The 144,179-nt window shown below is 40.3% G+C and overlaps 7 protein-coding genes across 15 annotated transcripts; 5 read left to right on the top strand and 2 right to left on the bottom strand.

Moving 5' to 3' along the window:
* Nucleotides 1–3,904: 3,904 nt before the first annotated feature.
* Nucleotides 3,905–33,063, top strand: LOC137024674 (ubiquitin carboxyl-terminal hydrolase 15-like). 7 transcript variants are annotated; one of them, XM_067392480.1, is made up of 22 exons: nt 10,571–10,738; nt 10,863–10,990; nt 11,400–11,530; nt 23,327–23,453; nt 24,332–24,477; nt 24,563–24,624; nt 24,751–24,840; nt 25,574–25,721; nt 26,847–27,020; nt 27,519–27,677; nt 28,299–28,523; nt 28,595–28,678; nt 28,750–28,844; nt 28,914–29,102; nt 29,186–29,274; nt 29,396–29,674; nt 29,755–29,825; nt 29,906–30,021; nt 31,218–31,367; nt 31,441–31,544; nt 31,794–31,882; nt 31,964–33,063. In XM_067392480.1, exons 1-22 carry the CDS (start codon nt 10,650–10,652, stop codon nt 32,171–32,173), a joined length of 2,955 nt encoding a protein of 984 aa, XP_067248581.1. In that variant the 5' UTR covers nt 10,571–10,649; the 3' UTR covers nt 32,174–33,063. The 7 variants fall into 7 exon arrangements, with proteins under 7 accessions (XP_067248586.1, XP_067248581.1, XP_067248580.1 ...); XM_067392479.1 differs by having other exon boundaries at nt 10,573–10,738; nt 29,186–29,298; nt 31,964–33,062; XM_067392481.1 differs by lacking the exon at nt 24,751–24,840 and having other exon boundaries at nt 10,575–10,738; nt 29,186–29,298; nt 31,964–33,061.
* Nucleotides 33,064–33,124: 61 nt separating this feature from the next.
* Nucleotides 33,125–69,084, top strand: LOC137025118 (uncharacterized). Its single transcript, XM_067393149.1, has 4 exons — nt 33,125–33,223; nt 43,295–43,390; nt 54,117–54,692; nt 67,274–69,084. Exons 2-4 carry the CDS (start codon nt 43,345–43,347, stop codon nt 69,082–69,084), a joined length of 2,433 nt encoding a protein of 810 aa, XP_067249250.1. The 5' UTR covers nt 33,125–33,223; nt 43,295–43,344.
* LOC137024682 (E3 SUMO-protein ligase ZBED1-like) lies at nt 39,336–41,466 on the bottom strand. Its single transcript, XM_067392497.1, has 2 exons — nt 40,349–41,466; nt 39,336–40,013 (listed from the first exon to the last, which is right to left on the bottom strand). The coding sequence occupies exons 1-2, from the start codon at nt 41,416–41,418 to the stop codon at nt 39,341–39,343; spliced, it is 1,743 nt and encodes a 580-aa protein (XP_067248598.1). The 5' UTR covers nt 41,419–41,466; the 3' UTR covers nt 39,336–39,340.
* LOC137024257 (uncharacterized) lies at nt 44,134–45,027 on the bottom strand. The gene has a single exon (XM_067391581.1). It carries the CDS (start codon nt 45,025–45,027, stop codon nt 44,134–44,136), a length of 894 nt encoding a protein of 297 aa, XP_067247682.1.
* A 2,200-nt stretch (nt 69,085–71,284) lies between the features above and the next one.
* On the top strand, nt 71,285–85,119 carry LOC137025119 (ubiquitin carboxyl-terminal hydrolase 15-like). Its single transcript, XM_067393150.1, has 13 exons — nt 71,285–71,429; nt 74,652–75,203; nt 77,055–77,300; nt 77,449–77,615; nt 80,245–80,420; nt 80,515–80,627; nt 80,725–81,003; nt 81,082–81,152; nt 81,233–81,348; nt 83,574–83,723; nt 83,797–83,900; nt 84,142–84,230; nt 84,312–85,119. Exons 1-13 carry the CDS (start codon nt 71,285–71,287, stop codon nt 84,522–84,524), a joined length of 2,421 nt encoding a protein of 806 aa, XP_067249251.1. The 3' UTR covers nt 84,525–85,119.
* A 1,661-nt stretch (nt 85,120–86,780) lies between these two features.
* On the top strand, nt 86,781–121,363 carry LOC137024672 (neoverrucotoxin subunit beta-like). 3 transcript variants are annotated; one of them, XM_067392477.1, is made up of 5 exons: nt 86,781–86,848; nt 87,622–87,753; nt 98,009–98,101; nt 98,298–100,001; nt 118,291–121,363. In XM_067392477.1, the coding sequence occupies exons 3-5, from the start codon at nt 98,011–98,013 to the stop codon at nt 119,742–119,744; spliced, it is 3,249 nt and encodes a 1,082-aa protein (XP_067248578.1). In that variant the 5' UTR covers nt 86,781–86,848; nt 87,622–87,753; nt 98,009–98,010; the 3' UTR covers nt 119,745–121,363. The 3 variants fall into 3 exon arrangements, with proteins under 3 accessions (XP_067248578.1, XP_067248577.1, XP_067248579.1); XM_067392476.1 differs by lacking the exon at nt 87,622–87,753; XM_067392478.1 differs by lacking the exons at nt 87,622–87,753; nt 118,291–121,363 and adding an exon at nt 116,885–117,147.
* Nucleotides 121,364–130,428: 9,065 nt separating this feature from the next.
* LOC137024680 (E3 SUMO-protein ligase ZBED1-like) lies at nt 130,429–132,118 on the top strand. Its single transcript, XM_067392495.1, has 3 exons — nt 130,429–131,334; nt 131,432–131,623; nt 131,749–132,118. Exons 1-2 carry the CDS (start codon nt 130,734–130,736, stop codon nt 131,587–131,589), a joined length of 759 nt encoding a protein of 252 aa, XP_067248596.1. The 5' UTR covers nt 130,429–130,733; the 3' UTR covers nt 131,590–131,623; nt 131,749–132,118.
* The last annotated feature ends 12,061 nt before the right edge of the window (nt 132,119–144,179 follow it).

Genomic DNA, 144,179 nt, shown 5'->3' on the forward strand with positions numbered 1-144,179 from the left:
GATCAGTGTGTGTGTTTTCTCAAGTTTATGGTGATGAAATGAGTTTTTATTATCAATCATTTATCATGTGTGTAGAACTGAGATTAGCTGAACATCTGAACATCTGTCCTCATATGGATCAGTGTGAGTGTTTTCTCAAGTTTATGGTGATGAAATGAGTTTTTATTATAGTGTCACTCAATCATTTATCATGTGTGTAGAACTGAGATTAGCTGAACATCTGAACATCTGTCCTCATATGGATCAGTGTGAGTGTTTTCTCAAGTTTATGGTGATGAAATGAGTTTTTATTATAGTGTCACTCAATCATTTATCATGTGTGTAGAACTGAGATTAGCTGAACATCTGAACATCTGTCCTCATATGGATCAGTGTGAGTGTTTTCTCAAGTTTATGGTGATGAAATGAGTTTTTATTATCAATCATTTATCATGTGTGTAGAACTGAGATTAGCTGAACATCTGAACATCTGTCCTCATATGGATCAGTGTGTGTGTTTTCTCAAGTTTATGGTGATGAAATGAGTTTTTATTATCAATCATTTATCATGTGTGTAGAACTGAGATTAGCTGAACATCTGAACATCTGTCCTCATATGGATCAGTGTGTGTGTTTTCTCAAGTTTATGGTGATGAAATGAGTTTTTATTATCAATCATTTATCATGTGTGTAGAACTGAGATTAGCTGAACATCTGAACATCTGTCCTCATATGGATCAGTGTGTGAGTGTTTTCTCAAGTTTATGCTGATGGAAATGAGTTTTTATTATAGTGTCACTCAATCATTTATCATGTGTGTAGAACTGAGATTAGCTGAACATCTGAACATCTGTCCTCATATGGATCAGTGTGTGTGTTTTCTCAAGTTTATGGTGATGAAATGAGTTTTTATTATAGTGTCACTCAATCATTTATCATGTGTGTAGAACTGAGATTAGCTGAACATCTGAACATCTGTCCTCATATGGATCAGTGTGAGTGTTTTCTCAAGTTTATGGTGATGAAATGAGTTTTATTATCAATCATTTATCATGTGTGTAGAACTGAGATTATCTGAACATCTGAACATCTGTCCTCATATGGATCAGTGTGAGTGTTTTCTCAAGTTTATGGTGATGAAATGAGTTTTATTATCAATCATTTATCATGTGTGTAGAACTGAGATTATCTGAACATCTGAACATCTGTCCTCATATGGATCAGTGTGAGTGTTTTCTCAAGTTTATGGTGATGAAATGAGTTTTATTATCAATCATTTATCATGTGTGTAGAACTGAGATTAGCTGAACATCTGAACATCTGTCCTCATATGGATCAGTGTGTGTGTTTTCTCAAGTTTATGGTGATGAAATGAGTTTTTATTATCAATCATTTATCATGTGTGTAGAACTGAGATTAGCTGAACATCTGAACATCTGTCCTCATATGGATCAGTGTGTGTGTTTTCTCAAGTTTATGCTGATGAAATGAGTTTTTATTATAGTGTCACTCAATCATTTATCATGTGTGTAGAACTGAGATTAGCTGAACATCTGAACATCTGTCCTCATATGGATCAGTGTGTGTGTTTTCTCAAGTTTATGGTGATGAAATGAGTTTTTATTATAGTGTCACTCAATCATTTATCATGTGTGTAGAACTGAGATTAGCTGAACATCTGAACATCTGTCCTCATATGGATCAGTGTGAGTGTTTTCTCAAGTTTATGGTGATGAAATGAGTTTTTATTATAGTGTCACTCAATCATTTATCATGTGTGTAGAACTGAGATTATCTGAACATCTGAACATCTGTCCTCATATGGATCAGTGTGAGTGTTTTCTCAAGTTTATGGTGATGAAATGAGTTTTTATTATCAATCATTTATCATGTGTGTAGAACTGAGATTAGCTGAACATCTGAACATCTGTCCTCATATGGATCAGTGTGTGTGTTTTCTCAAGTTTATGGTGATGAAATGAGTTTTTATTATAGTGTCACTCAATCATTAATCATGTGTGTAGAACTGAGATTAGCTGAACATCTGAACATCTGTCCTCATATGGATCAGTGTGAGTGTTTTCTCAAGTTTATGGTGATGAAATGAGTTTTTATTATAGTGTCACATCAATCATTTATCATGTGTGTAGAACTGAGATTAGCTGAACATCTGAACATCTGTCCTCATATGGATCAGTGTGTGTGTTTTCTCAAGTTTATGGTGATGAAATGAGTTTTTATTATAGTGTCACATCAATCATTTATCATGTGTGTAGAACTGAGATTAGCTGAACATCTGAACATCTGTCCTCATATGGATCAGTGTGTGTGTTTTCTCAAGTTTATGGTGATGAAATGAGTTTTTATTATAGTGTCACATCAGTCATTTATCATGTGTGTAGAACTGAGATTAGTTGAACATCTGAACATCTGTCCTCATATGGATCAGTGTGTGTGTTTTCTCAAGTTTATGGTGATGAAATGAGTTTTTATTATCAATCATTTATCATGTGTGTAGAACTGAGATTAGCTGAACATCTGAACATCTGTCCTCATATGGATCAGTGTGAGTGTTTTCTCAAGTTTATGGTGATGAAATGAGTTTTTATTATCAATCATTTATCATGTGTGTAGAACTGAGATTAGCTGAACATCTGAACATCTGTCCTCATATGGATCAGTGTGAGTGTTTTCTCAAGTTTATGGTGATGAAATGAGTTTTTATTATCAATCATTTATCATGTGTGTAGAACTGAGATTAGCTGAACATCTGAACATCTGTCCTCATATGGATCAGTGTGTGTGTTTTCTCAAGTTTATGGTGATGAAATGAGTTTTTATTATAGTGTCACTCAATCATTTATCATGTGTGTAGAACTGAGATTAGCTGAACATCTGAACATCTGTCCTCATATGGATCAGTGTGAGTGTTTTCTCAAGTTTATGGTGATGAAATGAGTTTTTATTATCAATCATTTATCATGTGTGTAGAACTGAGATTAGCTGAACATCTGAACATCTGTCCTCATATGGATCAGTGTGTGTGTTTTCTCAAGTTTATGGTGATGAAATGAGTTTTTATTATCAATCATTTATCATGTGTGTAGAACTGAGATTAGCTGAACATCTGAACATCTGTCCTCATATGGATCAGTGTGAGTGTTTTCTCAAGTTTATGGTGATGAAATGAGTTTTTATTATCAATCATTTATCATGTGTGTAGAACTGAGATTAGCTGAACATCTGAACATCTGTCCTCATATGGATCAGTGTGTGTGTTTTCTCAAGTTTATGCTGATGGAAATGAGTTTTTATTATAGTGTCACATCAATCATTTATCATGTGTGTAGAACTGAGATTAGCTGAACATCTGAACATCTGTCCTCATATGGATCAGTGTGTGTGTTTTCTCAAGTTTATGCTGATGGAAATGAGTTTTTATTATAGTGTCTCTCAATCATTTATCATGTGTGTAGAACTGAGATTAGCTGAACATCTGAACATCTGTCCTCATATGGATCAGTGTGTGAGTGTTTTCTCAAGTTTATGCTGATGGAAATGAGTTTTTATTATAGTGTCACTCAATCATTTATCATGTGTGTAGAACTGAGATTAGCTGAACATCTGAACATCTGTCCTCATATGGATCAGTGTGTGTGTTTTCTCAAGTTTATGGTGATGAAATGAGTTTTTATTATAGTGTCACATCAATCATTTATCATGTGTGTAGAACTGAGATTAGCTGAACATCTGAACATCTGTCCTCATATGGATCAGTGTGAGTGTTTTCTCAAGTTTATGGTGATGAAATGAGTTTTTATTATAGTGTCACTCAGTCATTTATCATGTGTGTAGAACTGAGATTAGCTGAACATCTGAACATCTGTCCTCATATGGATCAGTGTGAGTGTTTTCTCAAGTTTATGGTGATGAAATGAGTTTTATTATCAATCATTTATCATGTGTGTAGAACTGAGATTAGCTGAACATCTGAACATCTGTCCTCATATGGATCAGTGTGTGTGTTTTCTCAAGTTTATGCTGATGAAATGAGTTTTTATTATCAATCATTTATCATGTGTGTAGAACTGAGATTAGCTGAACATCTGAACATCTGTCCTCATATGGATCAGTGTGTGTGTGTTTTCTCAAGTTTATGGTGATGAAATGAGTTTTTATTATAGTGTCACTCAATCATTTATCATGTGTGTAGAACTGAGATTAGCTGAACATCTGAACATCTGTCCTCATATGGATCAGTGTGTGTGTGTTTTCTCAAGTTTATGGTGATGAAATGAGTTTTTATTATAGTGTCACTCAATCATTTATCATGTGTGTAGAACTGAGATTAGCTGAACATCTGAACATCTGTCCTCATATGGATCAGTGTGAGTGTTTTCTCAAGTTTATGGTGATGAAATGAGTTTTTATTATCAATCATTTATCATGTGTGTAGAACTGAGATTAGCTGAACATCTGAACATCTGTCCTCATATGGATCAGTGTGTGTGTTTTCTCAAGTTTATGGTGATGAAATGAGTTTTTATTATAGTGTCACTCAGTCATTTATCATGTGTGTAGAACTGAGATTAGTTGAACATCTGAACATCTGTCCTCATATGGATCAGTGTGTGTGTTTTCTCAAGTTTATGGTGATGAAATGAGTTTTTATTATAGTGTCACATCAGTCATTTATCATGTGTGTAGAACTGAGATTAGTTGAACATCTGAACATCTGTCCTCATATGGATCAGTGTGTGTGTTTTCTCAAGTTTATGGTGATGAAATGAGTTTTTATTATAGTGTCACTCAATCATTTATCATGTGTGTAGAACTGAGATTAGCTGAACATCTGAACATCTGTCCTCATATGGATCAGTGTGTGTGTTTTCTCAAGTTTATGGTGATGAAATGAGTTTTTATTATAGTGTCACTCAATCATTTATCATGTGTGTAGAACTGAGATTAGTTGAACATCTGAACATCTGTCCTCATATGGATCAGTGTGTGTGTTTTCTCAAGTTTATGCTGATGAAATGAGTTTTTATTATAGTGTCACTCAATCATTCAGTCATCGACTGAAACATACATTATCTGAACTCTGTCTGTTTTCCACGTTGCTATTTTAAACAAACCATATTAACCAATAGATGCGTCGTCGTTCGAGATGCGGTCCGTAACTGGAGAACCGTTTTTACCGAGAACCGTTGCACCCCTAATACATATATATCCGAGTCTTGATCGGGAGGTAATGTCCGATTCCGATCGAGTCTGAAACCACATGATCGGGCCCGATTTCCGATCACGTGATCGGATCTGGACATCCCTAGTTTAGATCCACTCTGATGGACAACAACAACAACAACAACAAACTCCCTGAGACTTCCTAGCTCTTCCATCCAGATAGCAAAATTCTCTGTTTTTACTGTTATTTCGGTAACACTTTACATTAAGGTTCCCTTTGTAAAGGGTTTATAAAGGTGTTTGTTAATGAGTAATAAGTCATTTACAAATGCATTATAAATCATTAATAATGCAGTTATAACTGCATGAATAAAAAGGCGACTTTAATGCAATACCTGCCAAATAGTGAGCCGTTTTTAACTCACATGTTATAAATGCTTAATAAATATATTTATTAACATATTTAACTCAAAACCAGATTTCTGGTTTATTTTATGATGCAGCAAAAATTGACTATCATAATTAGACTGAAGGTTGTTGTATTTGTGCTTTCTTATTAATATCTCATGACTGCCACTTGTCTTACTATGTTGCTTACCAGAAGTTTTTGTCTTACCCATGATACTCTCCAAAAAGGTCATGATGCCTCTCCACAGCAGTGTATAAAAACAAAATTATTGTTTTTTAAAGACAAAATTCCAACTTTATTTTGGAAATAAAACAAAAGATAATAACCATAACTTGATTAGATATTAAAGTCTGCGTGAACCGGAAGTTGCAAACGACTCTTCTCCAGTGTTGTGACGTATTTCCAAGTGAAACAGAATATTGAATAGAGAGCAGAGTTTTACTTTAGTGCTCCTCAATCAGGGTATCTTCCGTTCATTCATGTTTTGATTTGATATTGAAATCAGAAAAATGAGAAAACCACACTTTTTTTCGTTTTTCATTTTCAAAATGAAAACGAAAAAACAAAAAATTGGCTTGATTTTTCTTTTTTCGTTCTGGGGTTGGAAACAAATAGGCAGTTTGAATATTCGATCTCTACATGTGGGCGGGAATGAAACTTCTTTCCGCTGATTGGTCAACCAGACGTCAAACCATGTCGTCATCAGTTGTTCATCGGTTCAGCTCAACAGAATAAAAGTCCCTCGTTCTACAGCTGTACTGATTCTTAACGCGTTTATTCTACATTTTATCTCTTTCTCATCAAATAGCCAGACTAGTGAATGTTGACACAAATCGTTCTGATGCAGAGTCAGGGCTTTATTCTGTGTAGACATTAATTCATCACGTGAAATATTAGTTTATCTCATAAATATTAATTTACTTTGCAGCTGCACACAACTACCCCCAGCCTACAACTTTGATACATTGAGTGTAGAAATGTCTTTTGTTTTAGACAACATGGGATGGAACTGAAATGATAGATAGGCTATGAATATATATATATATATATATATATATATATATATATATATATATATATATATATATATATATATATATATATATATTTGTGTGTATTTTACAGTCACAGCACATCTATTATGCCTATTCTATTTTGAGTTTTTTTCATAGAGAAGTGTAGGACATGTCAAATGTCAAATATTAAGTTATCATTCTGTTTCATAATATATGTGCAACATGCTATTTTTTTCCTTTTCTTAAAGCTATAACTTTTGTTTAAGGCAATATTCTGAGTTTATTTCATTAATATTGAGTATTAATGAATGTCACACAAACCGGTGTTTTAATTTCTCTGCCGACTAAACTTCCAATGCAGATCAGAGCCGTTGTGTGACTGACTCGTAGCGCACAGAGCAGTGTTTCATTCCTGAATGAATGAGAGTCTTTGAACAAATCAGTTGACTGGCCCGAACGATTATAGAGATCCAATTGATTTATTCTTGAATGAATCAGCGTTTTGAATGAATCGCTTAAATAAATGAATCATTAACACAAAGACTTGCTGACACCTACTGGCGACATTAATTTCATAATCCAATTATCATTTCATTTTGTCATTTAAAATTTTCTGTATTCAAAATGATGTGTAAAACATTAATATCATTACATTATGCAGTTGTAATTCGTACACATATACTGCCCTCTCTGAGCAATCTAACTCATAAATCTAAAAGCAACTTCAGGTGCTGCTTCTTTGACACCTCTGCAAGCCTTTGTTTGATACTGATTTAACTGGTAAAACCTATAGCATCATATTATTGTAATTTAAATGACAACATTTAAGAACTTAACATTAAAGAAAGCATACATATCTAATAAGATTAGGAAAAAGTCCCCAAATCCCCTGGAAATCAATTAAATCAATTACAGTTAATTTCTGACACATACAGATGACAATAAATAGGCTATAAAAATACTCTTTATCTCATTATTGTTAGTGTTATTTCAGGGTTTTGATATATAGCCTAATATTGATAAAGTATAATTGATATCTTCTTAAGAGAGCACTATAATGGTTATATTTTAACACTGTTTTAACATTTTTCCCTTTATTTATTTATTTTACTTTTTTTTTTAAATGTGTGAAAGCCTATTTCAAATGGGCATAAACGAGTTCACCTCCATCATCAAATCATCCAATTCGCATTTTAAGTCCATCTCTCTATAGCACCGCTTTGATGAACTAATAACATGTAATATATTTTCATATCTGTCATATTTCAAATTCATCCCAGATCCCAAAACTCAGGGTGTTGTCTACAACAAAAGTTATGACTGCTGCATATTTACATCGGCTACTGATTTGCACTCTTTAATTCAATGTGTGCCTATACATTCGCTGCCCAGTGCGTTGAGCAGCTTCGCTAGATTTTTATAGTTGGTCACTTCAATAAAACAGGCACTGTGCCAACATTGTAGAATGGAGGTAATTGTGTGCAGCTGCAAAGTAAATAAATATTTCATGAGAAAGAGATAAAATGTAGAATAAACGCGTTAAGAATTCGTACAGCTGTAGAGCGAGGGACTTTTATTCTGTTGAGCTGAACCGATGACGACACGGTTTGACGTCTGGTTGACCAATCAGCGGAAAGAGGCGTTTCATTCCCGCCCACATGTAGAGATCGAATTTTCAAACTGCTTATTTGTTTCCAACCCCAGAACGAAAAAAGAAAAATCGAGACAGTTTTTTGTTTTTTCGTTTTCATTTTGAAAATGAAAAACGAAAAAAAGTGTGGTTTTCTCATTTTTCTGATTTCAATATCAAATCAAAACATGAATGAACGGAAGATACCCTGATTCTCCTCCTTTCCATCTCTCGCACTCCTCCTCTCCATATCTCACTCATAGCAGACGAACGGTTGCAGAAGAGTGGTTTACACGTTTTCAACCCAAGCCGTCAAACTGACGTTATCAGAGAAGGAACGCCATTCCAGACCAGAAGTAACTTTTCAGATTTTGATTAAAGATTACTGCAGCAAACAAGTTTTTTCTGTGTTTTAACTTGCACGGATTCATTGTTCACCACAAGACCAGTAATAATAATAATGTAAAGTGAAAATGTCACGGTGCACACAAGAACAAGATGGTAAGATCCAAGTGCAGCGATGTTTATTACAGGAAACTCCAAGCATGTAATCCAGAGCACAGGCAAAGGTTAAACTCCACAAAAACAGTCCAATACAGAAAACCAGAGAAAACAAAAGTGCACGTAACAAAATACAATAAACCACAACCAAGGACAGAAACAACTCAGTATAAATAGACAGACACTAATAACATAATACAAAACAGGTGTGTGTAATGAAGTGATCATGAGATAATGAGTCCGGCAGTGCGTTATGGGTAATGTAGTGAATGCAATGGGTGGAAATGAGAGTCCGGGATGGAGTGCCCTCTAGTGGCTGATAGGGCACTCTCACTGGTGATCGTGACAGAAAACCTGTGAACCATTTATTAATGAGTTATGAACATTAACAACCTATGAAAAGGAATCTTAATGTAAAGTGAAAACCTGTGAACCATTTATTAATGAGTTATGAACATAGGGAACATAGTAACACACATTACAAAGGGAACCTTAATTTAAAGTGTTACCGTTATTTCTATTCCTTATGTTCTATTTTTATTATTCTTTTTTATGTAAAGCACTTTGAATTACCATTGTGTATGAAATGTGCTATACAAATAAAATTGCCTTGCCTTGCCTTTATTATAGTGTCACATCAGTCATTTATCATGTGTGTAGAACTGAGATTAGCTGAACATCTGAACATCTGTCCTCATATGGATCAGTGTGTGTGTTTTCTCAAGTTTATAGTGATGGAAATCAGTTTTTATTATAGTGTCACTCAATCATTTATCATGTGTGTAGAACTGAGATTAGCTGAACATCTGAACATCTGTCCTCATATGGATCAGTGTGTGTGTTTTCTCAAGTTTATAGTGATGGAAATCAGTTTTTATTATAGTGTCACTCAATCATTTATCATGTGTGTAGAACTGAGATTAGCTGAACATCTGAACATCTGTCCTCATATGGATCAGTGTGTGTGTTTTCTCAAGTTTATGGTGATGAAATGAGTTTTTATTATAGTGTCACTCAATCATTTATCATGTGTGTAGAACTGAGATTAGCTGAACATCTGAACATCTGTCCTCATATGGATCAGTGTGTGTGTTTTCTCAAGTTTATGCTGATGAAATGAGTTTTTATTATCAGTCATTTATCATGTGTGTAGAACTGAGATTAGCTGAACATATTTTAATCAAGTGTATTTCAGGGGTTCAAGCTGCAGCATCATTACTGTGTTTGTGCTGTTTATCAATGATTGTTTTTCTGCTCTAAACATGTCTGTACGTCATTGAGGAAATAATAAAAACTTCTTCTGGACTGTTGGTGTTGTTCACTCAAAACTCATGAAAACCCTGATACATTAAAGCTCTGTGAAGATATGAAATGATCAGACATCACACATTCATCTGCTGATCAAACCCAATGAATCCTGATACACACTGATGATATCATGAGGAAACAGACCAATATACTCAGATCCAGCCATAGGGGGCGCTACAGCTGAAAAACACTCAGATCTGCACATTCATATTCATCAAATGATAACACATATTCAACAAACATGACCGTCAGCAGCTAATAAGATTCAGACACATGGTGGCGCTATAATAAGCAACATATTGTAATGTTACTGTTCTCCATCACAGGATAAGAAATCAATCGATCCCTTTTCCTCCTCATTTCTTCAGTTATTTCATTAGTTTGTTTACGTCACTTTAAGATGACGTGTTTCCTCACATAAACACTGTTTAATCCTGTAAGTTTTAATAACACTAACTTATATGCTCTTCTTTATGTTCACAATTATTAAACTTAATATTACAATTCCTTCATTAAAAATCACGACGCTCCTCCAGTTCAGAGGTTTCGTGACGTCACACAGACGCGGCTGCGTGCGTGGTGACGCCAGCGGCTCTTCCCAGCATGCAGTGCTCGAGTGAAGATGGCGGAAGGCGGCGCGGCGGATGTGGAGACGCAGAGAGGAGAGATCGCGACGCTCCTGAAGACGCCGCTACGCAGAGCAGACACCTGGTGAGACGCGCGCGATGATGAGTCGCGTCAGACACGCGCTCTGTGAGGAACACGAGCTGTCATTAGAGATCACGCGAATCAGACGATCGGTCAGTCAGTGTTGATATGATGTCACTTCCTGCAGGTATCTGGTGGACAGTCACTGGTTCAAGCAGTGGAAGAAGTATGTGGGCTTCGACAGCTGGGACAAGTACCAGATGGGTGAGCAGAGCGTGTACCCGGGACCGGTGGACAACCGCGGGCTGCTCAGAGGTGCGTGTCCCTCCCTCCCTAACGTCACTAACATCCCTCCTGACACAGATCTGCTCTGTCCTGACAGGGGTCACACACATGCTTCAGCTCTGTCCCGTCTCCATCACACAAACACATATCCCATAATAAACAAACATAAGCACTGCTGATCAGTCATGTGTTGGTGTTCCTGTGGGATAACTGCTGCTGAAGACGTTGGTCCTGGAACACATGAATGACCAAATACACACAAATATGGATTTTGGTCTCAGTCATGAGTGTGCTGAATGACCGTGTGATTAGGGGACATGCTGTGACACTAACCCCCAATGCCCCCTCCAGCCTGCTCTGTCCTGACACGGGTCACACTCACGCTTCAGCTCTGTCCTGACACGGTCTCTAAAGCAGTTCTGCTCTATCCCGTCTGCAGATGGGGACGCCATGGGCATCAGAGAGCACCTGATCGACGAGCTGGACTACATCCTGCTGCCAGCCGACGGCTGGAGCCGCCTGGTGAGCTGGTACGGCCTGACGGAGGGACAGGAGCCCATCGCCCGCAAGGTGCACACACACACACACACACACACACACACACACATTTGAGAACAGAAAGAGCATTTAAATATGTAAAACTAAGAAAATACTGATAAATAAGTAAAATTAAATAAATAGTAATAATAATGTGTTATACATCTGGAACAGCGTACACATATATAAAATATATATATATATGTGTACGCAATGTAAACGAAAATGAATTTCACGAGCGCGCCGGCACTTTCCTCGTTTGCGTTGCTTGGAGCGCTTCTATACGATCGCAGCTCCTCCAACTGGAATGTCCAGTCAAACGTCTGAATGTTCAAAAGTTATTAGGTGTGTAATTTCTGATATCTGGGAGTTTGTCCGTAGTAAAGCTGATCAGAAAAAAGTTACTCAAAACACGACAAACAAAAATAACTTAAGTACCAAGACGTTACAAACTGAGGTGGCCATCTTGCTTATACAAGATATAACGAGTCTGTAAAAGCGACTAATCTTACGTGTTCATCGTGATGTTTAATGACTGCGTTTAATTATGACGTTTAATGACTGTGTTTAATGATGGTGTTTAATAATGTTTAATGATGTTTAATGACGCCGTTTAATGATGACGTTTAATAACGACTTTTTTTTAATGATGGTGTTTAATAATGTTTAATGACTGTGTTTAATGAAGGTGTTTAATGATGACGTTTAATGATGATGTTTAATGATGGTGTTTAATGACAACGTTTAATGATGGTGTTTAATTATGGTGTTTAATGATGATGATTAATGGTGACGTTTAATAACAACGTTTACTGATGGTGTTTACTGATGGTGTTTAATGACGACGTTTAATGATGGTGTTTAATTATGGTGTTTAATGACGATGATTAATGATGATGATTAATGGTGACGTTTAATGACAACGTTTACTGATGGTGTTTAATAATGTTTAATGATGTTTAATGACGCCGTTTAATGATGACATTTAATAACGACTTTTTTTAATGATGGTGTTTAATAATGTTTAATGACTGTGTTTAATGATGACGTTTAATGATGGTGTTTAATGACGATGATTAATGGTGGTGTTTAATGATGGTGTTTAATGACGATGATTAATGGTGGTGTTTAATGATGACGTTTAATGATGACGTTTACTGATGGTGTTTAATGATGGCATTTACTGATGGTGTTTAATGATGACGTTTAATGATGGTGTTTAATGATGACGTTTAATGATGGTGTTTAATGATGACGTTTAATGACGGTGTTTAATGATGGTGTTTAATGATGACGTTTAATGATGGTGTTTACTGATGGTGTTTACTGATGGTGTTTAATGATGGTGTTTAATGGCGACGTTTAATGGCGACGTTTAATGGTGTTTACTGATGGTGTTTAATGACGACGTTTAATGATGACGTTTAATGACGCCTTTTAATGACGGCGTTTAATGATGGTGTATAATGATGATGATTAATGGTGACGTTTAATAACAACGTTTACTGATGGTGTTTACTGATGGTGTTTAATGATGACGTTTAATGATGGTGTTTAATTATGGTGTTTAATGACGATGATTAATGATGATGATTAATGGTGACGTTTAATGACAACGTTTACTGATGGTGTTTAATAATGTTTAATGATGTTTAATGACGCCGTTTAATGATGACGTTTAATAACGACTTTTTTTTAATGATGGTGTTTAATAATGTTTAATGATGGTGTTTAATGACGATGATTAATGGTGGTGTTTAATGATGGTGTTTAATGACGATGATTAATGGTGGTGTTTAATGATGACGTTTAATGATGACGTTTACTGATGGTGTTTAATGATGGCATTTACTGATGGTGTTTAATGATGACGTTTAATGATGGTGTTTAATGATGACGTTTAATGACGGTGTTTAATGATGGTGTTTAATGATGACGTTTAATGATGACGTTTAATGATGGTGTTTACTGATGGTGTTTACTGATGGTGTTTAATGATGGTGTTTAATGACGACGTTTAATGGCGACGTTTAATGGTGTTTACTGATGGTGTTTAATGACGACGTTTAATGATGACGTTTAATGACGCCTTTTAATGACGGCGTTTAATGATGGTGTATAATGATGGTGTTTAATGACGATGATTAATGATGATGATTAATGGTGACGTTTAATAACAACGTTTACTGATGGTGTTTAATAATGGTGTTTAATGATGGTGTTTAATGATGGTGTTTAATGACGACGTTTAATGATGACGTTTAATGATGGTGTTTACTGATGGTGTTTAATGACGACGTTTAATGACGGCATTTAATGAAGGTGTTTAATGATGACGTTTAATGATGGTGTTTACTGACGGCGTTTAATGATGGTGTTTAATGATGGTGTTTAATGATGGTGTTTAATGACGATGATTAATGGTGATGTTTAATGATGGTGTTTACTGATGGTGTTTAATGATGGTGTTTAATGATGGTGTTTAATGATGGCATTTACTGATGGTGTTTAATGATGGTGTTTAATGATGACGTTTAATGATGGTGTTTAATGATGACGTTTAATGATGGTGTTTAATGATGACGTTTAATGATGACGTTTAATGATGGTGTTTAATGATGACGTTTAATGACGACGTTTAATGATGGTGTTTAATGATGACGTTTAATGATGACGTTTAATGATGGTGTTTAATGATGACGTTTAATGACGACGTTTAATGATGGTGTTTAATGATGACGTTTAATGATGACGTTTAATGATGGTGTTTACTGATGGTGTTTAATGATGGTGTTTAATGACGACGTTTAATGACGACGTTTAATGATGGTGTTTAATGATGGTGTTTAATGACGACGTTTAATGATGACGTTTAATGACGCCTTTTAATGACGGCGTTTAATGATGGTGTGTAATGATGGTGTTTAATGACGATGATTAATGATGATGATTAATGGTGACGTTTAATAACAACGTTTACTGATGGTGTTTAATAATGGTGTTTAATGATGGTGTTTAATGACGACGTTTAATGATGACGTTTAATGATTGTGTTTACTGATGGTGTTTAATGACGACGTTTAATGACGGCATTTAATGAAGGTGTTTAATGATGACGTTTAATGATGGTGTTTAATGACGGCGTTTAATGATGGTGTGTAATGATGGTGTTTAATGACGATGATTAATGATGATGATTAATGGTGACGTTTAATAACAACGTTTACTGATGGTGTTTAATAATGGTGTTTAATGATGGTGTTTAATGACGACGTTTAATGATGACGTTTAATGATTGTGTTTACTGATGGTGTTTAATGACGACGTTTAATGACGGCATTTAATGAAGGTGTTTAATGATGACGTTTAATGATGGTGTTTAATGACGGCGTTTAATGATGGTGTGTAATGATGGTGTTTAATGACGATGATTAATGATGATGATTAATGGTGACGTTTAATAACAACATTTACTGATGGTGTTTAATAATGGTGTTTAATGATGGTGTTTAATGACGACGTTTAATGATGACGTTTAATGATGGTGTTTACTGATGGTGTTTAATGACGACGTTTAATGACGGCATTTAATGAAGGTGTTTAATGACGGCGTTTAATGATGGTGTTTAATGATGACGTTTACTGATGGTGTTTACTGATGGTGTTTAATGACGACGTTTAATGATGGTGTTTAATTATGGTGTTTAATGACGATGATTAATGATGATGATTAATGGTGACGTTTAATGACAACATTTACTGATGGTGTTTAATAATGGTGTGTAATGATGGTGTTTAATTATGGTGTTTAACGACGGCGTTTAATGATGACGTTTAATGATGACGTTTAATGATGATGATTATGGCGTTTAATGAAGGTGTTTAATGACGATGATTAATGATGATGATTAATGGTGACGTTTAATGACGACGTTTAATGATGACGTTTAATGATGGTATGTAATGATGGTGTTTAATTATGGTGTTTAATGATGACGTTTAATGATGGCGTTTAATGGTGGTGTTTAATAATGGTGTTTAATGATGGTGTTTAATGACGATGATTAATGATGATGATTAATGGTGACGTTTAATGACGACGTTTAATGATGACGTTTAATGATAGTGTTTAATTATGGTGTTTAATGACGATGATTAATGATGATGATTAATGGTGACGTTTAATGACAACGTTTACTGATGGTGTTTAATAATGGTATGTAATGATGGTGTTTAATTATGGTGTTTAATGATGACGTTTAATGATGGCGTTTAATAATGGTGTTTAATGATGGTGTTTAATGACGATGATTAATGATGATGATTAATGGTGACGTTTAATAACAACGTTTACTGATGGTGTTTAATAATGTTGTGTAATGATGGTGTTTAATGACGATGATTAATGATGATGATTAATGGTGACGTTTAATAACAACGTTTACTGATGGTGTTTAATAATGGTGTTTAATGATGGTGTTTAATGACGACGTTTAATGATGACGTTTAATGACGGCATTTAATGAAGGTGTTTAATGATGACGTTTAATGATGGTGTTTAATGACGGCGTTTAATGATGGTGTTTAATGAAGGTGTTTAATGATGACGTTTAATGATGGTGTTTAACGACGGCGTTTAATGATGACGTTTAATGATGACGTTTAATGATGATGATTATGGCGTTTAATGAAGGTGTTTAATGACGATGATTAATGATGATGATTAATGGTGACGTTTAATGACGACGTTTAATGATGACGTTTAATGATGGTGTTTAATGACGATGATTAATGATGATGATTAATGGTGACGTTTAATGACAACGTTTACTGATGGTGTTTAATAATGGTATGTAATGATGGTGTTTAATTATGGTGTTTAATGATGGCGTTTAATGATGGTGTTTAATTATGGTGTTTAATGATGGCGTTTAATGGTGGTGTTTAATAATGGTGTTTAATGATGGTGTTTAATGACGATGATTAATGACGATGATTAATGATGATGATTAATGGTGACGTTTAATGACGACGTTTAATGATGACGTTTAATGATGGTGTTTAATTATGGTGTTTAATGACGATGATTAATGGTGATGATTAATGGTGATGTTTAATGACAACGTTTACTGATGGTGTTTAATGATGACGTTTAATGATGGTGTTTAATGACGATGATTAATGATGATGATTAATGGTGACGTTTAATGACAACGTTTACTGATGGTGTTTAATAATGGTATGTAATGATGGTGTTTAATGATGGTGTTTAATGATGACGTTTAATGGTGGTGTTTAATGATGGTGTTTAATGATGGTGTTTAATGACGACGTTTAATGACGACGTTTAATGATGGTGTTTACTGATGGTGTTTAATGACGACATTTAATGACGACGTTTAATGACGGCGTTTAATGACGGCGTTTAATTATGATGGCGTTTAATGATGACGTTTAATGATGGTGTTTAATGATTGTGTTTAATGACAACGTTTAATGATGGTGTTTACTGATGGTGTTTAATGACGGCGTTTAATGACGGTGTTTACTGATGGTGTTTAATAATGACATTTAATGATGACGTTTAATGATGGTGTTTAATGATGGTGATTAATGGTGACGTTTAATGACAACGTTTACTGATGGTGTTTAATAATGGTGTGTAATGATGGTGTTTAATGACGATGATTAATGATGATGATTAATGGTGACGTTTAATAACAACGTTTACTGATGGTGTTTAATAATGTTGTGTAATGATGGTGTTTAATGACGATGATTAATGATGATGATTAATGGTGACGTTTAATAACAACGTTTACTGATGGTGTTTAATAATGGTGTTTAATGATGACGTTTAATAACGGCATTTAATGAAGGTGTTTAATGATGACGTTTAATGATGGTGTTTAATGACGGCGTTTAATGATGGTGTTTAATGAAGGTGTTTAATGATGACGTTTAATGATGGTGTTTAACGACGGCGTTTAATGATGACGTTTAATGATGACGTTTAATGATGACGTTTAATGATGATGATTATGGCGTTTAATGAAGGTGTTTAATGACGATGATTAATGATGATGATTAATGGTGACGTTTAATGACGACGTTTAATGACGACGTTTAATGATGACGTTTAATGATGGTGTTTAATTATGGTGTTTAATGACGATGATTAATGATGATGATTAATGGTGACGTTTAATGACAACGTTTACTGATGGTGTTTAATAATGGTATGTAATGATGGTGTTTAATTATGGTGTTTAATGATGGCGTTTAATGGTGGTGTTTAATAATGGTGTTTAATGATGGTGTTTAATGACGATGATTAATGACGATGATTAATGATGATGATTAATGGTGACGTTTAATGACGACGTTTAATGATGACGTTTAATGATGGTGTTTAATTATGGTGTTTAATGACGATGATTAATGGTGATGATTAATGGTGATGTTTAATGACAACGTTTACTGATGGTCTTTAATGATGGTGTTTAATGATGACGTTTAATGATGGCGTTTAATGGTGGTGTTTAATGATGGTGTTTAATGATGGTGTTTAATGATGGTGTTTAATGACGACGTTTAATGACGACGTTTAATGACGACGTTTAATGATGGTGTTTACTGATGGTGTTTAATGACGACGTTTAATGACGACGTTTAATGATGACGTTTAATGATGGTGTTTACTGATGGTGTTTAATGACGACGTTTAATGACGACGTTTAATGACGGCGTTTAATGACGGCGTTTAATTATGATGGCGTTTAATGATGACGTTTAATAATGGTATGTAATGATGGTGTTTAATTATGGTGTTTAATGATGGCGTTTAATGGTGGTGTTTAATAATGGTGTTTAATGATGGTGTTTAATGACGATGATTAATGACGATGATTAATGATGATGATTAATGGTGACGTTTAATGACGACGTTTAATGATGACGTTTAATGATGGTGTTTAATTATGGTATGTAATGATGGTGTTTAATTATGGTGTTTAATGATGGCGTTTAATGGTGGTGTTTAATAATGGTGTTTAATGATGGTGTTTAATGACGATGATTAATGACGATGATTAATGATGATGATTAATGGTGACGTTTAATGACGACGTTTAATGATGACGTTTAATGATGGTGTTTAATTATGGTGTTTAATGACGATGATTAATGGTGATGATTAATGGTGATGTTTAATGACAACGTTTACTGATGGTCTTTAATGATGGTGTTTAATGATGACGTTTAATGATGGCGTTTAATGGTGGTGTTTAATGATGGTGTTTAATGATGGTGTTTAATGACGACGTTTAATGACGACGTTTAATGACGACGTTTAATGATGGTGTTTACTGATGGTGTTTAATGACGACGTTTAATGACGACGTTTAATGATGACGTTTAATGATGGTGTTTACTGATGGTGTTTAATGACGACGTTTAATGACGACGTTTAATGACGGCGTTTAATGACGGCGTTTAATTATGATGGCGTTTAATGATGACGTTTAATGATGGTGTTTAATGATGGTGTTTAATGACAACGTTTAATGATGGTGTTTACTGATGGTGTTTAATGACGGCGTTTAATGACGGTGTTTACTGATGGTGTTTAATAATGACATTTAATGATGGTGTTTAATGGTGTTTACTGATGGTGTTTACTGATGGTGTTTAATGATGACGTTTAATGATGGTGTTTAATGATGACGTTTAATGATGGTGTTTAATGACGATGATTAATGATGATGATTAATGGTGACGTTTAATGACGACGTTTAATGATGACGTTTAATGATGACGTTTAATGATGACGTTTAATGATGACGTTTAATGATGGTGTTTAATGACGACGTTTAATGACGACGTTTAATGACGACGTTTAATGACTGCGTTTAATGATGGTGTTTAATGATGGTGTTTAATGATGACGTTTAATGATGACGTTTAATGACGACGTTTAATGACGACGTTTAATGACGACGTTTAATGACGACGTTTAATGACGACGTTTAATGACGGCGTTTAATGATGTTTAATGACGACGTTTAATGACAACGTTTAATGACGACGTTTAATGATGACGTTTAATGATGGTGTTTAATGACGACGTTTAATGATGACGTTTAATGATGGTGTTTACTGATGGTGTTTAATGACGACGTTTAATGACGACGTTTAATGACGGCGTTTAATGACGGCGTTTAATGATGGTGTTTAATGATGGTGTTTAATGATGACGTTTAATGATGACGTTTAATGATGGTGTTTAATGATGACGTTTAATGGTGACGTTTAATGATGACGTTTAACGACAGCGTTTAATGATGACGTTTAATGATGACGTTTAATGATGACGTTTAATGACGACGTTTAATGATGGTGTTTAATGATGACGTTTAATGATGGTGTTTAATGATGGTGTTTAATGATGATGTTTAATGATGGTGTTTAATGATGACGTTTAATGATGACGTTTAATGATGACGATTATGGCGTTTAATGATGGTGTTTAATGACGATGATTAATGATGATGATTAATGGTGACGTTTAATGACGACGTTTAATGATGACGTTTAATGATGACGTTTAATGACGACGTTTAATGACGACGTTTAATGATGACGTTTAATGATGCCGTTTAATTATGGTGTTTAATAATATAAACCATATGTAATGATGATGGACCACCATGTATTTGGTATCAATGAATTCAGAAGACCCTAAGCTACAATAAGCATGCATGCAATATGTTTATAAAGGCAGTATGAGTGAAAAATTGTACAATAAACTAGAGAATTTCAAAAACGAAAATGAGATTTTTCTCATTTATTACTGAAAATCCTACCTCACACAACAATAGTGAAAAGTTTTTGACCCAAAAATATATTTTTCTAACCCTTTTCTTGACAGAAATGGGTTAATGTTCAATCAAATGTGTAAAGAACAGTTAAATAAATAACTTTATTTACAAACAGTCCTAGGCGTTTTTTTATTTTTGGGACTAAGCCCTTTTTGGTCTGTTTTCTCTATTTTTATATTTGGGCTTATAAATCATATGTAAAGGAGATGGAACACCCTGTGTTTGGTATCTATGGATTCAGAAGACCCTAAGCTACCATAAGCATGCATGTAATGTGTTTAGAAAGGAAGTATGAGTGAAAGAAAATGTACAGTAAACTAGAGAATTTCAAAAACGAAAATTAGATTTTTGTCATTTATTACTGAAAATCACACATCACAGAATATAGAACAAAAAATTTATTTTTTTTCAAACTCTTTGCTTGACAGAAATGTGTTATTGTTTAATCAAATGTGTAAAGAACAATTAAATTATTAACTTTTTTTTACAAACAGCCTAGGCATGCAAGTGAGCAAAGCGAGGCCTCTCCATCGGTGTAAAAGCTGTCTGCTCCAGATTTCTCCTCGTCACTTTCCAGTAATTGTTCCAGAGCTTGTTCTGCCGTAAATCTTTTACTGCTTGCCATTTTAATAAAACAAATCTGTAATAATGCTATATCTCTCTCGAATTTATCTCTTTGTGCTCGCTAATACTCAGATCACTCTCTGTAACACTCCGATCGCTTTCTGCTTTCTCCACCTGATGCTGATTCTCCGATCGCTTATTGATTACACCCGGCTGCCGGTCTTTTACTATAGGCCAGCGAGCTTTTACAAGGCTACAGCAGATTTACAGAGTCCTCTGAATGGCTAGAATACATCATGGTAACCTTCCTCTGATTGGGTTAGAAAAATATTCCTCCCAGCGGCAATTTTTACATTGGTTGTTGCGTGTTGAATCTGCCTAACATACTCGTTTTCATTGGCCTGTTTACGCAGTGGTATTGCGCAATAACGGAAGCGCGTTTAATATACAATATTAATACCGCTGTTTTCAGTGGAATCTGAGGAAGACGGCAAAAAAGACCGCATCTCTCTAGCATTAATAGTTTTTGAGATAACTACACATTTGTAAAAGTATGCCATTTTGGGCGGTACCGCCCAATCCGTCCCTCAAGGGTTAATGACGACGTTTAATGATGGTGTTTAATGATGACGTTTAATAACGCCGTTTAATTACGACTTTTAATGACGGTGTTTAATAATGATGTTTAATAACGGTGTTTAATGATGACGTTTAATGGCGACGTTTAATGATGACGTTTAATGAAGGTGTTTAATGATGACGTTTAATGATGACGTTTAATGATGGTGTTTAATGAAGGTGTTTAATGATGACGTTTAATGACGGTGTTTAATGACGGTGTTTAATGATGGTGTTTAATGGCGGGGTTTAATGACGTGTTTAATGATGGTGTTTAATGAAGGTGTTTAATGATGGCGTTTAATGACGGTGTTTGATGATCCTCTAGAACTGAAGCATTATCATCTCAAAACTACCACACTTAAAGATTTTACAGAATGTGGTTTATTCACAGCTAATGTCATCCTAGATAATTAAGAGTCTCACTTTTAAGAGTTGTTAATGACCTTCGTATCATCAGAGGTAACGCTGCAGCTCTGCTTCTACTGGACTTGAACGCAGCATTTGACACAATAGACCATGTGATTCTTATAAAGCGATTCTCCCATTTGATTGGATTTTGTGGGACGGTTTTAAAGTGGTTCAAGTCTGTCGAATAGATCATTCTCTGTACAGTATGGTAAGTGTGTTTCAACAACAGCACCTGTCTCTTGTGAGGTTCCTCAGGGCTCTGTTGTTGGCCCTCTTTAATTGTCCTTGTATTTGTTGTCCCTGGGCTCAGTTTTTAACAAATTTGGCATGTCTTACCATTTGTGTGCTGGTGATACACAGATCTATCTTCCTTTGAGATTGGGAGTACACAAATCCTTTAATTGGGAGTCACTCAGCAGTTAGATTGGGAGTACACAAATCCTCCACCGCCCCCCTCTCTGTGTGTGTGTGTGTGTGTGTGTGTGTGCTGAGGGTGTCGGGTGGCTCTGAGCTATTCCTGTGCTGACCGGAGCAGCACATGACCGACCGCCGGACACATGGACTCCAGCATGCAGCAGGTTCGGACACTGCTTCCTCTCTCTTCTGGGCTTTGGGACGAGGTTCGCGCGGATCCAGGGAAGGTCGCGCCGGCCGAGGGCGGAGAGGGAGGACTCTGGGTGAAGGAAGCAGCGGGCGTCCTGATAGAGAGAAGAGCGTGGGGTTTTCCTGCCGCGTTTCAGGCCGCGAGAAATAAATAGTCTGGAATCCTTCAGCTGTCGAGCTTCAGCTGCTGCTAAAATAGACGTTCCTCAGGCTCGCCTGTACCAACACGCTGACGTCTGGCAAAAACCTTTGATTTATCGCTCTTTTCTGATGTTCTTCATCATGAGTTCCAGTACAAACATCTGAACTTGAGCTCAATGCATCAAAACGAATGAGTCTGAACAAATATCTGTGGAGCCAGAAAAATCTTCTTGTTTTCTCTTTGAATTAAGTTTGTTTTTCTGATGGGCAGATATTTGTTCTTGTTTTAAGCACAAGCTCACTTCATTTTGAAGGTTTTGATGTGTCCAGATTTAAAGAATGTTTAGATATTTGAGCTGGAAAAACCCTGAGGAAGAACATCATGTTTAACAGTGTGACACGCAGAGACGTCACATGATCTGAGGACTTGAGTCCGCTTTATTTCTACAGGCTTAGATTCAGAGCAGCTTCACAGTGATGAACAGGAACATATGATGAAAACAGAAGATGATAGAGTCATTGTTCAGATCAATCTGATCACATCAGCAGTGCAGTCGAACCTGTCATGTGATGCTGATTGTCTCTCGTGTGTGTGTGTGTGTGTGTTCCTCAGGTGGTGGAGCAGGGCATGTTCGTCAAACACTGTAAGGTGGAAGTCTACCTCACCGAGCTCAAGCTGTGTGAAGATGGAAACATGGACAACATGGTCAGCAGACGCTTCAGCAAAGCAGACACTATAGGTACTGAACACGGACTGAGATCCTGTCCATCATCTGATCCACTGACACTATCACAGGTTCTGCTGGGTGATCATCCTCTCAGAAACACTTTATCTTCAAGTCATTTATCATCTAGTTAGTTTAATCTGAAGCTACTGTAGTTCATTCATTGAATATGGAAACATGTTTCAGTTCAGATGTGTGTGTCAGACACTGATCTGGTTTCATTCAGCTGATTGATGACGAATGTGAAGCAGGTCAACAACTCTCTGTGTGATGAAGCCTGTACAATACAGTTAGAATTACTCTAAAATTCAAGATTTCAGGGCAAAAATTGTGTCGTATTTATATCATGATATAACACACAAGTGATGTTTCTGTCCCGAATAACACGAGTGCAAATGTGTTTTCATACACCAGTTCAATAAATAACAAGTTAACATTGTGTTATATTTTAGAGACAATACTGTGTTTTTTAAGGTATAGTTTCAGAAATGTAGATTTCTGTCACCCTCATGTTGTTCCACACCTGTAAGACTTTCGCTCATCTTCAGAACACAAATTAAGATATTTTTGATGATATCTGAGAGATTTCTGTCCTCCACTGACACTAATAAAACGCTTCATGAAGAGATCCATGAGAATCGAGTGGTTTAGTCCAGCTCTTCTGAAGAGACACGCTCACTTTATATGATGAATTTAGGCTTTTATTCACATATAAACTCTGATGGATGAATATGCATAAACAGAAGCTCAGTGTGTTTGTTTGATGAATGTTAGATCTCCTTATGGACGTGTTGAAGAGACACAGTGGTAGTTGTGTGACAGAAATCTCTTGGTCTGAGTTAAAGTGGTGAGGGTGAGTAAATGAATGAACTAACGCTCCTCTGTCCCGGCAGACACCATCGAGCGAGAGATGCGGAAGCTGTTCAGTATTCCCGACGAGAAGGAGACGCGACTGTGGAACAAGTACATGAGCAACACGTTCGAGCCGCTCAACAAGCCGGACAGCACCATTCAGGACGCCGGGCTCTATCAGGGACAGGTGAGGCGCTGTCACCTGCTCATAGTCCAGTCACGACAGAGTTCAGGGGTGAAATGTGTGCTTTGAGCGTGTCTTCTGTCCGCAGGTGCTAGTGATCGAACAGAAGAACGAAGACGGCTCGTGGCCTCGCGGCTCTTCGGCGCTCAAGTGAGTCGCTGGGACGTACGGATCGTCACACGGATCATCAGATGCTTTGACACTGGCTTGTTTGCTTGATCTCTTCCTGAGGGTTGCGTCATTTCCTGTAACTCATGCTCTTCTTGTCTTTTGAAGGTCATCTGGTGCTTCCTCTCTCTCTGCTTTACCAAAGATCTGCCCTTCATCTCTCACAAACAATCATAACAGCAGCTTCAGCGGCCGCAAGTAAGCCTGTGGGTGGGGCTTATGAGTGGGTGGGACTCAGAAGAGGGGCTTGCGAGTTTGTGGGTGGGGCTCGGGAGGGGTTAATGGTGGGCGTGGCTTGGGGAGGGGTTATGAATGGCTAGGCAACGTCGCTCCTGCAGAGTTCAGCTCCAACCCTAATCAAACACACCTGAAGATACTCCAGCTCTTCAGGATCACTAAAGCTACAGGCAGGTGAGGTTTTCTCAGGGTTGGAGATGAACTCTGCAGGACAGCGGCTCTTTCTCCGTTTCTCTCTTCTGCACTGAATTTCTTGCATCTTTTGGGTCATTATCATGTGGGAACATCCACTTCCAGCTCTGCTCCAGTTCTCGCACAGAGTCTTTGGTGTAACGTTGTGTTGAGTGTGGGCTCGTTTGGATCCAGACATGCTCGTGTTTTACATCATCAGATTGTGATCATACTGATCCTACTCTCCGGCCACTTTTTTGATCTCTTGGAGGGTCCATGACGCTAAATCAGAGTAGTTTATATAAGGCGTGGCCTTTCTCTTCAGTTGGTGTGCTTGTTTATAATGTCAGACCCATGATGTCATTCATCTGTCGTAATATCCGTCAGGGAGCGGACAGCAAGGCGTCTCTCTTCTGCTTTCCCTGCATGTTTTGAGCTGCATGATCCTGATCATCTGCTGTCACCTGCTGCTTTAGCTGCGTCGGGTCTCTGTCCGTGTTATACCGTCTGCGTGTGTCCACAGCATGAAGAACTCCAGCTACGGCCTGCCGTCCTACCCTCCGTACAGCAGCAGCTACGAGTACTCGGATCAGGGCCGGCGCTCCGAGAAGGCTGGCCTCTGCGGCCTCTCCAACCTGGGAAACACCTGCTTCATGAACTCGGCCACACAGGTGACCCTGCCTGACCTCCTCATTTCCTTCCGGTTATAATCCGTGTCAGATGACTGATTTAAAGACAGCCCGAGCAAATGAGTTCATCAGCGATTGCAGGGATGGTGGCATGTATTTCGACAGAATCTAGCTGTGCTTCAGTGTCCATAAGGGCTGGGTAAATAATGTCAATTTCTCGATTTTAATCGATTCTCATTTTTACGAACCGATATCGATTCTTAAATCCCAAGAATCGATTAGTCTCATGTGTTTTCAGTTGATGAATGAGCAGAATATGTAGCTCCTCCCATCCAATAAATTGCAATAATCTTTGTTACTTTTGATATGAAGCAAAGTCTCAGATTTCAAATGACGTCCATCTTATTATGAGATTCAGAAAATAAATACCGTTTTGGCGCTGTTTAATGTGGCGTGACGGATCGCTTTAGCGCCTCAGTTAAAGAGAAGCATGTGATCATCCTCTCCTCCGCTTTAATACCAGTTACAGCGAAATAAACATGAACATCTGAAGGTATGTTAAAATATACAGTACAATTTACTGAAATCCGTATCATGTCTCGTGTAATCGCTCAATCAGTGCTTCAACTTCAATAAAACAGCTTCAATGTCATGTGACGTCACATTTACCTCAGAAAAACATATTCAGTGACCATAAACTCATCAGTCAGCTAGAAAAGTGAACTCTAGAAAGATAAATATAGCTATGCACCGTTACATATTCATTATAATGTTCTTCAATATTTAATGCATGTTTGAATAAATCAGTTATGACAGCCGTGATTTAAATGTTTATATTTCACAAAAAGCGAATTGGAGTAGAAATATGATTATGTAATTCTAAACTTTATAATAAAAACATCACTGAGTGTAATTTAAGTGTTTGTATATAAATAAGTTAATTTAACCTTCAGTATTATTATAGCTAATATCAGCTGACTCTCATGTGTAGTTTACAGCATTAGTGGAGATATTTTTTTTGTCATGTACTGGAACTGAAATACTACATCCAAAATAATCGATATCGAATCGAAAGCATGTGAATAGTAATCAAATTGAATCGTGAAAATTGTGTCAATACCCAGCCCTAGTGTCCATTGTTGATTTGAGCGCATGTTTGTGTCGCAGTGCCTGAGTAACGTCCCTCCTCTGACCGAGTTCTTCCTGAAGGACAAGTACCAGGAGGAGCTGAACGAGGACAATCCTCTGGGAATGAAGGGAGAGATCGCCAAGGCCTACGCCGAGCTCATCAAGCAGCTGTGGTCGGGGAAATACAGCTATGTCACGCCAAGACCCTTCAAGGTAAAGATGAGATGTTCTGACATGCACAGACACAGATGGCAGGGGTTAACCAGCTGATCCATAATCCGTACGGACCAGGCCCCACGCTTCGACACGCGTGACATTCACGGGTTGATTGCGTAGAGTGAAACATTTGCACGTTTTGTCTTGTCAGTTTACATATTCAACTCTAATGGAAGAAGAGGTGAAAGAGAACTGAATTCAGTACTCACACGCTGTAATCTGTGCGATAACTTCATCTAATATGAGACAAATTCTGCTGTGAAGAAGACAGTTCAGTTCAGTTATATATTGAATCTTATGTAATTATCCAGAGAATAATGATTCATCTTATATTTGCAGATACGGACACCTGTATTTAATGCAACACTATCACTGACCCAAAACTTACATTTTTCAGCAATTTCCATTTTCCTCTTTCCCACCTCCATTGTTGGGCTGCTGGATGTTTGTTAAACGTTTGGTTGGATCTCTCTGTGTCTGTGTTTGTGTTTCTAGACTCAGGTGGGCCGGTTCGCGCCTCAGTTCTCGGGCTACCAGCAGCAGGACTCTCACGAGCTGCTGGCCTTCCTGCTCGACGGGCTCCACGAGGACCTGAACCGCATCCGGAAGAAGCCCTACATCCAGCTGAAGGACGCAGACGGCCGACCCGACAAGGTCCAGCATCACACACGACACGAGCCAGACGCTAACTAACGCCTGAGCTCACACACGGATACGGCAAGAACACGCTTTCACTGTCCCTTCATGAAGCAGATATTAGAGCACTGATGAACAGAAGCACATCTGAAGTGCAGTTATCAACTCATTCTGAACATTTATCAAGCAGAAATATGAACATATTGTGAGAAATACGGGACATATCCTTCTCTAATATGCCACCAGTGTTAAAAGACACATAAATGTCTTGTTAAATTAATAATGATTTAGTAAAAATCTGATTACAAAAGTCTAAATTAATCATTGTGGTCGATTGTCTTAAATTAAGTTTTCTCTCATAAACACACCGTCTTGAGTTTATGTAGGCCAACTGTAGGCCGATATGAAGGCCAAATGCTAAACATTAGCTTTGAAGGCCACTCATCTTAAATTATCCTGTGGATTAGAAACATTTTTTCCAGTGAAAGTAGAAGATAAAATCATTTGTCACTGCAGAAGAAAGTGAAAATTAAAGAGGAAACGACGCAGTCATTATTCACTAAATGGATTTCAAACACAGTAAATGTAAAGTTGAGTGATGAGGTGCACTGGTGACATGTGAACTGTGATCTCCTGCAGGTGGTTGCAGAAGAAGCCTGGGAGAACCACATCAAGAGGAACGACTCCATCATCGTGGACATCTTCCACGGCCTCTTCAAGTCCACGCTGGTCTGTCCCGTGTGCGCCAAGATCTCGGTGACCTTCGACCCCTTCTGCTACCTGACGCTTCCTCTGCCCATGAAGAAGGAGCGGACGCTGGAGGTGTATCTGGTGTGGCTGGACCCTCTGGCCAAACCCACGCAGGTACGTCCGTCAGGATCTTCTGCAGCGCTGCGTGAGCCGTGTTACACATGTGACTGATGTTTGTGTTCCAGTACAAACTGACGGTGCCTAAGGTGGGCTGCATCTCGGACCTGTGCGCGTCGCTCTCGGCTCTGTCGGGCGTCCCGGCTCAGAAGGTAACTGCCGTCGGCATGAAGAAGGTATTTTATCTCTTCACCTCACTCACTGTGTTTCCTCTCCCGTCCAGATGATCGTCACGGACATATACAACCACCGCTTTCACCGGATCTTCGCCGCCAACGAGAACCTGAGCAGCATCATGGAGCGGGACGACATCTATGTGTGAGTGTCATCACTGAGATCAATGAGAGGTCAGTGCGTGTTTCTGATATCCGTGTCCCTGTGGAGCAGGTTCGAGCTGGCCGCCGGCCGGCAGGAGGACACGGATCACGTGGTGATTCCTGTTCATCTGCGGGAGAAATACAAGCAGTCGGGCTTCAACCACACCAGCACGCCGCTGTTCGGCCAGCCCTTCTTGCTCAGCGTGCCGCGCGCCATCAGCGAGGACAAGCTCTACAACCTGCTCCTGCTGCGCCTCTGGTGCGTACGGCCGCCCACAATCACACAAGCCTTGATCTGTTGAGGTTTGTTTGTCATCAGGCTGAGAGTTTGTCTCGTTTCAGTCGTTTCGTCCGGCCGGCCGCTGAGGACGAGGAGTCGGAGGAGACGCTCTCGCCCAAACATCACTCCATCAACGGCAGCGCCACCAATGGTATAATGGAGGAGGGGTCGCCTAGTAAGCATGCTGTTTGACACGTTCTCACTAACGAACCCGCGCCGCCCGCCCTGTGTCGACATGTTTAAGAGGTACTGAAGCCTGGCTCGTCCCACAGGTGAGATGGAGACGGACGAGCCGGACGACGAGTCCAGCCAGGACCAGGAGCTGCCCTCGGAGAACGACAACAGCCAGTCGGAGGACTCGGTGGGCGGCGGGGACAACGAGCTGGAGAACGGCGTCCTGCCGGAGAACTGCAGCAAAGACCCGACGCTCAACGGCCAGAAGAAGCGCCTCTTCACATTCCAGTTCAACAACATGGGGAAGACCGACGCCAACTTCATCAAGGGAGAGGCGCGGCAGATCCGCTTCGACGAGGACCACACCAGACTCAGCGGTGGGAGCGTGTTGTTGTTGTTGTTGTAGAGAGCGTGTGATTTGACCGTGAGCTGACATGTCTGCCTTGTTCTCCTGCAGATAGATGCTATCTCTCCTTGGACTGGGAGCCAGAAATCAAGAGGAAGTACTTCAATGAATCGGCGGCGGAGGTACGTCATCTCTCATGTTTCCTGTCAGAAGTCATTGTTGTCATGAGACGCTCGTGAATCCTTGACCGTTTCCTCCGCAGGACTTCGAGAAGCACGAGAGTATGGAGTATAAGCCCCAGAAGAAGAGCTTCTACAAGCTGAAGGACTGCATTGAGCTCTTCACCACCAAAGAGAAGCTGGGAGCAGATGACCCGTGGTGAGGCACATCTTAACATCGCTTGAGACACTAATACACAGAGCTGAGTGAAACCAAAGAATAAACACTGACAAGAAGTGACACTCAATAGATCGTTTCATTGCAACACCGGCTCCAGCAGCAGCCCTGCGCTTCTGCCATTCTGGGGTGAAAGTGAGTGTCAGTCACTAGTTTCTGTGGCAATATCAGCTGCTTTGATAAAACAAACGTACATTAAAGCTGAAATCCAACCTGAATGATGACAACACAGAATAAAATACTATCACTAGTGATCATTAGTTTAAGTCTTCCACTTTTTCACAAAACCTTTGAAACCCAGTCAGTTTGGGTTAAATTCTTTAAAAGGCTTATAAACACTGAATTATTACCAACATATGAAATTAAATTAAGGACATGCATCAGAAATTGGGAATGTTGGACAATAAATATGAATATAACAGCTTGATTTTGCAGTGTTGTCTAATGTCCGTTAAAGCAAAAGTGTCCAAAAGTGGGAATCATGGGATAACGGACACAGCAATGCATCATGTGTTATAAGATCATTGTTTGTAGCGTGATCCATTAAAACGTACAATATATATTTAAATTCAGACCTAGATATTGTTACTATTACTCCACTAGGTCTGATCTATATTGTTTGCTGCAAACATGATGATCTTAAATGTATTATTAATTTACTATTAATAAATGTGTGAAGTTTCATAAAATGAAAATACTCAATAAAGTAGGCTAACTACGTTACCTCAGATGGATGAATGGTTGATTACACAACTGGTAAAATAAAACATAAGACAATACATTTACTGTAGGATCATTTGTGGTTAAAAAGTATATAATTATTTTTTTTTTGAAAATGATTGATGGTTTCTCTAGATAAGACTATTATTTTACTATTACACCACTTTAATGGCCGTCTTTATGGGCAATTCTCAAAACGGCCACAAGATGGAGCCATTTATGAGTGAATCTGATATTACAAAACTGATACCCGATTATAGGAAAATGCTGAAACATCAGGAAAAATATTGGTAAAACTGACGATCTCTAATAAAAGCCTGTGCCACACACGTGTGTCTTCATATGATGACAGATCATGATGTCTTATGATGTTTCTAACACATGTGACATCTAAAGACCTGATCTGAGCCTACATGATGCCTCTCTCGTCACGTCCTCTACCTGTGTGTGTGTTTCAGGTACTGTCCCAACTGCAAGCAGCACCAGCAGGCCACGAAGAAGCTGGACCTGTGGTGTCTGCCGCCGGTGCTGGTGGTCCATCTCAAGCGCTTCTCCTACAGCCGCTACATGAGGGACAAGCTGGACTCGCTGGTGGACTTCCCGCTGCGGTACGTCACGAGCTCGAGCGAGACAGAAGCGTGTGTGTCCGTGTGTAAACACTCTTGCTCTGTTGACCCTCAGGGATCTGGACATGTCGGAGTTCCTCATCAACCCGAACGCGGGGCCCTGCCGCTACGACCTCATCGCTGTGTCCAACCACTACGGAGGCATGGGAGGAGGACACTGTGAGTATCACGAGCCCATCTCCCTCACCTTCAGGGTGTGACGAGACCGTTAGCTCACGAGAATGATGACGAGACAGTAATACTCGAGCACTGTCAAAGGTTCAGACACTAACGGGCTGATTTCAGTCTCTTCAGACCTTACTGTAGATGATTTATGAGCTCCTACAGCTTCTGACCTCCTAACTGAACCACAAACTGACAGTTTTCTCTCAGTATTCAGAGCAGAAACTGAACTGTTGGTGATTTCAGATACCGCCTACGCCCAGAACAAGGAGGATCACAAGTGGTACAACTTCGACGACAGCAGCGTGTCTCCAACCGGCGAGGAGCAGATCGTGGTGAGAGCCTGTCGGTGTCTCCAGCGCCCTTCAGTTAGTGTCCATATCTCTCTGAATGATGTTCTCTGTGTGTCTGTTCAGTCCAAAGCGGCGTACGTGCTCTTCTACCAGCGGCAGGACACGGTCAAAGGCACGGGCTACTTCGCTCTGGACCGCGAGGCTCCGGACGAGACGGACGCTCCGCGGGACGACGGCGCCGCGGCTCAGAGCGAGGAGGAGGAGGATCTCAACGACAACGAGCAGGAGGAGGAGCTCGGGCCCCACCGCGACGTGTCCATGAACACCAACTGAGGAGGAGACGCCCATCCAAAGCCATATCTGCACCTGACGGCGGCACGAATGTACAGACGGGAAGAGCGTGGGATCGCAGTGCCCGTACTTTAGTTTGGCATGAAGAGTGAGAGTATCTAGAGGACGCTTGTTTGATCCTGTAAATAACACTAAACAGACGTGTCGACTCGTGTCCGTGTGTCGGGAGAGCGAGTCTGACACGTTTTCTTTCACCTCAGCCTTATCATCCTCTCAGACCGATGCACACGTCTCCTGTCCGTAACTCATCCGAGCTCGTCACAGACGCGTGTGTCCTGACGGAGCAGCGTTTCCCGCTCTGCCTTTGGTTTAATGAATGTTCTCGCCTTCGACGGCAGGCTTGGGCTCTATGAATACTGTACATAAGAGTTCACTCTGTGAGTGCACATTTGATAAAGCTATTTATTTATATGGAGATGACCTGAACGTGGCTTTGGTCGAGGACTGGATCATCGGACGTGCTGCATGATACGGGGATGTGGTGTAGCTGCACTCGAGTTCACTGGTTTACATTTGAAATGTGCATGTGTATTTATATACAGACTCCAATAAACTGCTAAAGTCTTGAGTCGTCTTGCTCTTTCTTGATCAGAGGCACTTCCTGTGAACATGTTGTATTATCTCTTTATCAAATTACAAACAACTAGCTAATGCTGCTGTGAGGGTATTTCTAATACAGCCACTATGGGGATGATGGTAAAAATGACATCTTTTTTTTTCTTCTGACTGCCGTTATTAATTGCTCTTTATTTTTTCCCTCTTTTGAAAGTTGTGAAAACTGTTGTTCATTTGTTTTTTTTAAAAAATGGAAAAACTATATATAAATGGAGCTATATGTATGTTCGTAGGCTATATATGTATTCTTTTTATTTACCCAACTATGACGACTTCCGGTTCTGAGAAACCCAGAAATGTGGAAGGGGCCTGTAAATGAGAGAAAGAAGAAATCGAAACTGAAAGTGTGCCTTCATCTTCAGATAAGACGCGATTTTCAGACTACCGAAAACCAGACCATTTCCATCCTAACTATTGGTAAGTTCAGTGATCTCCTTCTCATAATAACTTCCATGATGTTGTGATGTGTGTCTGTCTGCATTAGATGAGATCATATCTCCGTTTTTTCCTAATGAGCATGACTGCGTGTTAGATTATGTGAGGCATTTCTGGTTTGGGCAAGTTCCACTCAAAAAAGACTGAAACAAATCATAAGAATCATTGCCATTTCCACTTTGCATTTTTCAAAATTTTCATTCAGAACAAACTTTAAAAAAAACCAAACAAACAAACAAACAAAAAAGCTACAACTTGAAAGATATGTTAATCCTTAAAAAAAAACATTTTCCCTCCTTTCCCGCCATTCTTGTACCACCCCGTCACGGACAATATGTATGCCATTGGAGGAGTAAAACATGAAATAGATTTTTAAAATCCTAATAGGATAAATGCCCCTTTTGGGAACCATCAATACAAAAAATCTTTATTTTTAGATTTTTAATTTTGAAATATGAATTTGACCTTTCAATGGCCTCATTCTTTGTACTGAAAAAATGAATTCACTTAGAAAATACTAATAAATTTACATTTATCTGATCAGTCCACACAACAAGAACATCATTCAACATTAATTTATGTAATATTTAATTTTCTTTCCATAAACCTTTAACAAAATGCCCTGTGACGGGGTGGTAAATGTGACGGGGTGGTATGGACAAAGTGTTTCTCTATATGATCTGCTGGTGTTAAACTTTAAACTTTGGTTTTAAACTTTGTGTGAGTGATCTAGTGAGTGAGTAAGTTAATGAACGAAACTGTGTTGCCAAGTCTGCGGTTTTCCTGCAGAATTGAGCTACTTTTACACTGTTGCCGCGGGTTGTTTTTCATGTCCACGGGTTGAAGCGAGCCCAAATAACATGATATTTAGCCCTTGGAATGCACATTTTACCAAGGAAACCCTGCCAAACAAAAAGTTTTACCCCCAAGAATATGATTTTTATCAAGGGACATTTTGGGATGAAATTTACATCCCAAATTGTCCATAAATCTCCCATGTGGTCAAGTTGCTTACCTAGCATACATGCATTCAATCTGAAATATAATTGTCTTTGTATTAATAATGTAAAAAAATGAATAAAAAAAAACGTTTTCCCTATCCATTTTGCGTGACAGGGTGGTTAGTTTAAGCTTGAAGGGCCCTGCCTAGCATGAAAAAGCAATAAACAAACAGTGTGACGGGGTGGAGTCAAACTGAGGGACACGCACAAATCATAAAATATTATTAAAAAAATAAGGTTTATTGTGAATAAATATATCTTGTGTAAACAGGGACACAAATACAATCCTGAAAACAGTATATGTTTGAAAAAAAATATATAACTTAATTGGTGTTTTTCTTTTGTATCCCGCTGCATTTGTGGTTGTTCTCCCAATTTAATTTACGATATATTCGATTAACAATTCACTGAATGCACTGAGAATCTCTCGTTTATATCTCCTCAAATCCTCACATCTCTTTCCAGGTTTGTTTTTACACAGATGCTTTAAATGTAATTGTCTTTCACCTCTAAACATATTAGCAATGTTTACTGGAATGTTTCTAGAGCAGGTAGATATGATAATGCAGGAGACAATGCAACAGGGTGCGGTGCGGGACTAGATTTGATGGGCGGGTGCGGGCGGTAAGGTACTGTGTGTGGGGGTTGCGGGAAAAAAATACGATAGAAATATCTCAAAATGTTTATATGTTAATATGTAAAATGTTTATAATAAAATGTCTAAAAACAAAATAACAAATAAATGTTGGTTCATCTATTGCACAAAAGCAACAAAAAACTAAAAAAATAAAATCAATGTACAGGTGCAAGCAGAGTTTCTTTTTATAACATGTTTTTGCAGTGTTGTGCAATGTCAAGTCACCTTTATTTATATAGTGCTTTTTACAATGCAGATTGTGTCAAAGCAGCTTTACAGTGATTATTAAACTGAAATTCTAATAACAGATCTAATCAAAATACATTAACAAATTTCAATAATTTTCCTTGTTGTACATACAAGATCACATTTAACGGTTTAATAAAAACCTTCTGTATTCAAATTAACAGCTGAATAGTTCTGTCTGTCACTGAAAAAAAAATGTTAAATTTAACATGAACTTAGAATTAAGAATCCTAGGGGACCATTCACATATCATGTCTAAAAATGTGTGGAAGGCGCCACCGCACCACTTCTCCTTCCTTCCAAAGCTTTACGGCTGAGACATAAGACAGAACTTCCTAAAGCAAAGCATCACAAGCATCTTTTGCTTTTCTGTGAGCACAGCTGTTGCTGTGGTACTGCAGTGAAAAAAGCCACGACTTCACATCAGTCTCCAAGCAAGAGACTGATGCGAGAAACGTTTAAACCTGCTTGCAAGGTTCGATGTGCAAGATTTGATGTGTGCACGAAACACTTACTGAACTAGAGAGCTGATTGAGACACACCCTTAATATGCGGCTTCTCTCACTGCCACCTCCATGTTTCAGAGTAGGTCATGTCGGCAGCTCAAACAATAAGATTAGACTGTCGTCATATCGTAAAAGTATCGACATCACTCTATGATATATATTGTAACATTTTTGCATCGCGAAATATTGTACTGTGTATCGTTACACCCCTAGAATGTGATTGATATGACATCTCATCGTTTACTACTACAAACTGATAACGGTCAGATAAGTAGGATTTGAACCATGCCAATGCAATTCCACTAATGCCAACATAGTTTTCGAGTCTATTTAGAAGAATATTGTGATCAATAGTGTCAAATGCAGCACTAAGATCCAGTAACACTAATAGAGAGATACAACCACGATCTGATGATAAGAGCAAATCATTTGTAACTCTAATGAGAGCAGTCTCAGTACTATGGTACGGTCTAAATCCTGACTGGAAATCCTCACAGATACTATTTCTTTCTAAAAAGGAACATAGTTGCGATGAAACTGCCTTTTCTAGTATTTTTGACAGAAAAGTGAGATTTGAGATCGGCCTGTAATTGACTAATTCTCTAGGATCAAGTTGTGGTTTTTGTAGTTTTTAGTAGTTTGTGGTTTTTTAATAAGAGGTTTAATAATAGCCAGATTAAAAGTTTTTGGTACGTATCCTAGTGATAAAGATGAATTGATGATATTAAGAAGAGGATCTATGACATCTGGAAGTATTTCTTTCAATAGTTTAGTTGGTATAGGGTCTAACATACATGTTGTTGATTTTGATGATTTAACAAGTTTAGACAATTCTTCCTCTCCTAAAGCAGTAAATGAATTGAATTTTTCCTCAGGGACACTACAATACACTGTCTGACACGATACTGTAGTAGACGGTTGCATGGTTATAATTTTCTCTCTAATATTATCAATCTTGCAAGTAAAGAAGTTAATAAAGTCATTACTGCTGTGCTCTTTAGAAACATCAGAAGTTGAAGCTTTATTTCTTGTTAATTTAGCCACTGTATCAAATAAATACCTAGGGTTGTGTTTATTTTCTTCTAAAAGTTTTGAAAAATAGGCAGATCTAGCAGATTTTAAGACCTTTCTGTACTCAATCATTTTCTCTCTCCATAAAATGCGAAATACTTCTAGCTTTGTTTTCTTCCAGCTGCGCTCCATTTTTCTAACTGCTGTTTTTAGGGCCCGAGTGTGCTCATTGTACCATGGTGTTGGATTAATTTCCTTAATCTTTTTTAAATGCAAAGGAGCAACTGAGTCTAATGTGCTGGAAAAGACAGAGCCAATAGTTTCTGTTGCAATATCGAGGTCTTCTAAGCTGTCTGGTATGCTAAGGCGATGAAACTGATCAGGAAGATTATTTATAAAGCGATCTTTAGTGGTAGAAGTGATGGTTCTACCATATTTATGGCAGGGAGGCAGTTTAGCCTCTTTAATTAAATGTAGTATACACAAGACTAGATAATGATCAGGGAAAATAAGTATTTGACAAATCAGCATTTTTATCAGTAAGGAGATTTCTTAGTGGGCTATTGACACACAATTTCCACCAGATGTAGCCATCAAGCCAAATATTGAATTCATACAAAGAAATCAGAACATTTAAGTATACAAGTTGAGTCATAATAAATAAAGTGAAATGACACAGGGAATAAGTATTGAACACACTTTATTTAATACGTCGTAGAAAAGCCTTTGAAGCCTTTGTTGGTGATTACAGCTTCTAGCTCTTGTATGGAGAGACCAATCGCCTGCATTGCTCAGGAGTGATTCTGGCCCATTCTTCCACACAAATGGTCTTTAAATCTTGAAGGTTCCTTGGGCCTCTTTTATGAACTTTGATCTTCAGTTCTCTCCAAAGATTTTCTATGGGATTTAGGTCAGGTGATTGACTGGGCCATTCAAGCAACTTGATTTCCTTTCTTTGAAACCACTTCATTGTTTCCTTGGCCTTGTGTTTGGGATCACTGTCTTGCTGAAATGTCCACCCCCTTTTCATTTTCAGCTTTCTGGTAGATGGCAGCAGATTTTTATCCAGAATGTACATTTCTCCATTCATCCTGCCTTCAATAATATGAAGTCTGTCAGTACCCCTTGCTGAAAAGCAGCCCCAAACCATGATGTTTCCACCCCCAAACATAACTGTTGGTATGGTGTTCTTGGGGTGGTGGGCAGTGCCATTTCTTCTCCAAACATGGTGTGTAGAATGACTGCCAAAAAGTTCAATTTTGCTTTCATCTGACCATACTATAGTCTCCCAATAATCCACAGGCTTCTCCAAATGCTCTTTCGCAAACTTTAACCGAGTCTCATCATGCTTTTTGTTCAGCAATGGAGTCTTGCGTGGGGAATGTGCATGGATGCCATGGCGGTGCATTGCATCTGTGCATTGCTTATAGTTTTCTTTGAAACAACAGTACCTGCTGATGCAAGGTCTTCCTGAAGTTCTGCCCAGGTGGTTCTTGGCTCTTGGAGAACTCTCCTGATTATTCCTTGGACTCCTCGGACAGGGATCTTACGTGGAGCACCTGATTGTGGGCGGTTTATAGTGAACTGATGCTCTTTCCATTTCCGGATAATGGCCCCCACAGTGCTCACAGGAACATTCAGCATTCTGGAAATGCGCCTATAACCATTCCCATCAAAATGCTTTTCAACAATAAGATTACGAAGATCTTGAGAGAGTTCTTTGCTTTTACCCATCATGAAGTCTTTCCTGTGTGCCTCCTGGGTAATGAGAAGCCTTTATAGGCCATCAATTAGGACTAAAGCAGCTGATATCAATTAGTACTGATAGGGGGCAGGGTTTCTCTCTCAATACTGACAGATTTCAGGTGATCTCCTGGCTTTCTATGCCATTTTGCACCTTATCTTCATATGCTCAATACTTATTCCCTGTGTCATTTCACTTTATTTATTATGCCTCAACTTGTATACTTAAATGTTCTGATTTCTTTGCATGAATTCAATATTTGGCTTGATGGCAACATCTGGTGGAAATTTTGTGTCAATAGCCCACTAAGAAATCCCCTTACTGATAAAAATGCTGATGTGTCAAATACTTATTTTCCCTGCTGTGTATATATATATATATGTATATATATATATATATATATATATATATGTATATATATTAGTGCTGTCAATCGATTAAAAAAAATTAACTAATTAATCGCACAATTTTTTTAAATTAATCGCGATTAATCGCAATTAAAAGACTGAAACTTTTTGGATATGTAAATGTAAAATGTAAATAATTAATGTAAACTCAAGACAAAGAAACTATTTAAATTCAAAATATGATTGTTTATTGGAATTTTTGTTTAACTTGTAACACAGATTTTCTCATGTAAACAACATACCTGCAATAAACCATCAATATCCTCCAAATTAACTGTTGGCTTGAAGGCCATATTTATTACAGAAATAAAAACACAGGCATGTAAGTGCCATTTGAATTTCAAAACAATCAATGCCAATAAAAAACAAAAATGATTTCCATGTTGAATTCTAAGTGGACTGCAAAAAAATTCCAAAGTATAGTCATTGCAAATATGGAAATTGGAAAATAATAATAATAAAGGAATGAATACAAACAATTGTACTCATTGTAACGTTGTATTGCTGAGAGTTGAGAACATTAATTATAAAGTACAAACTATTTTGCTTAGTCCTCCTTTACATTCAGCCAGTTGCTGAGACAGACCAGTCTGTTGACATTATCAGGGGACAATGTGGCCCTTTTCTTTTGAATGATGTGACCTGAGAGTGAGAACAGTCTCTCACAAGGCACCGTTGTAGCAGGGGTTGACAGATACTTGCATGCTATTGGTGCCAGCCTTGCATGTGTTGCTTCTCTCTTTTTCCACCACTGTAGTGGACAACCCTCCATGTGCAATTTGGGCTCTGCTTTGTAGCGGTTAAGACACTGTTCTATGGACTCTTCCTCTTCATCTGACTCTGAATCAGAAGAAACCAGCAAGACGGAGATCCTTCTCTTCTTTGGTGGCTGTTGGTCTGTTGTCTCTTTAGACTCTTGTTTTCCAGGACTCTGTGCCATTAACAGCTTGCTTAGTGAAGCCCACACCTCATTCCTTTCATCTTTGGGAAGACACTTTAGGTCTTTAAACCTTGGGTCAATTGCAGTAGCGATCTTCAGCCATGTGAGATTAGTGCTGTCCTTCCTTTTAGATAGGTCTGAAGTAAAATCATTTTTGAATTTAACTACATAGGCTGGATCATCCTCTGTGGACTCCATAATTTTGAACAAGTGGCACAAGGCTGGCAATACCACTGAGCAGGAGATGTACTGCTCTCCTCCCAGCAGTTCAGTTACATATCTGCAATGGAAAGCACAAGATGTTGCTATTAAATGCAAAGAAACAAATTTTGTGCCAGTATGTAACATGTACACTTACACTCTCACACTCACTCATTCTCTCTCTCTCTCTCTCTCTCTCTCTCTCTCACACACACAAACACACACACACACACACACACACACACAAACACACACACACACACACACACACACACACACAATTGTATTTTATTTACATTACATTGTTCAACACCATATTTATTTCTTCTTCACCTTTTTAATAATGTAATAATGTCACACAGATTGGGGGATAGTGAAAACAGACAAGAGACGGAGAAAATAATATTAATCTACCTGCAAGGTTCAAGTAGTTCCTCCAGCTTTTGCAGTTTGGCGAGCTCCTGTGTAGTCAACATGGCAACATTGCTCTTTTGCTGAGCCAGGGTAGTGGTCAGTGGAGATTTGTTTCGCTGAATTCGCTTGACCATCTCTAGGGTAGAATTCCATCTAGTCGTAACGTCCTGAACGAGAGATTCTTGTTTCTGTCCACATGCAACTTGCTGTTCCATTAGTTCGTGAGCGTTGGATGGACTATGCTTAAAGTGCCCAACAATCTTGCGACATTTAGCTAGGACACTTTCAAATCCACTGCCGTGAATGGAAACTGTGACAGTTCGTTGCAAAATGTGGGCCGTGCAGGGCAGGTGTTCAAATGGAAGTAGTCTCGCGGCAGCAACCATATTACGAGCACTGTCAGTGCCAAGTGTGCTTAACTTGTCCTCGATTTCCCATTCTCTTGCCACATCGAGAAAATGATCCGCACATGCCTCAGCGTACTGTCGTTCCTCAGTTTTAGACACGGTTAGTGCGAATGAATGCAATTTCCATTCTTTATCAACGAAGTGCGCTGTGATGCCTAAGTAGTTGTCATTGCTCACAGAAGTCCAGTGGTCCCCTGTCAGTGCGATGTGTGTCGCTTGCTGTAACGTGTTCATCCTCCGTGCCTTCTCATCGTCATACAAAGTGTGTATTTTTGACATGATGGTTCCTCTTGAGGGCATATTGTATGAGGCGTCTCCGGATGCAGTTCTAATGATGTCCCGCAGTCCATCGTCATCTACTATGTTAATGGGTCGGCAGTTTTTAGCTATCCAAATAACCAAAGCATTCATTACCTTATCACTTACAGATCTTGTCATTTTACCACGAACGCACTCCTGCAATTTACATTGGCGAGGCCCCGTAGAGATGGTTTCGGTGGGGTGTTTTGCTTTTAAGTGATATGCCAAAGACGAATTACTTCTGTGGTAATTAAATTCGGCTTTGCAAAATGCACAGATTACTTTTGTTTTATCCACAGAACCATCCGGCAGAGTTTTATACTGAAACTTTCCGTCTAAAAGTCCTTCCTTGGTCTTATCCATATTTCTTTGCACGTTGAACACACATGGGCCACAACCGGAAATAAAAAAAACTGCAACCACGTTAATTGCGTTAATTTTTTTTAACGCGTTAAATATTTCAAATTAATCGCATGCGTTAACGCGCTAATTTTGACAGCACTAATATATATATATATATATATATATATATATATATATATATATATATTCAAACCTTGTCTTTGATTTTAAATAAAAGAAATTGTCTGCGTATCTGAGTTCGTATCTGAGAAATGATGATCAATTCCATGAAAGAAAAATAAGTTATTGATTCTGAAAAAAAAAAAAAAAAAAACATTGAGGAAATGAGGCAAAAAAAAAAAAAAAAAAACGCAAGCATTTCTCCCACATTCTACAATAAGAAAGAAGACAATATACAAATATACTGACATGTTGAGCTTAAATCCAAAGGATTCCCAACTAGGACTCTATATACAAACAGTTCAAGGCAGCCATTAAAAAAACATGGCCCTGTCCCAAATGGCACCCTAAACACTCACAGCCTTCCTACGAGTCTGCGCTTTTGTGACGTAACGTCCCTTTGACTGTCTTTTTAGAAGAAGTCTGCTGCAGAGCTTGCACCAGTGCGGGCTCAGCAAAAGTGCACATCGAGAGCGCATATCAGCGCATATTCTCAGTAGACCCTCACTGCAGAACACAACATCCAGGGGGTGGAGACGGGTATGTTAAGGGATATGTAAAGTGGCTCTCGTGTTCTGCAGTAAGAGACATTTTTTCTCCCTGATGAACAACAACTTTTGGAAAATGAAAATTGCTCCTTGTGGTTTCTTGGTTTGATCAATTAGAGCAACAATTAATGACATAGGCATTTCATAGTGCTTCCCTTTGTAGAAAATCACTTCCTGCCCTGCAACTGCATTTTGCGCCACCCTGTGATGTTGCGTGTAAACAAACTGTTGCAACTGTAACTGGCCTTGTGGTAATATTCGTGTAATGTATTCCAGCCTTAAAGGGTTAGTTCACCCAAAAATTAAAATTCCGTCATTAATTACTCACCCTTATGTTGTTCCACACCTGTAAGACCTTCGTTCATCTTTAGAACACAAGTTAAGATATTTTTGATGAAATCCGATAGCTCAGTGAGGCATTGCCAGTAAGATAATAATCACTTTCAGTGCCCAGAAAGCTACTAAAACATATTTAAAACAGTTCATGTGACTACGGTGGTCACGTGATTTCAGTAAACAAGGCTTCAATATGTCTTAAATGTTTTCGAAATTTCAATAGATCATGTGACTTTGGCAATTTGATACATGCTTTGAGCCATCGATTCGAAACAAAAGATTTGTAAAGCTTCGAAGCTTCATGAAGCAGTGTTTTGAAATTGGCCATCACTAGATATTGTGGAATAAAGTTTGTTTGGTGCACAAAAAGTATTCTTGTCACTTCATAACATTAGGGTTGAACCACTGTAGTCACATAAACTGTTTTAAATATGTTTTAGTCCCTTGCTCGGCATTGAAAGTGATTAACTAGCTGTCAATGCAGGCCTCACTGATTTCATCAAAAATATCTTTATTTGTGTTCTGAAGATGAATGAAGGTCTTAAGGGTGTGAAACGACATGAGGGTGAGTAATAAATGACAGAAATTTCATTTTTGGCTGAACTAACCCTTTTTTCTCTTTTTTCTGTTCTTGTTGTTCCTTTTTCCTTTAGTGATTCTTAACACTTAATTATCAACATTATTGCATTTTACTCTCTGTAGTGTGATTTTATAAACACAAAGGATTTTGGCGTCAAAATACTGCCAGTGTATTTATGCATTTTAAAATGACATTTTCTCATCATGTGAAAAAAGAAAGCTTTATTTAAAGAAATCAATTTAATCTCCCAAAGGAAAAGGAACAGATCTCAGGAGTCAGAGCAGCTGAAGATTAAAGAAAGAGATGGATGAGAAACGGAATATCATGATGTCCAGCAGAGAGAGCAGAGGTGAGATATACACACAGCCAGACTTCTGTCCAACAAAACAACTATTTTTATTTATCTGTAGTTATTTTACAGCTAACTGCATACATACATTTTTAGATTTGCAAGGTCTGGGCAATCACTTATTTCAGCTAATCCTTCTGACTGTCGTGTCTTTTCTTCTTAGTAAGCAATAATGACCACTGTCGACTTAAAATGAAATCAACTAACTGTTTACTTAAGTTTTTTGAACTGGATAACACAGATGCAGCACACACACATTGAATCAGTCATATGTTCTTTTTCTGCGCGCTCTCACTGCTCATTATGCATTATGGGTAGACTTTTCTTAAAGCTGAACAACCCAATATATGACAATTTAAAAAAACTTTATCTGTTATTATCAATGAAAATTAATAAAACATTCTGTAATTGCTATTATTACTCTAAATTAATTCACAACATCCTCCCCCCATGAACAACTGTTCATCAACTTAAATCTCTAATGCATAAAGCAGTTGAATGGGTCTCTTTAACACAGTCCTTGTGGATGTGTGAACAGCACAGGATCTAACTTTTCCATCTCTGCCTTAAAACAGCTCTTCAATTCTTCCTAACTTCCAGCTTTGTCTTGGCATGTTGGCATCTCCGATGAGAACTATGTCACCTATCTTTAACTCAGTAGGTTTTTGTGTGTTGCAGGAATGCGCAGATTTCAGGTCCAGTAGATAGTACTTTCTCCAACAATTCCAGAGATTAGTCATGAGTCAGTTCCTGTATCTCCACCGTTTTGTCATGTCTTCTTTACTGACAGTGGGATGATCATGGTCTGCCGGAAATGGTTTTGGGCGCAGTGAAGTAAGTCGCTCACCCACCAAGAAGTGTGCAGGCGTTAGCGGTTGTGGCTCATCGAGCTCGTTGTGGACAAAGGTAAGGGGTCTAGAATTCAGTGTGGCCTCTACTTCTGAGATGAGTGTAGACATTTCTTCAAAGGTGAGTGATGCTCTTCCCAGCACCTTCCTCAGGCATGTTTTCACAGACCTTACAATCCTCTCCCAAAATCCACCCCACCAGGCTGTTCGTTCCACAATGAAATGCCAGGTGATGCCCTTCCCTGAGAAGTATTCCAGCAGTTGTGGATCTTTGATGGCTTCCCACAGCTCGCTAAGGTTTTGATTTGCTCTTTTAAAGGTTTTGGCATTGTCTGAATAAATGACTCTGCACAGTCCTCTTCTGGAAACAAATCGCTTGAGTGCTAACAAGAAACTTTCAGTTGACTGACTTGAAACCAGCTCCAAATGCACTGCTCTAGTGACGGCACATGTGGACAGAGCAACATAAGCCTTGCATTGCACACGATCACTCTTCACATACAGTGGACCTGCAAAATCTACACCAGTTACTTCAAATGGAGGGCTTTCTGTTAATCTATCTCGTGGTAATGGAGCAGTGTCCTGCTGTGCGGGCTTTGCCTTGAATCTTTTGCACACAGAACATTTGGACAGAATACTCTTCACAATTTGTCTGCCTCGCAAAATCCAGTGTCTACTTCTGATTTGTACGAGTGTGTCTCTCAGACCGGAATGCATGATAAATTCATGGTTGTGCTGAACCAGCAGCTCACAATATCGGTCTTTGCTGGGAAGAATCCATGGATCCATGCAGTCTGCCTCCAACACAGAGCAATTAATCTTCATCAACGAATGGTTTTAGGTCTCTGATTTTTGAGTTCAGGGTTTTACCAGCTTTCAGCAAATTGATTTCATGGCTAAAGCTGCCATCTTGAGTCACTTTTATCCAGTACTTCTCAGCCTCAAACATTTCATTGACAGTCAACTCCCCACATCTCTTGGAGCTTGAACTTGCATTGTGCACAAACCGTTTGATCCAAGCAGTGACTCGCAATACTGTCTTCAGTTTGCTGTACTTCATTAAATCAAGCACAGGTTCCATTCCCTCTTGGTCACTGCTGCTACTGAGTTGCACGATGATTTGCTGATCTTGCTTTTGCTCATTAGTGACATCTTCATTACTTTGTTCTTCATCACTCTCTTCCAACAATTTCGGTGCAGTCAGAAATGAAGGTCCCTTCCACCAGAGTTCACTTTCCTTCAGTTTATCTGCAGTCTGACCTCTGGTGGGGAGGTCAGCTGGATTGAACTTGCCTTTACAGTGAGACCACATTGCAGGGTTGGTTAGAGACTGGATTTCAGATACTCTGTTTGACACAAACTGTTTCCATTTATGAGCTGGACTGCGAATACACTGCAGCACGTTAATCGAATCTGTCCACATGTGAACTTGATGTAGCTCCACATTCAAAGGCTTTAAAAGGCTGGTTCCTAGTCTTGCTCCAATCACTGCTCCCATGAGCTCAAGACGAGGCAGTGATATCTTCTTCAGGGGGGCTACCCTGGACTTTGAAGCAACAAGGCATGTGGTCTTTGTTCCATCATCAGCTACTCGCAGCAGGTAGGCAACAGTACTGTAAGCTTTCTCGCTTGCATCACAGAACACGTGGAGTTGTTGTGCATCGTGTCTGTGCTCAGATTTTATTCCATACCAGCGAGGAATAATGATGTGGTGGATCTGTGGAAGTTCTGAACACCATCCTTGCCAGTCTTGTGCAAGATCATTGACAAGATCTGTGGGCAGCTCCTCATCCCAGCCAAGGCCTCCTATCCACATCTCTTGGAAAAGGCATTTCACTCGCACAGTGAATGGGGTAAGAAAGCCTATTGAGACGAATATGCGAGCAGAGAGCTTTAGAACACTTCTCTTGGTATTTTCTCTTGTAGCTACAGCATCCAGCAATGCAGTCAGATCAAAGACAAAATCATCTGTTTTAGTTCCTTCAAGTACCTTCAAAACAGATCCATGCGTTTCTGTCTCCTCTGCGAGTTCACTCACTGTTGTCTTCCATTTCTCCTTCAATGCAGCACAGTTGGTCGTCCACTTGCAAAGGTCCATGCCAGCTGCAGACATAATCTTTCTTGCACCAGTAGTTATGGAGAAGGCATTTTTAACATCACTTGCACTTGAGATGAAGTCATCAACATAAAGTGATTCTTTTATTATCTTTACTACCTCGGGTAGTTGGGCTTCATATCCCTTCAGATGCTTTCTCACTGTAGCTGCCAGGAGGAATGGGCTGGGGGACACTCCAAACACCACTCTCGTCATCCGAAGCACACGCAGCTTCTCACCTGCCTCTTCATGGGGTGGTGCAGTAAGCCAGAGGAACCTTACTGCATCTTTGTCCTTCTCAGCAAGAGAAATCTGCAAGAAAGCCTTCTTGATGTCTGCGGTAAATGCAATCGGTCCCACTTTATATTAAGTGGCCTTAACTACTATGTACTTACATTTAAATTAATCATTTGATACAATGCACTTATTGTGTACATGTTTTTACATTGTACTTATATTTTAAAAACACCTGCATGTAATTACATCTGTAATTAATTTCTGTAATTACATTTATAATTACACTGTTGACCCATCCCTTAACCCTTACCCCTACCCTTAAACCTACCCAAACCACCAAAGCTTTCCCTAACCTTACCTGTATCCCACCTCAATAGCAGCAAAAGTGTTTTGCAATTCAATATGAACCCAATAAGTACATTGTACTTATTTTCTGATGTAAGTACATAGTAGTTAAGGCCACTTAATATAAAGTGGGACCATGCAATCTCATTCAGTCTGAATTTTATCAGTATGCTGAGCAGATCTGGATTCAGGTTAGGACCAGTAAGTAAACAGTCATTTAGTGATGGAGAGCCAATGTCATGTGATGAGGCATCTAACACTACTCTGAGCTTTGTGGTTACCTTGTCTTCCCGCAGAACAGCATGATGAGGCATGTAGTACTTCACAGCATTTGGAGACAACCTGCCCTCCACCACGTCTTTGTCTTCGTTTGTCAGGTCGCCATGGTAGCTCCACTTCGTATCGACCATCTTTGTACTGAGTTGTCTTTTCAAACAGGTGAAGAGCCTCCTCCTCTTCAGGACTGTCTGTCTGCTTCATGTTGATGCCAAGGGACTCGATTTCCCAGAAGGCCTTCAGACGTTCTGAGACCAGTGTGTCTTCATTAATTTGTACATGCAAGCATGCTGCATCAGAAACACTGGACATTGTGACTGGGCCCTGCACTGACCATGCAAAAATGCTTTCAATGGCCACAAGTACATCTGTGATTCTTTCTACTTGGCCTGATACTATACTCCAATAATAGTCTGCACCAATCAGCATTGACAACTCTGTATCACAAGTGCTGGGGTCTGGGTAGTCTGCCAACTGCAAGCCTTTCGTTTCGTTGGATGTGCTCACCTGGAATTTTCATCAAAGCGGTGCATACTTGGGGGGTCTCGAGCGCTTCTACTTCAACCTTCTGCTCTTTGTCCCAGATGCTCTGCAGAATTACTTTCACTGTGTTGCGCCTTGATGTTATTTGTGCTGCTGAGCCAAAAGTATGCAGAGTGAACTTTTTTTGTTTAATCACAGGTCATTTCAAAGCTCTTAGTGTGTTTTCACTGATGAAGCTTCTCTGACTGCCACTATCCGGTAAGCAACGAATGCTTTTACGTCCACCAGGTCCATCTGCCCATGCTCTTACAGTCTGAAGCAGCACGATGTTGTTCTGTTTAGTGGGCTGTATCTTAACAGAATGTGAAGCAGAAGAAGAAACTACATCGTCTTTGTCGTCAGCATCTGAAGTGTGCGTTTCTCTTTTCTCACATACAGCACTATGATGTCTGCCTCCACACGCATTACAGCACACTTTGGCCTTACAGAATCTTGCAATGTGCTTTGGCCCAAGACAAACAAAGCATCATCCCATTTTCATTAATTTTTCTTTCCGTGCAGCAATGTCAGTTTCTGGGCACAGTTCTGTTTTGTGTGCTGCACTGTCACAGAAAAGGCAGTTTGTTATTCTTTGACTGGTGGTTTGCAGTACTGCAGCTGACGGCATGTGATGCTTCTTCTGCTTCATTTCAATTGATGTGTCTGGCCTTTTAAATGGTTTGTGATAGCTTTGACTGTCTTTGGAATTACCTGGCTTAATCAGTTGAATGGCTCTTTCTCTGCTCAGAATCTCTTTCTGCAGAAATTCCATAACTTCTGAGACCTTCCATTCATCACTGGTTCCTCTTTGACGACTGTACTGGAGAGCAATGTCATCTGGAATCATCTGTAGCAGAACAGGGCATAACAGGCTGCCATATGCCTCTGAAACGACACCCAGCGATTCTAAGCTATGGATCTGCACTTCACATTCATAGTAAAGTTGTCTCAGAGCAGCGACATCATGTGATTTCTTTACTTGGCAGAGATTCAGCAACTTAGTCATATGCGCATTAATGAGCAGATCCTTTCTTCCGAACCGGTTCTGAAGCAGATCGATCGCGTGATCATAATTGCCGTCTGTCATCATCAGTCCCACTATTGCCTTTGAAGCAGCACCAGTTAGATACGTCTTTAAGTAATTAAACTTCTCTGTTTTGCTCAGTGCATCATTTTTGTGAATAGTGGTTTCAAACTGATTCCAAAAGTCTTGCCACAAGCTAATTTCACCGCTGAACTTGCTGATTATTAACTTGTCCACGCTGCGAGGGCTCTGCGTCACTCAGCCTGCTTTTGGGCTGATGATTCGCTCTCCATATTCCTCAACATCCGCGACTTCATTCTCCAGATTATCAGTGTCTATCCTTTCCTCTATTTCATGGTCTAACTCCAGCAGCGTACCCTCCTTTGCAGATAACAGGGCTAACAGTTCACTTAATCTGTCAATGATCGGATCTTCCTTGCTAACCCCTGTTTTGATGTCTTGCAAAAGTCTCGTGGTGGAACCGCGCACAGCTCTCCGTTTTCTGAGTAGTCTTTCAAGTCGCTTCGCCATTTGGACATTGCTTGCTAGTTATCCCGGGTTTTGGCACCAACGATTGTCGTGTCTTTTCTTCTTAGTGAGCAATAATGACCACTGATGACTTGAAATGAAATTAACGAACTGTTTACTGAAGTTTTTTGAACTGGATAACACAGATGCAGCACACACACATTGAATCAGTCACATGTTCTTTTTCTGCGCGCTCTCACTTGCTCACTATGCATTATGGGTAGACTTTTCTTAAAGCTGAACAACCCAATATATGACAATTTAAACTTTATCTGTTATTATCAATGACAATTAATAAAACATTCTGTAATTACTATTATTACTCTAAATTAATTCACAACACTGACATTTGACGCTGGCTCTGGAGTGGTTAAACATGAAATGTAATTCGATTTGTTATTTCTAAAATCAATTAAAGAGCCATTGGCTCCTATAAGATTAAATAGATGCCAAATTATTATTATTTTTTTAAATTTCCAGATAAGAATGAACATGCTTTAATTAAAAAACAAACACTTAATTTCAGTCATCCTGTCATGGGTTTACACCAGCCCTCCTTATATAGCATTAGCATCTTGTGGCTGTCCTAGGAACTTGGATTCACTTGAAGTGGGAACTGAACATCTTTTCCAACTTGAAAACTACATATAGTCACAAAAAGTTGTCATAATCTGAGACAATCTAGCATTCTTTGGAGACTGCTATCCATGCTCTCATTACCTTGTGGACTATTGCAATTCTCTTTATTTTGGCATATCTCCCAAACAGCACGCTCACGCTGCATTCACACAGGGCGTCGGTGTTAATGCCTGACGGAGGGCGTGTCTGAAGCTTGTGTTGACGCAACCGTTATAGTGATAACAGCCAATCACATTACTTTCCAATGTTGCTCAAACTCAATTGGCTAGCGACTGCTCTAGGGTAGTGGTTCCCAACCTTTTTCATGCCAAGGCCCACCTCCTCTCTGAATCAACATGGCACAGCCCACAGCCTACATTAATCTTGACAGCTACGTATATATATTCAACTGTGTTCATGCAGAAATGCGATGTTTTAGCGATCAGTGAGTCGAGAGCGCACATGCACAGTTTGTTTGCGCATAATAATGGACTCGCGCATGCCTAATGTATGACTGCTATATGTCACTGTAATCGTCTTTACCTTCATTACTATCGTCATCCATCAAAACCTTTTTAGCGACACTGGTTTTCTTTTTTCCAACTGAGAGAGTTTGCGTTTTGAGCCACCATTCAGTCTGTATTTCACAGCAGCACGATGAGAAACAGACTGGGCTGAACCGAAACAATAACGGAATACGTACAAGAGGTGGTGCCTTGTTTTAAATGTTTTAATTGTTTTAATTAATTTAATTTATTAAATGTAACGTACTAATAATTAAATTAAGGAATTGTATTAATATATTTAAATTAATTTTAATTTATCTCGCGGCCCACAGGTTGGGAACCACTTCTCTAGGGTGTTTTAATAAAGAGAACTGATTGGCTGACGCCTGCGTTGGCACTTGAAAAGTTAAGAAATCTTCAACTTCTGCCACTTGCAACGTGACGGAACCCACAATTCAGTTAGGCAATGCATGACTTCACCCATTCAAAGTAAATGAGAAGGGTTAACGCCGGCCCGTGTGAATGCAGCGTTACAGTTTGTTCAAAATGCTGCGGCGAGATTCCTGAAGGGAAAGAGGAAATTTGATCATGCTACCCCCTTCTGAGATCCCTTCATTGGCTCCCGATAAATTCCAGAATTGAGTTTAAAATTGTATTACTGGTGTATAAATCATAAATGATTTAGCTCCTTCTTTTTTGTCTGATCTACTTGATTTATATTGTCCCACTAGAAGTCTTAGATTTGAAACAAAACTCCTCCTTCAGATACCCAGAACCCTGCTAAAATCAAGGAGTAACTGAGCTTTTGAAGGGGCTGGCCCCACATTGTAGAAAAAAATTACACTTTATATTAGATCGGCTTCCTCTCTGTCTGATTATATTGTGTTATTAATCTCTCTTAGCTCTATTTCTAAGTGTACAGCACTTTGGTCGGCCTGCAGACATTTTTAAATGTGCTTTATAAATAAACTGAACTTATACCCGTAGCCTTAGTGGCTGAGCATGATATCCTGGGCAAGGCCACAAAGGCCCATCTGCCCTGGTCCCCTGAACTGTTGGACCTGGCCTGGTCCCCTGAACTTGAGGCTTCCCATCCTAAGTTTCTCCAAGCCAGCCTCCAGTGCGCCCACCCTCCCATGATGTTGGTGACATCATAAACCCTGCAATTAACATAAACCCTGCCCACAGGAACACGCAACAAAGTGGGCTAGGCCATGTCGTGCTGCATTATGAAAGCAGAAGAATTGTCTAAACTGGGCACAAGCAGCGCAACGCATCAAAAGATGATAGAACCCATTATAATTAGTGATATTGTCTACACTGGATGTGGCGCGAAAGGCAGCTTCCAGAATCTACACGAGTTCAATGCTGGATTTTCACCATGGCTGAAAGATGAAGCAGTTCCCTATTTAAAAGCAGAAGCTGCTGTTTAAACAAAGACCAACTCGGTTTGGCTTTGTTAGCCAGTTAGCTAAATTCTAACAAACACTAATTCTAGTAAGAATGCAAGGGCTTTAGACATTGTTTTAGATCCAACTAGCTTAGTGAACTCTGTACATTGTTCAGTTCTGCCCCGTGCAGCAGGGCAATTGGGTGACCATGAGATGGCCTAGTCATGGGACAAAACACCGCTCTTACGTTCCGATTAGAGAACATCAAACAGGTTCTCCCCACTCAGTGACGCACCAACTGAGAATCCTGCTGAAAGTGCCCTAGTTATTGCTGATTACTTTACACAGAACGTGAAAATAGAGACACCAGCCACCATAGTCACATGTTTGCCGGGAGCCAGAGCGCCTGAAATCAAATCAAATTTAAAAGTGCTGGTTAATGCTAATTGTAAATACTCTAAAATTATTATTCACATCGGCACTAATGTTCGGGATGCAGACACACTCTGTCAGTTTAAATCTAGACTAAAAACGCATCTCTTTAACCTGGCATACACATAACAACATTATCAATTTATATTTTCAAATCCGTTAAAGGATTATTAGGCTGCATAAATTAGGTCAGCCGGAACCGGGAACACTTCCTATAACACCAGATGTACTCGTTACATCAGAAAAAGAATGGCATCTACGCTAATATTAGTCTTTCTGTTTATCCCGAGATTTACCGTAGTCAACCGGATCCGGGCCGTATCCAGATGAGACCGAGGACCGGTGCCCTGACACGACCACAACGCAGCCCTGAAGTATCAGCAGAGATCGAGTCGACTAGATCATCCATTGTGAAGACATCATCAACACGACAGCCAGTAGCACAGTTCCTCAACAAACCGTCCATACCGGCGTGATGAATACGATCCTCAACTGGACACGACTACAACGCAGCCCTGAAGTATCAGCAGAGATTGAGTCGACTAGATCATCCATTGTGAAGACATCATCAACACGACAGCCAGTGGCACAGTTCCTCAACAGACCGTCCATACCGGCGTGATGAATACGATCCTCAACTGGACACGACCACAACGCAGCCCTGAAGTATCAGCAGAGATCGAGTCAACTGGATCATCCATTGTGAAGACATCATCAACACAACAGCCAGTGCCACAGTTCCTCAACAGACCGTCCATACCGGCGTGATGAATACGATCCTCAACTGGATGGAACTGGATTAAATATTTTGACTGTTGCAATCCCAGTCTTATTTATGACCTGTTACTCTGTCTGAATCATAATAAAGCACTCCTTTGTTATCTTGGTTGTGTGCTTAGGTTTGTTGTCCTGTTAGGAGATGAACCTTCGCCCCTGTCTGAGGTCCAGAGCACTCTGGAGCAGGTTTTCATCAAGGATGTCCCTGTACATTGCTGCATTCATCTTTCACTTGATCCTGACTAGTCTCCCAGTTCCAGTCAGAAAGCAACTCAGCTTTCCTGTAGATACCTGAGACAATCCTCTGTCCGGAGTCAGCTGGAACACGTTGCGGCTTTGCCACAAACACTCGACGACACTTCATCACAGAGTCAAATCCACTCAGCTGTCCACACCTGATTCTGAATGCCTTCACAGCCTTGATTTGTAATAAGTCTTTTCCTATTTTGCGTATCTTGTTGCAATAATAAAACTTTTGCAATAGTAGAAGAATAAAGAGTAGAAACTCAAGATAAAACTCTAGATGTGGTGATCACACACGTGATCGCACGCTCGTCACTGTAACTCATCTCTTTATGGCCTTTCAGCTAAAACTATCAAACGACTAAAATATGTTCAAAACAGCCCACTTGATTACTCCCACAAGAATAAGCACATTACTCCAATCCTCTGTCACCTTCATTGGCTTCTGGTTTCCTTGTGTATTAACTTTAAGTGAATTAATCCTTACTTACAAAGCTCTTCATAACCTTGGTCCTACATATTTATCTGACTTATTTCAGCCTTATGTTCATTCCTTACGATCTTCTAATGCAGGATTGCTAGTAATGCTAAGTTTAGTCTGGAAACTATGGGTGCCAGGTCTTTTAGTGTTGTGGAATGTCCTTCCTCAAGACATTCGTCAGGCATCTTCTCTCTTAAAAACACATTTTTCTCTGAATATTATTCTTCAGCTCTCTGTCTTTAAATTGTACAATGTTATGGATGTTGTTTGTTTGAATCCCTCATTGTTTGTATATCTAACATAACTTTGTAAGCAATCTCTGCATATTTCTTTTCAGCCCTTGGTATGTGTATTGTGTTTTGTTATTGATTTATAGTAACATCATGTGTGCTGTGTGTTTCAGTGAGTGATCTGAGGATTGTTCTTCTGGGTAGGAGTGTGTCAGAGAACAGCCGAGTGGGAAACTTCATCTTAGGAAGAGCAGCGTTTGACAGTGAACCTCCTTCAGATGATGAAGAGCTGTACAGTGTGAGAATCAGAAGAAAACACATGACCGTCATCAACATGCCTCTGCTGCTCAACCCTGATCTATCACTGCGTCAGATCACACAGGGAGTGAAGGAGTGTGTGTCTCTGTCTGCTCCAGGACCTCATGTGATCGTTCTGGTCCTCAAACCTGATGAGTGTTCAAGAGAAGAGAAAGTGTGTGTGGAGACGGTGCTCCGCTGTTTCTCTGACAGTGTGTTTGAACACACCCTGGTGCTCACGACTCAAGAGCCAGACAGTGCTGAGCCGACTGAAGTCAGTGACGTCATAAAGGAAATCATTCACAAGTGTTTGAACAGACACTACAGACTGGGGAGAAACAGCACCTCTGCTGACCTTAGAGCGACATTTGAGGACATTGTTCAAGGGAACGATGGATGTTACTTGACTTGTAACAAATATGAAGATTTTGCTACAAAAGCCACAGAAGGAGGTGAGTGAACAAAATATTTGAGTAAATGTGATCTTTATTTGTAAATAAACATTTTATGCTGCAATCACATCATGTTGCTTCAGGATATCAGCATATTGGTTTGCATGTAAATACTTGTCTATATTAAACTAGATTAAACAATTTTGTGTTGGCTTTTATGAAAACCAATACAATTCACTTAATACATCTGAGATGATTTCACAGATCGCTGGCTAATTTGGTTCTTCAAATGAATTTGCAGATTTGATTAAAATATCTGGATTAAGTTGTCTGATATTAATGCATGTTCTTGTGTTCACTGGAACAGGCAGATACACCATATTGCCAAAAGTATTGAGACACCCCTCCAAATCATTGAATTCAGGTGTTCCAATCACTTCCCTGGCCACAGGTGTATAAAATCAAGCACTAGGCATGCAGACTGCTTCTACAAACATTTGTGAAAGAATGGGTCACTCTCAGGAGCTCAGTGAATTCAAGCGTGGTACCGTGATAGGTTGTCCATTCATGAAATTTCCTCACTACTAAATATTCCACAGTCAACTGTTAGTGGTATCATAAAGTGGAAGCAATTGGGAACAACAGCAACTCAGCCACAAAGTGGTAGGCCACGTAGACTCACAGAGCAGGGTCAGCGCATGTTGTCGCCAACTTTCTGCAGAGTCTATAGCTACAGACCTCCAAACTTCATGTGTCCTTCAGATTAGCTCAAGAACAGTGTGTAGAGAGCTTCATGGAATGGGTTTCCATGGCCGAGCAGCTGCATCCAAGTCTTATATCACCAAGTGCAATGCAAAGCATCGGATGCAGTGGTGTAAAGCACGCCGTCACTGGACTCTAGAGCAGTGGAGATGTGTTCTCTGGAGTGACCAATCACACTTCTCTGTCTGGAAATCTGATGGATGAGTCTGGGTTTGACGGTTGCCAGGAGAACGGTACTCGCCTGACTGCATTGTGCCAAGTGTAAAGTGTGGTGGAGGGGGATTATGGTTGTTTTTCAGGGGTTGGGCTTGAACCCTTAGTTCCAGTGAAAGGAACTCTTAATGCTTCAGCATACCAAGACATTTTGGACAATTTCATGCTCCCATCTTTGTGGGAACAGTTTGGGGATGACCCCTTCCTGTTCTAACATGACTGCGCACCAGTGCACAAAGCAAGGTCCATAAAGACATGGATGAGCGAGTTTGGTGTGGAGGAAATTGACTGGCCTGCACAGAGTCTTGACCTCAACCTGACAGAACACCTTTGGGATAAATTATAGCGCCAACATCACTGCCTGACTTCACAAATGAGCTTCTAGAAGAATGGTCAAAAATCCCATAAACACACTCCTAAACCTTGTGGAAAGCCTTCCCAGAAGAGTTGAAGCTGTTATAGCTGCAAAGGGTGGGCCAACTCCATATTAAACCCAACGGATTAAGAATGGGATGTCATTAAAGTTCATGTGCACATAAAGGCAGGCGTCCCAAAACTTTTGGTAATACAGTGTACATTGATACTCGAAACCATGGTCAACAATGCAGTGACTGGGTGGCAGCAAAACAGCAACATAATGACGTCATGATGAAACATGATGAAAAAAATGACATAAATGTTATAATAGAATATAACATTTATAAATATATTATTTGTTGCATGATTCCCAATTATTTCCATTATTTCCTGATTTCTAGTATTTGTACAGGCTTTATATTTTTATTTCAATGTTTTAATTAGCAATTCATTTAATTCTAATTAATAGCGCCCCCTACCGTTGTGCCGCATCACTCCCTGGGTGGTTTCTGCCACGACCACGTAACACTATCTTGGTCACGAGCCACTTCCTCTATTCATATTACTCAACTCCTGTAAAAGGTTTACCTTTATAGATTCAGGAGGAGTCAGGTAGGCATATAATATTTTCTTCTTAGATTATATTATCTCAGGGTCTACTTCTGATCACTACCGTACCTCCTAGGCCTACGGTTCAGATATTGACCAAGCTTACCTGGGTGGGGTGGGTTAGCCTCCCGTTCAGTGCACCACAGCTGGCTCTTCGCCCTCAGAGGACAGCTATGCCTGCTAATGCACTCCCACGGCCCACTCTGTTGCGACTGGTTGGCAACCTTGACTGACTTTGTAAAGTCCGTTGGGATATCTTTATAAAAATCTTTTTCAGACAGTCAACTTCTGATACCCCAAATGGATTCTCACTCTACAACAATAAACAGACTGAGACAATACTATCAGAGTTATGAGGGTGTCACAGTTGTAGTAGAGAGGCACAGACATCGACTTCAACATGAAACTGGGTTTAATTACCAAAGGAACATTAAACACCAACATGAAGCAAACAATAGAACCGACAAGGGAGTGCAGGGAGTGAGTCTAAAGCCGTTTCTCAATATGTGTACTTGTCTGTACTTGTGTTCTTGTGGCCTTGTGAAACGTCATCAGTCGCTGTCCAAGTACTGTTCCAATTCAAAGTTCGCATCTAGCCAAGTTCCGTTCAAATCCCCGGATGTGTTCTTGATCCGCCCTTTTATCGAGGATGCATCGTGAGGTGACTTGTGCAGACTTGAGACGGCCAGGTATCCCAGAATGCATCTCGCACTAACCAGCAAGCATCAATAGTAAAGGAGAAAACCCGTGTAATTTAAACATATTACTGTTAATATGTCATGATATGTAGTTTTAAGAGTTTTTCAGGCGAGAATGTGCTGGTTTAAATCTCAAATTTGTGGTTTATTGATAAAGATAGCACCTTTCTGACAATTTGATCTGAGATCCAGGAGATCACTGGACGCTCAGCGCTCCAAGAGCAGCCTTACCTCGGCTAGTTCTTCTAACGTTTGCCGCTGGCTCCATTTTGGCTGAGGGCAATGTGACATTGCATAATTTTAAATATGGCTATTTAACTTTTGTATCTTACTAAAGTGCTGATTTTGTACGCTTGACTGAATTGTTTACTTTATTTCTTATTGTATATTCTTATACATTTTTATAATGGCTACCGATGATTAAAACTGACATAAAACAAATAGAGACATGGTTTTGTTTTATGTTAAAGCCTATTTCATTTCATTACAGTGAAGATAATCAGATTATGCACAAATAGAATGTTTAATAGTTTTGAAATTTATATGAGGCAGGGTTGTTTAATGTTTCGTTTTGTTATAAATATATGCAGACATTGCAGAAAATTAATGACTCGTTGCCTGAGGCTATTAATGTTTTTGTTTATTTTTTAAATAAAACGAAAAGAGGCAGAGTGGTGTTTTATTCTTGGCTAAAATATACATACAGAGATAACCGGAGAAGCCAGAGCGAGCTGAGTGATGTTATCAAGAACGCTGCTGTTCCATTTGCAGAATCACCGGACTTGTGTTCTCCCATCCACAGGAGTCCGTTCTCCTGAGTCGAACTTGCCAAGTCCAAACTACCAAGGATGCGAGTCCGAACTTTGCGAACTTGGTTTTGAGAAACGTCTTAACTTAAAGGGAGTGCTAATGACGATAGACCGGTGCAGGGAATGGGATGGCAGGAAAGCTGACGAGGGAAGTACAAACAGGTGATGAACAGGGAGGATTCTGGGAAACGGAGTGCGGGACAGGCGTGGTTGTAACAGAGGGCAGTCCTCATTAGGGCCCGAGCACCGATGGTGTGAGGACCCTATTGGAATTGCTCAGCCAATTATTCTTCTTCTCCAAAATGAATCGCATTTTTGAGGGCCTAAACGTTCTCAAAAACTCATGAAACTTTGCACACATGTCAGAAGTGGTGAAAATTTACATCTGATATGGGTTTCAGAATTAGGTGTGGCAAAATGGCTCGATAGCGCCACCTACAAAATTTCAATTAAGCGCCCTTCGTGCTACATTTCACGTACAGTTATGAAACTCGGTAGACAGATGTAACAGCCCAATACCTACAAAAAAGCCCCTGGGTGCAAAGTTTGTAAACCCAACAGGAAATGAGATATTTTGAATTTTCTCTACAAAATTTTGGCAGTTTTTGCCATGTCCACATGTTGTACTTTAACAAACTCCTCCTAGAGCTTTAATCAGATCAACATCATATATGGCCAGTCTAATCTTAAGGCCTTTGAGATGTTAAATTGCAAAGATCTTGAGTTTTCGCTGAAGGGCGTGTCCGTGGTGACCGACAAAGTCTGATGTTTCGCCATGTAAGGTGAATCACTTTTTTGAGGGCCGAAACATACTCGAAAACTCATGAAACTTTGCAGATGTGTCAGAAGTGGTGAAAATTTACGTCTGAAATGGGTTTCAGAATTAAGTGTGGCAAAATGGCTCGATAGCGCCACCTAAAAAATTTCAACGAAGTACCCCTGACACTACGTTTCACGTACAGGTATGACATTTGGTACACACATCTAACAGCCCATTACCTACAAAAAAGTCTCTTGGAGTGAAATCTGAAAACCAACAGGAAGTGAGATATTTTGAATTTTCTTTGCAAAATGTGTGCAGTTTTTGCCATTTCCACATGTTGTACTTTAACGAACTCCTCCTAGAGCTTTAATCAGATCAACATCATATTTGGTCAGTCTAATCTAAAGGCCTTTGTGACGTTAAATTGCGAAGATCTAGAGTTTTCGCTGAAGGGTGTGGCCATAGCGGCCTGCCAAAGTTCGATGTTTTGCCATGAAACAGGAAGTTGTTGTAACTCAGGCATACGATGTTGGATCTGCCCCAAACTTCACAAGTTCTATTAGAGTCCTGACCTGAAGATATCTATATGCCAATGTTCAGTTGCAGTCATAGCGCCACCTGCCAGCAACAGGAAATGTCATGTTTTACACTGTGATTAACTCCTCATAGACATTTAATAATAACAACATCATATATGGCCAGTCTAATCTTAAGGCCTTAGCGACATTTAATTGCAAAGATCTTGTGTTTTCGTTGAAGGGCGTCTCCGTGGCAGCCTGACAAATTCTGATATTTCGCCATGAATTATGAAGCTGTTGTAACTCAAGCATACAATGTCCGATCTGCCCCAAACTTCACATTTGTGATAAGAGTCCTGGCCTAAAGACATCTATATGCCAATATTCAGTTAGTCATAGCGCCACCTGCTGGCAACAGGAAATGGTATGCTTTACACTTTAGTTCACTCTCAGAAAAACATTTTAATATGCCATGATGTACCAAACATACTAGAAATATGTTAAATCATGAAACATTTGGCTAAGTGCTAATGTATGCGATAAATGCCAAGAAACAGGAAGTTCTAGTAACTCAGGCATACAATGTCCAATCTGCTCCAAACTTCACATGTTTGATAATAGTCCTGGCCTGAGGACATCTACATGGCAATATTTGGTTACGGTCAAAGCGCCACCTATTGGCAGCAGGAAGTGTGGCACTTTGAAATGACTTGGCTATATTTCTCCTGTATTTACTCGCTTGCATCCATGTCACCCACTGTTCACTGTTTTCCTGATGCCAATGGGTGGCGGTTAGCCCGGGTGCGAGGGCCCTTTCATCGCTGCTTGCAGCTTTAATTCTCATTTTATTATTTCTTGCAAAGGCAAAAGCTAAATACACCACTCTATGCCAGCTAAGCTGAAAGTTCCATGGGCCAGATAAATAATTACATTTTAAACCTTAACCTCTTCTCTATTCAGTATATGTTCTTCTCTAAGTAAATCAGGTGTCTTCTTTGATGTTCTGAGGGTTGTGGTCTGGCGCCGGCTTCCGCTTGCTGCTTGCTTGTATGCTCTTTCTTTCTTCAGCAAAACTGCACAACTACTACTCCTACTACCACTACTCAGAGAGCTATAAAGGCCCCTGTATTTATATTCTCTTTTGATGCACTTTATCTCTTCATTTACACACACGTGGCTTCTACTTGCGTTAACATACTACCTGCATGTGTTAATTACTGGTTTACTTGTCTATCACCTTTTTTACTTGTGTCAATGCATTTCCTATTTGCGTCAATGGCTTAAGCAATACACACATTTTTTATTATACATTTTTATCAGATTTCTACCTTGCTAGACATTTATTTCCTAACTGTCTTCATTTTGGTCAGTTACACACAACAATGCTTCTATCCCCCATGTTCACACATAATGCAACATTTGCCATCTCTACAGGATGTGGTATACACTCTCGAGCCCACAGCATGTGTGTGTTTTCATGTCACCTTATGAAAACTTCATAAACCCCAGAGATTTTCCAAGTTCAACAATTTTCTGCTTTTTATTATATCTTTTAAAATCTTTGTCAAATTGTTTGGAAGAGAACACTCCATTCCTCTTGACACCGTATAACAGTGAGCCAGAAGTGGCCAGAAGAATAACTTCCTTTTTAAGAGTTGGAAAATCGGACTAATAGTTCCGCTGGACAAAACTAGACCAGTCTTTCTAAAATCAACTAGAACTAATTGTAAACTATATATATATATATATATATATATATATATATATATATATATATATATATATATATATATATATATATATAATGTAGTTAATTATAATCCATTGAAATTAATATATGTATAATTCCCTTCGATTTATATTATAATTGATCATAATGCATTATTATTTAATTATATATATTTCACCCATTATTTGAGCTAATTCATAAAATCGTTACAAGAACACAGCGTTTATTAACAACCTGCAACGTGCTACCCAGTCTACATGCTTAACGCTTCACACATACTCCTGACATGCCCCCTTATACTTCGTATCTCCTAAAGTTAAAGTAACAGTATTGAAATGATGAACAATATCATATCACACGACAGGCTTAAGCTAGTCCTATACTAAAATGCATGTTTGAGCTGTTTTAACTGAAAGTAACTTGTACTGACATATCTCAAAACAGGGGTCGGCAATTAAGTTTGGCATCGGGCCAAAAAACATTTTCGCCACTAGATGGCGGGCCAGAACATAGTCAAAGGATAATTTAAGAAATTAGGCTAATTGATGAAAAATGCAACTAGAATTGCCTGTGACAGACTGTTACAGTGTCTTTTGTAACTGGTAGTGAGCTGTTACTCTGTGTTAAATCCTGTAGTAGGAAAGTCATTAACAAAAAGCCACATTTATGTGGCGGTGTCCAGGTTATACACTGGATAAATGAATAAAGTGGAGTAGTGACCTGACAAGTATCTTCATTCACCAACTTGCAACACAGACAACCTTGCTAAAACACACATATGTGGGAGATGCGGAATGGATGAAAATGACAAGAGTCATGCTCATAACGAACTATGATTTATTTCCATATTGTGAATAAATGAGTATCATTTTAATTAGCTTGTTACACATTGGAGCCTAACTTATTGTAATAATTATTTGACATAGCCTACTTTTACACTCAGAATTATTCCTTGAAATCCTCACATACTAAATTACAATTTTTTTAGTTGTTTGCATGCTGGAGGTACGCTATTATGTTGTGTACAGAGTGATGTTAACATTGAAGCTCTGGTGAGAGAAAATGGCACTATCAAAGAGTCTAAAGAGAATAGTTGACAGTGAAAATATAGCATACAAAGAAGAATGGAAAGACAACTACTTACCTAGTTTTGTGAATGCAAAGCCGGTGTGTCTTATCTGCAACAAAGTTGTCGCTGTTTGCAAAGAATATAATATTAGGGGCCGTTAACATGTTGTGTCTAAAAACACGTGGAAAGCACAGCCACGCCTCTTTCCTTTCCAAAGTGCTTTCGCTCCTGTGGCGTCTGTCGTTGCTATGCAACCATGAACTGCGCTCCCCAGACAGATCTATTTCAGAACCAGCCGCTATCAAAATAATCTGGCTGGGTCAATCTGCTATTGACTGTTAAGTTAGCACTTTTAAACATCGTTCACTTAATAATAAATCACTTCTAGTCAACGACTTAATAACCACAAACAACCTAGATTTTATGCTTCTAAATGAAACATGGCTTGAAGACAGTTTCAGTTTGTGGTGTCACCACTTGTCCTGTGGGTGGCACTAGTAGATCTAAAATGTATATGAGTGTACCAGGAGAGTGAAGATGAGTTCGCCTGAGTAAAAAGCATGTTCATAAGCTATCTCTGTGTTGCTTGCGTCTTTACAAAGACATAACATATTGGCGACGAGGATGCCGTGGAATTTAAGTCAGCCCACACCATTTCTACAAAATGTGGGTGAGCCGCCGATGCCATTTAAGGCATGGATTCGTGTTTTCGAGAATTATGTCTTGACCATGGACGAAGAGCTATCGGAAACCTGAAAACGCGCTCTATTGATTCACTGCCTGGGGGCAGAAGGCCAGAGACTATTTTACACGCTCACGGTTGCAGATGATAAGCACGACACGGCATTGCAAGCTATTCGCACATTCTTCGAGCCAAAAGTGAATGTGGTAGCTGAACGGTACAGGTTTCGCCAGCGAGGACAACGGCATGGTGAAACTGCGGATCAATACGTTGCGACGTTAAAGGAGCTCGCGGCTACATGCGAATTTGGAGCCATGGAGGAGGAAATGATCCGTGATCAACTTGTTGAAAAAACAAATTCAAACCGCATAAGGGAACGTTTACTCCTAGAGGTGGATCTTACTTTGAAAAAAGCTGTCACAATTGCACAACATCAGCACAACAGATCTGGCCGCGAAACGGGGAAAAATGCACAGACATTACGAGGAGCGACGGCGATGCACTCATCTACATCCCAAGGGAAAACGTGTTACAAGTGTGGGTCAAAACAGCATACTGCAAACTTTCAAAAATGCCCTGCCAAAGATGCTATATGTAATGCATGTAAGAAAAAAGGGCATTTCGCCAAAGTGTGCCGTGGACACAAAAACGTAAGTGAGATCTCAATTCCTGAGGTGACTGTGCTTACGGTAGAAAGCCCTTGTCGTGACTCAAGCAAGATAATGTGTACTGTTCAAATTAGCGTATGTGGAACAACACAGAATGTGGAGTTAATGCTGGATACGGGCTCAGCAGTATCAATTATTCCAATGTCAGTGTGTACTCAGTATTTTCCTAATGCTACCCTTGTGAAAGCGAAAGTGAACTTAGTGAGCTATGGTGGACACGCCATATCTGTAATGGGATGCATAGCAGCTGAGATCATGTATGGCGAGCGGCGTGCTACAGCTGAACTGTTCGTTGTGGCACTGCGGTGTTGGGACGAGACTTGTTTGCGGCCTTGGAACTGCAGCTGTTAGATGGCCGTATTGTTACATGCTGCGCGATAAATTCAGCTGACGTGAGTACTAATCCTGAGAAACTGGGCTGCGCACAAGGATTTACACACTTAGTCAAAGTTTGTGCCGATGTGAAACCAGTACAGCAGAAACTGCGCCGCCTTCCATTTGCAGTCCATGACGCTGTGTCAAAGGAATTAATGGACCTTATGGACTGGCGTCAGGGCCAAGTTGTTTTCAGAGACTGATGTCGACCATATTTAAAGGACTTGCACATGTTCAGTGTTACTTGGACGATGTCATTGTCTCAGGAAAGACCATTGAAGAACATGACAAGAACTTGAACGCAGCACTTCAGCGTCTAGAAACAGCTGGACTTAAATTGACCTTTGACAAATGCCACATCAAACAGACGGAGCTGTCATTCTTAGGACACACAATCTCGGCTGAAGGACTTCAGCCAGATGCTTCTCATGTCCATGCAGTCTCACAAGCTCCACCACCAACTGATACTGCCAGCTTACGCTCTTTCCTTGGGCTCACTTCGTGGTATTCAAAATTTATACCCGATTATTCTGCTGTGGTCGAGCCCCTTAGAGTGTTGACTCGCGGATCTGCTTCATTCACCTGGACGCCTGAAGCACAGAAAAGTTTTGAGCGGGTGAAAGACCTTATAATTAATAGCCCTGCACTGACACTTTTCGACCCTGAGTTACACACTATCGTTACAACTGATGCTTCTAATTACGGTCTGGGCGCCGTTCTCACCCAAATGCACCCAGACGGGTCTGAAAAGACTGTTGCTTTTGCATCACGCACCCTCACACAGGCTGAACGCAAGTACTCCACAATTGAGAAGGAAGCATTAGACTGTGTGTGGGCCACGGAGAAATGGAGAACTTATCTGTGGGGGCGATGTTTTATATTACGTACAGACCACAGCCCACTCACAACACTGCTCACTTCGAAGGGACAAGGGCGAGCAGGACTTCGGATTGCTCGGTGGTCAGCTAGGTTGATGGCTTTTGACTATGACATCCAGTACAAGCCTGGACGTGAAAATGTTACAGCTGATTGCTTGTCTCGCTTGCCATTACAGAGCAGTGACCCTGTGCTGGAGGATGACGTGGAAGTGGTTGCACTTACTTCAGCTCTCAAGGCCATATCTGCTGATGATTTCAGGGCTGCAGGGGCTACCTGCCCAATATACAGTGAAGACCAAATGGCCAAAATCCTCTAAGGGCCTAGGACCTGATCTGTTACCATACTACAGAATTCAACATGAACTTTCTCTTCAGGATGATTACGTGGTAAGAGGCACACACAGACTTTTAGTACCAGAGTCTTTGCGTGGGCAAAATACTCATCAAGGCATTGTTAGAACCAAGCAAAGACTCAGAGAGCTGTATTGGTGGCCAGGTATGGATGCCCAGGTTGAGACAGCCATCAAATCATGCATTACGTGTCAAACTCATGACAAGTCAGCAGTCGTTCACACTCCGCCATTCCAGCCTGTACACCTCCCAGATGGAGCATGGGAGAAACTCGCTGTAGACATTGTGGGGCCCTTTGACAAAGCTCCAGCAGAATGTCGTTTTGCTGTAACTTTAGTGGACTACTTTAGTAAGTGGCCAGAGATTGCTTTCATGCCTCAGGTAACCTCTTCAGTGGTTATTCAATTTCTGTCGACTGTGTTCAGCCGTGAAGGTAACCCGAAGGAGCTAATCTCAGATCACGGCTCTCAATTCATGTCATGTGAGTTTGAAATGTTTCTTCAAGACCGAGGAATTATGCATTGAACTTTATCTATGTATTATCCTCGTGCCAATGGAGAGGTCGAACGTTTTAACCATACTTTGAAGCAAGCATTGCTAACTGCTTCCCTGGAAGGCAAAGGATGGAAAGAATTCACAAGGGAATTCTTACAAGCGTACCGTGCTACACCTCATGCGACTACTCAGTGTTCACCTGCTGAATTGTTACATGCGAGACCGATGCGCACTAAACTTCACATCTCAGGATTGCAGAAACTGCAGCGTCTTCAACAACCATGTGCGCAGAACATTGTGGATCGAGTGAAACACATGCAGAAGAGCTCCAAAACATACACTGATCGTAAGTGCGGGGCGACGGAAGTGTCATTCAAACAAGGGTCTTTTGTTCGAGTGAAGCGACCAGGTATCCTTCCTAAGCTCCAATCTGCATTTTCTAAACCATTGAAAGTACTGCAACAGACTGGTCCTTACACTTACAAACTGTCTGATGGGCGCACTTGGAATGCTTCTCACCTCACACCTTTCTCTTATGGGAAGGAGAGTGGGGTACAGGAACTGGCTAACTTTGATTATGACTGTAAAATGCAAACTGCACCAGTGACTCAGCCGGAAAGACAGGTTAGAGTTAGACGAGCACCAGTATGGGATCGGGACTATGTTATGAACTAAAGGCGGTTCATTGATTCCATGTGAATAGTATTTTACATGGGTATATGTGATAAGGTAACAAATACATATAGAGTGTTGTTCTGTAATGCATGTTGTGCATTCGTGAAAGTCGAGGGAAAATGTAAAGTTCATGTTTGAAATGTTGGTACTGTTGTGCAAAGTCATTGTTAAAAAAAAACAACAACATTTGGTCACTGTACGGACGTAAGTGAATACTAGGTACAATTGTTAAAAGAGAGCGAGATGTGGTGTCACCACTTGTCCTGTGGGTGGCGCTAGTAGATCTAAAATGTATATGAGTGTACCAGGAGAGTGAAGATGAGTTAGCCTGAGTAAAAAGCATGTTCATAAGCTTATCTCTGTGTTGTTTGCATCTTTACAAAGACATAACATAGTTCAACAATCCTGAATGAAACGGCCCCTCCTAACTTTACTTTTATGAGTGTCTGCAGAGCTGTTAGGAGAGGTGGAGGTGTTGCTGCTCTATTTAAAGATGTCTATCAATGCAAGCAAGTGTCATTTGGTGATTACTTGTCTTTTGAATATTTGGGTATTGTGTTAAAAGGTGCTTCTCGCATTCTACTTATAGTTATCTACAGGCCTCCAAAATACTCTCCAGCCTTTGTGGAGGACTTTACAGAACTGTTATCAGCAATTTCCTCAGAGTTTGACTGTTTTGCTATTACTGGGGACTTTAACATCCACATAGAAAATGCAGAATCCAATATGGCAAAAGAAATCATAACAGTTTTTTCTAGGGCACATTTATAAAAGCTACTTAAATGCCCTAATTGAACTATACCTAATCCTGGCTTAATCTAAGCCGTGTCTGTGAAACCAGGCTGTCATGATATGTTCAAAGATTAGGCTGTTCACACAAATAAAATTTTGTCTAGGTACAGTACAGCCTTACAATACTGTCTTATACTAATACTAATTATACTGTATTGATAACTGGATGTTCAAACTATTATATTCTTTTTCTTTAAGCAGCACAGGTGGAAACAGATCAGGAAAAGACAAATAGGCCGTGCCAGTCTTCTGTTAACAACGGTCAAAAAACATCCAGAGAAAACACAAGCAGCAAAACCATGGGAAAAGACCACAGTGATGGAAAGAGCTTAAGGGTTGTACATGATATAAAGAACAGCTGGAGCAGCAAAATAGCCGATGGAAACAATGAAAACCTGCCCATGTTTAAACTCCAGCTGTCTGAAACATGGAAGAACAGAGATGGATTCTGCAGAAGAAGCACGTTTGGGAGAGAAAACATCAGAAAACAGAACAAGACCATCATGATGATCGGAGCCACTGGTTCAGGAAAAACCACTCTAATTAACAGCATGATCAACTACATTCTGGGAGTGCAATGGAAAGAAGACTTCCGGTTTGTGCTGATAGATGAAGGGAAGCAGAAATCCCAGGCTGAAAGTCAGACTTCAGCGATCACGGCATATCAGATCAATCACATGGATGGTTTCCGGGTCCCTTATTCTCTGACCATAGTGGACACACCAGGATTCGGTGATACCAGAGGAATCTCACATGACCAGAAGATCACAAAGATGATTCAGGAGTTCTTCTCAGCCCGTGGAGGGATCGACCGCATTGATGCCATGTGTTTTGTAGTACAGGCTTCACTTGCCCGTCTGACACCCACACAGAAATACATCTTTGACTCCATTCTTTCTATATTTGGGAAGGATATTGCTGAAAACATCCTTGTGCTGGTCACCTTTGCAGATGGGAAAACACCTCCTGTTCTTGAGGCCATCAAAGTGTCTAAGGTGCCTTGCTCCACCAATGAGTCTGGAGAGCCTCTTCACTTCAAGTTCAACAACTCTGCTGTGTTTGTTACCAATAAATCTGCAGAGGATGAGGATGAGGGCTCTGACTGTGGAAACTTCGACCAAATGTTCTGGAAGATGGGATTTTCTAGCATGAGAAAATTCTTTACATCCCTTAACATGATGGAAACCAAGAGCTTGTCTCTGACACAGGAGGTGCTAAAAGAGCGACAGCAGCTGGAAGTGCTTGTGGAAGGTCTCCAGCCCCAAATCAGTGCTGGTCTGACAAAACTGGATGAAATCAAGAAGACAAGAGCAGCTCTGGAGCAGCACAAGGCTGAGATGGAGGCAAACAAGGATTATGAATATGAAGTAGAAGTAACTGTCCCAAAACAGATCAGAAACAACACTGACTACTACTTAACCAACTGCCAGCAGTGTCACTTCACATGTCATGAAACATGCACTACTGCAAATGACAGTAAAAGAAAGAACTGCAGTGTCATGAAAGATGGAAAGTGTACAGTCTGTCCTGGAAAGTGTGATTGGGATGTGCACTTCAATCAGAAATACAAATGGGTTTATGTCACAGAAAAGAGAAAGGAAACCTATCTAAAAAAGCGATATAAGGATGCACATGGACAGGTCATGTCAAAAGAAAAGATCTTTGAAGAACTTGAAAAGGAGCTTGAGAAAGTCCAGGATACTGTGGCCGGACTAATTGAAAGATCTCAAAAGTCTTTGGAGCGACTGGAGGAAATCGCCCTCAAGCCCAATCCTCTGTCCACCCCTGACTACATCGATCTGTTGATTGAGTCTGAGAAACAAGAAGCCAAGCCTGGATTTAAAGATCGCATTCAGTCTTTGATGGAGGTCAGGAAGAAGGCAGAGATCATCAGTAAGTTTTCCACAGGAGAAGTGCTTCCAGAGGATTGGAAAACATACAAATCTGCAACAAGAAAAAAAGCTTTCTCTGATCCAAGAGCCTGGTTCAGTTGGCCCAGTAATCACTAAACCAATAAACCACAACATCTGGCTCTGTGGTAAGATGCTCTGAATGTATCTTTATTATACTTACACACACTTGAATACTTTAAAAATACTTTTATGGTGTACAGTAGATTCCTGTATTATTTTGCCTTATTACATGGAAAAAAACAAATCCATACATTTAAAATTGATTTGTTGTACAGGATGAGCTGAAAATGTCACGTTTCACAAATGATCAGATTGTATCAGAATGCTGTTTTGGGATGATGTAATTTTACTTTCATTGAGCATTTAATCGATTCTGCTTTATAGATTTTGTATCTTATTTAATTTCAAGTATATGATCTTTTCCAAAAGTATAAACAACACTGACATTCACAAGTACAATTCAGTTTCAAATCAACATATCTATTTCAGCAAAATACAGTTAACTTGGAAAGACAACAAAACTCTGAATTCAACACAATAAATTCTCATTTTCACATTCAGTTTTCTCTCTGTGTTATTATTATTCAGTTATGTACTGTACAGTTATATACTGTGTTATTATTCATGTTTCTATAGAATCAGTATTTATAATTACATCTACATAATACTGTCTCAAAGTATGCATCGAATAAGATTTTCACACCTGTGAGAATAAAGCAAATTCCATAAAGGATTATTTTCTATTCTAAATTCAGTTTCACATGCCTGAAATGAAAAATTCACAAGCGTTGGATCTTTCTTGTTAGCTGATCAAGCAATATCATAGGTACTTCATATTAACATTTTCATATTAACATGTTTCTTGTGTTCATGTAAACAGCTGCCTCTAATGTAATGGATCTAGCAGGTGCTATCACACCGAGTCGATCACACCTCAGCAATGCCTTAATCTACATTTCCCTTCCTTCACTCCATCTTCCCCCATCTCTTCTCTCTACATGCAGAGATGACCTGAAATTCACCCAAAATCTATATGGTTCAATGTGAACATTTATCATACAACATTATACATGTTTGGTATCATTTGAAATGTCTCAGTGCGACTGGTACAAAGGTCTCATTCCCACAGAAGTAAACCAGAAGGTAATAAAGGTTTTCAAAAAATTCTCAGTAAAGAGTAAGTCTTTTCTAAGAGTAGGAGACTTTTATAAAGAAGCTAAAAGCAACTTTTAGTAAAGTATAAGATTCTTAAGTGCTGACTTAAGTGTTGTGAACTAAGGACTACAATGATGTCAACTCAAAATGGCTGCCCTTAACCTCTGAATCAGCCAATAGCGAGTCTGCAAGGGTGAAGTCACAGCAGCACATCACCAATAATTCCATGTTATTATAAAAAAAAAAAAATAATTGAAAAAGACACTGAAACATTTTAATATTTTAATTTATTTTTAAAAATAGCTATGCATTGTGCAAAATTATCACAAATTAGTATTGACGGTGTGGAATCTTTTTCTATTGATATATGTGTCCTCATTTACAGTTAGAGCAATGATGTGAACACAGTAGTGGCCAAATGTGATGTCCAGCCATATGAAAATTTACATCTTAAACCTTAATTCAAATACTATTGCTGCGTCCCAATTCGCCTCCTTATACTACACCCTAACAGTATGTACTCTTTTGTGAAGAAAAAGTACATACTTTTGAGTGGGTAGCAGAATAGTATGCATGTTTTGGGACACACTATCACATCATAAAATCTTAATTTAACAGACCTATTTATCACATATGACATTTTGTCCTTACATCTGCTGTCAATCATCCAGACAATCAACATTATTACATTCCATTTAGCCATTTTATTTATCCCTTTATTTTCCCCATTGACGGTGTATTGACGAGACGGAAAGAGCACGTCAGCGGCTCACAACTGTAATGTGCGGAGAGCGGTGCTGATGTTTTTGCACAATTCTGTATGTATGCAATAGCCTTTTTCCAGGCTGTGTGTGACCGCTGAGGAAAATTCTTGGACATCTGCGTAGGCTTCCCTGGTTTTGTGCTCGACGCAAGGGTCCTGAAACACAGTGCAATCTATTGCAAACAACTGTACCCACCTGAGGGTCGATGGGGGTATCCCTGCCTGACTTCACCCATATGCATCATGAGCCCCTATCGAGAGCCTGTTGCTACCCCTGCTGAAGCTCGCTACAACAGGCATCACTCCAAGGCCAGGTGTGATGTTGAGCGGGCTTTTGGCATGAAGCTCTGGAGGTAAACCCCACCTTTGTACCTACTGATGGTGACATGCTGTGTCATCCTTCACAACATGTGCTTTGCCAATGGTGACATAATTGAAGATGAAGATGTGATCAATGATGATGAAGATGATGAAGATAATGCAGAAGCCCAAGACGTGATGTGTGGCGATGCCATGAGGAACCGTCTGGCAGCAGCAGTTTCTGCTCCTGATATCCATGTCCCTGCCCTAATGGAACATGATTATGTTTAAAATCAATATTGTTCATTGTCTTTTTGTCTATTTCAACATCTCCTTGTCCTAAAGTACAAAACATCACACTCACATGATAAAAAGAAGTAATTATTATTTCAGGTATTTATATTATTTGAGTTCTTCTGACTGAATTAAAGACATACTGAAGAAAAAAAAACACTTTGTTGTTTGTGATGTTTTAGAAAACTTTAAAAGTTGATTATTGCATTATTGCTTGAAGTTTCAGCTTGAGGAGGGGGGAGGAAACCAAGCCAGTCGATTTGGTCAGTCACACTTACGTTATTTGAGATATTTGTACAGTAACCTTACAAATCTACACTTTGTGTACCATTCAAGGGGTTTTACTGAATCTGATTACATAGATCAGCAGCAAGCGAGAGGTTGTCATGGCAACCAGATACATCGCATGCGAATTGCGCTACGTCTATTTTTGAACGGTTTGCAATAAACACGTTGAAAATAATGCCCTATAAACATGTTTGTCAACAGAATGGCAAAAAGTGTGTTTTTTCTAAACAATTCAAGGAGTTAATTACTCGCTGCTTTAAAACAAATATCTGTTGGGCATGATGACACACAATAAGCAGGCAAACAAACACTTCAGAATTAGTAAATCCAACTGAAAATGGCTGATTAAGCAGTTTAGATTATAAAATCTATGCTTAAGTTTTGCTCTGCTTTATTTTTTTTAATCTGTTTATTGACCTTTTAAAATAATAACACAATATAAGTACAGGAGAATCATAAAAAAATACCCCCCACCTCCCCAGAGGAAACAAAAAAAAAATTATGATAATAATAATAATAATAATAAAAAATAATAACAACAATAATATTATTAAATAAATAAATAAATAAAAGTATCCACACATATAATCACACACTCATGATCAGATTCAAGCCACAATCATAATGGCATTAATGCTTAGGTTGACACACAAGCACTGACATATTCAGAAAAAAAAATTATAAAGGGATCCCAAATCACAGAAAATATATCACTGTTGCCCTTTAATGTATACCTGATTTTTTTCCAAGTGAATGAAGCTCATGACATCTTTCAGCCAGTCATCAAAAGATGGAGGGAGTTTTTGTTTCCACAGTAGGAGAATGCTCTGTCTAGCTAATAATGTTAAGAAAGCAAAAGCCTTTGCAGTATTTCCAGGCAAACCAGTGACCTTTGAAGGAAGTCCAAAAAGCGCAACCAAAGGACAAGGCTCGATCTGTTTCTTTGTCACTAAAGAAAAACAATTGAAAATTGATAGCCAAAAAGAAGTTATGGATGGACATAACCAAAACATATGTATTAAGGCCTGAAGGGCCTGATGGCAATGATCACAGAGAGGATCAATACCAGGCTTGACTTTTGCCAACCTCACTTTTGTCCAGTAAATACGATGAATACATTTTGATTGGATAAGACTATGACATGCAGAAATAGAGGAGGTATGAGGTATGGACATGGGACAGAATATGGTTACAAGTCTCATCATCAAATGTGAGGCAGAGATCTGACTTTGAAATTTATTTATTTAGGATAAACCCCTTGAGATGTAACATCTCATTTTCGAGGGGGTCCCAACATTCAAAATTACATAATCTTAACATACAAACATCGTAAAATTATAATTAACAATACAAACACAACCACACACACAAAAAACAAAAAAAACAGTGACAGTCTCAAGGGTAACATGCACAGTCCATCTTAAAATAAGATATTAAACATTGTTTAAATAACCCAAATGATGTGATGGATCTAATGTCTATAGGTAAATTATTCCAATCCATTGGTGCTTTGAACCTAAATGCTCTTTTACCAATTGTTTTTTTTTGCACGAGGAACCAAAAAGTAAATCTGAACAGAATGCCTAACTAGATAATTTAATGAACAAGGTACAAAATATTGCTGCAGGTAACTGGGATAATCAAAATGAATACATTTAAATACAAGTTGAAGCCAATGAATATGTCTTCTAACATACAGCGATGACCACCGAAGTGCATCATACATTGTACAGTGATGAGTAAAAAAAGAACATCCCAAAACAAATCTACAAACTCTATTATATGCTGTATTAAGTGGGGCAAGATCTGATTTTGATGCCGTTTGATAAACCACATCACAATAGTCAAAAAATGGAAGTATTAGTTGAGAAGCAAGTTTCTTACGAACACTATATGGAAAACACTTTTGAGAACGATATAAAGTACTAATTCCAATATTGACTTTGCGTAAAACATGATTAATATGCGATTTAAAAGAGAAATCAGAATCAAGCCATGCACCAAGATATTTAATAGTATCAACTTTATGCAAAGATGTACCATCAGTACATGATACAACACAAGTAGTAGTTTTGGATTTAAGTTTCTGTCTAGAACCAAAAATCATAATATATGTGATAGATTTTATGTTGGTCTCAGCATTGAAAGTATGTGGACTGAGGCTCCTTTTTTTTCCTCTGTCAAAGCTGTATACTATGTTTTAAACATATGGTTTTCTGTGTACCAGAACCATTCCATATAAGGCTCTACCATGAGTGAATGTAAGACAGGGAATGGTCTCTGCTTTTCTGTATTACCAAGAATAGGAGAAGGTCCTTGGGATGCTAAGGGACCTCACGGGTACCTGACCAGTAGATGACCATATTTAGACTTGTTTTTCTATATGTATCACATTCCTATAACATGATCTATATGATGTATTCTCTTTCTCATTGGCTGAAACTATACTACACCCCTTGTACTCTTTCTATATATTCTCTCTTTTCTTATCAATAAAATGAGACTATATTCTCCCTCAGCACTGAGTGATTGCTCATTCAATTGCCAAATAAGAGGTCTGGGATGAGGCACAAATTAGGAGCAAAAACCTAACAATTTGGGGGCTCGTCCGGGATCGAACCCGCGACCTTGGCGTTATCAGCACCATTGTCTCCTATTGTACCTGATGTGCAAACTATAATTAATTCTATTCCTTCTGAACATTCATTTTTTACAGTTCTGGATATTTCCAGTGCTTTCTTCAGCATTCCTGTTGATCGCCAAACACAGCCATTGTTTGCTTTTACCTTGAAAAATTCACAATTAACGTGGACAAGACTCCCACAAGGGTTCAGGGATTCTCCGGCTGTTTTCTCTGCTGTAGTGCATGCAACGCTGAAAAATGCCAAACTTCCTCCAAACACCTGTCTGCTTCAATATGCAGATGACATCCTCATCACTGGTGCAACTGAGGACATGTGTGCTGCTGCCTCTAAAATTGTCTGCAATATTTTGGCAGAGGCTGGTTTCAAGGCATCAAGAGAGAAACTACAGTGGGTACAGAGGAGGGTCGAGTACCTTGGACATGAACTGTCACAGGGCAAAGTGCAATTGTCTGCTGACAGAGTGAAAGCTATTGCTACTTTCAAGCACCCATCAACACGGAAGCAGATGCAAAGCTTCCTGGGACTGGTTAATTATTGCCGAATATGGGTGCCCAACTGTTCCATGTATGATAAAATCCTACGAACTGCTACTCTGGGGGACACAGAGGACATTACATGGACAGCTGAGATGGATCAAGCATTCAGACATTTGAAATCCTCCCTTATGAAACCTCCTGCACTCGGCCTCCCAAATTACTCTCAAGACTTTCACTTATACGTGCATGAAAGTGGGGGTACAGCCGCCGCAATCCTGGCCCAGGAACATGGGGGTACTTTTCGTCCCATAGCTTATTTGTCTAAAACTCTTGATTCAGTAGCCAGGGGACTTCCTGCTTGTTTGCGTGCAGTGGCTGCCACAGCGATCATGGTTCAAGATGCTGAAAAAATTGTGTTATCACATAAATTGATAGTGCATACTTCTCATCAGGTAGGAGTCATTATGAGTAATATTTCTACTCAACATATGACTGCTCAACGCCGCTCTGGCTATGAGGCTATATTATTAGCTACTGCTAATTTGATTTTGAAGCCAACTTCTGTTATTCATGGCCCTACTGTACATTTGCACAGGTTACTGACGCAAGGTGAATTTGAGAGTGATGACCACGAGTGCCTGGACAGAATCCAGATTTCGACTGCCTGCAGGCCAGATGTTTCTACATCTGTCCTGGAGGAGGGGAAGAATTGGTATATTGATGGATCCTGTTTCAAGCCAAATGATAATGTATACTTGTGTGGGTATGCTATTGTTGAATTACCTGATCGTGTAATTGAGGCATACTCTTTGCCATACAAGTCAGCGCAAGTTGCAGAATTAATTGCTTTAACGAGAGCTTGTCAATTGGCAAAAGATCACTGTGTGAATATATACACTGACTCTAAATATGCGTATAGCATAGTACATGATTTTGCTAAATTGTGGGAAGAAAGAAATTTTAAAACCTCAGATGGAAAGCCAATTGCTCACCATAGTATTGTAGCGGAGCTCATTAATGCAGCACAACAACCATCAAAACTCGCTGTTATTAAAGTAGCAGGACATACGTCAGGAGAAACAGATGAAGCCAAAGGAAATAGATTTGTAGATGAAGTAGCGAAATGGGCTGCTAAAGAAGTAATGTTAAGTCCACATGTAAGCGAAAGGGGCACAGATGTGCCTATGATGAATTCATTATTGACTAATGATTTGGACATTAAAATATTACAAGCTAACCCTACGCAAGCTGATTTGACTTACTGGTCAGACAATGAAGTAAAACCAGATCAAGTTGGAATCTTGAGAGACAAACAGGGTAGACTTGCATTACCTGCATCTGCGATTGTTATGCTATGTAGACATTATCATGGTGTATCACATGTGTCAAAAAAGAAAGTGATACAAATGTTGAATCGATCTTATTGCATAGCAAATATTCAAAGAAATACTCTGTTGATATTGGATGCTTGTCTGGTGTGTGCTCAAACTAACAAGCACAAGGCAACTAAACATGACGCTTTACCACATCCTGAGCTACCATTCCAACACTTGCAAATTGATTTTACGCATATGCCTCCTTGCGGAAATAATAAATATTTGCTTGTGATTGTTGACAGATTTTCTAAATGGCCTGAAGCTTTTCCGTGTGGAAAAGAAAATGCACAGACGGTAGTTAAAGTTCTGGCTAAGGACATTATACCGCGTTTTGGTATACCAATGGTTATCGATAGTGATAATGGAACACCGTTCACTTCCAAAGTCACACAATTGTTAGCCAAAGAGCTTAATATTACCTGGAGTTTACATATACCGTTTCATGCTCCATCTAGTGGACAAGTTGAGAACATGAATAGGGTTATCAAAGATCGTCTTAATAAAGCGTGTCTTGATACAGGCAGAAATTGGGTTGATCTGCTGCCTGCCGTATTAACAGAAATTAGAATGTCACCATCAGCAACAACAAAGATGTCTCCGTTTGAAATCCTTATGGGTAGACCTTTCCCGACCCCATGGGTCAGAGGTCGCGCTGGCAATTTTTCCACAGGTGACACGGAGGTGATCATCACGGATTATGTGGATTCCCTAATTAAAACTTTGAATAGCATCAATGGTGATGTGTCTCTCTCTCTCCCTCTTCCTGCAGAAAAACCCACTCATCCTTTCGTTCCAGGACAACAGGTGCCGATAAAGTGTCTGAAGCCCACAAAACTGGGTGAGCCGAAATATCTGGGGCCCGCCACGGTGATTGCTGTGACGAGAACAGGAGTGCTGACTGACTTCCAGCCGCAGTGGATCCATGCCAGTCGACTGAAAGCAGCTCCATCCCAGGGGAACGTTCTGGTCAATGAGGAGAAGGAAGCCAGTGAGCCAAGGAAAGATCCGAAGGAAGGTGAAACAAGACGTTCAACGAGGAGAAGAAGAAAGAGATTGCTAGAGATTTAAAACCAGCAATAATTATCATTGAAGCTCTCTAGCCATGATTGCTAAATTGATATTTTACCTGGTTGTGCTGACAAATGTGTTTATTCACATACAAGCTGCTGTTAGCACTGGTAATGAAACTTGGGTACATTATGAAGAAGAACCACATGCCTTTGCAGCTAACATGTGGTGGAGATTAGCCAACTACACTGCCAAATCTGAAGGAAAAACAGGTGACTGTTATGTTTGCACCAAAATGCCACATAGTGCTTCTGGACCACATGTAGAGGTTAAATCACCAAGGACAGAAGAAGAATTAGAATGCCCTATTTTTGTTAGCATTACTGGAATGATGGCTCCAAATAGAAGTGCAATATGGAGTTGTGGAAAAAGTAGAATAATGATGCTTGCAACACAAGTACATGCTAAAGTGACAACTATTGGCTCTATTCCAGACTCACTGTTATGTATGGAAAGAGAAACTGGAACAGTGAGACTGGGGGTAATTCCTAAAAGTAAATGTAATCAAACATACCATCATTGTGAGATAGAAAATATGTCTTGTTGTATGAGTTGTATTTTGCATTATCCAAAAGCTAATATGACTGAGTGTTCTAAAAGAACACCACATCCTATATCTACTATGATTGCTTATGGATGGGCTAATCCTTTTATTCAAGATGTGTGTTCTAAATATTGTGCACTTGTGCCAGGTCAAAATTGCTACAGATATGCTCCTTCTTCACGGGGAACTAGAGCTGTAAAAGATTGGTTTTGGCTGTGTGGACATAGAGTCTACACTACTCTTCCAGAAGATTGGAGTGGAAGATGTGCTCTAGTAACTTTGGAAGAATATTCCATGGTTATTAGACCACACAAACCTCACGTTATGACAAAACAAAAACAGAAAAAGAAACGCTCCCTCTCTAGTCGCAGTTCAACTAGTAGTTTGAGTAGAGATAATCCAGTACCAAAGCAACATCGACTCTGGACTGGTACTGAAAGATTCTTTGAAGCAGTGTTTCCAGGAATAGGTGTCTCTAGTCTTCAAATTGAAGTTGAAGTTACAAGATATGAGCTAATTTCATTTATCAATACTACAAGAGACACATTGGCTGGTGTTCAACAGGAACTCCGAGGGCTCCGTTTAACTGCCCTGCAAAACAGGCTAGTTTTAGATCAATTAACCGCGGCAGGAGGAGGAGTTTGTGTTATTGTTGGTACCTCTTGTTGTACTTATATCCCTGAAAATGATGCAGATGGTCATTTAATTTCAGAGGGTTTAAAAAATATGACTAGAATTGCTCAAGAATTACAAGAACGAGAAACTACTGATAATCAAAGTGGGTTCTTAGCATGGCTCACAGGATGGCAACAAATGCTTGTATCTGCTTTGATTCCTATAGGTGTGATCCTATTAATTATGGCATTTATTATCTGTTGTATTATTCCATTTATTAGAGCTTTGATTAATCGTGCCATGAACAACTTTGTATCCTCTCAATATGCTTTGATGAATAGAACTGTTAAATGTTAATAATTTTGAAGGAAAATGAAGGAAATGTTTGCTGAAGAATGTTATGATTTTGAAAGTAAAGAAAGTGATTGTATTTGTATATGAAAAAAGTAATGCTGAGACTTGGATGTGGCAATTTTATTGCCAAAAGGGGCAATTGATAGATTTTATGTTGGTCTCAGCATTGAAAGTATGTGGACTGAGGCTCCTTTTTTTTCCTCTGTCAAAGCTGTATACTATGTTTTAAACATATGGTTTTCTGTGTACCAGAACCATTCCATATAAGGCTCTACCATGAGTGAATGTAAGACAGGGAATGGTCTCTGCTTTTCTGTATTACCAAGAATAGGAGAAGGTCCTTGGGATGCTAAGGGACCTCACGGGTACCTGACCAGTAGATGACCATATTTAGACTTGTTTTTCTATATGTATCACATTCCTATAACATGATCTATATGATGTATTCTCTTTCTCATTGGCTGAAACTATACTACACCCCTTGTACTCTTTCTATATATTCTCTCTTTTCTTATCAATAAAATGAGACTATATTCTCCCTCAGCGCTGAGTGATTGCTCATTCAATTGCCAAATAAGAGGTCTGGGATGAGGCACAAATTAGGAGCAAAAACCTAACAATATGACTTATTTTTATTAAGCACCAATTTATTAACCAAAAGCCACTCTTGTCACAAATTAAAATCAGACTGAAGCGATAACTGAATTTGTATAGAATCTGAATTAGAAACATATATGACGGTATCATCAGCATAAAGTTGTACCTGACAATTTTTGGGAATTAATGATAAATTATTTACATAAATAGAAAAAAGAAGTGGTCCCAATATTGAACCTTGCGGCACACCTCCTTGTTGAATTACAAAATCTGATTTATTCCCATCTATGACAACACATTGTTTTCTGTTGTGCAAATATGAATTAAACCACAGAACAGTTTTTTTCAGAAAGACCAATTGCATGAAGTTTATCTAAAAGCAAATAATGATCAACCAAATCAAAAGCTTTAGTTAAATCAAGAAAAATTGCACCTGTGAGTTTGCCATCATCTGAAGCTGAAAACACATCATTAGTAAACTTAAGCAGTAGTTGTAGAATGATTAGACCTAAAACCAGATTGAACTGAAGATAAAATATTATTAACAGATAAATAATTTGAAAGCTGTTTATAAATAATTTTTTTCAAAAACTTTAGATATAGAACAAATAATAGATATAAGTCTATAATAGGATCAAGTACATCACCTCTCTTATAAAGTGGAGTAATGCATGCACATTTCCAGATAACTGGGCACTCACATGTAATCAGACATAGATTAAACAAATCAGCAAGTGGATGCAATACCGTCATATATGTTTCTAATTCGGAAAAACAATAGGTCGGCCGGCAGGAGGACACGGATCACGTGGTGATTCCCGTTCATCTGCGGGAGAAATACAAGCAGTCGGGCTTCAACCACACCAGCACGCCGCTGTTCGGCCAGCCCTTCTTGCTCAGCGTGCCGCGCACCATCAGCGAGGACAAGCTCTACAACCTGCTCCTGCTGCGCCTCTGGTGCGTACGGCCGCCCACAATCACACAAGCCTTGATCTGACGTGATGTTTGTTTGTCATCATGAGCTGCAGGCTGAGAGTTTGTCTCGTTTCAGTCGTTTCGTCCGGCCGGCCGCTGAGGACGAGGAGTCGGAGGAGACGCTCTCGCCCAAACATCACTCCATCAACGGCAGCGCCACCAATGGTATAATGGAGGAGGGGTCGCCTAGTAAGCATGCTGTTTGACACGTTCTCACTAACTAACCCGCGCCGCCCGCCGTATGTCGACATGTTTAAGAGGTACTGAAGCCTGGCTCGTCCCACAGGTGAGATGGAGACGGACGAGCCGGACGACGAGTCCAGCCAGGACCAGGAGCTGCCCTCGGAGAACGACAACAGCCAGTCGGAGGACTCGGTGGGCGGCGGGGACAACGAGCTGGAGAACGGCGTCCTGCCGGAGAACTGCAGCAAAGGCCCGACGCTCAACGGCCAGAAGAAGCGCCTCTTCACATTCCAGTTCAACAACATGGGGAAGACCGACGCCAACTTCATCAAGGGAGAGGCGCGGCAGATCCGCTTCGACAAGGACCACACCAGACTCAGCGGTGGGAGCCGTGTTGTTGTTGTTGTAGAGAGCGTGTGATTTGACCGTGAGCTGACATGTCTGCCTTGTTCTCCTGCAGATAGATGCTATCTCTCCTTGGACTGGGAGCCAGAAATGAAGAGGAAGCACTTCAATGAATCGGCGGCGGAGGTACGTCATCTCTCATGTTTCCTGTCAGAAGTCATTGGTGTCATGAGACGCTCGTGAATCCTTGACCGTTACCTCCACAGGACTTCGAGAAGCACGAGAGTATGGAGTATAAGCCCCAGAAGAAGAGCTTCTACAAGCTGAAGGACTGCATTGAGCTCTTCACCACCAAAGAGAAGCTGGGAGCGGATGACCCGTGGTGAGGCACATCTTAACATCGCTTGAGACGCTAATAAACAGAGCGGAGTGAAACCAAAGAATAAACACTGACAAGAAGCGACACTCAATAGATCGTTACATTGCAGCACCGGCTCCAGCAGCAGCCCTGCGTTTCTGCCATTCTGGGGTGAAAGCGAGTGTCAGTCCACTAGTTTCTATGGCAATATCAGCTGCTTTGATAAAACAAAATGTACATTAAAGCTGAAATCCAACCTTGATGATGACAACACTGAATAAAACACTATCACTAGTGATCATTAGTATAAGTCTTCCACTTTTTTCACAAAACCTTTGAAACCCAGTCAGTTTGGGTTAAAATTCTTTAAAAGGCTTATAAACACTGAATTATTACCAACATATGAAATTAAATTAAGGACATGCATCAGAAAAATTGGGAATGTTGGACAATAAATATATGAATATAAGAGCTTGATTTTGCAGTGTTGTCTAATGTCCGTTAAAGCAAAAGTGTCCAAAAGTGTGAATTATGGGATAACGGACACAGCAATGCATCATGTATTATAAGATCATTGTTTGTAGCGTGATCCATTAAAACGTACAATATATATATATATTTCAATTCAGACCTAAATATTATTACTATTACTCCGCTAGGTCTGAAATATATTGTTCGCTGCAAACATGATGATGTTAAATTTATTATTAATTTACTATTAATAAATGTGTAAAGTTTCATAAAATGGAAATACTCAATAAAGTAGGCTAACTACAGTTGATTCCACAACTGGTAAAATAAAACATATATAAGACAATACAACATTTACTGTAGGATCATACAATTTACTGGAGACTTAATTTAAAAACTGTTCTATTGCGCTTTTGATTTGTCAGTGAAATTCACCGATTTTGGGTGTGTAAGATGTGAAGGATTCAATGGTCCAGTTAGTATTTTCACCCCATAATGGCGGCCGCGCTACCGGAGCGCCATCTAGTGGCTGTTACCCAAACAGTATCAAAGTGTCGCCTCTTGGGTTCTGAGCTCTTTGGTGAAACCTCCAAACACTAAAAGTGAAGGTGCGGTCACCATTACTGCGGTCATTCCAGCATGAATCCACACAAACAGGAGTGTCATGTGATCCAGCCGGTCATGTGATTACAGCATGTTGGCCAACAGAAAGCTGCTTGGTTTGCATTGAATTCTGTGTGAGCTGAGCTTCATTCAGACAGACTTCTGTAGAACAGATCGCATCACTTCCGGTTCATTAAATATAGAGCCGTTTTACTCGAGGAGTGAGCAAAGATGAGCATAACCAGTGTCCCTTTAGTTTTCTTCTCAACAACATCCAGATATTTAAATCCAATAAAACATCAACATTAAAAATAACTAGCTAAGGTCAGCTGATTACCTTAAAAGTCCATAGATGTTTCTGTCATCTCATACTATGCTTAAAGGATTAGTTATTTCCTGATAATTTACTCTCCTCCATGTCATCCAAGATGTTCATGTCTTTCTTTCTTCAGTGGAAAAGAAATGAAGGTTTTTAAGGAAAACATTCCAGGATTTTTCTCCATATAGTGGACTTCACTGGGGTTCAACGGGTTGAAGGTCCAAATGTCAGTTTCAGTGCAGCTTCAAAGAGCTCTACATGATCCCAGACGAGGAATAAGAGTCTTATCTAGAGAAACCATCGGACATTTTCTAAAAAAATAAACATTATATACTTTTTAACCACAAATGCTCGTCTTGCACTGCTCTGTGATGCTCCACGCATGACGTAATCATGTTGGAAAGGCGAAAAACTCCATCTCATTTTCTCCTCCAACTAACCCTTTTTTTGTAAAGGTCGTTTGACTTAGCCTTTGTACGTTTACTTTGCAAACACTGGATCGGTACTTCCGTGACCTTTCCAACATGATTACGTCATGCGTGGAGCATCACAGAGCAGTGCAAGACGAGCATTTGTGGTTAAAAAGTATATAATTTTTATTTTTTTTTAGAAAATGAGTGATGCTTTCTCTAGATAAGACTGTTATTTTACTATTACACTACTTTAATGGCTGTCTTTATGGGCAATTCTCAAAACGGCCACAAGATGGAGCCATTTATGAGTGACTCTGATATTACAAAACTGTGACATCTAAAGACCTGATCTGATGCATGAGCCTACATGATGCCCCTCTCGTCACATCCTCTACCTGTGACTGAGCATCCCGTGTGTGTGTGTGTGTGTGTGTGTGTTTCAGGTACTGTCCCAACTGCAAGCAGCACCAGCAGGCCACGAAGAAGCTGGACCTGTGGTGTCTGCCGCCGGTGCTGGTGGTCCATCTCAAGCGCTTCTCCTACAGCCGCTACATGAGGGACAAGCTGGACTCGCTGGTGGACTTCCCGCTGCGGTACGTCACGAGCTCAAGCGTGGCAGAAGCGTGTGTGTCCGTGTGTAAACACTCTTGCTCTGTTGACCCTCAGGGATCTGGACATGTCGGAGTTCCTCATCAACCCGAACGCGGGGCCCTGCCGCTACGACCTCATCGCTGTGTCCAACCACTACGGAGGCATGGGAGGAGGACACTGTGAGTATCACGAGCTGATCTCCCTCACCTTCAGGGTGTGACGAGACCGTTAGCTCACGAGAATGACGACGAGACTCGAGCACTGTCAAAGGTTTAGACACTAACTGGCTGATTTCAGTCTCTTCAGACCTTACTGTAGATGATTTATGAGCTCCTACAGCTTCTGACCTCCTAACTGAACCACAAACTGACAGTTTTCTCTTAGTGTTTAGAGCAGAAACTGAACTGTTGGTGATTTCAGATACCGCCTACGCCCAGAACAAGGAGGATCACAAGTGGTACAACTTTGACGACAGCAGCGTGTCTCCAACCGGCGAGGAGCAGATCGTGGTGAGAGCCTGTCGGTGTCTCCAGCGCCCTTCAGTTAGTGTCCATATCTCTCTGAATGATGTTCTCTGTGTGTGTGTTCAGTCCAAAGCGGCGTACGTGCTCTTCTACCAGCAGCAGGACACGGTCAAAGGCACGGGCTACTTCGCTCTGGACCGCGAGGCTCCGGACGAGACGGACGCTCCGCGGGACGACGGCGCTGCGGCTCAGAGCGAGGAGGAGGAGGAGGATCTCAACGACAACGAGCAGGAGGAGGAGCTCGGGCCCCACCGCGACGTGTCCATGAACACCAACTGAGGAGGAGACGCGCCCATCCAAAGCCATATCTGCACCTGACGGCGGCACGAATGTACAGACGGGAAGAGCGTGGGATCGCAGCGCCCGTGCTTTAGTTTGGCATGAAGAGTGAGAGTATCTAGAGGACGCTTGTTTGATCCTGTATATAACACTAAACAGACGTGTCGACTCGTGTCCGTGTGTCGGGAGAGCGAGTCTGACACGTTTTCTTTCACCTCAGCCTTATCATCCTCTCAGACCGATGCACACGTCTCCCTGTCCGTAACTCATCCGAGCTCGTCACAGACGCGTGTCCTGACGGAGCAGCGTTTCCCGCTCTGCCTTTGGTTTAATGAATGTTCTCGTCGGTTCCTCGCCTTCGACGGCAGGCTTGGGCTCTATGAATACTGTACATAAGAGTTCACTCTGTGAGTGCACATTTGATAAAGCTATTTATTTATATGGAGATGATCTGAACGTGGCTTTGGTCGAGGACTGGATCATCGGACGTGCTGCATGATACGGGGATGTGGTGTAGCTGCACTCGAGTTCACTGGTTTACATTTGAAATGTGCATGTGTATTTATATACAGACTTCAATAAACTGCTAAAGTCTTGAGTCGTGTTGCTCTTTCTTGATCAGAGGCACTTCCTGTGAACATGTGTTCATATATACAGCTGCGCTAATGCAGTGGATCTCGCAGGGCTTGAGAGTTATAATAATATACATTAATCAAAATGACCTGCTGGCTTATAATTGTGTCAGTTTCATTGATGTGACTCACATTCATCACAGTTCATAGGAGGAATCGAACCCATGGCCTCGTCCCTTTAACCTTTTTAAGGGATAATTCACCCAAAAATCATCATTTACTCACACTGGTGTTGTTTAGTACACTTTATAAAATGGGCAAACACAATTTACATGTCATGAGAAACATGAGGCTGAAAGAAGGATTCTGACTGAAAATATCACACAAATGCAGTTTAAACTAGTCGATACTCTACAAGATATCTCAGGTAATGATTGTTAGAGATTTCTTCTTCTAAATCTTAATTAGTGGCAGAGGATATCGAAGGGTTAATGGACAATATCTGGTTCTGATCCACACTTCATGCCAGTCTGTGGCTGTAACGCACTGATAATAGGTGTGTTCGACATCGGCTGCGGCTGGATGTAACCGATCGGCGAGATTAGCCGCGTGCAGGCGGGGAGGAGCTGAAAACGGAGACGTGAAGTCGGACACTTTCTGCTTCCCGTAGTGACGCTCGCGCTGCGTTTGCATCGGTTTGCATACTTTATCACAGCTGAAGTGAAATAAATGCAATATTTGACTAATACACTGATGTTTCAGAGACCTTTTCATTCAATACTTTATGTACTGCTTACAGCGTCTGTTTTTACAAGAATAAAGTTCAACATAATCATATATTATTTAAATAACAATGTAGTGGGGTCTTTGTTTTTTATCAGTTTTATTTTGATAAACATGACACAATACAACATCGCTACTACATGAAAAGAGCTTTAACTGTTATAAAAACACAGATTTTTGAGCATTAGTGGAGCTGAAGGCGTGACAATAAACACGAAACACACGTGATCGTTGTCATGCGGTGAATCCGGCCAATCATGAAACAGCTGTGTCGTCATCAGCGCTCGTGCAGCTCCTCTTGAGAAACTGCGCTGGCTAACTCAGGCGGCTGATCTCGAATCGCTCTCGCGGTACTTTAAAGCCATACATCACAGTCATATGATGTCAGCGCTGTCTCAAGTCGGACAACATTTCTTACCGGCATGCACTGCTTCAAGTCAGCCGCCGATCGGTCTTTGCGGCGCTGCATCAAGTCGAACAAGCCTAATGACAATAAAACACCAGAAGAAGAAGAAGAAGAAGAAGATGTGCGGGAGGATCTGAACACAAACATCACAATAGAGTCCAAATGTTGTACAATATTCATGCTCCAGATTTAATTGTGCAGATGTCATTACAGCATTAATCAATATAAATGAGTTCTTGAGTTCACAAATGAGTCGTGTGGTGATACAGCAACGTGTTCAAAAACAGTTTTTTTTTTTTTTTTTTTTTTTTTTGTTTTTTACTTTTTTACGACTTTTATCTGATAATTCGGGCCTTTAGTTCTCAGAATGATGATATATGAGATGAGTTATGAAGACGTGTGAGATATAAACTCAGTTCAGTTCTCGTCCAGTTCAGCTGGTGGCAGTAATGAGCTAAAAGCTGTTTTCACTCCGTCATTAAACAAGAGAAGAAGAAGAAATCGAAACTGAAAGTTCATCTTCAGACTAGCGAAAACTAAAACAGTTTCCATCCTAACTATTGGTGAGTTCAGTGATGTCCTTCTCATAATAACTTCCATGATGTTGTGATGTGTGTCTGTATTAGATAATCTCTGTTTTTCCTGACGAGCCCGACTGTGTGTTTGATTATGGGAGGCATTTCCGGTTTGGGGAATTTCCACTCAAAAAGACTGAAGCAAATCATAAATTTGCTTAACAAATAATCCTCATCTGTCAGTTTAACTGAATGAGCTGTAAGATTTCCTTCATGTATAGACTGTAGGAGAATGATATATAGCGCTGGAAAATCAGATTTATTTCACTGAATCAGTTGTATTCATGTAGCTTCTGATTGATTCTAGTGAATCGGTTCATCTCAACGGTCCTATTTAAAATATGTGTAGCTTTGGAATATCTGATTCGTTCTAGTGAATCGGTTCGTTCAGAAGATTCTTAATGAACAGATTCGAGTCCCTTTTTTCAGATTTTTTTTGTAGCAAAATATTTAGTTTATCATGTCTTATTAAATATTCCAGTTAAATATTCTATCAGTATTATATATACATATATATATTCAAACCTATAATTAATTCAGAATAATTAAATATTTTTAAATAGACTGCAGTAATTATCATTTTGTCAGAATCTATAGTATCTTATATTATTTTGTTTGGTTGTCTATGAAAGATCCAGAATATAATCAGCTCTAAAATATATGTATGTATTTTGAATCATGTTAAAATGGTGTAAGATTTATGAATTTGATCCATTTCGTTGTGAATGTAAGCTTTTAGTTTTGTTTTTGCACACATAAAGTGTTCTGGTGGTCTCTTGATGACAGTCGTGTGGCGTCCCTCTTCTCAGTGCTGCTCCCTCAGGAATCCACAGCATAGAAGAGGACGCTAGAGATGACATCACATCTGCAGAAATGTCAATAACAACCAAAATGTGAGAATGATAAATTTAGATAAAGTGGCGATTGATAGTGGATAGTAATGATAGTAATGTACTGGCGGTGATATTGAGCTGTTGAGGCTCTCGTAACCTCTTGAGGAGAATTCACAACAAATGAGCTCTGCTCACACAAAAAAACTCAGTTATCATGTTGCAATAAAAATTCAATATGTGGGGTTTTTATAGCTAGCTATTTACGACATATGATAAAGTTAAAGTGCATATTGCAGGCTAAACATTTTTTTCGAGATGAATATATACCTTGTATCACGTCATATACATCCTCACACTATCAGCGATCGTCACAGAATAAACTCATAACACATAATTCATGAATGAAGGATAACATTACATGAAACACATACAGTAACACTACTTATGTTCGTCTGCCGGCGGGAGACATGATCACGGATCCGTCAGAGAGATGAACACGTGAATTGTGCACCATAAGTCTTGTTTGTTTGTTTGTTTGTTTTTTACATCTGCTAACTACCAAATCAGTCGTGATGAGAAACCGCTATATCACGTAACGTTAGTGTGGACGGATATTAACAAAGTTTATTAGTTTCTGTTATTAGTAATCAATAATGTTACTCCTAGATGACCAATAGCTTTGCTTTTGCCTGATTCATGATAATAATCTGTACAATATTGTGATCTGAGCACATATTGTTAGCAAACGTGTATATCTATAAGCTAACATTGGTCTCGGCCCTGTTCTCCACTGCTTCTCCTCACACAACAGCTCGATTTGTCTCCTCTGATCGTTATTCTGTCTAATCCTGGCCTGTTTCTGATCTCTTGACCACATAGCAGGCTAATTGTATGGCTGTGGTTTGTTAAACGAGTATGAATAAACATTTACAGTTTCCTCAGCGTCCGAACTGTCATTGCGATCCATTGTTTTCATACTGTTTTTTTTTTTTTATTGTTTTTTTATTAGACGTGAAGACATAACATAGAACAATTACACTTTTAACATGACATCCAAAAAGATACTGCATTTAAAGAAATGGGTTTACATTGCACAAGGAAAAAATAAATACAATAAATAAAAAATTATATATATATATATATATATTATAAAATAAATAAAGAAAGAAAAAATACCAGTTCAATTTTCAAGTAACTTCAATTCTTTGGTGAATAAAAGTGTATCTCTACATTTTTTGTCTCAACGTACAAATGAAAATCAATCATAAAGACCTTCAAACAGGGTTTAGAATTATTTCTTTTACTTTTATGAATATGAAATTAACCCAATAAAATCATAAGATTCATCATAAAATTAACAGATGGATTTTTTTATTCAAAATATAAGATAACATCTTTGGATGTTAATTCACAATTATAACCAGACTTCTGTAGAATGTGTATAGACAAATCTTCTAAAAATATGTAGAATTCTTTCTGGCTGATTTGAACAAAATGAACATTTTTCATTAATATCCATACATTTTGATAAAGTATAGTTACTAACATAAATATTATGAAGTACTTTCAGATGTATTTCCCGAAGTTTGTTAGATATACAAAACCGAAAGGGAAGCAGCCAAGCTTTTTTCCAAATAATTTCTGGAAAACAACTGTTCCAGAAAAAGTTCCCTCTAGGCTTAATAGATCTCTTTTCATAAAATATATTCCTAATAAATTTATTTGTGCATTTTTTACTGTTAATGTCCACCCCATTTAATGAAGAGCGGGTTCAATTCTACAAGTGTTAAGGGACAGCATATGACTTCTCATTAAGTCAAGTCAAGTCACCTTTATTTATACAGCTCTTTTTACAATGCAGATTGTGTCAAAGCAGCTTTACATTGATAACTGGTACATAATTTTGGCTGCACAGCAGCTCTCAAAGAATATTGTCAATGCAGGCAGATCAAAGCACTGTTGAATATCAAATGTCAACATCAATAAACCTTGGGGAACAGAATAATATTCTCTATATTTAATAGGAAATGTCCATTTTTTCATAAAATTTTCATAAGAAAGTAACTGAGCTGATTGATCAAAAAGGTCAGATACAAAATAAATTCCCTTATCCATCCAATTCTGTAAATACAGAGATTTCCGGTCAACTGTAATATAAGTATTGCTCCACAAGATTGCTTTATGTGGAGAAAAGTAATGCACATAACATAACTTCTAGGCCTTGTGAGCTTGTTGATAGAAATTGGATAATGCCACAGGCAATTTGTTAGTAGAGTAATCACACATTAACAAAAAGCGTAAACCTCCAACCTTTTTAAAAACATTGTATGGTATAAAAAACCATATTGAGTCTGATTTAAGTAGACAGTTTCTGAACCATTTCACTTTGAAAGTATAATTTAAATAATAAAACATCCAAAAGCTCAAAACCACCTTCATTCCTTGGACCCTGAAGAACTTCCTTTCTTAAATGATGATGTTTATTCCTCCAAACAAATTTAGTAAATAAATCGTTAATTTTCTTACAAATTGAGTCTTGAACAAAGAGAGATAATGCCGGATAAACAAATCGAGATACCCCTTCTACTTTGGTTAAAAGGACTCTACCTATAATAGTCAAGTCTCTTTGAAGCCAGTTATCTTTTGTAACACTTATTCCTAAATACTTAATCTTATTTTTTACTGGGATGTTACACAAATTTTTTTGCATAAAATTTTTTTTTTTCATTTTTTTTTCATAAAGGCACATTATTTCACATTTCGTGACATTTAACATTAAACCAGACGCAACAGAAAAGGTGTTTACTAATTGCAAAGCTGCGGGCAACTGTTCTTTATCTTTCAAGAAAAGCACAGTATCATCTGCAAGCTGAGTCAATCTAATCTGTTTGTTGAAGATGGTAATTCCTTGAATAATTGAAGAATTCAAAACTTTTATGGAAAGAAACTCTACTACAATAAGAAATAAAAAGGGTATATAGGACAACCTTGACGCACTCCTCTACAAATGGGGAATCTTTTAGAAGTGTTTGGATATAAATTAATAGAGCTATTAATACCACTATGAAACATTTCAATTATAGAGACAAATCTTTCCCCAAAACCAAATGATTTTAGAGCCCTATACATAAACTGATGCTCAATACTGTCAAAAGCTTTGTGGAAATCGAGGAAAACAATTAAAGCCTCCGATTCCACCAAATTTGAATAGTCTAATAAATCCAAAATCAGTCTAATGTTCCAACTTATGTGTCGGCCAGCCATAAACCCGGTTTGACACTCATTTATAATTTCGTTTAGACCTTCTTTCAAACGAGCTGCATAAATATGAGATAACAATTTATAATCTACATTTAATAAAGTTATAGGACCCACTTCCATTTCTTGACATGTGAAAATTGTTTACTCCCAAAAATATGTTGAGCTTCTTTGCGAACCTGGGTAATAAAGCCCTCATTACTATGCAACTTGTTATTTAATTTCCAGTAGCCTCGCATACTATTATTTTTAATATCACAACCAGAGAGTACCAAAACAATCATTTTATGATCCGAAAGAGGGGCATGGCAGTAAGTAACTTCAGTAAAACATTGGACACATCCTGGGTCGATTAACCATAAATCAATCCTGGACTGCAAGGATCTAGAGGAGTTACTCCAAGAATAACTCTTTTCATTAAAATTCAAGAATCTCCAGATATCCACTATAGAAAGATTGGTACATAGAAAGGAAGTAAATTTAAATTTGGAAGAAGGTGTCGTATGTGGAAGGAAACGATCCAAGAAATCATCTGGGGCGTCATTAAAATCACCTCCCATTATCAAAAAGGCACCTTGATATTTCCCCATCAATATTGATATAGATTGTGTGACCTCTTTAGACATATTTTTAGCTTGGACTGAAGAATTGAGACCATAAAATTTTCCTAAAACAAATACAGAGTTATCCAGTTTAATAACTGTAAGTAACCATCTACCTTCTTTTGAGGTAACCAAATCAAAGTGCAGGATGATCCTGTGCAGCTTTCCAGACTTTCTCTCTGTAGGTCCGGAGCGCGAACTGGATGATGACCGGCCTAGGACGGTTACCACCCGTCCCAGGATGTCCAATCCTGTGGATTGTGTCAACAGGATGTCATCTACCTCGTCCGGAGTCAGAATATTTAGGATTTCGAGCACTTTGGTTCTGATATTTTTTCCTCTTTCTGTTTCTCTGAGGTTATTTAGCCTCAAATTTCACCTCCTACTGTAGATCTCGGCTTGATCACTCTTGCCTTGAACCATCCGGACGACCTGCTCAATTTGCGACACCTTGTTCTTGTTGGTTTTGACCCTTGCAGATAGCGACTTCATTTCCTCGGCCACAAAATCAGCCGTCTTTGAAAGATTTATTATGGCGACCGAGTTCTGGACGATTTGTTGTTCCATTGCTGAAAAGCGATCCGTGAGGGCATTTACAGCATGAAGTATATCGGCATTAGAGACTTTGGGTTCTTCCTGACAGGGTTTTTTAAAAAGAGGACTGCTTGTTGGAGTATGTGGGGATGAATCAAAGTCTCCAGGTGAAGCCTCGAGAAGCGAAGAAAGTAACTTTCTGTCTTTGTTCTTTGGCATTTTGAAAATTTTGCACGTGGGCTGGCAGTGTGGTTTATCAATATACGTCACAGTCAGCTGTTGAGGTTTTTATTCATAAAGTAATTATTACATACTCCTTTTAAAGATAATTCTCACTTCCCACCTTATATATACAATATAGATTCACCCAGAAAATGTAAACACCTTAGAGCTTGTACCAACACAACCGTTCAGGTCGCCATCTTGCGTGCCCCCCAATGTTTTCCTATTGTTTATATTGATCGCACTCCCTCTAGTTATGTCACTTCCGATTTGGCATTTTTCAGATGCGGAAGTAAAATTTTCTCACAAAAAAAATATTGTTTTTCTATACATTGAATCACTGAAGCTCTGACCTGCAATATGCCCTTTAGGCATCACACGACCTTTAAGTGCTGAATTCCTGAATATCACCTTGATTGAATTTGACACTAATTTCATACAATAGTTCAATAAACAAGTAGTTAATATTAATCACTTAAGTTTTAGGTGCAATATTGCCTGTTCTAAATAGTTCCAAACAAGGCAGAATCAGCGTAACTCGCGGCTACACTCAACAAATCGGTTGAGTGAAGATTCAATGGCCCAATCATAAACAACTGCTTCATTCTTGATTCAGTGCTTTGAACGAATCGTTTGAATAAATGACTCAGTGGCTGACTCATTAAGACGGTCACTTGCCGCCATCTACTGGCAGTTTAATTTCATGTTTAAAAGTATAAATTTCCCACCAACATTTCTTATTTGTATATTCAAAAATATTTAAATAATCTCATAACATTATTGAATGCAGTTGTACTTTTTCAGTGTAAATTATTTAATTTGGTAACAGACCTATAGTGTCTTACTATTTTAATTCATCAAATGTAAGAATTTGAAATAAAAGATTAAACATAAATTTAATTAGATCGGGGGGAAATTGCCCTTTATAAAGGTTAGTTATTATTATTATTATTATTATTAATTAAGGAATTATTATTTTTATAATGTAATGAATATTAATAAAATAAATGGGTAAATAACATAAATATGCAGATTTAAATATGTCACTGCTGATAAAACACTGATGAGAATGTTGCTTGTTTGAGAATAAATTATATTTACAACACACACACAAATCCTATTTTTTTTTTTAGGCAAGCAACTTTTTACTCTGACAAGTAAATGACCAATTTAGTTGTCCAAAGGACAAGCACAAAACAAGGCTTAATGTTGAGCACTGTATTTTGTATTTATATTCTCTGCTTTAATGGTAGCATCACTCTTATATTTGATACTGACACAAAGGAGAAGGCACATGTTACAAACAGAAGGGACGGAGACAACGGAAAACAGGTAGGTGATGTTTATTGAACAGGCAGAAGAGTGAAACAGTGAAGCAGGTAAGTAAATGGCAAATATAAGCTTAGGTGGATGATAACGGGATAATAATACTGTCCTTTTTATTGCAGGAGTGATGATCGTGGCTGGTAGCGAACCGGAGAGAGAGTGGCAGAGAAGAGACGATGCTTGGAAACTCACATGGAGACAGGAACACAGGAGGAGATGGGGAACACACTGGAATGGAGGGGGGTCCTTCCCCATTCCACGTGGGGCAAGTCGATCTGGATGAGAGGCGTGGAAAGTGTTGAGAAGGTGGGGTCTACAATGTCATTCCTGGGTACCCATGAGCGCTCCTCGGCACCGTAGCCTTCCCAGTCCACCAGGTATTCCAGTAGACCACCACGGCGCCGGGAGTCCAATATCTCATTGACCTGATAAGCGGCTCCATCCTCCAGGATTAGAGGAGGGGGGGTTCAGCTGACAGTACGGAGGAATCGGCCAATCTCCTGGATCTTCCTCACCGTCTGCCCGTTCGACTGCGGATGGTACCCAGAAGAGAGGCTTACGGTCACACCTAGGAGAGAGAAGAATGCCTTCCATACTCTGGAAATGAACTGAGGTCCACGATCAGATACAATGTCCTCTGGAATTCCGTAATATCTGAAGATGTGGTTGAACATGAGTTCAGCAGTCTCCATTGCAGTGGGCAGACCTCTTAACGGTATCAGTCAGCAGGACTTCGAAAATCTGGCGATAACCACTAGAATACAGGTACAGGTACAGGTACAGATCCGTGATAAAATATACTCCTAGGTGTGACCATGGTCTGTTGGGAATGGGCAGAGGATGGAGTTTGCCAGAGGGAAGATGGCGAGGGCTCTTTGAGATGCCGCATTCCTGACATCCTTGCATGTACCTTCTCAAATCCCTTGCCATGTTTCCACCAGAAGTGCTCCTTCAGCAGCGAGAGGGTTTCATTGACCCCGGGGTGGCTTGTGATCAGTGATGTGTGGGAAGAATGGATGAGTGGAGTGCGCCGAGTCTTGTGGATGTATTGCAAACCTGGAGGGCAGCCCGGTGGAGTGTTGGTGGAGGCCTTGGAGGAGGGAATGGAGGATTCCGACCATCTGATGGGACTCACAATTATATTCTCAGGCAGGATTGATTTGGGTTCTTCGTTGCTTTCTTCTGGAGTGTACAGACGGGATAAGGCGTCTACCTTAACATTCTTGGGGCCTGGACGATAGGAGATACTGAAGTGGAAACATGTTTGCCGTGGGTTCAGTCTTTTGGCATCTCTTAGGTACTCTAAGTTTTTATGATTGGTGAGTACTAAGAAGGGGTGCTTGGCACCTCCAGCCAATACCTCCACTCTTCAAGGGCCAGCTTGATGGCCAGAAGCTCCCTGTTGCTGATGTCGTAATTCCTCTCCGCCGGGCTGAGTTTGAGGGAGAAGAAGGCACATGGATGGAGTTTGGCTGGATTCCCCTGCTGCCTCGTCCACTTCAACAATGAAGGGTTTCTCTGGGTTGGGATGAACGAGGAGCGGTGCGCTGGTGAAGGCTTTCTTTAAGGTGTTAAAGGCATCGGTGGCAGCTGGTGACCAGGACAGAGACTTGGGCTTGTTGAGGAGGAGGTTGGTAAGTGGATTTGCGATGGAGCTGTAGTTCTGGATAAATCTTCAGTAAAAGTTAGCAAATCCTAAGAATCTCTGGAGTTCTTTAATTGGTGGATGGAGTAGGCCAGTTCTTTAATGGCTTCAACCTTCCCCTTGTCCATTTGGATGCCACTGCTGCTGATATTGTAGCCAAGGAACTGCACTGAGGGTTGATGGAATGAGAATTTTTCAGATTTGAGGAATAGATGGAACTCCCTCAAGCATTTCAGGACCTCTGTAACGTGGTGGCGATGTTCGGCCATGCTCCGGGAGTATATCAGTATGTCATCAATGTAGACTAGGACAAACTTGTGAAGGAACTCCTGGAGCACCTCGTGGATGAAGTCCTGAAATACGGAGGGGGCGCTGACCAGGCCATACGGCATCACACAGTACTCATAGTGTCCAGTAGGGGTCACAAAAGCTGTCTTCCACTCGTCCCCTTCATGTATTCAGATGAGGTTGTAGGCGCTGCGGAGGTCCAACTTGGTAAATACAGTGGCACCGTGGAGATGTTCTAGAGCCGCTGGGACAAGGGGAAGTGGATAGCGTGACTTCACTGTTATCTTGTTGAGAGCCTGGTAATCTATACAAGGCCACAAGCCTCCGTCCTTTTTAACCACGAAGAAGAAACTCGAAGCAGCAGGGGAAGTAGACGGGCGGATTTAACCTTGCTGTAAAGCCTCTTTAATATACTCCTCCATCCACCGAACGTTTCTCCACTGGACTTTAGATGGACATAGTGCAGACGTAGAGCATCTCTGGACGAGGAGAGGAATGCTGTGGTAGTATAGGAAAACAGTTTGGGAAACAATTGTCGCCCCTCTTCAGGATTTCGCCGGTTCTCCAAGAGATGACTGGATTATGCTGCTCCAACCATGGGCACCCTAAAATCACATCAACGGTGGAGTCCTCCAGAACCAGCAGATGTTGATGTTCAACGTGCAGAATGCCGACTTGGAGTTTAACTGGCCCTGCACACAAATGTACCCGTTTACGGCTGAGAGGTTTTCCAGTTATTGAGTGGATCTGGTAGATGGACGGCGAAGTTGTGGTCTTGAGCTTGAGCTGGCGGCAGAGGGCACCAGAGATGAAGTTACCGGCTGACCCGGAGTCAAGTAGAGCATAGACTAGAATGGAAACATTGGCAGCAATAAGAAATACAATGGTAGCGAGAGGCTTCATCTTATTAATGGGAGGAAGGATGGCACTCACCATGGGATGAGGAGGTAGAGTGGGGCATGCTGAGATGACATGCCCGGGAGCATCATAGTACAAACACAATCCCCGAGTCAGCCGCCTCTGCCACTTAGTTTTGAACTTTCGACTGTTGATGAAATATTATGTCTTATCTGACAATCTAAGACCTGTCCGTTAGATCCACTCCCTACTCACTTGGTTAAAGCCTACTTATCTTCTTTATCTGGTATAGTAACCGATATTATACATTCTCCTCTCACCTCTGGTGTTGTCTTTGTCTTTTAAATAACTCCAAGAAACCGGGTACTGATCCTAATAATTTTTCTAACTTTTGCCCAATTTCCAATCTATCTTTTCTCTCAAAAATTTTGAAATGCTTGTTGGATCTCAGGTTCATGCTCACCTCTTAAAAAATTCCAGTCTGGTTTTTACCCATTGTATTGTACAGAGACTGCCATTGTAAAAGTTGGTAAAACAATCTGTCCAGCTTAAAAACTTGAGGTCATACTCTTCATCTGTTACCACTGGTGTTCCTCAAGGCTGTGTTCCGGGCCCTCTTTTATTTATCATTTACTTATTACCCCTTGGTTATATTTTCAGGAAGTATGGCATTAGTTTTCATTGCTATCATCATCCAAGCCAAATTCTACTCTTCTCTCTTTCTCTCTCTCAGATCGTTTAGAAGAAATTAAATCCTGGTTTTTGCACAATTTTCTTAAGTTGAATACTGATAAAACAGAGGTTCTTCTTGTCAGCACTAAATCCACTTTGTCAAATCCAATAGCTTTTTACTTTCCACTGATAATTCTATAATCTCTCCATCTTCTCAGGTTAAGAGTCTGGGTGTCGTCCTTGATAATACTTTGTCTTTTGAACCGCATGTGAACAATATTACTCGGTCTGCATATTTACCAAAAAGGTGTAGCCCAGGTGCCTCTGGTTATCCTAATGCACCCCTGCCCACGCCATCAGGTACACCCTTACCATGGGCTTTCTCAAAGAAACTCCAGGGCCCAATCCCATTTATACCACTTACCCCTTCCCCTTTCCCCTATGTTCACATGAAGGGGTAGGGTTGTCTTTTGGCTGGAGTGGTAGGGGTATCCCATTTCTTAGGGGAATATTTTTACCCCTACACCTTGCCACTCTGTTGGTCACCCCCTTGAACCCCAAAGTAAAGGGCAGTTTGGTCAGGAGATCAAAGTTGCGCTTATTCCTATACTGGGTAACAGGCCCATCACTCATGAAGTGGATGGTTGTAAGAGTGGGCTTCTTCTCCTTCAACTTCTTTAAATTTGGCTCAATGCATGCCCACACAGCTCTTTCATCATGATGTAGGCTGTCTGAGATTGTGGCTTATGATTGGCTCCGATCTGAATTGGATTACATTTTAAGATTTTTTAAAACAACGTGAGAACTTAATGAAATCAGTAACAAGCAAAAATAATTTTAGAATGATTAGTAGTCATTATTAAACTTCAAATGTATAAATATCCCCATTGTTCATTGTTATTTACTGCAGTCATGGAATCAGAGACGATTGAAGTGGCAGCTCTGGGAAGACCTCTGTATCCTGGTATGCTGTATGACTGCCGGAAGGATACCTTCATTCCAGGTGCTGTAAAATGCTTTTTATTCCCTTTTTCATCCAAATGTGAATCAACAAAACCATACATGTGTGGTCATTTTGAGACATAAGATGAAGCACACAAATATTAAATAATTAGTCTTATAGATACAACATCAGCATGTTTACTTCAACAGTACATTACGTCCTCATACTTAACTGTTGAAGCCATTTCTCATTTCAGGTGTTACTCTGTGGGATAAGAAGTCACTCAGTGAAGATTTGGACAGTCGTCAAAAGCCCATGACAGATTTGAAGTTCAGTAGCTCCGACTCTCTCTCTGATAAGTCCAGTGTCCTGGATGTAAGCGCTTCCCTGAAGGCCAGCTTCTTGGGAGGACTGGTAGAGGTGGGAGGATCTGCCAAGTTTCTGAGTGACACCAAAGCCTCAAACCAACAGTCCAGAGTTACAATGTATTACAAAGAAACCACCAGATTCGAACAGCTCACCATGTCCCAGCTGGGCCAGATCACCTACCCTCAGGTGTTTGAGCAGAAAACTGCGACTCATGTGGTCACAGCTGTACTGTATGGAGCTCAGGCCGTCATGGTGTTTGATCGGACATTTTCAGATGAGGAAAACAAGCAGGAGATTGAGGGAGAACTGAATGTCATGGTCAAGAAGATTCCTCTATTTTCCATTGAGGGAAAAGGAGCTGTAGAAATGACAGATGGGGATAAGAAAGTGACTGAGAGCATCTCCTGCACATTTTATGGTGACGTCCGCCTTGAGCAGAGCCCCACCACTTACAAAGAGGCTCTAGAGGTGTACAAGACACTCCCCAAAACAATGAAGGAGAATTCAGATAATGCAGTTCCAATAAAAGTCTGGCTCTATCCTCTTTCTCTTCTGGATACAAAAGCAGCTCAGTTGGTGAGAGGAATCACCACACGTCTGGTTTCCAACACTGAAGGTATAATAGAGGGGCTGTTGGAGGCAGAGAGGACATGCAACGACCTCTCCAAAAATACAGTGGTAAATGATTTCAGAGACGTCAAAGAGAGGCTTTGTTTATTTCAGGGCTCTCTTGACATTTACAAAACAGTGTTCATGAAAGCAGTGGCCAGAGTCTTGCCTGCTATACGAGGAGGAGAGATGGAAGAGAAGTCACTGGAAGACATCCTAAATATCCACTACAGCTCCCCTTTCAATGCTGACATGCTTAACCAGTGGTTAGATGATGCCAAGTTTGAACTTGATCTCTTGAGTTCTCAAACCAAGAAGCTGGAGGGAATCAAAACTGAAGACTCAAACCGTCTCAAGATCCTCCTCTCTGATCCTGATATTGATGTTGTGGTGTGCTTGACCTTCACATCTCTGAAGTATGAAGACCAGTATCTTTCAACTCTGAAGAAGTTTCTGGAATCAGAAGAGTTCAAGAAGCTAGAAGTGGTAGTGAAAACGTGCTCTAGCAAGTTAATATCAGAAGAGTGGTTCAACAAGCCTGATGTCTTCTTAAAGATAAGAGAGAACTTGCTTCTTTTCAAAAGTTTTTCTGAGGCTAACAAAGACGAAAAGAGATACAGATTCATTATTTCTGCCATCTCCGATCCATCCAGTCCAGGCTCCTCCATCTATCTGTATGAAAAAGGGAAGCTGACAGACACACAGTTCCAGCCCGTGTCGAAGCCTCCCCCACCAGAAGTGAAGGAAGTGAAGGAGGTGAAGGAGCACAGTGTGTCCCTGAAACTGCAGAAGTCCCCGACTGGAGAAACTGTGCAGTACAGAGTGGAGTACAAGCAGGTGAAAGAGGAAGAGTGGCTTGCCAAAAACACACCTGATAAAGACTTTACTCTGACTGGATTGGAGTTTGGACAGTATCTGATCCGCTACAGGATTGTGGGTAAAGTGGGAGTGAGTGAAGCCAGTGACACTATCAGCCCCATAGGTAAGTGTCATATTATGAATTAATCTTTATCTATTTTTAAAAAAATTCACACAGTCAGTGTTTGTCTTTACAATCATATTTCCTAACAGGTGTGGCTATTAATAAATGTGTAACATGTTGAAAAGTGTTTCCCATTTTACTGTATATGTGAAGATATTATTCCAATAGGACATTTAAACATATAGCTAACAGCTACTAATATAGCTAGTAATAAACAATAAACAGCTCATAATTAAAACAAAACACACATAAACAACAAATAATCAACTTAAAACACAAAACAGTTGACTCTTAAGTCCACTGTATCATGACATTTCTGTAGAAAGATCTCAGTCATCCCTGAAAACATGATGATTGTTATTAATATAAATAATATATTTACTTTAAGTAAAGGCAAAAAATCGTGTAATTTATATTCTTTAATAATAATCATTATTAATTATTAATAATAAAATAAAGTTCAAGTTTTTGATTAAATCTGTTGATTAAATACTGTAGCCTATATCTGACATGTCCAGTCTACTTTAACACTCTGAGGTCTGAAAACGCGCCGGCGCGTTTTGCAGGTTTTTTTCACATTGCAGCAAAACAGACTTAAAATACTCCGTCATTTTTTGTCATAGAGACATAAGTAATATATCAATTGAAACTATAGAATATCTTCTTTTATTTGTATACACTCAGAGTAAAAACACAATGTTGTGCTTTTTGTAAAATAAAGAAAACTAACATGATGCGTGATTTCTCCTCTCCCTCTGAACGAAGTCCAATCTGATAGTTCTCAGAAAATGAACTGTAACTTAGTGAATACTAATCACAGAAAAATTAAACTTATGTCTAAAAAAACGGTAAGATGTCAGGTTTTAAATCATGTAAGTCAAATCGAAAACAAACATTCTGTGTTTATGTAAATCTGTATGAAAAGAGAGCCATGTCAGAAGTCCGTGATTCAGCTCATTATCCGCTAATGCGGCCACGCCCACAGAGCCAGCGCTATTCAGACGCAAATTCAGAGGCAATACATGCATTCATCATCTCAATCGTGTATTTATTGTCTTGAAAAGTGTTTATCTGGATGTAAAAGTCATGGTTAGGGAGCTCTAGAAGACATGCAGTTAGTTCCTGTTTTCTTTTCTTCTATAGATGAATTTTAGATGAGTTTTTGTTTCTTTAGCGCCCTCCGGCTGCAGTATGAATTGGAAACTCCATTCATGGAATAGCCTCTTCTTCTTTTAGATGAATTTGTGGACTAAAAATGCACAGAGAGCGCCCTCCGACTTCAAGGATGAATTGAAAACACCAGCGCTCATAGTAATGACAGTAAATATTAAATAAATATTAAATAAATATAACTCCTCTGTATAGAAAATTGCCATAAGCATATGAGAATCCAATATTTCTCCAAATGTGCATGCTTTTAAACTAAAAGCCTATATTCAGACTCTTTGCATCACAGAAATACATTATATTTTAAAGTATAATATAAAACCATTACTTTATATTGTAATAATATTTTTCTGTATGTTTCATATAGCATGATGAGCTTGAGACATCACAGAAGGTTTTTTTCACAGCCTACCTGACTGAAATGCCTCATTAATATGCAAGTCATTTCAGCTCATTACTATCCAATTCTTTTGTCTTCTCAGGTGAGAATGGCCCATTATTCAGTGGTGATTCACGCCTCCACGCATACTGTGTTTCTTGACAAAAAGTGTCTTACAAAAACTAAATCAATATATTGTTTTATATGAAGGATTAGGCAGCATAATTTTTACATAATTTTGAAGCAAAAACTCTAGTTTACAACCTCCAATACCCTAAAGTATTGTAAACACAGATTTACTATACTTTTTTTGGCCTTATTTCAGTGACTTAAGTTTTTTGTTTTTTCAGTAACCACGCATAAGCATTATTCCTTCAAAAACACAAACATGTACATACATGTTCCTCACATATTATTGTAGCGTAGTTTGTGCTGAATACAGTGTAATGACACTTTTGTCATTTATATGTTTATGAACAACTGAAAAAAGCACAAATGTCAGGGCATGTCAAAACTTCTCCAGGCCCCAAATCAGCCTCAGACTCCAGAGGGTTAAGTTGACACTATTTGTAACAACTATGCATTTGTGAACATGAAGGAAACACTGATCTGTATAAATTACTCCATATAGATCAGTAGAAGGAAATAATATTAGCTATCACATAATGCAGTAAAATGGGAAACATTACTCAATTTATTAATATATTTTGAAAATGAAAAAGTGAAAAGTAGCCCGTTTGTTCTCACTACTTCAATTCAATTCACATTTATTTGTATAGTGATTTTCATGATACATATATCGTTTCAAAGCAGCTTTATAGGAAATGCATGTCAACATTAGAATTAGGGTTTAAGGTGTTCTGTCGGGTTGAAGTCAGGACTCTGTGCAGGCCAGTCAAGTTCCTCCACACCAAACTCACTCATCCATGTCTTTATGGACCTTGCTTTGTGCACTGATGTGCAGTCATATTGGAACAGGAAGGGGCCATCCTGTTCTGTTCCCAAAAAGTTGGGAGCATGAAATTGTGCAAAATGTCTTGTTATGCTGAAGCATTAAGAGTTCCTTTCATTGGAACTAAGGGTTCAAGCCCAACCCCTGAAAAACAACCCCACACCATAATCCCCCTCCACCAAACTTTACACTTGGCACAATGCAGTCAGGCAAGTAGGGGAGAGTGGGGTGATTTGTGCCAGGGGGGAAGTAGTTCCACCCATTGTTTCTGGAAAACCATAGAAGAAATTGGTCATGTTACCACATAATTTTGAAAAGCCATCCATTTTACTCATCCTCCAAAGAAGAGAGACACATGGCATGAGAGGAAAGCACATTTTAGCTAAAAAATGTTTTTTCCCTTTTAAAGTAAAATTTCTATGATCAAGGTTTTTTGATTGTAGTGTCTGAACAATTATAGACAAGTTTGTAAACATTTCACACATGTTTTATTGCTTTAGCAGGCTACACAATGAGTCTATACAGTTAGCATGATGTTAGCTCTTAACTGCTGGATCATGCTAGTTTTTCAAACTTGTGGGTCCGGGGTGATTTGTCAAGTCAAGTCAAGTCAAATTTATTTATATAGCGCTTTTTACAATTTGTGATTGTTTCAAAGCAGCTTTACATATTAGGAGCACAGAAAAAAGAGAAATGGTTAAAAATAAGCTGTACAAGCAAGCGTGGTAATATGTAACATATACAAGATGGTGCTAGATTAAGCCAATGTCGGCTGACTCCCAGGGGTGGAAAAAAAACCCCTAGGAGAAAAACCCAGCGTGCTAACACTGGGAAAAAAGTCCTAGGAGGGAAAAAACCCCTTGGAAGATATATATAATATATGTAAATGGATATGGAGATCAAAATCTGAATTATACATTTTTATTATAGAGATTAAAAATAGATTATATATAAATATATGTAAGCGGATACGGAGATTTAAAAATCTGAATTATAGATGCAGCCAGAACAGGATCTGTAGGCCTATTGTCTCCTGGGCTACGTTGTAGTCAGGTCCAGACACAGGTTCTCCATCTGATCTGGATACGGCCTGGATCCAGCACCCGGCAAACCTCAGGATAAGCAGAGAGACAGATATTAGCGTAGATGCCATTCTTATTCTGATGTACAGGTATATCTAGTGTTACAGGAAATGTTCTCGGTTCCGGCCGACCTAATTATTGCAGCGTAACAATCCTTTAACGGATTTGAAAAATGTTAATGTATTGATAATGTGTTATGTGTATGCAAGAGCAAAGAGATGTGTTTTTAGTCTAGATTTAAACTGACAGAGTGTGTCTGCTTCCCGAACAATGCTAGGAAGATTGTTCCAGAGTTTAGGTGCTAAATAGGAAAAGGATCTGCCGCCTTCAGTTGATTTTGATATTCTGGGTATTATCAACTGGCCTGAATTCTGAGATCGCAATAGACGTGAAGGACTATAATGCACCAAGAGCTCGCTTAGATATTGGGGAGCTAAACCATTTAGAGCTTTATAAGTAAGTAGCAAGATTTTAAAATCTATACGATGTTTAATAGGGAGCCAATGTAATGTTGACAGAACTGGGCTAATATGGTCATACTTTCTGGTTCTAGTAAGAACTCCAGCTGCCGCATTTTGGACCAACTGTAGTCTGTTTAAAAGCCGAGCAGAACAACCACCCAGTAGAGCGTTACAGTAATCTAGCCTTGAGGTCATGAACGCATGAACTAACTGTTCCGCATTTGTCATTGAGAGCATATGTCGTAATTTAGATATATTTTTTAGATGGAAGAAGGCGGTTTTACAGATACTAGAAACATGACTTTCAAATGAAAGATTGGTATCAAAGAGCACACCCAGGTTCCTAACTGAGGACGAAGATTTAATGGAGCACCCGTCAAGTGTTAAAGAGTATTCAAGGTTTTTTCGTGAGGAAGTTTTTGATTAGGATATCAGTTTTTTCTGAATTTAATAATAAGAAATTTCTTGTCATCCAGTTTTTAATGTCAGCTATGCATTCTGTTAGTTTTGTGAATTTGTAGGTTTCGGCAGGGCGCGAGGAAATATAGAGCTGAGTATCGTCAGCGTAGCAATGAAAACTAACACCATGCTTCCTAATTATCTCTCCTAAGGGTAGCATGTACAGAGTGAAAAGCAACGGTCCTAGTACTGAGCCTTGTGGTACTCCATATTGAACTTGTGATCGATACGACATCTCTTCATTAACTACTACAGACTGATAACGGTCAGATAAGTAAGATTTGAACCATGCCAAAGCAATTCCACTAATGCCAATATAGTTTTCAAGTCTTTTTAAAAGAATGTTGTGATCGATAGTGTCAAAAGCAGCACTGAGATCTAATAACACTAATAGAGAAATACAGCCACGATCGGATGATAGGAGTAGATCGTTTGTAACTCTAACGAGAGCAGTCTCAGTACTATGGTATGGTCTAAATCCTGACTGGAAATCCTCACAGATTCCATTTCTTTCTAAAAAGGAGCACAGTTGTGTTGAAACTGCCTTTTCTAGTATCTTTGACAGAAAAGGTAGATTCGAGATTGGCCTGTAATTTACTAAATCTCTCGGATCTAGTTGAGGTTTTTTAATAAGAGGTTTAATAATAGCCTGCTTAAAAGTTTTTGGCACGTATCCTAGTGTTAACGATGAATTAATTATATCAAGAAGTGGACCTATGACCTCTGGAAGCATTTCTTTCAGTAGTTTAGTCGGCATTGGGTCTAACATACATGTTGTTGATTTTGATGATTTAATAAGTTTAGATAATTCTTCCTCTCCTATAGCGGCGAATGATTCTAGTTTTACCTCAGGGACACTACAGTGCACTGTCTGAAGCGAAACTGTAGACGGTTGCATGTTTATAATTTTCTCTCTAATATTGTCAATCTTGCAAGTAAAGAAGTTCATAAAGTCATTACTGCTGTGCTCTTTGGAAACGTCAGCAGTTGAATCTCTGTTTCTAGTTAATTTAGCCACTGTGTCAAATAAGTACCTAGGATTATGTTTGTTTTCTATTAAGAGATTTGAAAAATAAGTAGATCTAGCATTTCTTATAGCCGTTCTGTACTCAATCATTTTTTCTTTCCACGAAAGGCGAAAAACTTCTAGTTTTGTTTTCTTCCAACTACATTCAGCTTTTCTCACAGCTCGTTTTAGAGCCCGAGTGTGCTCATCATACCACGGCGTTGGATTAGTTTCCTTAATCTTCTTTAGACGTAAAGGAGCGACTGCATCTAATGTGCTGGAAAAGAGAGAGCCAATAGTTTCTGTTGCAGCATCGAGTTCTTCTAAGTTGTCAGGTATACTAAGGCGATGAAACTGCTCGGGGAGATTATTTATAAAGCAATCTTTAGTGGTAGAAGTGATGGTTCTACCATATTTATGGCTGGGTGGTGGTTTTGTAGCCTTGGCTAACTGTATTATACACGAGACTAAATAATGATCTGATATATCATCGCTCTGCTGTAGAATTTCAACAGCATCAATATCAATTCCATGCGACAGTATTAGATCTAGGGTATGATTACGACAATGAGTGGGTCCTGACACGTGTTGTCTAACTCCAATAGAGTTTAAAATGTCTGCAAATGCCAATCCAAATGCGTCTTTATTAGTATCTACATGGATATTAAAATCACCAACAACAAGGACTTTATCCGCAGCCAGTACTAACTCTGATAGAAAATCAGCAAATTCTTTGATAAAGTCAGTATGGTGCCCTGGTGGCCTGTATACAGTAGCCAGCACAAATGTCAACTTACATAATGTTACATAAAGCACCATCACTTCAAAGGAATTATATTTTAAATTCTTTTGAATGATTTTGAATATATTACTATAAATTACAGCAACACCTCCCCCTTTGCCTTTCTGTCGAGGATTGTGTCGATAATCATAACCTTGAGGACTAGACTCATTTAAAATAATGTAATCGTCTGGTTTTAGCCAGGTTTCTGTCAAACACAGCAAGTCTAGTTTATTTTCTGTGATAATTTAATTTACAATAAGTGCTTTTGAAGAAATAGATCTAATATTCAGTAACCCAAGCTTTATCATTTGTTTATCTAATTTATCTGTGATTTTCATTTTTTGAACATCAATTAAATTTTTACCCTTAAAAGGTTTCGGAAGTTTTTTGTATTTACTAGTTCGAGGTACAGACACAGTCTCTATGTGATAATATCTAGGTGAAAGAGTTTCTATGTGCTGTGAATTATCTGAGTTCTGTGACGTGAGGCGGCTAGCAGACGGTCGGTTTAGCCAGTTTGTCTGCGTCCTGATCTGGGCCCTGGTTTGTCATGGTTTAGCTCTAAGACTATTTGCCAAATTTCTAGATAGAAGAGCAGCACCATCCCGGGAGGGATGAATACCATCTCTTTTCAACAGATCAGGTCTGCCCCAAAAGCTTTTCCAATTGTCTATGAAACCTATGAAACCAATTGTGCCACAGGGCCTGGGTTAAGTTCACCCCCACGTATGATTATTTTCAACATATTATTAATTTGTAATTGTACATTGTACTCTTACATTTTAGCAGTTAAACTATGTGACATTCTTGATTTTAGACCAAAACCCATCATGCCACGTACTTATAAAACACACTTTCTGAAGATGAAAAGCATGAAATGGTCCAATGTTGTGCAAAAGGCATGAAAACAACTAATATTGTGTGAAACTGAATTGTGAGTGATTTAGAGCACAGCAGAACTTGGTTAGATAAAGGCTTATTAATGAAAGTTCCTGTCAAAAAAAATTAATTGTATTAAAAGGGCAGCTATAAAAAAAGCCAGTGTTCGGCAGCAAACAGGTATTTTCATCTTCAGAAAGTTCTTTCTTCCTCCCCATTGTCACAGACACGTCAGGTTCCAACATCCACCAATCACAGCGCACACCATCTCCTGAGTACTGATCACCGCCACCTGCACCTCATTACCGCACTCATCAGCAGCACCATAAAGAACACACACACACAGCACTCCACGTCCGGTCTCATTCGCATCTACTCCTGTTTATGCTTACCTCAAGGACTCCCCGCTACATACTCACCTGTCTCCAGCGTGCCTCCTTCCCTTGTGTACCTCGTCTACTGTGTGTGAGTGCTCCAGTCAGCTCCAGCTACCTCCAGCGATCTCCAAGCTCCAGCGTGTTCACAGATCTCCGCATCTGAAAGTAAAAGGACAGTAACTATCTCCATATCTATCATCTAAACATCCATTGATTCATCTCTACTTACCTGTTTCATGTTCCTTGCTCTACTGGTGTCAATAAACTACACGTTACCTGTTTACATCTGTGTCTGCCTCCTGTGTACCGTAACAGAAGACCGGACCAACACCGCAGACCCAGTATGAGCCAACCGGATCCATTTCAGGCCCTGGTGGATGCGCTTCAGCGAACCCTCATCACCAATCCACCGCCACCATCTTCAGTCACTTCTCCCTCACCTGCACCAGCGAGCACTGCAGCCAGCACCACAGGATCTCCTTCGCTGTCGCCGTACGCCAGTCCCATGGCCAAACCGGCGCCCTACTCAGGATCGGCGGAGGATTGCAGAACTGGTGCGAACTGGTCCTGGAGATGCAGCCGCACCTGTACCCGAACGATACTTCCAAGATCGCCTTTCTCATCTCTCAGTTAAACGGCAAAGCATTGAAGTGGGCCGATTCCATCTGGTCACAACGTGGTGCAGTGACGCAGTCTTATCCTGCGTTTGTTTCCCACTTCTGGGAGGTGTTCGGGAAACCGATCACAGATTCGTCAGCTGGTGAGAAACTCTATAATTTGAAACAAGGATCAATGTCCATTTACGACTATGCTTTGCAATTCAGGATGCTTGCTGCAGTTAGCGGATGGAACGAACAAGCTCTAATTACCACCTTTCGTCAAGGATTGGAACCTCGGGTACGGCTGCATCTCGCTGCATATGAGGATTCCATCGGCCTCGAGAAGTTCATCCAGCTATCAATCCACTGCGCCACTCGTATGCAGGCGTGTCTCCAAGAGCACCAGGACCAGTCACTCTCCAACACGCTCCTCTGCCGGTCCGAACCCGTCAGCTCCCCAGAACCAGCCAACGAGCCTATGGATATTGAAAGCTCACGTTTATCTCCGGCTGAGCGCCATCGTCGGCTGACCCTGATCCTATGTTTATATTGTGGCGCTCCTGGGCATGCGATTGCGGCGTGCCCCACACGACCTCCTCGACCCATGGGGAGTGCCATCATCCCCTCTATTCAGAAAATGAAACCACTCACCACCATCGTGAATCTTACTGCCACTAATGTTTCCCTTACAGTGGTCGCGCTCCGGCAACTTAGTCTCCGGCGCCCTCTGCCGCCAGTTACGTCTCAAGACCACTCCGTCTCCGACGATCTACCAGATCAACTCAATAACAGGCAAGCCTCTTAGCTGTAAGCACATCCGTACCGTCGCAGGACCTCTCAAGCTTCAAGTTGGCTTATTACATCAAGAGGAATTACATCTGCTGGTTGTGGAGGATTCCACCGCTGACGTGGTTCTGGGGCGCCCCTGGTTGGAGCAGCACAACCCGACCATCTCCTGGAAGACGGGCAAAATCCTGAAGTGGGGCGACACCTGTTTCTCTCGATGTTTGACTGAACTTCCTGTGCCATCTTCTCCATCTCCTGATCTCTCCCTCTGCGCAACATCCATCGAGAGTCCAGTTGAACAGCGATCCATCGACATCCCTAAATGTTACGCCCCCTTCAGCGATGTCTTCTGCCCGCAGAGGGCTTCCAAGCTGCCTCCACACCGGCCATGGGACTGTGCCATCGACCTGCTTCCGGGTGAACCAGTGCCGAAGGGTAAGATATACCCACTTTCCATCCCGGAGGAGAAGGCCATGGAGGATTACATCAAGGAGGCCCTGGCTCAAGGATACATCCGGCCGTCTACTTCCCCTGCTGCTTCCAGTTTCTTCTTTGTGGCGAAAAAGGACGGATTATTGTATTGATTATCGCTCTCTCAATAAGATCACTGTCAAGTTCAGATATCCCCTTCCTCTCGTCCCAGCGGCCCTGGAACATCTCCGTGGTGCCACTGTGTTCACGAAGCTGGACCTCCGCAGCGCGTACAACCTCATCCGGATACGTGAGGGGGACGAGTGGAGGACCGCCTTCATTACACCTACAGGACACTACGAGTACCTTGTTATGCCGTATGGCCTGGTCAACGCCCCCTCCGTATTCCAGGACTTCATACATGAGGTGCTCCGGGAGTTTATCCATCGCTTCGTCCTAGTCTACATCGACAACATACTCATCTACTCCCGGAGCCAGGCCGAACATCACCGACACGTTGCGGAGGTCCTCACCCGTCTTCGCCAGTTCCACCTATTCCTCAAAGCAGAAAAGTGTTCATTCCATCAACCCACCGTCTCATTCCTTGGATACATCATTGATCACAGTGGCATCCGGATGGACGAGAGGAAGGTGGAATCCATCACCAACTGGCCAGAACCCACTACCATCAAAGAGCTGCAACGCTTCCTTGGATTCTCAAACTTCTACCGTCGATTCATCAAAGACTACAGTTCCATCATCCATCCACTCACCAGCCTTCTCCGTAATAAGCCCAAGTCTCTGTCCTGGAACCCAGCAGCCACCAACGCCTTTAATCGCCTCAAGGAAGCCTTCACCACCGCTCCCTTACTCGTTCACCCCGATCCAGAACAGCCCTTCATCGTAGAGGTAGACGCCTCTACCACCGGAGTGGGAGCGGTGTTGTCGCAGCAGCAGGGGACGCCAAGTAGACTCCACCCATGCGCCGCCTTCTCCCGCAAGCTCAGCCCGGCGGAAGTCAACTACTCCATCGGTGACAGGGAACTCTTCGCGGTGAAGCTTGCCTTGGAAGAGTGGAGGCATTTCTTGGCATCTTCGTTCCGCCAAGAGGTTAAACCCAAGACAAGCCAGATGGGCCATGTTCTTCTCCCGATTCAACTACACCATCTCCTACCGACCAGGCTCGAAAAACATTAAAGCTGACGCTCTCTCCCGTCTCCATGCTCCCGAAGAAAAGACTGAAGAACCCGAGCCTATCATCCCGAGCTCACTCATTGTAAGCCCCATCACTTGGTCAGAGGAGACCATTCCCTCCTCTAATGCCTCCACAAACCCTCCACCGGGCTGTCCACCTGGCTTGCTTTACATCACCCGGACACGACGCACTCCCACCATCCACTCCGCTCACACGTCGCTAGGCACTGGTCACTCTCGTCGCTAAAAGAATGCTTCTGGTGGCCAGGGATGGCAGCTGATGTCAGAAGGTATGTGCAGGGCTGTAGGGAGTGCGCCATCTCCAAGAGCCCTCGTCATCTGCCAGCTGGGAAACTCCTTCCTCTGCCCGTTCCCAACCGACCATGGTCACACCTAGGAGTGGACTTCATAACTGACCTCCCTGTCTCTGATGGAAATACCTGCATCCTAATCATCATAGACCGATTCTCCAAATCTTGTCGTCTCATCCCACTATGAGGATTGCCCACTGCCATGGAAACCGCTGAAATGCTCTTCAACCACGTGTTCAGGTATTTCAGGATACCAGAGGACATTGTATCAGACAGAGGACCCCAGTTCATCTCCAGAGTGTGGAAAGCGTTTCACTCCCTCCTAGGTGTGGCCGTCAGCCTAACGTCAGGATACCATCCGCAGTCAAACGGGCAGACGGAAAGGAAGGTCCAGGAGATCGGCCCCTTCCTCCGTACCTTCTGTCATGACCACCAGGACTCTTGGAACCAGTTCCTGGGTTGGGCCGAGTACGCCCAGAACTCTCTCCGGCAGTCGACTACAGGACTCACACCATTCCAGTGCGTACTCGGCTACCAACCCCCACTGTTCCCCTGGACCGGGGAACCCTCTAACGTTCCGGCAGTGGATTACTGGTTCCGAGAGAGCGAGAGGGTCTGGGACTCAGCGCACCATCAGCTGCAACGAGCCCTGCGCAGACACAGAATGACAGCTGACCTTCGGCGTTCCAACACTCCTGTCTTCCAGCCCGGACAGAAGGTATGGCTGTTGACTCGGGACATCAGACTGCGTCTGCCCTGCAAAAAGCTGAGTCCCAGGTTCATTGGCCCATTTCCCATCATCAAGCAGGTCAACCCAGTCACTTACCAACTTCAGCTACCACAAGGGTATCGTATTCACTCCACATTCCACGTATCACTCCTCAAGCCTTACCACCCTTCTGTTCTCTCCACAGGACCTGACGTGACTCCCGCCGAGCCCCCCCTTCCACTCATCCTGGAAGACGGCGCAGCATATGAGGTCCATGAGATCTTGAACTCCCAGCGTTGTGGTGGTCAGCTGGAATACCTAGTCGACTGGGAAGGATACGGCCCCGAGGAACGCTCATGGGTCCCAAGAAACGACATCCTTGATCCCAACTTACTCCAAACTTTCCACGACAGCCACCCTGATAGACCGGCACCGCGGGGAAGAGGACGACCACCACGGCGTCGGGGTCCTCGGCCCTCAGGAGCGGGCCGTGGAGGGGGGGGTACTGTCACAGACACGTCAGGTTCAGGTTGTGTACCTCGTCTACTGTGTGAGTGCTCCAGTCAGCTCCAGCTACCTCCAGCGATCTCCAAGCTCCAGCGTGTTCACAGATCTCCGCATCTGAAAGTAAAAGGACAGTAACTATCTCCATATCTATCATCTAAACATCCATTGATTCCTCTCTACTTACCTGTTTCATGTTCCTTGCTCTACTGGTGTCAATAAACGACAAGTTACCTGTTTACATCTGTGTCTGCCTCCTGTGTACCGTAACACCCATTTTGCATGAAAACTGTGACTTGCTTAATAATGTGGAACAACCTCTAAGTAGGGTTTCCATAGACCTGGCAAATTATTTTGTCTGAGATTGATACCAGTTATAAGACATGGATAAATAAACAAACAAACATTTTCTTAGAAAAACTAAAATCTGAATGTTTATTCTACTGAAATCTTACTGATATGTCACTTGCATAATAATTTGTAACGTGGCATATTCTTATGTTATTCTTATAATTGACAGACAGCGTTCTATGTATGTCAACAGGCATCTATTGCCAAAGCCTTTTTGCCTGAAATGATTCACAAATATCATATATTGTGTATTTAAGTTTTTTGTGTTTTCCCAAAAACTACAAAATATGACTTAGCCTATTCCAACAGTTTAATAGGGTGACAATATCTAAATAATACGGTGGCCGAGAGAGCTCAACGCGCTGCAAATGAAGAAAACACATGCAAATAGAAAAAAACACCAGCAAATAAAGAAAACATCTTCATCAGTTTGACATCACATGTGCTGCAAATTCCACAACACTTACAAATAGTGAAACACGCTGCAAACTGCTGGTGTTTTTTCTATTTGCATGTGTTTTCTTCATTTGCAGCACGTTGAGCTCTCTCGGCCACCGTAAAATAAACCTTAAATGAGTAATTTTGTATTGAATTTGTCTTGCTTTCATATAGCATTACAGTTCATAACATTAAAATGTTCTGTTTTACTTCAGAAATGACTGGCACAAATTACCCCTACGTATTCTCCTAAAAGGCACAACTTACCCTTGCATTGCACTTGTTGATGTAAGGCTTGGATGCAGCTGCTCGGCCATGGAAACCATTCCATGAAGCTCTCTACGCTCTGTTCTTGAGCTAATCTGAAGGCCACATAAAGTTTGGAGGACTGTAGCTATTGACTCAGAAGAAAGTTGGTGACTTCTGTGCACTGTGTGCCTCAGCATGCGCTGACCCCGCTCTGTGATTTTACATGATCTACCACTTCATGGCTGAGTTGCTGTTGTTCCCAATTGCTTCCACTTTGTTATAATGCCTCTAACAGTTGACCGTGAAATATTTAGTGAGGAAATTTCATGAACGGACTTATTGCACAGGTGGAAACCTATCCCGGTACCATGCTTGAATTGACTGAGCTCCTGAGAGCGACCCATTCTTTCACAAATGTTTGTAGAAGAAGTCTGCATGCCTAGTGCTTTATTTTATACACCTGTGGTCATGACAGTGATTAAACACCTGAATTCAGTGATTTGGAGGGGTGTCCCAATACTTTTGGCAATATAGTGTATGAGGGAGAAGGGCTTCTAGAGGCTGTGGCAAATATTACACTCCAAATAAAGCGCTCAGATAGAAATGTCTTTTGGAAAATGACATCACAAGAGTTTGTTGCATAACTTTTTTTTTTTTATTGCTTAATATACATAAGACAGGGAACAATCAACAATGTAAGGCACTTCCATTGAAACAAACATTTAGATTACATTAAAGAGAGAGAGGAAAAAACAGCAAGGATCAGGACAAAGAGGTAGCCGTTGTAGACATCAAAGAAGAAAAGAGACCAAAATAATAGGTATTTTGACAAAGATATACATAATGTTTCAGATTTTCTATTATGTTTTTGAAGCATTTGAAAAATTTTAACCAACTCACATAAAAAATACAATAAGTATGGATAAGATATTTACCCATCAATAAAACAAAATTAACATCAGAGAAGGATGAATTTAAATCATGCTTTAAAAAAAGACATCTTGTTGGGTTATAAGAGGAATTGTCTCCATTTTTACTGACAACCAGCTATGTATATCAAACCAAAATGTAAAAATTTAGAAGTAGCATCAAAGTAGAAGAAAAAGTAATTTCAAAGTGCCACACTTCCTGCTGCCAGCAGGTGGTGCTATGACTTTAACTGAATATTAGCATGTAGATGTCTTCAGGCCAAGACTAATAAATCATGTGAAGTTTGGGGCAGATCAGACATAGTATACCTGAGTTACAACAACTTCCTGTTTCATGGCGAAACATTGTCAGGCCGCCAACAACTTTGTCAGGCCGCCATGGACATATTTAAGTCAAAAAGAAGATGATAGTTGAAACATCCTTAGCTCATCTCTTTAATTATGTGCTGGATGTTGAAAAATCACAACTCTGGTGCTTTTAACCAAAGCAAGTAGCTCAATTGAAGTGATTACGCCACGAGGAACAATCGGGAAAACAACCCAAATAAAGGCACACAGGCGCGATCCACTTAGAAAAGACAAGAGGCGTGAGTTTCTGTACAAAAAAAAAAAAAAAAATATATTAAAGCTAAAAAGCTGGCCAACAATTATTTCAAACAAGAAGTCAGCACAATCAAATGTCATTTGGTCAAGAAAAAAATAGCAGAAAAAGCCCACCAATGAAATGAACAGAAGAAAAAAGAGCAGAAAACAATAATTGTGCAGGAGCTGAGGCTTTTTATGAGAAGAGAAGGTTAGTATGACATCATCAGGTAAACAAAGAGATGCTGCCAATCAGAATCACACCCACAAAGTTCACTGTAAATAATGGCACAGCAACAATGACAACCCTTGGTGAAGCAATTCAACCAAAAGCTCCCAGCACGGTGTCAAATTATGTACTAAAAATAAATATTACAAGAACGTACACATTAAAGAAAACAAAGAATTAATACCAACAATAATACAACAGCTAAAAACAGACATCTCTGTAGCAATGAAAGGAAGGGGAGGGCTTTCAACCATGACACACACCAAGAGGCTTGAACAACAGGCTTACTGTATGTACTGTATGTATTTCATTTCATTTCATTTATATGCTGATGATACCCAATTGTACATAGCATTCAACCCTTATTGGCCTGCCTTGGGGACATCAAGAAATGGCTGTCCAATAGCTTTCTTTGTCTAAATGAAAATAAAACGGAAGTAATCGTCTTTGGCCCCCCTAAGTTGAGAAATGGTCTCATAAATGAGCTTGGCAAGCATTTCCCCTCAGTCTCCTACCAGGTTAGGAATCTTGGTGTCATTCTGGACTCTGAACTTTGCTTAACTAAGCAAATTAATACAGTGGTCAAGAACAGTTTTTATCAGGTACGGATCATCTCGAGACTGAAATCATTTTTAACTTTTAATGACCTGGAGAAAGTCATTCATGCTTTTATTACTTCTCGCCTTGACTACTGTAATTCATTATATCTGGGTCTTCCTCAGTCATCCATTGCACGCTTACAGATGGTACATATTGCTGCTGCAAGACTGTTGACCGGGGCAAAGAAAACAGATCACATTACACCAATTTTAGCCTCTCTTCATTGGCTTCCTGTCTATTTTAGAATTCAATTTAAAATTGTGTTATTTGTTTTTAAGGCTCTTAATGGTCAAGCCCCATCTCGGTTCATCTTATTCCTTCTTCATCCTCCAGATCTCTAAGATCTTCTGATAGAGCTCTCTTGGTTGTCCCTTGTTCATGCTTAAAAACAAAGGGTGATAGGGCTTTTTCTATTGCGGCCCCCCGTCTCTGGAATCAACTTCCACTGGACATTTGCCTTGCACCTTCCATTACAACTTTTAAAATGAAGTTGAAAACACATTGTAGCGAAGCCCCACTACAATTAAGTTTTTTAGCTGATTGAGGCGGCCAAATATGGATCAGATTCCGGTCAGAGAATCAGGAGTGGAGAAGAGATTCTTGATAATGAGGCATTTATTTACAATCTTGAATATGCATCTGAGGTATGCAGCTGTGATATTATATGGTCTACAAAGGAAATAAAGAGAAATAAATTTACAATAATATTCATATAACTTGCATGTCTCATTGCACTAATTACTCAGTAACATAGTACCAAAAATATATTAAACATATGTCTATATTAGTAATCACAATAAAGATAACAAAAATACAGTACTAGACTGAATATTATGCTGTAAGCAATTATATAAACATTAACATAAACATTCGCTGTATCGGCTCGTAACACTAGAGCGGATGTTGATGACTCAGCAGATTTAGATCGGCAAATTACGGCCGAAATAAACGGTAAACTCGAACAATATAAACATCAGCAATTACCAATCACATGCACAACATATACTAATTAGAGATAAAGGCATAACAGTACTTACAGTTATTGCATGAACGCATTACACAGAGCATAATAGCAGCATAAACATGGATTAAAGGGATAGTTCACCCAAAAATGAAAATTTGATGTTTATCTGCTTACCCACAGCACATCCAAGATGTAGGTGACTTTGTTTCACTTTGCCGCTCTGACAGCGGCAGTGATGTCTCGCTCTCATTGAAGTATATGCGCGAGACATCACTGCCGCTGTCAGAGCGCGATCAGACCAAACGAATCGCGTGATGAATGCCGTTGGACATAGTGGTGTATTAGAGGTAAAAAAATGATATAAATACTGTTCAGTTTCTCACACAAACCGATCGTTTCGTGTGTTAGGACATCAATGTGTCGTCACGAGCCGCAGGGTTTAATTTGGATTTGTCTAAGCAAGCTTTATTTACTCTTATAGATGAAGTTCCCATCTACTGCCATTATACGACTGACAGACGGCAGCGGTTGGAGTTAAAAATCATCATTTGTGTTCTACTGAAGAAACAAAGACACCTACATCTTGGATGCGCTGGGGGCAAGCAGATAAACATCAAATTTTCATTTTTGGGTGAACTATCCTTTTAACAGTCATCTTCTACTAGTGTGCGTCGCTAATAACGGGACGTACAGGAAACAACAACTAAAACATTACTTCCGAGGACAGGCTTTCTGACACACATCTTTATTCCCAGGCATTTTAATTGGATTTTGTCTATGTTCTCTTGTTTTATTGTATCATCTGTTTTGTTTATTTTATGTTTATCTTTGACTTTGTTCAGCACTTTGGTCAGCTCTGCTGTGATAAATGTGCTATATAAATAAACTTTACTTACTTACTTACTTACTGTAGTGGGGCTTTTAAAGATTGTGACGTTTAGATGGACATGTCACAAACATCACTACATAACGTATTAGTAATAAAAGAATTTTAACTAGATAAAAAAAAAAGTTAAGGCAAACTTTAATGCTGTTAGGAGGTTTAAAATTGGATGTATATTGAGAAAGTTGGAGGTTCACAGGCCATTATAACCAGGTTTATACATTGAAAATCACAGGTGTACTCAATTAAAGTTTCAGCGATCACAGGTTTCTAACTCGTGTGAAGTGATCAAATGTGTGTTAGCTTTTGCTGCACATTCTACCTGTCAAATATGTGACCCGTCACGGAAACCAGGGACACAAGTCGGCAGCACAACTCTCGAGCAAAATGAGAAAGAAGCATTTTTTTTCAAAATTGGTGATTTTCGTTTTTTTGCAGAATCTGTTAGTTGAGATCATGAAGAAGCCTTTGATATACACCATCACAGAGGGTTTTTTCACAGCCTACCTGACTGAAAGGCCTCATTATTATGCAAGTCATTTCAGGTCATTATTATGTGATTCTTTTGTCTTCTCATGCGGTCCATGCAGCTTTACAGGGAGTATGGCTTATCTAAATGAGATGTAAATGAGCCCTATTGTCACTCCCAGCAGGTGAGAACAGGTGAGAACTGCAACTTTAGAGGCGTTTTTCTCCCTATAGAGCTTTCTTGAGTGCCTACCTTCAAATGGCCACAACTTCTCCAAATATTATCAGATTTCCATGTGTTACACATCGTTGGAAAGCTTGGAGACTACACTTTCAGAAAATGCCCCAGAACCGACTTGTGTCCCTACTTTCCGTGACTGGTCACATATGAATGAATTCAGTTATTATAATTAATAGGTGATACTGTTTTGAATCATTTGACATTTTAGTGATATTGCACAGAGTTGTTCTCACTTATTTCTTATACTGTTTTTATAAATGGACATACAAACAATTATTTCATTTTCCTTTAACAGGAAAGAGTTTAAGTGTTGTACATGATATAAAGAACAGCTGGAGCAGAAAAATAGCTGATGGAAACAATGAAAACCTGCCCATGTTTAAACTCAAACTGTCTGAAACATGGAGGAACAGAGATGGATTCTGCAGAAGAAGCACGTTTGGGACAGAAAACATCAAGAAAATGAACAAGACCATCATGATGATCGGAGCCACAGGTTCAGGAAAAACCACTCTAATTAACAGCATGATCAACTACATTCTGGGAGTGGAATGGGAAGATGACTTCCGGTTTGTGCTGATAGATGAAGGGAAGCAGAAATCCCAGGCTGAAAGTCAGACTTCAGAGATCACGGCATATCAAATCAATCACATGAATGGATTCCAGGTCCCTTATTCTCTGACCATAGTGGACACACCAGGATTCGGTGATACCAGAGGAATCTCACATGACCAGAAGATCACAAAGCAGATTCAGGAGTTCTTCTCTAATCCAGGAGGGATCGACAGCATTGATGCCGTGTGTTTTGTAGTCCAGGCTTCACTTGCCCGTCTGACGCACACACAGAAATACATCTTTGACTTCATTCTCTCCATATTTGGGAAGGATATTGCTGAAAACATCCTTGTACTGGTCACCTTTGCAGATGGGAAAACACCTCCTGTTCTCGAGGCCATCAAAGTCTCTGGGGTGCCCTGTGCTAAAAATAAGTCTGGAGAGCCTCTTCACTTCAAGTTCAACAACTCTGCTGTGTTTGTTACCAATAAATCTGCAGAGGATGAGGACTCTGACTGTAATAAATCTGCAGAGGATGAGGACTCTGACTGTGAAAACTTTGACCAAATGTTCTGGAAGCTGGGAGTTTCCAGCATGAGAAAATTCTTCACATCTCTTATCAAGATGGAAACCAAGAGCTTGTTTCTGACACGGGAGGTCCTGAAAGAGCGACAGCAGCTGGAAGTGCTTGTGGAAGGTCTCCGGCCCCAAATCAATGCTGGTCTGATGAAACTGGATGAAATCAAGAAGACAAGAGCTGCTCTGGAGCAGCACAAGGCTGAGATGGATGCAAACAAGGATTTTGAATATGAAAAGGGAAAGGGAACCTATCAGGAATTAAAAAAGCGATATGAGGCTGCACATGGACAGGTCATGTCAACAGAAAAGATCTTTGAAGAACTTGAAAAGGAGCTTGAGGTTGTCCAGGATATTGTGACCAGACTAATTGAAAGATCTCAAAAGTCTTTGGAGCGACTGCAGGAAATCGCCCTAAAGCCCAATCCTCTGTCCACCCCTGACTACATCGATCTGATGATTGAGTCTGAGAAACAAGAAGCCAAGCCTGGATTTAGAGATCGCATTCAGTCTTTGATGGACGTCAGGAAGAAGGCAGAGATCATCAGTAAGGTTTCCGCAGGAGAAGTGCTTCCAGAGGATTGGAAACAGTACAAACCTGCAACAAGAAAAAAATAATCATCTTATGATCCAAGAGTCCTGATCAGTAATGTAATGAATTATGTTCAAGAAATAAACATGAAGAGATAAAAACATTTAAATAAATTTTAACCTTTCATTTTTAATTACTACAACTATAAACTAAAACATTTGTATTAAAATACTTTAAAAAAAAATGCATTAGTTTAACAATGTTCTTGACCTTCATTCTTCACATGATGTACAGCACATACCTGTATTATTACAGCTTGTTACATTAAGAGAAATCCACACATCTCAAACTGATTTATGTGATATTGAATATGAATATGAATATGAAAATGTCACATATCACAAATGATCAGAATGTATCCGAATGCTGTTTTTGGATGATTTAATTTTACTTTCATTGATTTTAGTTATGAACAAGAGAAAAAGTAAAAGAAAACATGCAGGTACAGTTAACTAAACATTTCTCCCATTTGATTTTTCCCTCATGGATCAGTTGTTCCCAGGTGTGTGTTGTTAGCCTGTTTCTCTTGTGTATGTTATCTTCAGTCAGTCATTCTGTGAAACATGGAGCAAAGGCAGATGGAGATGATTTTAATGAAATCAAAGCTAAATCAAAACAAGGGAAGATGGAGACCAGGGGCCCGTTTCAATAAGGAGGTTCAACCAACTCTGAGTTTAAACTTGAACTCTGACTTGACTTACTCTGAGATGGGAAACTCTGAGTTTTCAGTTTCAGAACAGCTGAATTGAGTTAGATCAGTCGACTCTGAGTAGGTTGACTTGGAGTTAAGCGCGTGCACCACGACTATGAAAAGCCATCATCAATGGAGCTCCGATATTACGATTCACCATGGCAACAGCACGTGACAAAAGGACGTCCACATACTTCTGAGTCAATGCAAGTTTAATTCTTATCACTGTTATAATATCAAAGGTGAAAACTGGTAGAATGGTAAGTTATTGAACTAATATTTATTTTCATGGTATCCCACATGCAAAAAAGAAGAAGAAAAAAATAATGCAGGATGCAATAATAAGAGTGTAAATGATTTTATCGTTATTAAACACTCGTTAGTCAATTTACTTCCACTTTTAGAAAATTTTCTTCATTTTTATTAAAAATAAATGCCTTTCTGAAGTGATATATGATGGGAAAAGGGAGAATAGCGAGCTCGGCAAAAGGCAGATTCGAACCCAGTCAATCACATCACAAGTTAATTCTCCGCACCCAACACACTATTGTCTACACCACTGCAGCCACTAGAACATGGGTCAGTTTTAACCTGGTGTGACACTGGTGGGCGGAGCTACTGTAAATTTGCACTTAGTAATACCCAGGAGAAAAAAAAAGTATACTTAAGTGCATTACAAAAAATACTTAAATACAAGCAAGTACATTTGTAGTACATTATTTTGGTGCTAAATAAAAGTGTCAAAGTTATACACTATAAATGCACTAATTTAATGTATATTTGTACTTCAGTAGTGAAGTACTGCACTTGGAAAAGTATACTAAATACCACTACTACTTAAATGGATGGTAACACTTTATTTTACAGTGCTGTAGTTACATGTTACTACATGTACTTACAACAGTAATAACAGTAAATTATACATAATTACAAGTAACTAACCCTAAACCAAACCCTAACCCTAACTATATCTCTATAGTAAGTACATGTAGTTAATTAATAGTACTCAGTACTTATTTAAGTAATTACAATGTAACTACGGCACTGTAAAATAAAGTGTAACCAAATGGATTTTTAGTGCAATGAAATAAAGTATACTACCACAAAAATATACATCATACATGTGTACAAATGTACATTTAAAGGTGTATGAAAGATGGGTTCAAGTGTACTACAAGTGGTAACTAAATACATTTTTTAAATACAGAGATAGTATGTTAAAAGCACATTTTAGTTCAAATTCATGGTGTCTAAAAATAGCACAGTTGAGTACACTTAGATGTTCTTAAAATGATCTTAAGAAGTACTAAAGAAGAGCTTTAAGTATATTAAGTACAAAATAAGTGCAGGGAAATAGAGCACTTTAAGTAAATTATAGAAGTGTACTAAAATAAAGTGTATTTTACTGCACTGTTTTTTCACCTGGGTAGACACTCCGACACTTTCCATTTGCATTAAGATTATTTTTATTACCACACTGGCAGATATTGATAATTTTACTTAAGTAAAATGCACTTAATTTAGATCCCCCAGGAAACAAGACTAAATATCTTATATCATTTTCTTATATAGAAAATCCATCTTGATTTAAGAATTTTTAGATATTTTTACTTGAAATAGGATGAAAAATACTCATTTTTGCAGTGTGAATGAATGAGTTAACTATTTAAACATTACTTGCACTTTAAAAAAGGGGGAGGAGACCGAAGGAAACTCTGGGTTTACTGAAGAAAACCTGCTCCCGACCAGGTTAGGTTCACAGAGTAAGTTACTATGGTAACTGACTCTGAGTAGAAGTTACCTCTCTTTCAGAAACGGGCTTGACTTACCCTGCTTTCTCGGGTTTGATATACCTCCCTTTCTGAAACAGAAAACCCAGAGTTTCCCTCATTTCAGGGTTAACATACTCAGAGTTCTCATTTAACCTCCTTTCTGAAACAGGCCCCTGAGGAACTGCAGTCAAACACACACAACATTATGTGCAGCGTCACTCATAGACAACTGAATGTGTGAAGGGGACCCTCAAAATTGTCATGAATGTGGCTCCCTCGTCTCATCCTCCGGACCGCCGGAGGGAGCCATCACCGGAATACTGAATCTCATTCGGACTCCATTACCCATAGGCCCTCATTCCTGGGACTGATTGCACACACACCTGCACGGCATCACACACACCCTATATAACACACACACTTGCATTCATACATCGCGAAGTCTTGATTTGCTACGGTGGTCATTTCTGAGCGTTATTCCCTGGACTGTTATCTCGTTGTTTCTTGGACTGTTACTCTCTGCTGAACCTTTGCTGCCTACCCCGATCTCTGCCTGTGCCCTGGACTGTGTTTGTTTGCCGCCTGTCTTGATCTCTGCCTGTGACCCGACTCTGCTTCTCTGCTGCCAGCCTCGACCCCTGCCTGTCCCTGTTTACGGTACTGCTTCGCCCTTGTTTGTAAACACTGCTGTGTTTCAATAAAAAGCTGCAAATGGATCCACACTCTGTTGACCCTTCATTACAGAAGACTTCGCCACCCAGTGATCCAGCAGCTCTAATGCAAATTTCCTCCGAGCTCTCAGCTCAAGCCAACCAGCTAGCGATGCATCATCATCAGCTGAGTCGACTAACTTCATTAACGGAGGAACTAGTAAAGACTCTACAGGGCCTACGGCCCAATCCCACCGAGGTCGCCACGCCGCCTCCCATGGCGTCTGCCACACCAACACTCCCGTCTCCTTCCGCTGTCAATCCCCGCCTGGCCCTTCCCGAGAAGTTTGACGGTACCCCGGCCAAATGTAAGGGCTTTCTGCTACAGTGCTCCCTGTATGTTAACCAACAGCCCTCTCTGTATACCACCGAGATGAGTAGAATATCATTTGTCTGCTCTTTACTGACGGGTAAGGCTTTGGACTGGGCTACTGCTGTTTGGAGGAATGACAGCTCGGTATTCCCCACTTTCACTGAGTTTCTGCAACAATTCAGAGAGGTGTTCGAACATCCTGCAGGCGGTCAGAGTCCAGGTGACCAGTTAATCTCTCTCACGCAAGGTAAAACAACAGCCTCTGAATATGCCCTGCAATTCCGCACTCTAGCAGCTCAAACTAACTGGGTGGAGGATACACTGAAACTGCTGTTTCGTCGAGGGTTATCGCTGGAATTACAAGCAGAACTCGCTTGCCGCGATGAGGGAAGCTCACTAAACACATTTATCGAACTTGCTATTCACATTGATAATCTCCTTCGTACCAGGCGTCCTGCACGGAGTCCCAGCGCAACCGACATTGCCCCCGAAGCCATGCAAATCGGATACACTCCGCTTCTGCCGGAGGAAAGAGAGAGGAGGCGGCAGATGCATCTCTGTCTGTACTGCGGCCAGGCTGGCCACGTCAAGGCTAACTGTCCAGTTCGACCTACATCAACCAGCTCCCGGGCGGTGAGTTCTCCTCTTACCTCTGATTACGCATCTAACTGCCTCAAAATTCCTGTCCAGATCACCTTTCATGAACGGAACATACTCACTCACGCCCTGCTGGATTCTGGAGCTGCGGGGAACTTCATGTCTGACACGTTCATTAAAGATCACCATATCCCCTTAACTGACTGCCACTTTCCCTTAACAGTGGAGGCGCTAGACGGGAAACCCATTGGAGGAGGAAAGATCGCTCATATCACCGACGAACTTAAACTCCAAGTAGGAATCCTTCATCAAGAACCCATCCGCTTCTACGTCATCCACTCACCTAACAACCCCATCATCCTTGGTATACCATGGCTTCGTATCCATAACCCGCATATCTCCTGGAAGGAGGGTCAAATCCTGCAGTGGGACACTCTTTGCCATCAAAACTGTTTAAAACACGTCACTCCTTTACCCATTCGCTCTGTGGAAATACAGGAAACCATCCCTGGACAGCTTGACGTCCCAGCTGAGTACACAGACCTGGCCATAGCCTTTAGCAAACAAAAAGCTACAGAGTTACCACCTCACCGACCTGGAGACTGCGCTATAGACTTGCTACCCGACACCTCGCCTCCCAAAGGCAGAATTTTTCCCCTGTCACAACCAGAGTCCGCGGCCATGAAAGCTTACATTGAGGAGGAACTAGCCAAAGGGTTTATTCGACCATCCACGTCCCCAGCATCATCAGGGTTCTTCTTTGTTAAAAAAAAGGATGGAGGTCTGAGACCCTGCATTGACTATCGAGGTCTGAACGAGATCACAGTCAAGTTTCGCTACCCATTACCATTAGTACCTGCCGCTCTGGAGCAACTAAGACAAGCCAGATACTTCACGAAACTCGACCTCCGCTGTGCCTACAACCTCATTCGGATACGTGAGGGGGACGAATGGAAGACGGCATTCTCCACAACCACCGGTCACTATGAGACCCTTGTTATGCCGTTCGGGCTCTCCAACAGTCCATCCGTCTTCCAATCCTACATTAATGATGTGTTCAGAGACATGTTGAACCGTTGGGTTATCGTCTACATCGACGACATCCTCATATATTCCAATACACTGGAGGAACACATACAACATGTTCGGGCCGTGCTACAAAGACTCATCCAACACCAGTTATACGCAAAAGCAGAGAAGTGTGAGTTCCACCAGACTTCAACCTCCTTCCTGGGGTATGTTATCAGTCAAGACGGCATCGCAATGGATGACACGAAGGTGAAAGCCGTACTGGACTGGCCGAAACCACGCACGCTAAAGGAACTACAGAGATTCCTGGGCTTCGCTAATTTCTACAGACGGTTTATACGAGGCTTCAGCAGCGTTGCAGCCCCTTTAACTTCCATGACTAAGCGCCACACATCTCGGCTGCACTGGTCCCCAGAGGCAGAGGCGGCTTTTAAAGGATTGAAGGAACGGTTCACTACAGCTCCCATACTCCGTCATCCTGATCCTGAAAGGCCCTTCATAGTAGAGGTTGATGCCTCCAGCACGGGCATTGGTGCCATTCTCTCCCAACGCCAAGGTACCCCAGAGAAAATGTTTCCTTGTGCTTTTTACTCCAGAAAGTTATCCGCGGCTGAACGTAATTATGATGTGGGAGATCGTGAATTGCTGGCAATGAAGGCGGCGCTGGAAGAGTGGCGTCATTGGTTGGAGGGAGCCCAGCATCCGTTCACGGTACTCACGGACCATAAAAATCTAGAGTACCTCCGCTCAGCCAAACGGCTTAACCCTCGCCAGGCTCGGTGGGCAATGTTCTTTACTCGCTTCCAGTTCAAGGTGACATACAGACCTGGGTCCAAGAACACGAAAGCCGACGCACTATCCCGGCAAGCTGAACACCTAGAACGTACCGAACACGCAGAACATATCATTCCTGACACTCTGCTTCTCGCACCCATCCAGTGGGATGTAATATCCGAGATCACACAGGCCAACGAACAGTCTGCTCCTCCAACTACATGTCCCCCTAACCGTCTGTTCGTACCAGTTGCTCTGAGGGAGAGGCTCCTGCATCACGTTCACGATCTGCCCAGCTCTGGACACCCAGGAATCACCGCCACTCATCACCTCTTGCAAAACCGGTTCTGGTGGGACACCATGCTCCGTGACGTCACCCAGTTCATTCACCACTGCACCGCTTGTCAGACATCCAAGACACCACACCAATCTCCTGCTGGCCTGCTTCAGCCACTACCCATTCCACAACGTCCCTGGTCACACATAGCCATAGACTTCGTAACCGATCTACCACTGTCACAGGGCAACACCACAATACTCACGGTTGTTGACCGATTCTCGAAAGCCTGCCGCCTCATTCCCCTTCCTAAACTTCCCACTGCCTTCGAGACTGCGGAACTACTATGCAACTTCGTGTTCAGGTTCTATGGGCTGCCTGAGGATATCGTATCAGATAGGGGACCACAGTTTACCTCTCGTGTGTGGGCAGCGTTCTTTAAACAACTGAACGTCAATATCAGCCTGACATCGGGCTACCACCCAGAATCTAATGGCCAGACAGAACGGCTAAACCAGGAGATCACACGGTTCCTTCGCACCTACTGTCAGCAGAACCAAGCTGAATGGAGCCGGTATCTGATGTGGGCGGAGTATGCCCAGAATTCTCTGAGAAAACCGGCCACGGGTATCACTCCCTTCCAATGTGTCTTAGGATTTCAACCACCAATGTTCCCGTGGTCTGGTGAACCCTCCGACCTGCCCTCTGTCAACGAATGGTTACAAAGGAGCGAGGAGACTTGGAACTTGGCTCATCACCACCTGCAACGGGCAGTTCGGCGACAGGAGATACAGGCCAACCGACACCGACGCCCCAATCCCCAGTACACCGTGGGTCAATGGGTCTGGCTCTCCACGAGAGACCTCCGACTAAGACTTCCATCCAAGAAACTCAGTCCCAGGTTTGTAGGGCCTTTCCAAATTGTTAAACAGATCACTCCTGTCTCTTTTCGGTTAAGTTTACCTGCTAACTATCGTGTTTCTCCCACTTTCCATGTTTCGCTGCTGAAACCCTCCGGGGGTCCGAGAGGAGAGCCGGAGGGAGCCGAGGGCCGTCATCCCCCACCGCTGGTAATTGAGGGCGAGGAGGCTTACGAAGTTCGGGAACTGCTCGATTCCAGGCGTCGGGGTCCGAGACTACAATACCTGGTCGACTGGGAGGGGTACGGACCGGAGGAGCGATCCTGGGTCAACCGGGATGATATCCTAGACCCCACACTCATGGAGGAATTCCATCGGACGCACCCGGAGAGGCCGGCCCCTCGACCACGTGGTAGACCCCGGCGTCCGCCTCCTCGCGTCTGGAGCCGCTCGCAGGGTGGGGGCTCTGTCATGAATGTGGCTCCCTCGTCTCATCCTCCGGACCGCCGGAGGGAGCCATCACCGGAATACTGAATCTCATTCGGACTCCATTACCCATAGGCCCTCATTCCTGGGACTGATTGCACACACACCTGCACGGCATCACACACACCCTATATAACACACACACTTGCATTCATACATCGCGAAGTCTTGATTTGCTACGGTGGTCATTTCTGAGCGTTATTCCCTGGACTGTTATTTCGTTGTTACTTGGACTGTTACTCTCTGCTGAACCTTTGCTGCCTACCCCGATCTCTGCCTGTGCCCTGGACTGTGTTTGTTTGCCGCCTGTCTTGATCTCTGCCTGTGACCCGACTCTGCTTCTCTGCTGCCAGCCTCGACCCCTGCCTGTCCCTGTTCACGGTACTGCTTCGCCCTTGTTTGTAAACACTGCTGTGTTTCAATAAAAAGCTGCAAATGGATCCACACTCTGTTGACCCTTCATTACAAAAATAAAGAGTAACCTTCAATTATGATTTTTATTTCAAAATGATTTATTTTAATTGTATATTTTCATGATTTCATTAAAAATACACAAATGTTTTCTTTATTTTCAATTTATTTTTTTCCTATTCATGAACTTGTTTAATGTATTTACCACTGTAAATAAAATAAACAATGTATTTAACAGTTGCTTTATTTTGTTTCATGTAGTATATTAAAATACTGTTCATTATGTAGTGGTTGTTCCTCTGCGTTGTGTTATTTTGATGTTTAATAAAAGAATTTTCCCACACAAAGCTGGTTTTTACCATAGATGTTTTAATCTCAGTGCCTGTGTAGCAAAACAAGCAAACAGACAGGCACTGTTATCCGTAAATGCTCTTATTTTGCCTCTCCTCTCTGATGGCATTGAAGCAAAGAGAGTAACATACCACACACACACACTTTACAACAAACATACACATAATATATATAATATAATAATAGTATGAGTAATAAAAATATTAATAATATAAGTCATATAATATAATAATAAATTCACAAACATATTCTTATATACCAATAATTCAAAACAGCATTACAGTGTTTCTTGAAAACTATTTAACATACCTGTGTAGCAAAACAAGCAAACAGACAGGCACTGTTATCCGTAAATGCTCTTATTTTGCCTGTTAACCACAAATTACATGTTAAGTACCCCAGGTAGTTAACCACAGAACACACAATGAATGCAATATACAATATATATATAAAATATATCTCCTAAGTATACAAAATATATTAAGACTAAAATATATATTTAGTTTACAAAATATAATTATACATACACATCTTTTTAATTAAACACATCAATCTATTATTTATCAATTTCTATTTATCTATATATAAATATTCCTTAATTGAGATGTTAGCCGCATAGCCGCTAACATATCCTTCACACACGCGACGCACACACTTTGCCGCCATCTCACGCAATGCACTATTCACCAGTAAAGAGCACTCAAATAAACTACATTTAACAAGTTGATAACACGAACTAATGGTCAAATATAACATTACACAGAATACTTTCTCGTATTTGACCACACAAACATGACATGAACACTTATAACTAGGGATGGCTGACGCGAAACAGTCGTTCCGAAGCTTTGCGAGATCCCGAAGCGCAGATGTTTCGAAACACTGATCCGAAGCGTGATTCAAAACACCCATGTCACGTGACTATGGCCAAACGAAGCCTCGGCGCGTTTCACAAGTGTTTCGACAGGTGGCGTGCTTGCCGAGCCTGCGTTTGATTGATGGGCGGGAACAAACCACACAATGGCACATCTGTCTCGACTCCCACAAAGTTTAAAAGAGAAGTTCATGCACCTTCACCTCGTGGGTTTTTGTGAGAGGAGAGAGATTTTGAGATAGTTTTTGCGATATAGTGACATTTATAGTGCGATTTGGTTAGTTATAATTAGGCTAGATTTAAATTTATATATTGAGTGATAGACTAGAGACAGTGACAGATAGTTAGGATAGATATAGTGACACATTTATATAGGCTAAGTTAGATATTGACAGATAGCATAGCTAGTAGTTAAAGATATAGAATTTCATAGGACATAGATAGATTCATAGATAGATTGATTCATAGATTAACATAGATTGATTCATATATATATATATATATATATATATATATATAGATATAGATAGATAGATAGATTCGTAGATAGATTGATTCATAGATTAACATAGATAGATTCATAGATATATAGATTCATATATATATATATATATATATATATAGATTCATAGATAGATTGATTCATATATTAAAATAGATAGATTCATAGATATATAGATTCATAGATATATATATATATATATATAGATTCATAGATAGATTGATTCATAGATTAACATAGATAGATTCATATATATATATATATATATATATATATATATATATATATAGAGAGAGAGAGAGAGAGAGAGAGAGAGAGAGAGATAGACAGAAATAGAACAGATAGATAAAATGGAGGCTCCCCAGAAGAGATGCCGTACATCTGTGGTGTGGGAGCATTTCCGTTTAGAAACCCCAAATAAAGTGAGATGTGTGTATTGTGATCGGCAGCTAGCCTACTGCAACAATACATCATCCATGATGCGCCATTTGAGGAGCACTCATCCTGCCATTTTGCAGGGTGCAGAGGATGGCATTCCCCCTGTACCTAGGCCTGCTACTGACACTGCTGGGCCATCTAAGCAAGGTATACATTGTTTGATATAATATATACTTCAGATAACACTGTTTTGAAATTCCATAGTTTTAAATAGGCTTAGGCTTGTGTCAACCAGCCTTACAACCTATGTCCATTTCACAACTCCCAATCATTAAAAACAGCTTCACTCTGAATATGTAAATATAACATCTCACAAAGTTAGCCACTGTATTACATATAATTTTTTTTTATACACCTGAAGACAGCATTTTGGTTTTTGTAATTGTTGTAGTTCTATATTCAGTTTGATCTGTCTTTGCACACTGAGCATAAACTTTTCCAAACTTGTTTGTTTAGAAATAATGAACCAGTAGTGTAGTCTTAATAGCTGTGCAATATTTCAAGCTATATTGTTTTTTCAATTTATTTTTGTTAAAGTAGTTTTGATCTTTTATCTTTATCTTCTTTTAAAAGGCAGACAGAGGGAATTGGATGAGGCTCTTGTAAACATGGTGGTAAAGGATTTGCAGCTCTTCACCATCATGGAGGATGAGGGTTTCATGGCCTCTGTGAACAAACTTGATCCAAGCTATGTCCTCCCATCCTGGAAGGCGCTTAAAACGATGGTCACCAAAAGGTACAACAACACTAAGGAGAAGACAATGGAGGACCTAAAAAAGGCAGATTTTGTTAGCCTTACAGCTGACATGAGGTCTTCCATTAATATGGATGGATACCTTGGTGTAACTTGCCACTACGTAACACCAGAGGCAAAGTTGGCAACTGTTGTACTGGGTGTTAGGAGGTTTTACCAAACCCACACAGCCCAGCATGGAGGCTAAAGCTTTGCTAATGGCTGAGTGGGGAATAACCTCCAAAGTTCAGCGTTTGGTGACTGACAATGCAGCCAACATGATCCTAAGTGCCCAGCTGCTCAACCTTTGGCATGTCCCATGTTTTGCCCATAATTTAAATTTAATTGTGAAAAAGGCCCTAGATCAAACCCCAGTCATCAATGAAATACGGCAGAAAGCCAGAAAGATAGTCGGGTTGTTTAGATCCAGCTGCAAAGCAAAGGACAAGCTTGTGGAGATGCAGGGCTTGATGGGCAGACCAACTCTGAAACTGGTACAGGAGGTTGAGACGAGATGGAACAGCACTTTTGACATGCTGCAACGCTTGTATGAGCAACGAGAGCCAGTGGGTGCTGCGCTATCCAATTTAAACAGTGATACTGCTCCACTGACAAGTTTTGAGTATGACATTATTCAAGAATCATTGTCAGTACTGCAACCATTTAAACTAGCAACAACAGAGATGTCAGAGGAACAGAGAGTGTCTGCTTCAAAACTTATACCACTGTACAGGATGTTGCAGCACAAGCTTGCACAGAAAAAGGGACATGCAGCGCAGGAATCAACTGTACAATTAGGTAGGCCACAATAACCATACTACCCATGTAATTGGCCACAACTGTCACATTATTTTTTATCAATATAATTAATATGGTTTGCTTGTGTTTTGAACAGGCACACACTTGCAAGAAGGTCTGCACTCCAGATGTGGGGGGTATGAGTCATTCAGATCATTGGCAGTGGCTACACTGCTGGACCCAAGATTCAAAAATGTGGCTTTTGGTAATCCTGCCAAAGCCCAGGAGGCTGAAAAGCACATTACCCTGGAGTGAGCTTCACTGATGCGTTCAAACACAGCAACTCCTGGTGAGCACTTTCAGTCTTCATCTGACATTATGGAGTTATGTCTTCTAAAAAATGATGTGACTTATACTTCATATATGCTGTCAGTTTATGCTTTGTAACTAATTCTTGTTTTTATTTTCATTTAGAGCCACAGTCAACATCAGGCCCATCATCATCAACACAGTCAACATCAGGCCCATCATCATCATCATCATCATCAACACCAGCAGAAACCCAGGACAGTTTATGGGAACTTTTTGATAACCGTATCCGTGAAACCCAGGCGATACACAGTGCTACAGCTGATGCTACAGTTGAAGTGAAAAAGTACCTCAAAGATGTATTTTTGCCCAGAACTCATGATCCTCTAAGTTACTGGAAAGAGAGAGCTGTAATTTTCCCTAATTTATATGTCCTTGCTAAAAAATATCTGTGTATGCCAGCAACAAGTGTCCCTTGTGAGAGGATTTTTTCAAAGGCTGGAGAAATTATCTGTAAAAAAAGAAGTAGGCTAAGTCCTTCCACAGCAGAGAAATTAATATTTTTTAATAAAAATCTCTAAAAAAGTGAGACATTGTGGCTTGATTTCTTTTATTAATATTCATTTTGCAGGACCAAAATAACCTAGTTATTCACAGTGAGGAGGGTTACATAACCAACATCAGTTGTCAGACAGATGTTAAAAACTCATCACGTTAACAAAAACACATTTTTTTTTTTTTTAGTTTTTAAATGGCTTGTCAAGGTTGTTTCAGATAACATGTGAAATTGACCACTAGGTGTCACTGTGGAGACGGGTGTCGGTAGAGTTTCGAAGCCTCGACACAATATGGCACATTTGCTTCAACTGTTTCAGTGTTTCACGAAGCCTCGCTCTGCCCACCACTACTTATAACACATTTTAACATTTAATGAATGGAGCTCATGAAAATCGTACCTCTCCTCTCTGATGGCATTGAAGCAAAGAGGACGAACTTCCGATTGCGCTGCGTTTTGAACGCCTTAATTACGTATGACGTCAGCCGACGTACATACTATATTTAGTAAAGGCATGCAACGATTTCAAAATAAAATGGCCCAAAACAATTAATAATAAAAACAAATAATATATATATATATATATATATATATATACACATATAAAAAGAAGAACAAAAATGAATTATAATCTGGTGTAACAACATATCCCTGCTACATCCACCCCCACTGTTTTACACCAGATTATGCAATACATACAAAGTCTTGCTAAATTAGCGAAGGATGTCACATCTTCTGAAATCACATTAGATTTGTTCAGTTCTTAACTATCTCTTTCGAGATTAAGGAAACCCAGGGGTAGCTAATCCCCAAATAACCCATAGAAAACCATGCCTTGTACATAGTTCTACACATGACACCAAAAATGTACCGTTAATGTACTCATTACACTTGCAAAACATGTATTTAACAAAAACCAGCAGAAAAAAAGAAAGTCTTTTAACTCTTTAACAAACCTATGTTGTTCTCAATTGAACAGTTCAAATTTCATGAATTTCATACACTCTCTGAGTTGACATTGACTGTATCAGTCTGTTAACTGGCTTAATCAATCTCCCAAATCTTGACCTAAAGCCATCTTGTAGACCAGAGACTCTTTCATTCCCCTGATCTTGTACACTGGACAATGTCATAGGAATTTCTGCAACAGTTGAAGTACACTCATCAACTTCAGAAACACAGTCATCACTTAGAACTGCTGATACAGAAGAATCATCAGACACCAATGAACATACAGATAAAATAGAGTTGGGCAAGTCGTCCGACTTTGCGCTACACACAGGTGCTCCAGACATCTCAGAGTCACCAATAGCTTCACTCTCATCAGCATTAGTGCACTCCACAGACTCTATTTGTGTCACATCTGTGGCAGCATCAAGATCTGCAACCCAGCGAGAGGTTCGATCGTCACTCCGAGTTTGATCATCTTCATCACATGACACACAGACAGTGGAATCCTCGACATCATCAACACCATCACTACCATCATTCCAAGATGGCACCGGGAGGAAATTGACAGGCATCAACAGATTACGATGTACGGTTTTGGTACGACCTGTCCCAGGATTTCTTATCTGGTAAGTGTTCAACGCACCCCTTTTTCCCACAATAACATACACAACTTTTTCCCATCGGTCAGCTAACTTCTTTTTCCCTCGTTCACCCTTATTCGCAAGGAGTACTCTGTCACCCAACTCAAGAGAATGACCTTTACCCTTTCGATCATAATACTCTGCTTGTTTTGCTTGCTGTCTTTTAGCATGTTCTTGTGTGATCATCATTGCTTCTCTCAAGTCTTTCTCAAGAGACTGTACATACTTGTGAACATTAACGGTCTCATTATTCAGCATGACATTTTCGAACAGGATGTCCACTGGTAATCTTGGTGTTCGGCCGAACATCAAGAAAAACGGTGGAAACCCAGTGGTCTCATGTCTTGTACAATTGTACGCGAAGGTAAGAGTGTTCAGCATCTGTGGCCACTTAACACTCTGAGGTCTGACGGTATCGCCGGCGATACCACCGTGGTTTTTTTCTTATCAGTGTGAAAGAGACTCAAAATACTCCGTCAATGTTGCACATACAATTAAGAGTTATACACCATTTTAATCTGTGGAATATATTCTTTCATTTGTGTACACTCAGAGTAAAAACAGAATGTTGTGCTTTTTGTAAAATAAAGAAAACTAACATGATGCGTGATTTCTCCTCTCCCTCTGAACGAACTCCAATCTGATAGTTCTCAGAAAATGAACTGTAACTTAGTGAATACTAATGACAAAAAAATTACACTTATGTCTAAAAAAACGTTAAGATGTCAGGTTTTAAATCATGTAAGTCAAATCGAAAACAAACCTTCTTTGTTTATGTAATCTGTATGAAAAGAGAGCCATGTCAGAAATCCGTGATTCAGCTCATTATCTGCTAATGCGGCCACGCCCACGGAGCCAGCGCTATTCAGACGCTAATTCAGTCAATACATGCATTTATTATCTCAATCGTGTATTTATTGTCTTGAAAAGTGTTTATCTGGATGTAAAAGTCATGGTTAGCGATCTCTAGAAGACATGCAGTTACTTCCTGTTTACTTGTCTTCTACAGATGAAGTTTAGATGAGTTTTTGTTTCTTTAGCGCCCTCCTCTGCTGCTGTATGTATTGGAAACTCCATTCATGGAATAGCCTCTTCTTCTTTTAGATGAATTTGTGGACTAAAATGCACAGAGCGCCCTCCGACTTCAAGGATGAATTGAAAACACCAGCGCTCATAGTAATGACAGTGAATATTAAATAAAAATAACTCCTCTGTATAGAAAATTGACATAAGCATATGAGAATCCAATATTTCTCCAAATGTGCATGCTTTTAAACTAAAAGCCTATATTCAGACTCTTTGCATCACAGAAATACATTATATTTTAAAGTATAATATAAAACCATTACTTTATATTGTAATAATATTTTTCTGTATGTTTCATATATCATAATGAGCTTGAGACATCACAGAAGGTTTTTTTTCACAGCCTACCTGACTGAAATGCCTCATTAATATGCAAGTCATTTCAGCTCATTACTATCCAATTCTTTTGTCTTCTCAGGTGAGAATGGCCCATTTTCAGTGGTGATTCACGCCTCCTTGCATACTGTGTTTCTTGGCAAAAAGTGTCTTACAAAAACTAAATCAATATATTGTTTAATATGAAGGAGTAGGCAGCATAATTTTTACATAATTTTGAAGCAAAAACTCTAGTCTACAACCTCCAATACCCTAAAGTCTTATGAACACAGATTTATTATACTTTTTTTGGCCTTATTTCAGTGACTTAAGTTTTTTGTTTTTTCAACAACCACGCATAAATGTTATTCCTTCAAAAACACAAACATGTACATACATGTTCCTCACATATTATTGTAGCCTAGTTTGTGCTGAATACAGTGTAATGACACTTTTTCCATTAATATGTTTATGAACAACTGAAAAAAGCACAAATGTCAGGGCATGTCAAAAGTTCTCCAGGCCCCAAATCAGCCTCAGACTCCAGAGGGTTAACGTTAGATCTCGGAGGCAGCGAACGGATCATATCACCCAGGGTACGGTTAAATCTCTCAGTTTGTCCATTACCCATTGGATGATATGGGGTTGTGTGCGATTTACCCACACCCGACAATCTCAACAACTTGACCATAAGGGAGCTCTCAAAGTTTGCACCCCTGTCGGAATGTATTCGCTGTGGAAACCCATAAATACAGAAAAACTTGTTCCACAGGACACGCGCAACAGCTTCTGCAATCTGATTTGGGCACACATAAGCACAAGCGAGCTTTGTGAAATGGTCAGTGACCACTAACACATCAACCGTTCTGTTGTTGGAATCCTCCGCTGACCAAAAGTCAATGCAAACCATTTCAAGAGGGGCACTCGTGTGAATTGATACGAGTGGAGCCCTTGCCTCTGGTTCAGGCCTCTTACTCAAAATACACCTCTGACACTCATTGACGTATGTCTTTATGTCTGCCTCCATAGACTCCCAGAAGAATCGCTGCCTAGCCAACCAGAGCGTGCGATGCTGACCCTGATGACCAGCGTTATCATGCCCTCCCTTCAGAACAGTACATCGAAGAGCTGCTGGCACTACAAACTGGTAAGTACTCTTCTTAGAAACCGGATTCTTAGACACTCGGTATAAGACACCCAACCTTAAGACAAGTTTACCCCATTGGCGTAGTATTTTCACAGTTCTTTTAGACTCGAACACTTTTTCTCTGCGAGATGGACGTCTGCCCCTCTCCACAAAGAACTTCACTCTATCAATCGCAGGATCCTGACTCTGCTTTTCCAGCAATTCATCATGAGTTAGGCTGCGGAGCTCGCTCTGCTCTACGTCTACCAAACTCTCTAAATGCTGAACATACGACATGCTTCTAATGGCTGCACCATGCTCCCAGTCACGGTGAGAATGAAGAACAGCTGACAAATCGTGGTGAGACACTTTGCCAGTAAGGGAAGTGCACCCTACATACACATCTCCACCTACATTCGCAGGCTCTGACAGCCCATCTACCACTTCACCATCCTCGCGTTCACACGAAAGATGGAACATGTCCTGCACCTGTTCGACAGCAACAGCCTCTGCCTCATGCAGCAAAACATCATAAGGCGTCCGTGTCAATCTGTGCAAAATTCTCGAAGTCGCAAACGGTTCCCTGCTTAATGCATCTGCCACTATATTTTTCGGACCGGGGATATACTGGATATCAAAATCGTAAGGCGCCAGCTTCGCTACCCACCGTTGTTCACATGCATCCAGCTTGGGCTTTTTGAGGATGTACTTGAGTGGGTTATTATCAGTCCACACAGTAAATCTGTGTCCCCGCAGCCAGTGACTGAACTTATCACAAATAGCCCACTTCATCGACAAAAACTCAAGTCTGTGTGCTGGGTACTTTGACTGTGCATGATTTAAAGACTTTGACGCGAAGGCAATAGGCCTTGCTACAGCACATCCCTCCTGAACCTGCGACAAAACGGCCCCGAGCCCACTAGTGGAGGCATCCACAGACAACAGAAACGGCTTCGAAAAATCTGGGTGCGCAAGCAAAACCTGACTCACCAAGGCAGACTTCAAACTCTCCAGAGCTGCTCTGCAGTCATCAGTCCAATCTGTTGGAGAAAGTGTACGATTTCTTTTCATTCGTTTTACACCCCTCCCCACTCTAGGTCTTTTCTGTCCTGTCAACAGCTGAAACAAGGGTTTAGCCAACATAGAACAATTTTCTATGAAATGCTGGTAGTACACCACCATACCTAAAAAGGATCTGATTTTACTCGTTGACGGCGTAACACAATCACTCTCCATCAAATCCTTCTCAGATATATTCACTATGGCATCAATTTTCGCTGGATCACTGGCCACCCCCTCTTCAGACACAATATGACCCAGAAATTTTACAGACTTCCGCAAGAACCTACATTTTGAAGGAGACAATTTCAAATTGTGGTCTTTTAGATGCCGAAATACCACCTCCAGCCTTTCCAAGCTCTCCTCTTCTGTCTTTCCGAAAACTAACAAATCATCTAAATAACAAAGAAGGCTCAAGAAATTCTGGTCACCAAACACAGTCAACATCATTCTCATAAATGTTGCTGGGCTGTTACAGAGTCCCTGGGGCAAACGATTGTATTCATGGAGCCCCATTGGCGAACAGAACGCTGTGAACTTCTTGTCATCTTCGTGCAATGGGATGTTATAGTACCCGGAAGTCAGATCCATAGTACTAAAATATGTGTTCCCACCCAGTGCTGCAAGAACATCCGATTGGTGAGGAAGAGGATGAGCATCCTTCACCGTGCGTGCGTTCAACCATCAAAAATCAGTGCATATCCTTAAATCACCATTTTTCTTCCACACTAAAACCAATGGTGACGCATACTCACTGCTCGACTTCCTAATGATCTCCTTGTCCTCCATTTCATCTAAAGTCTCTTTTAACTTCAAGTAATGAGCAGGAGAAAGACGCCGGTATGGAAGACGAAAGGGCCTATCGTCGGTAACTCTGATACGATGACAAAAACCTTTCGCTTCACCACAGTCCAAACTGTGCCTGGAAAACACACACTCATATTTTTCAATGAGATCTACCAACTTGTTCTTCCAAAAGGGAGACACTTCACAATCCCCGACATTCAAGTCGCTCAGCCCCAGGTCATCCAACCTGCTGTCACCTATCAAACTTGCTCCAGATGTAGAGCCACCCACAGTAAGACTACCACATGACTTGTCAGAACGTACCGCACCTACATTGTGACTAAGCACTCTGTCAGTGGTTTGATCAAGGTCCTCCAAAGCGATGCAAGGATACACATCGGCCACCTTCGCATTTTTTCTCAACACAATTTCTGCATTGGTCGGGTTGATCATCTTTACTGGAAGCCAGCCATCGCCCCACAAAGGTGAAACAACCCTCCCAATCAGCACATTCCGGTGTGCACAACGTGAAGTACTCGGCTCAATGACTACTGTGCTCCCTACTGACAGTACTGACCCTGGAGGCAAACGACCCCAAACAAGATGTTCGCTCCTTGGCTGGAGTGTCACAGCTGACCTCAGTCTCAGAGTACCCACCTTGTCAGGAATCGAATCACCCCTCCATCTCTCGATACAAGAAAGCATGCGTAAAAATTGGCCATTTTCAGATTGCGCAATCGAGTCAGGTCTCTTTACCACTTTCCAAAATTGGTCTGTATGCTTCATCTGACTTATTAGAGGCTTCAAGACATTTGTGCCAAGTATGATCGGGTCCTTTTGACCCTTTACAATCAGAACTGGGACAATGAAACTGACCCCGTACACTTCAAGCTTCAGATTGCACACACCATCTGGAGTAGTTTGTTCGTCTCCAAGTTGAGGAAGAACTTCCGCACTCAGAGTGGTCGCCATGGAGCCACTGTCCAACATCCCCCGAAGCTCAACTTTGTCCTGCAGTAACACACTTGTATAAAATAAACTGTAACTTTGATCAACTTGCATGCTATTCTGGAAAATGACTGTTTTTGTTTTGCCAACACTCTCACAGAAAAAGGAATAAACAGACTCAAAATCATTCTCAGAGGAATTACACAGCCCCACTTCGCCCTCTGCCCGAAGGGAGCCGTCTAGTTTCCCTGAGACGCAACTTTGTCATGCTGACCGGAGCCCACCCTGGACGTTACTCTATGACTGTCGCAGTTGTAGCTCGCGTGTCCAGCCGCAAAACACTTGAAACACAAATTATACATTTTACAATGAGCAGTCGTGCTGTGCTCACCGCTTTGACACACTCTGCATTCTCGAATCTTATTGCCCGTTCGTTTAGGCCAGGGGCCTCGCACAGACTGAGTGTTGCACACTAACGCTTTTTCAAGCAAAGACAAGACTTTGTCCAATGCGTTCTCGTCAGCTACGCCCCCACCCTGTTCAGGCTTAGACGATGAGACAGGCACATCCACGTCTAGCTCTGAGACAACCGTGGTGAATTGTTTAACCGTGTGATTCGCCAACTTCCGTTCCCTTAACAACTCGTCAAGCTGCTCCTGCACCTCAGATGCATTCCATGACTGTACAGGCTTACTCTTAAAAACGAAAGCTAACTCTTTGTCAGGGCAGTTACGAATGAACATAACGGCTACCTCTTTGCTCCTGTTATCCAGAGATCTGCCTTCCCATCTTAAACTTTGCTCTGCAACATCCGCTGCCTTGTTTAGTCTTATCCAAAAATCCCAAGCGCTCTCTCTGGAATATGGTCTCACAGAATAGAAGTCAGCTAAAGGAATACCTGAACTGCTCTGGTCCCCGAAGTGCTGCTTCAAAACAGAAAATACAGAGTCAACAGTAGGAGTCGTAGAACCATTGCGCAGCCATACTCTCATTACATCTCTGGCCCGCCCCATAACCCTGTTCATTATCTCATCAACCATTTCAGACTCTGTCACATCAAGTTTGTTCAAATACACCCTCATCATGTCTTCCCATTCCATGACTGAGTATTTGTCCGAACCGTCTCCTCGAAAGTGTGGTGGTGCGGACACCTCAGCTTTCAGGATCAAGTTCATTTTTGACGCGTCAATGACAGTAGTATTAGAGGGGTCAGTCACATGACCACTGACACCTTCTCGGAACTTCCCTGCAGATGGATGATTAGAACAGTCAGGCCTCATCATACTCTCTCTAATTGATTGCCCAATCTCAATACCAATTTGTTTTATGAGGTTACTCATTTGACCAGACATTTCTGACTCTCGAGGAGCAAATTCATAGTTACTGGCTGCAGCGATTGGACTACCACACATTTGGACTCTGTCATCGGGGGAAAGACCAATTGCTCTACCCCGACCTGTACTACAGTACTCAGGATCTTCAAACAGCTTTGCTCTGTCAGGCGTATTCAAAAGACTGCCCCGCCCTCTACCAGCTGTAAACGTGTTGTCCCACCCCAAATCACTTCGTTTAGCAGCCATTTCGCTCAGGCGTCAGAATACACTCTCAAAACACAAAAATATTAATAAAACAAAATAAATCAATGTAAAAGAAACAGTTTAAATTCAGAAAAGTGAAGAAAAAAATAAAATAATTGTCCTTAAACCTCATATAAGGCGCAGTTCACTTCTTTTTTTTCCCAAAGTCCTGTCAAAAAAAAAAAGTCAATTGATGACGTGAAGTACCTTCATTTACAGTTCAGTCAAAACAAGTTAGGCGGCGACACTCCTCGATGATCCAGCACGCTGCTCACACGATCCACCTTAGTCACAAATCACCAGTTCAGTCTGTGCTTCGCCCACCTGCGTCTTCAGCGTTGAATTTCTGCAACACAGTACGTCAGCAGTCTCCTCCTAGACACAGCTCAATCCGTCAGACGTCCGAGCTCCACCGAAGAAACAGCAACAGAAGCACCGTCTCGCCTCCAGCCCCCCTCATCGGTAGTCACACACCACGTCAGCAATCCCGGCGGTCGACAACGATCAACCAGTCGACGGGTCACGGCACCAGTTTTGTAGTGGTTGTTCCTCTGCGTTGTGTTATTTTGATGTTTAATAAAAGAATTTTCCACACAAAGCTGGTTTTTACCATAGATGTATTAATCTCAGTGCCTGTGTAGCAAAACAAGCAAACAGACAGGCACTGTTATCCGTAAATGCTCTTATTTTGCCTCTCCTCTCTGATGGCATTGAAGCAAAGAGAGTAACATACCACACACACACACTTTACAACAAACATACACATAATATATATAATATAATAATAGTATGAGTAATAAAAATATTAATAATATAAGTCATATAATATAATAAATTCACAAACATATTCTTATATACCAATAATTCAAAACAGCATTACAGTGTTTCTTGAAAACTATTTAACATACCTGTGTAGCAAAACAAGCAAACAGACAGGCACTGTTATCCGTAAATGCTCTTATTTTGCCTGTTAACCACAAAATACATGTTAAGTACCCCAGGTAGTTAACCACAGAACACACAATGAATGCAATATACAATATATATATATATATATATATATATATATATATATATAAAATATATAAAATATATTTCCTAAGTATACAAAATATATTAAGACTAAAATATATATTTAGTTTACAAAATATAATTATACATACACATCTTTTTAATTAAACACATCAATCTATTTATCAATTTCTATTTATCTATATATAAATATTCCTTAATTGAGATGTTAGCCGCATAGCCGCATAGCCGCTAACATATCCTTCACACACGCGACGCACACACTTTGCCGCCATCTCACGCAATGCACTATTCACCAGTAAAGAGCACTCAAATAAACTACATTTACCAGGTTGATAACACGAACTAATGGTCAAATATACCATTACACAGAATACTTTCTCGTATTTGACCACACAAACATGACATGAACACTTATAACACATTTTAACATTTAATGAACGGAGCTCATGAAAATCGTACCTCTCCTCTCTGATGGCATTGAAGCAAAGAGGACGAACTTCCGATTGCGCTGCGTTTTGAACGCCTTAATTACGTATGACGTCAGCCGACGTACATACTATATTTAGTAAAGGCATGCAACGATTTCAAAATAAAATGCCCCAAAACAATTAATAATAAAAACAAATAATATATATATATATGTGACTGTGTGTGTGTGTAGATGGAACAAATTCACTCGGAGAACAGGTGGATGGTCACTCAGGGTTTCTTTACTGTATCTGCGACAAGAGAAGACTGGGAAAACAGGACCAAATGGCTTATCAGCAAACAGCATATAGCACATCGATGTCGCATACAACGTCAGCAGGACGAGCTATGAGATTCTGATTATATACATTTTTGGAAAGTGATCGTGAACATATAGTGGGAAAAATTCTAAATAAAGCATACATCCATTAAAATAAAATATAAATCACAAATACAGACAATTCACATTAATACAGTGAAAATATAAATTCAAGTAACCATCATTTTACATATTTTACATAAATGAAATGGAGAGAAGAACGCAGCCCTTAGATGGCGCAGTTACACAGCAAAGAGCACGTGCGAGACGATACAGCACATATGCTAAAAGCTAACATTCAGCTGGGGCTAATATTTTAACACAGAACATGACAAAACTGAACAAAACACATACCTGGGAAAACAGGACCAAATGCCTGAAAATGATCCAAAATGTAATTATTAAGACAGAGCAAACATTTATGCGACTTACCAGCAGGACGAGCTATGAGACTCTGATTATAGAGCTCCGCCCCGCAATATCATGTGCACTAACGCGAGTGACGTCACAGCCAATGGCGAGTTTCCCAATTTATGCTGAATTTAACATACATTATTTTTAAACTCCGTTACATACACCCCCCTTAAATTCTGCTAAATTGGGCTAGAACCAGCATATGTAACAAATAGAATACACAGTAAAGATTGCAGAAAAAAATAAAACAGATGTGAATATAAGAGCTTTACAATACAGTACATCAGAAAATCATTCTCTTCCTAGGAAGTGCGTAAGAATGGAATGGTACCAGGTCCCACACTTAACACAGACTATAGGAGGTGCAGTCTACACACTCCAAGAGGCTACAATTGTATCTCTGCTCTTCAAATTTCAGTGCAATGCAAGAAACTCTTTTCAAAGTTAAACACTTAACATTATAATTGACTCTTAGATATGAATCATCATTCATACTCTGACAAATTAAACAAAAATGTTCCTAAACAACTCAACAAAGCTAGTTCCTTGAAAAATAACTTGAGCATCACTGCGTGAATCACTTCTGACAATTCGTTGATTATCAATTTCACAAATAAGTCTGTTAGGGGGCCTAACTGATCTCCCTAACCATGTAGTGATGTGACTTGTTAGTGTGCTTGTGGGCTGTTCACAAATAACGGGAACATCTCTGTTATCAGGTACTTGCACACAACTGGAGGACTCATTAGGCTTAGATGCAGGTAAAGTCTCTGTGTTCCGAACAGGGTCAGGAACATGCTCAGTTTCTGGACTGTGCCGATCATTATCAGAACACTCTGAAGGAGTCATCTCATCAGGGATATCTGAAGCTTCACCACAAGCGGTATCCTGCATAACATCACTGTTTTGCGTTCCATCCATCTGCAGTAACCATTCAGATGTCTTTGAAACAGGATCAGTATCGTCCACGAGAGCAGAATCAAGAGCACTGCCACAGGTAGCATCAGTGGAAGCTGATCGAACTGACTGCTCCTCATCATCATCATCCCAGGATAAGAAATTCACTGGAAGTAACAGGTTTCTGTGCACCACTCTTTCTTTGCCAGTCTGGACATCCTTAATCCTGTACACATTAATCTCTGGTCTGACTGATTGTACTTCATACAGAACAGAGTCCCACTTGTCTGCAACTTTCCTCATGCCTTTTTCTCCACGGTTGGCCAGCAAAACTCGATCTCCCACTGCTAAGGGTGAACCTCTGACCTTCCGATTATAAAGAATGGCATGGCGGTTCTGCTCTTTGAGACTGTGCTTC

Source organism: Chanodichthys erythropterus, chromosome 8, assembly GCF_024489055.1.
Source record: "Chanodichthys erythropterus isolate Z2021 chromosome 8, ASM2448905v1, whole genome shotgun sequence".
Classification (NCBI taxonomy): domain Eukaryota; kingdom Metazoa; phylum Chordata; class Actinopteri; order Cypriniformes; family Xenocyprididae; genus Chanodichthys; species Chanodichthys erythropterus.

What these genes read in the sequence shown, in the direction of transcription:
- LOC137024682 (XM_067392497.1), bottom strand. Translation starts at nt 41,418, where the DNA reads ATGGATAAGACCAAGGAAGGACTTTTAGACGGAAAGTTTCAGTATAAA. An exon ending in GAACTACTTGAACCTTGCAG is followed by an intron (nt 40,014 to 40,348) that starts GTAGATTAATAT and finishes TTTCCATTGCAG; the next exon opens with ATATGTAACTGAACTGCTGG.
- LOC137024680 (XM_067392495.1), top strand. Translation starts at nt 130,734, where the DNA reads ATGGAGGCTAAAGCTTTGCTAATGGCTGAGTGGGGAATAACCTCCAAA. An exon ending in GGAATCAACTGTACAATTAG is followed by an intron (nt 131,335 to 131,431) that starts GTAGGCCACAAT and finishes TGTTTTGAACAG; the next exon opens with GCACACACTTGCAAGAAGGT.
- LOC137024257 (XM_067391581.1), bottom strand. Translation starts at nt 45,027, where the DNA reads ATGGATCCATGGATTCTTCCCAGCAAAGACCGATATTGTGAGCTGCTG.
- LOC137025118 (XM_067393149.1), top strand. Translation starts at nt 43,345, where the DNA reads ATGGATGAGAAACGGAATATCATGATGTCCAGCAGAGAGAGCAGAG. An exon ending in GTCCAGCAGAGAGAGCAGAG is followed by an intron (nt 43,391 to 54,116) that starts GTGAGATATACA and finishes TGTGTGTTTCAG; the next exon opens with TGAGTGATCTGAGGATTGTT. An exon ending in TACAAAAGCCACAGAAGGAG is followed by an intron (nt 54,693 to 67,273) that starts GTGAGTGAACAA and finishes TTTTTCTTTAAG; the next exon opens with CAGCACAGGTGGAAACAGAT.
- LOC137024672 (XM_067392477.1), top strand. Translation starts at nt 98,011, where the DNA reads ATGGAATCAGAGACGATTGAAGTGGCAGCTCTGGGAAGACCTCTGTAT. An exon ending in GAAGGATACCTTCATTCCAG is followed by an intron (nt 98,102 to 98,297) that starts GTGCTGTAAAAT and finishes TTCTCATTTCAG; the next exon opens with GTGTTACTCTGTGGGATAAG. An exon ending in TGACACTATCAGCCCCATAG is followed by an intron (nt 100,002 to 118,290) that starts GTAAGTGTCATA and finishes TTCCTTTAACAG; the next exon opens with GAAAGAGTTTAAGTGTTGTA.
- LOC137025119 (XM_067393150.1), top strand. Translation starts at nt 71,285, where the DNA reads ATGGTGACATGCTGTGTCATCCTTCACAACATGTGCTTTGCCAATGGT. An exon ending in TCAATGAATCGGCGGCGGAG is followed by an intron (nt 81,153 to 81,232) that starts GTACGTCATCTC and finishes TTACCTCCACAG; the next exon opens with GACTTCGAGAAGCACGAGAG. An exon ending in AGGCATGGGAGGAGGACACT is followed by an intron (nt 83,901 to 84,141) that starts GTGAGTATCACG and finishes TGGTGATTTCAG; the next exon opens with ATACCGCCTACGCCCAGAAC.
- LOC137024674 (XM_067392479.1), top strand. Translation starts at nt 10,650, where the DNA reads ATGGCGGAAGGCGGCGCGGCGGATGTGGAGACGCAGAGAGGAGAGATC. An exon ending in CTGGTGGACTTCCCGCTGCG is followed by an intron (nt 31,368 to 31,440) that starts GTACGTCACGAG and finishes GTTGACCCTCAG; the next exon opens with GGATCTGGACATGTCGGAGT. An exon ending in AGGCATGGGAGGAGGACACT is followed by an intron (nt 31,545 to 31,793) that starts GTGAGTATCACG and finishes TGGTGATTTCAG; the next exon opens with ATACCGCCTACGCCCAGAAC.